The 107,604-nt window shown below is 41.1% G+C and overlaps 3 protein-coding genes across 5 annotated transcripts; 1 reads left to right on the forward strand and 2 right to left on the reverse strand.

Moving 5' to 3' along the window:
- Positions 1 to 1,045: 1,045 nt before the first annotated feature.
- On the reverse strand, positions 1,046 to 64,952 carry pkn1a (protein kinase N1a). 3 transcript variants are annotated; one of them, XM_034203388.1, is made up of 23 exons: positions 64,906 to 64,952; positions 21,693 to 21,887; positions 19,313 to 19,418; positions 18,850 to 18,998; positions 18,238 to 18,358; positions 14,381 to 14,526; positions 13,427 to 13,640; positions 12,573 to 12,767; positions 11,659 to 11,768; positions 11,055 to 11,198; positions 10,621 to 10,696; positions 9,964 to 10,099; positions 9,633 to 9,717; positions 7,421 to 7,500; positions 7,024 to 7,099; positions 6,299 to 6,390; positions 5,860 to 6,036; positions 5,240 to 5,302; positions 4,443 to 4,519; positions 4,218 to 4,360; positions 2,999 to 3,106; positions 2,823 to 2,903; positions 1,046 to 2,716 (listed from the first exon to the last, which is right to left on the reverse strand). In XM_034203388.1, the coding sequence occupies exons 4-23, from the start codon at positions 18,880 to 18,882 to the stop codon at positions 2,513 to 2,515; spliced, it is 2,361 nt and encodes a 786-aa protein (XP_034059279.1). In that variant the 5' UTR covers positions 18,883 to 18,998; positions 19,313 to 19,418; positions 21,693 to 21,887; positions 64,906 to 64,952; the 3' UTR covers positions 1,046 to 2,512. The 3 variants fall into 3 exon arrangements, with proteins under 3 accessions (XP_034059279.1, XP_034059278.1, XP_034059277.1); XM_034203387.1 differs by lacking the exon at positions 64,906 to 64,952 and adding an exon at positions 60,789 to 61,617; XM_034203386.1 differs by lacking the exon at positions 64,906 to 64,952 and adding an exon at positions 22,649 to 22,787.
- On the forward strand, positions 64,256 to 69,295 carry cunh19orf67 (chromosome unknown C19orf67 homolog). The gene is made up of 8 exons (XM_034203389.1): positions 64,256 to 64,419; positions 64,882 to 65,058; positions 65,838 to 66,045; positions 66,310 to 66,448; positions 67,280 to 67,389; positions 67,834 to 68,019; positions 68,134 to 68,280; positions 68,974 to 69,295. The coding sequence occupies exons 2-8, from the start codon at positions 64,920 to 64,922 to the stop codon at positions 69,179 to 69,181; spliced, it is 1,137 nt and encodes a 378-aa protein (XP_034059280.1). The 5' UTR covers positions 64,256 to 64,419; positions 64,882 to 64,919; the 3' UTR covers positions 69,182 to 69,295.
- Positions 69,296 to 72,366: 3,071 nt separating this feature from the next.
- Positions 72,367 to 105,486, reverse strand: si:ch211-214c7.4 (flocculation protein FLO11). The gene is made up of 6 exons (XM_034203406.1): positions 105,286 to 105,486; positions 88,211 to 88,899; positions 87,720 to 87,834; positions 80,548 to 80,726; positions 77,954 to 80,386; positions 72,367 to 75,088 (listed from the first exon to the last, which is right to left on the reverse strand). The coding sequence occupies exons 2-6, from the start codon at positions 88,785 to 88,787 to the stop codon at positions 74,013 to 74,015; spliced, it is 4,380 nt and encodes a 1,459-aa protein (XP_034059297.1). The 5' UTR covers positions 88,788 to 88,899; positions 105,286 to 105,486; the 3' UTR covers positions 72,367 to 74,012.
- Positions 105,487 to 107,604: the final 2,118 nt, after the last annotated feature.

Here is a 107,604-nt window from a genome sequence, read left to right on the forward strand (position 1 = left end):
GTAATGTATTATTATTATTATTACTTATTCAACTACATCACATGGTACTCAAACATAAGGTTGAGTTTGCTTAGTTACCAATAAACTGTAAACAATTATGTTCTCAATGTCAACCTTATTGTTGAGCTTTATAAAAGTAAATTCTTGACCTTAGGCTGCAGGTGTCAGACATGCATACAAAATCGTAACCTGGAACATGAATTGACATTTTATGAACTAAAATATTTTGCCATTACAACCCAAGCTTCAATCGAACACATGTGATAAAGGCCGTCCGGTAGCCGAGAGTATGTCTGCTGTCACATAAGGGAATAATCATTTAGTAAAATATTTCTCTGATGTACTGTATGTGTTTTGCTATTAAATAGTCAAGAGTGATCTCTTAAATTTGATTACTAAAGCAAGGTTGTCCAATTGTGAGGTCAACTTTTGTGTTTGAATTAGGGCTATATTGTTGAAATCAATAACATTACATTTGTAGAACGGTCATGTTTTATATGATTAAAGAGATTGGTGGACTATTGATCAGAAAACTAATCATCATAATAACTAATACGCACACGCTTCTATTCTCCAATGTAAGGATTTGCTGATGGAGCCATTTTATTTAGTTTTAAATCAATTACTTTTGGACCTTAGATTTTCACTAGACAAAACAAGCAATTCAAAGAGACACTAACATTGGATCTGGTCTATGTGTTCTCAAGTTTTGACAAACTATGTTACATTTTTGAAGACTCAACAGTTATAATTTAATCTAACAAATAATCAAAAGATGAATTTATGGTCAAAGTTATTAAAATGACAATTTACATTTTGGAAAAGGGATGATAGGATATGCACATATTACGACTCAATACCCCTGAATGATATTGATTTAGCAAAAAAACACAAAACAATGTAGAACATCACCCCTCAGTTTAAAATACTGCTGCTAAATGGATAAATAAAAACTACTGATACGGCTATGTTTTAGTTTTATCTCTTCTGTTTTCCTGGCTCTCAAGTGTCCTTAGATACTGTACACAAAAACAACACAGACAGATTATTCACTCCAAGTTTTCTTTATAAAATAAGTCATCTCATACTCTCACATGGTTTTTGTTTTGACACAACACAAGATAAGTAAAATCCACACATCATACATACAGCTTCACAACAAACCTCGCCTCTACTCAGAAATGTTTATACCACTGGCTCATATTTTCAAGATATATCATTGTGTTTTAAATGATATTGTTTCTTTAGAAATGTATTGCCAAGATACCTTGTTCGCTGGGATGTGATGTGGCCGACAATATTTATTTTGATTGCGTCACCACCCAGATTTTCCAGATATTCACCAAGATATCCATTGGTTTGATCTGAAACAAAGATAACTTCATCTGCAATAACCACCACGGGTAGCTTTTAAATGTATTGTTGGAATCAGTTCTCTAAAACAGACACTAAAACAAATGCTAGAGCCAGAGTTTGTTGAGTTTAAAGTCACATATAAATGTCTTGAGGGGAAATTACTTACTTCATGTACACAAAACTCTGGTAGCATGTAGATAACTGGAGCAATGCGTCTTAAACTCAGAATGAACAAACACAATAATGTTACTTGTGCATGAAGTTTTAGTGTTCAGTTTTTTTTTGTAATAAAAAAAAAGTGAAATACAGTGACCTGTTTGCTACATAGCATTTAATGCTGATGGTTGTGATACCATTTCCAATTAAAAAGTATGTGGTTGGTACTGAATAATGGATGAGGAGTCAACGGTCATAAAATATGATTACTTAAAAATTGCAATTGTAACATTTGTGGCATTCATTAAAATCCAAGCAGCACTATTTTTAAAAGTGGTTGGTAGAATTCCAAGGAATTAAGAAGTGATTCTTTACCCCGTAGTTATATTTCATAGTTCGCCCAGCATTGGTCAGCATGACTGAGGCTCATCATCACACCACTGCTGGGGAAGCTTCAAATACGAATTCACTCTGAACGAGACATCACAATTCCCACTCTCACAAGCAGGTCCTCTCGGTTTCTCACTCTTCTTCCTGCTGCTGTATACAACGGGCCACAACATAAAAACATGATGCTTTTCTGTGGATCAAATACAAATGTAAGGCATTGGTATGAGAGGCCATTAAAAAGTCAGCAGCTCTTCCTCACAGCTGCACGGGTGAATACAGCGACACATAAGAGGATGGGAGGAGGTAATTTAAAAGGCTAATGTTTGTAAAGATACACAAGTCACTGGTGTGATGTACGAGGATTGGGGGCTTCGTTTGTACAACCCCACCAGCTGTCCGTCCTGGCTTTTATTTTCTCAGCTTTCTATCTTTATAACTTGTAGACACACAAAACACAGACCGACTGGCTCTGGTCTCTCCACATTCATTCACAGTGTAATTAACGGCAGACAAACAGTCAGCGGACAGTCAGTTGGGACCGGTGGTCCGCTCAGATAAAACCGTTGTGAAGCCTTTAAAGTCAAACATTCCTCTTCGTCTTCAAGGCCCACTAGCAGAGGTCGGAAACGTAGTCAAAGTCCCGGAAGCTCTCCTGGTCTTTGCGGGAGAGCACACGAGGTTCGCGTGGTGGCGTGAGTGCCGGAGGTTCGGTGGTGAACTCCTCGTCGAAGTTGCTGACGTCTTCCTTCCCGACAATGGAGGGGACAAAGGGGGGCGGAGCCTTCCTCTGCAGCAACATCTCCCAGTCCACATTCTAGAGGCGGACAGAAAGAAAAAAAAAAGACAATAAATAATTAGAAAAGGTGAATATAAAAAAAAAAAAGAAGAAAGAAAATATTAAAAAGAAAATGTGCACTTACTCTGAAGAATGGCTGCTTCTTAATTTCCTCTGCATCCTTTTCACCAGAGCCCAGTCTTCTCTCCGGGTTCCTTCTCAACAGCTGATCACAAAAACACATACAAGAATCACAAATTGCTCATGACAAGAAAGAGTATATTTCAGTATTTATGTGCGTGTGTTTGTGTGTATTCTTACCCTTCTCATAATGCCGATAGCCTCGGTGGACAGAAAGCGTGGATAGCGGACTTCGTCATTCACTATGCTGTCAAACACCTCCTCTTCATCATCCCCTGGGAATGGAGACTATAGAAACACACACAATAGGTAAATAAAATCCATTCTACAGATTTCACATATCACGCGCCGCTGCTGAATGTATGCGCGCCTCTGCTACTGGGCGCCAGCTAGGTACCAACAAATAATATTATTAAATCATTTTAATACATTAAAATAATAATCCGTGGCCACACAGCCTCTGTGAGCGAGCGAGACAGAGAGAGAGCTAGAGAGAGCACACCTTTAACTATTTAATATAACTGTAAAAAAGAAAGTAAGAAATCATTCCAATGCGTAATATAGGACAGTAAAAAAAAGTGATTAGTGAAATATGCATAAAGAAAAAGAAAGAATGCTAACTAGGTAACATAAGATAAGAATAAATACGTTTAAATTATTTGTTATTGGTTGTGATCATATTCTAAAGATGTTTGGATTATTGAAAAGTACACAGCTCTCTTTCATACGAGTGTTGAGAGCTGTATCCATAAATTCATTTTGTGCTCAAAGTGCACCAGATTGATGCATTTCACTTCAACATTTAAAAAAGAAAAAGCCCGGACCCCCCTAGAGGATGCGAGGTCCACCCCCAAATAAAGTAGGTTAAAATAATTAAATTGCATACATTTTATTTTGATTGTTTGTTATGTGGATGTGTAGTATTTGTGTTACTGTATGTTCAATAAAGGTGATTTAGCAAAATACACCCGTAGAGCCTCAAGAGCCTTTCTTGTGCTGGCAGACACATAGAAACATATTGGCGGGGCGCACTTCGCACGTGCACACACATTTAGCTGGGCCCGCGTGCCTTAGCACCGCTGCTATGACTCCATCCTAGGGTTGTTAGTCATTTTAAACATCCAGTTATCTTTGTAAAAGGTGAGAAGCAATATAAATAGCACATCTAAGACTGAAGTTATTCAGCGCACTTGCAATATGATTAGTTATTTTTAATTAAAGATTTTAGGGACACCTTTTTATATACATTTACCAATATGAAATCTATATAGTCTTGGCTATGATATTGGATGGATAGTAAACTAACAAATATGTAATGTGTGTTCACGCAAAGCTTATTTCAGCTATCCTCCCATACACCGTGTAAAGGCACTAGTCTGTATATATGCTTAGTTCTCACCTCTCCAACCAACATTTCATAGATGAGGACCCCCAGTCCCCACCAGTCTACCGCTCTGGTGTAGGATGTATCCGTCAGGACCTCGGGGGCTAAAAACTCTGGAGTCCCGCAGAACGTGCTGGTCCGGTCCCCGAAGCCCATTCCTACAGACAGAGACAGATTTTTAGAGGAATTCTGCAGATGGCTAAAAATAAACGCCCATCTGTCAGCAACATCAATATCCACCTTCTTTACACAGCCCAAAGTCAGCGATCTTCACATAACCATCTGTGTCGAGCAGCAGGTTGTCGAGCTTGAGGTCTCTGGAAGAGAGGGGAGATAGAAACGTGTAGCTGAGAATCTGTACACAATGTTAACGAGTACAGCTGAGAGGACACAAGGAGTTTAAAAGAGATACAACCGAGACAAAACATTTGCAGTTGTGCTAATTTATCTGTGAGACTTTGCTGAGGCCCGGCTGATATCCAGCAATGTTTACAATAAGAGCTTCTCCAGTTGACTTAACAAATATGAGAAGTCACATATTTGTTAAGTCAATTTAACAATTCTACACATTGTCCCAGAATTAATTTATACAAATGTTACTATTGCTATTTTAAGACCATATAATGTAACTGTTATAATGATAGTGTATTAGTATAATAATGCAAGTACAGTCATTGGAATTCTAATTGGAAGATTTAATTGTAATCAATAAATACAAATAAAACCATTCCCAAAAGCCGTAAATAAAAATGAACTTAAAGGTTTGTTATATAAAATGCTCAATGTCTGCACAATGCCCAAGGTTAATCCTGCTGTTATTTCTGGTATTATGTTTTCTAGAATGTTGGTGGCATTTGAATGTAAATAAATACACATTTTAACACAAAGGGAAATATCAAAGTAAGTAAAAAATGATCAAGATTGTGTCGATTACGTAACTATTATAACATGCCCGGTTTGTTGCTTATAAAGTAGACATCCCTTTTTTACATCCCCACCGTCATGTGAGGACACAGGTTTGTGTGGGTTCCTCTTACCTGTACACAATCTTATGGTCGTGGAGGAACTGAAGTCCAAGAACTACGCAGGCTGAATAAAACCTAAAGACATACCAAATAAATGTTATTGCTAACCTGAAATAAAAGGGAGTAAAATGCAAATCTCATTTTGCTACCAAAAACTGACACACTTTGACTTCTAGTACTAATAAGACGGTGAATGCATGTGTTTAATGGCAAAGTTGTAGGCTTTCGGTTTTGGTCATGTCCGCTGAAAAAGACAATGAATTAAGTGATCATTTGCCGGATGTACCAGATGCCAAAGAAGTTTGATTCCAAAACTGGTTTAAAAACAACATTTTCCACTACAAACTTTTTTAAAAGTCTGTCTTATATCAACCCTGACATTCCCATATGAACACTGAATAAGGTCCCGTCTATACTGGCCACAAATACATTGCTTCCAAATGTGTTTCTACAATAAGAGATGTGGGACAAAATGCATTGTTGTCATAATCTTAATTCAGCTGAAGCTATTATCAGTCTTCAGAAGTCTGAGACAAATGAAGTGTATATTTGTCAAATTGTTTCAGTGTCAAATATAGTCTTTCCTTATCAAATTGCATTGGATGAACTAAACAAAAACCATCGTTACATACACGGCTCGGGGCTCTGTGAAGACGTCAGTGTGGATGTGCATCATCAGGTCGCCTCCTGCTGTGTACTCCATGACAAAACACACATGCTCCGGCGTCTGGAAGCACGCAAACAGGTTGACGAGGAAGGGGTGGTGTGACAGGTTCACCACCTCAAAGATGCGCTTCTCGCACATTAGACTGATGAGGGAGGGAGAGAAAAGGTGGAGAGGAGGAGGAAGCAGAGATACAAAAAATGAAGGATTATTGGGAGGAAAGGAAAAAGATTAGAGAATAATTAAACATTTTGACACTTAATTAGACAGTGTTTATTTTGGTCAAAATGATTTAAGGCACAGCTGCATAGATTAAACACAGTGACATTTATTATCTATAAAAACAGCGAGTAGATCCAGTCTAAAGAAAAACAACAACCCAAGGTAATGGACATATCAACACGCACCTTTCCACTTCATCCCGTGCTACGATATCTCCCTTCTTCAGGGCTTTGATGGCGTACATTGTGCCTGTCTTCTTGTATTCTGACAACAACACCTGAAGACAAACACATGCAGAAAACAGCTTCGATTTACTCCTTGTTTTTACTAACAATTCACAAACCCTGTCAAGTGTGAACTGAGGGCTGTTTTCATTCTTTTATGAGGAAGACCAAATAGAAACAGTTTATTGTGATATTTAATTAATATCTGAATTGCTGTGCTTTTATTCACATTACTGCTATTTCAAACTTTCAGCTTATTTTGAATGAAAATGATTAATATGTATGAAACGAGGGTTTCATTTAACTTTCTTAAACTTACTGCAGCCATGCCACTTTCCATGTGACATAACATTGTTGACAAAGTAAAGTTCTATTGAATGCAAATAAGAACATATTCTCAAAACATACAAAGAAGAAAGGCCTTTCACATATTCTCTTAAATGTATGGATTCTTGGAAATATTTAAGCGTAAACCTCTTGATACTGCCTGACGAACACACTGCAATCCATATGAGACGCAATACAAACCCTTTTTAAGTTTTGTAGCCATAATGTGTCTACATTTGTACACATATTGAGCTCATAAAATCAAGAACTGCCTTCTATTGTTCTTTGTGTTATAATGGAGACCTTTTCCGCTGGTACTTTTGTGTATTCCAAGTTAAAAGTAACCAACAAAAGTGTACCTTTCCAAAGTGTCCCCTTCCCAACACAGCAATCAGCCTGAAGTCCTGCAGAGACAGAGGGCCCTTCCTCTGCTTACTGAGGAGACAGCAGGAGACAGTCAGCAGAAACATTTAAAGGGTAAAACCAAATACAGTAAATATCAGATTGGCGTTCATATACACTGCCTAGAATACAGACAGCGATGGAGAGACTTACTTACATACAAATAATTAAAGAGAAACATGTTGCTTGTTTATGAAGCCTCTATATGGGGTTTTAGGAAACCAAAAACGATGTTGTTTATACAAGAATATAAACTCATACAAATATGAGAGTAAAAGTACAGTTTCACAGAAAATATCGAAAACAAATCCAACGTGGATGGGGCACAAGGATGGAGTGTTTATGCGTGTGTACCTGCCAACAGATGGGGTTCGGACAGGGCACTCGGGGGTGAGGTCTGGGGGAGAGAAGGGCTCGATGACGGGCAGTTGGTCCTGATGGGGGACATGCGAGGAAAGAGGCACAGAGGAGAAGACACAGAGAGAGGGACATGCAGAGACAGAGACATAATGGAAGTCAAGAGACGCATGATTACATGATGGACGTGACGTACAAACAGCAGGATTCACTTTTTGTCCCTGCTCTGTTGCTTTAGTTGGAGACACTGTAATCAAGCGCCCCCCTGCAAGATAATCCATATGGCTATTTTTTGTATCATTTAGTTGAAATCGGCATTTCAAAGAACAAAAAGTTGCCATTCATGGGATTATTTTAACCTACAATGGCCCTAAAACGTCATTGTCTGCACTAAGTTAGGTACCTGATGCTATTTTGCATTTGATATCTATATTTTGTGATCATATTAGTGTTATGTATAATGATTAGGGGCCTATTTTCAGTAAGAGCTTTCTGGATTCACTAGTGATTTCCCAATTACATTTTAACCTCAAAATTAAACACTGTCTTCTGTGGTTTGTTTAACTTCAAATAAAGTCAGCATTTGAACCAAATTGTATCTTTTATGGCCTTAATTTTGTGCAATTAAATTCTGATCAATTGTATATGCCAGTGGCGAGCCGTCAGGGCCCTCTAGGCCCTCTGTGAGGGCCTAAGATATTCTAAAAAATAATATTTGATAACTTTAAAAAAACAACATTTTTTTTTAAATATTATTTTTTATTGTTACATTTTTCATTAGTTTCACCAAAATAACTTGATTTAATTAATTTAAAAATAATATTTCCAAAGAAATAAATCCTTAGAATCTGCCTGTTCAGTTTCTGTTGGAATGTGAAGGGTTAAATGCCGTCTCTGCGAGTTACTGTGAAGACGGGAGAGCTTGTTGGTCCCTCTCTACATTCACAGAGGGCCAGCTATAGTAACTCAACGAGAGAGTAATGTCAAATGACAGTACAATTGACCAATCATATCTTCCCTCTAAATGGGCGGGCTTTATTTTCGCGGACTTTATGACTAGTTCCGCCCGCTGCGAGGTCTATGCAAGGGGTGCAGTGCATGGATGTATAATAAGAACACGGTGCAGTGACGCATCCTAAAACCCGGAAGTAAGCTTCGCTCGGATTCCCTCGACAGAAAGAAATGGGATTTCTCCATAGGGTTTTGCAAAATAGCTCGAAATAAGGTCTGTGGAAAACGAACCTGTTAGATAAATGCACGTTGTGTTCAGCCGGATAATATCCACATGTCTACCCTACTTTTATTATTTTTGATCTAATCGATAGATTTATGATTAGCATAAGTTCGTTCATGATGGCTCACTTCAGGGATAGTGATGACATCGTTGCGAAATTATTAACCGAGTCATTTTCAAGATTGAGTTACAATGATAAACTGGAGTGGCAAAGGATCAGCTGCATGACCCCGCCATCAAGTGCTTCATCCAAAAGGACAGGAGGATGGACTTTGTATTTAAGTGATTTGATCATCAAAGGTAGGCCTAAGTCATTTTCAATGTGGGCCGCCGTGCCGACTTAATTCATTTGTAATTGTTACTTGGCTGTAGTAGGTAGCCCTGTCATGATAGGTGTTTATATAAATGGTGTTGTTTTGTGTGGTAGAGGGTCGCTGTCATTGATGCGTTTTGCACCCCGGACCACTGTTTTGATATTCCGCTGAAGTCTACGTTGAGACGTAATATCTCTTCTTTTTTTTTTCGAAGGAAGAGGAGTCAGAGGGCCTAGGTATAAAAGTCACGGCTCGCCACTGGTATATGCGATTATTTATCCCATCTTATTCTATACTTGTGGATCAGAGCTTTGGGCTTTATTTCTAGGAAATAGTGAAACTTCCCTCACCCAACAGTAACTACAAAGACCTTACTACAGTAGGCCTAACCACACACACACACACACACACACACACACACACACACACACACACACACACACACACACACACACACACACACACACACACACACACACACACACACACACACACACACACACACACACACACACACACACACACACACACACACACACACACACACACACACACACACACACACACACACACACACACACACACACACACACACACACACACACACACACACACCCCCCTCCCCCATCTCCAGGGCTTCATCTCTCTCTGTCTCCCTCACCGGGGTTTGTCCGTCCGCGTCTCTCTTGTAATCCATTCTTATCGGAGAGTCGCTGTCCAGACTCAACTTCTCCACTGAGACCTCCCTGAAATTCACGCAGACACAAACAAACAAACCAACACGGCGATGCAGACAGACAAACACAAGAGGGTGGTTAGACGTGGGGCAGAGAAAGCATCCAGTGCTTTACACTTTGCCAGGAGACACAAGGAGAAAGGTTTGAGGTCTGATGGCTATGAAACATCACAGAACAATGAAGTGGAATGTGTGTATCTGTGTGGCTTCTGGGTTGTTTTGTGTGTGTGTGTGTGTGTGTGTGTGTGTGTCTTACCCAGAGTTGAGTGTGAGGCTGTGTGCATTGGGACTGTAGGTTCCTGAGTTGTTGACAGTGGGGATGGCGTTTCGAAGCAGCCTCACCCACGTACCGATATCAACGTTCATCTGACGGGCCCGAAGGAATGCTTTGCCTGAAAACAGAAACACAACCAGAGTCAGATATGTTTTGTCCTCAGAACCGCTCATCACACTGTCAAGGAAAAGGTCTTTTGTTATCAGCTCGGATTCTTAACGTAAATCCTCCACAACGTTTGGACTATTATTTCTGTATATTGCAGAATTTCTCTATACAAATATTTTCAGCTTTATTTTGGGCTTAATTTGAATATCCCCAGTTTACATCCTGTTTAAGTGTAGTACTTCCTATCTTTGTTCCGGCAAGTGCTGCGTAAATAAAGTTGTCATCATGATGAGGAAACGAGATGATTTATTCACCACTAGATGGTGCTGTGGTCTGAATGAATTGAGTGTTTTGTGTAACCATCACTGTTCCTGCCTTCTGGTTATGTTTATTTTCTCATAAAGCAAAAAAAAAACTGCTGTTTGTTAATTTCAAAAGGTAATCTTAGCAAACTGCATTACATTTGCAGAGAAGAAACACTATACTTATTTCCAAGATCAGCATATTTTCCTGTGTTTCCACTCTGCTCACCTTGCTGCTTAGAAAAGACCTTCTTCTGCCTCTGAAGGCGAGGAGCTCTCTCAATGACCGGGTTGAAGAAGGTCACCTGCCAAACACACACACACGAAACATAGAAACTACAGATCAACATTTTAGTTTCCCGACATAAAACAGACGATTCCAGTATGATATATCAAAGCGTTTTTCAGCACAGGTGCATGTGACAGCTTGTGTGTGTGAGGGAAGGGTACATTTGAATATCTTTGTGTGTATTTATAGCACATGAATAGATAGGTGTCATGTATGCAAGGATATCTATGTTCACACTTATGTGTTGCTGTCCCTTTTCCAATGTTTTGTTGCCGTGTGTGCGTTTGTGTGTGTGTGTGTGTGTGTGTGTGTGTGTGTGTGTGTGTGTGTGTGTGTGTGTGTGTGTGTGTGTGTGTGTGTGTGTGTGTGTGTACCTCTGCCAGCAGCAGGCCCTGAGGCTCCAGCTCCAGCTGAACTCTGTGTTTCTGGTTGTCCAGGAACTCCTCCAGCTTCAGGTACTTCAGGGCGGCCAGCGAGCGGTAGTCCTTCCAGTAGACTGCAATCTCCATCTCCCTCGACTAAAACACACACAGATACCAGCTCTCAATAGTGGTAGCTGCAGATTTACTAATAGGATAATTAACGAGGCAATAGACACAACGTTTGCTTTAACTTATCATGAAGTATATAAGGCTACACAATGTGATGGCTGTACACAACATCTGCGTAAAAAATGCAATTCTCTCTGCCTCTGGGTCACAACTCCCTTAAGCAATAAAACATATACAGTACATAGGCATCAGTGCAAACAACCGGAGTCATGTCTCTGTTAAAAGAGGAGGCAAAGAGACATTTATAGATATCTTTCTTTCGTTTCAGTTTTATTTTTCAGGTGTTCTTTGCTTTTGACAGTAATTTAAACCAAGATGTTAGCGCTAGCTATAATGTCAACAATATTTGAACATGTAGATCCATCTCATTATATTTACACTTTGAAATCCACTTGATGCGTTCATGTGTGTGTGTGTGTGTACTGACCCTTTCCAGCTCCACAGTGAAGGTCTGGTCCCAGGCCTGTTCTCCCACAGTCTTCCAGGGTGTCTGGCCCACCACGTTGTTCTCCAGCTTCAGCACAGCACTCACCTCGGCTGACAACACACACACACACACACACACACACACACACACACACACACACACACACACACACACACACACACACACACACACACACACACACACACACACACACACACACACACACACACACACACACACACACACACACACACACACACACACACACACACACACACACACACACACACACACACACACACACACACACACACACACACACACACACGATCAGCACATTTGATTCCCTCTATAAGTTACATTACTCTACAGAACCTGCCACCCTAGTGCTGAACACTCTAACAAAGAAAGCTAGTGTAATACTGTATGGGTATTGATTAATGATCGTAATTAATTTACTTGAAGACATAAAGTGCAAGACCTTAAGAAAAGCTGGCTGTGAATTGTCTGCTCAGGGTGTTGCAGCAATCTCACTAAATGTGCTGATGTTGCTGTGCAATTATGTGTGAGCACTCACAATCCCTGACCGTACCAACATACAGTGACAGTAATTGAATTTACTCAATATGGATCTGCTATAGCTTCATTTCCATTTTGTGCTGAGTGTGACAGTATGTGTTGCACTGTTAGTGATGAAAAATGTCCAAGGGCAAAAAAAGGACGTTCTTTTTTAAACCTTTGGAACTACATTTACTATTTAAGAACTGAATGATAGTAAAAACGAAATGTTTATTCTTATTTTTCTCTTTTTCTTATATACATTATAGGGAAAAATAATAATATAAAAGTAGAGAAAAATAAGATTTTTTTTTTTTTTAAGTGAACAAAATGAATAAAATGGGGACCACACTTACAGGAGAGCTCGTCTGTCTTGCTGGGTGTTTTCCCACTCACTGAGCCGCTGCGTCCGTAGAGGCCTTTGCTTCCTCTCATGAAGGAGCGGTTGTCTCCGGGGCTGTAGCAGGGCAGCATGACGGCTGTCCCTTTGTTGCGACCTGGGACCACCTCCAGCAGCCCAACACAGCCCAGCAGCTGCACCTGTAGGGTACCTGAAGACAGAGGGGAAGAATTCAGGTACAAACCAACACCTGAAGGCCAAAAACAGCAAAGGCCACGACAGAAATAAATAAATTGTGGAATTGTTCTGTCATCCCTGACGGTCATCCTTGCTATTTCTATTGTACTGTATTTAAAACTATACCAGAGGCTACATAAGTCAATCTGCTTTTATTTAAGACAAATAATCTCTGAGAACACAGAAAAAAGATATTGCATTTTTTTTTTATTTACAAAGATTATTTCTTCATAAATAGCCATAATTATCTGTAATCACATTTGCATCATCGGCCTGAAGATCAATAAAAAGCCATTACCCACCCACAATGTCCTTATTGTGTGAAACGTTTTTATTTTTTTGTCTTGATGTGTGCCCATTTTGTAAAGCAGAAAATGCCACTGAGCACAAGCATTACAATGTAGTTTTATACATATTATAATAAGGTTGAACCTGAAACCTCATCATCCGAACCTGAATGAATAAGATGGCTAGGGGCTTCGAAATGACTTTGATTTGAATAGCCTCTGTTCTATACAGTTAGTATACAGTTGTGCATGTTGTCATGCACATGCTTTTGTCATTGTGTATCTATGATTCTTGTTGTGTGAACATGCTTGACTGCGTCCCCTGTAGTTTTTGTATTTGTCGTACCAGTGAGAGGTGAGGGCTTGTTGAGGGTGCTGTACTGGTTGTGGAGGTAGGGGGCGCTGTGGCGGGAGCTGAAGACCGGGGAGGAGGCCAGGACCAGCTCCTCTTTGATGACGCTGGCCTTGGGATGGTCCTTCGGCAGCTCTGACAGGCGACGGTCCAGAGACTGCCTCAGCAGGTCTAAGCGCAGAGACGCCTCGCTCAGACGAGACTGTGCCTAAAGATCGTCAAGCAGAACAGCTTTAAAACACAGTTACATTCACTGGGCGACATTTACTTCACTTTTACGTCTCACAAACCACATAAATCCATCCCTCCTGTCATACTTAGGTCAAATATCAACAATAATCACAGGAGTATTGGTGTGAGAATACATTAGAAATGTTCAATAAAGAGGTTCTATACTAATATACCTTGCAGAAGAATACAGCATTGATATTTTTTTTTATACCATTTGTAATTGAAATATGATTTGCTTTTAACACCATTTTGAATGACATAAACGATTATGTGTGTGTTTTTTGTGTGTAAGTGAGTAAGGGGTTTTAAAAACCCTTCCAACGCCACATGGTTAATGATGTAAGGTTATTCTGAGTTTTAAGGTCATATACGATGTTGTGGCTGCTCTGTGATAAAGAACATCAGACTGGAGAGGAAAGTGCTTTATGGTGCTACATTACTTCATATTGTCTGTTTATGTTGAGCCAATCAAGAGAAAGCTTACCACATTAGGATAGCTTACAATGAAGTGGTGCTGTAACAATGGTTAAACATAAAGGCACTGAAGTACAGGCTGGAGAAGGGAAGATTAGAGTTTCAATGTGTTTATCTATAAGTAGAGATGAAACATATGACTTACATGACTTATATGTCTTACAGCTTTTCACTAAGTACATTTGAGATGGAGGAAGGGTTTGCAGTTGCAGGATATGTGTGTGTGTGTGTTTCCAGTCCTACCTCAGACAGGGCTTTCTTGTCCTGGACCTTGCTGGCCCCCAGGAGCCTGAGGACATTTTTGGCCCCCTCAGCGACGGCATGCTCCACCCTGTAGTGATGCCTCAGCTCTTCCAGACGCAGCTCCATCCCACAGAGGTCCTGGTTACCTGCACGGTGAGACAGAAACATTACATTACTGTGCATCTGACCAGAGGAATTTTACACTTTGCAACTGAGATAGGATGCTATAAATATGAAACGTCTTTAATCCACCTGCAAACTTTATTCAGTTATATTCTGTTTAATCTTGGCAGGTGCACTTGAGGACTTGAGTCTTGTTTGGGCAGCAGTGTGTTAGAGGGAACTCCTCTGGGCATACTGAGTAAGGTTAATACCTTAATGCATGTCATGCATTACACAAGAGCCTGACAAAGAAAACATTAGCAGCGCCCGGAGGGAAGTGAGCAATCCGAGTTCACTCAGTAAACAACAATAAATTCAGTTCCAACCTCTGCTTCCAAATGGCTTACTCACTCCCATCTTCAAAAGCAAACTCATATCTGTCTTTCAAATGTCCTTTTCGTTAGATTTTTGATGTTAGGTTCAAATAAATCATCAGTTTGTCCAGACTAAAACAATTGATGATTTCCAATAATTACTTAAATGAGATTTAATTCCAGGGTTGTTATGGTAATACCAGCTTGTTGTCCAGTATAAAATACTTTGAGTATTTCCTGTTGTAACCACATACTACAGCTACCCCTGATTAGATAGATGGTATTTAGCAATTTGCCATGCAAGAAAAAGCCCTTGATCTAATCATGATGTGACATTCATCTAATCATGATGTGATACAGTTAAATGGAAAGACATGTTTTCGATACTCTGACAAATGGTTTAATAAATCGAGACCTGCCTACATACGCAATGAAGAGAGATTCATTATGGAAAGTTGGAGCAGAAATGATATGAATAACATTTTTTTTAGATCACTCTCCAACGTGACAGCCACTGGAAAACGAAACCAATGACACTGATAAAACAACAATAACAATTGTTTATTTCACCCCTTAAATACAAAGGCCTGGTGACAGTAGCTTGATCCAAAACAGTGAATTGAGTGCAATGCCATCAGTCAAATGGGAAAAACATAATCGAGCTCCTTCACTCAGAAAAACACACATGGGGTCAAACTCGGAGCAACACCCGTGAAGCACAATTACAGCTAATTGGCTAGCTTAATGACACACAGTAGCAATCTCTAACAAAAACCTTGAAGCACACAGATAAGGGAGGAGAAGAGGAGGCATGAGATAAGGAAAAGGATGATAGGATAAATATAATTGATACAAAGTGCATTTGTCTTTCAAATGTCAGGCTAGTAAAGAAGATGGACAAAGGACACAGAAGAGTACTGAAAAATGATTTTTTTTTTTATGGCTTTTGAGTTTTCAAAGTGAAAAAAAGTGAGAAAGAAAGGGAAGGGGGGAGGTAGGGGATCGGGTGGATGTGGATGCTTTTATCTCCTAATAAGGTGTTCTGCCTGGAGCCCAGACCCTGTGAGATGACCCCTCCACCGGGTGTGGTGCCTGGAGACTGTCTGTCTGTCTGTGTACACTATACACACAACCCCTGTGAGTGTGTGTGTGCGGTTCAAGGAGAGACTATGTTGGACAGCAGCACAAAAGAAAATTCAAGAGTTGAATATAATGAGAGGAATATCGAGGTAACAACTAGGGTAAAATACAGAGAAAGTGTATTCAGGAAATTATATGGATATGAAGAAATGCATTGTTGAATATCACAAAAACGGTTATAAAAGGTGTTCGTTGTTCTGCTTAAACACACCAAATCACTATTTAACAAAAAAAAAGAACAATGAACAAAATACTTAAAAGGCGCCATTAAAGATGATAAAGGACCGATAGAGTTATGAGTACAAACTTAATTAAACCAGCATTCAGATTTAGCATTGCACTCAGTTTTAAACAATTGATTCAGCAGATGACCCACAATGCAACTCGGCCACACACAATCCAGTAAAGGATGCAGGTGTGTTATGGTTGAGGCAGCGAATGTAGCCAGTTGATAGCCGCAAGCAAAGATGGGGAGCTGGCTACAAAGATATTTTTTCACATATGCATTAGTACTCTGCACAACCTCTAAACAGGTACACTTTAAAGTGTAGAATCAATGGCCATTAATATCGATAATTCTATCTTTATCCCGCAACAGCAGAGCATTGAACTTCAGAACATTAAACCCAGTACGTTTACCACACAGAGGACACAGAGGAGGGAAGTACGGTCATTCAAAGTCTGTCCACTTTGCCTTAAAAGCCCATTCTCTCTGGCTGCCTCTGTCTGACATGAGTAAAAACAAGTATAGCCCCAAAGGAATACACCATCCTTCAAATCTTTATTTTACTTCTACTCCCTCACATTGCTCTCTCCCTGCTCCCCTGCAGCATTTTACCAAACCGCCCAGCTCTCGTGACCGCAATCAATCGGCCCGTTTTCCCAGCCAGGAGGCCATAATGGTCCACAGCACTCCCTGCCTGACAGACACTCATTCACCGGCCTCAGCCCCTTTAAATGGCAAATACGCTCAGCCACAACATTTAATGTGTGTGTGTGTGTGTGTCAGAAGGCAGAGAAAGGAACCAGGACATCATATTCATGGTTTAATTGTAACTTGAGGTGCATGACCACGCTTCAGAACGTTTCATATGCAATCATCAGCCCAGAGTGTTTTTGCTGTGCCTCGGCACACAGTACAATACCTGTGTGAGTGTGTGTGAGTGTGTGAGCGAGCGTTTGTGTGTGAAAGGGACTTTTCATCTGCCGATCCTTTTGTAGAAGGGCAGGATTTCTTTTTTGATTGCATCTGTGAGTGAATGTGATTGATTGTGATAATGCGCCAGGTGGGTTATTTCACAGGATTTGTATTACTCACTGCATGTGTTTGTCCACCACACACACACACACACACACACACACACACACACACACACACACACACACACACACACACACACACACACACACACACACACACACACACACACACACACACACACACACACACACACACACACACACACACACACACACACACACACACACACACACACACACACACACACACACACACACACACACACCACACACACACACACACACACACACACACACACACACACACACACACACACACACACACACACACACACACACACACACACACACACACACACACACACACACACACACACAAAAAATTCTAACCGGCCTATTCATCTTCTTCCCCGCAAAACCAAAGTGGGGGATAAACAAAGGGCCGGCTCTTTATTGATCTGTTTTGCTGCTGTCGGGAGCTGCTGCTCAGAACAACACGCTCAACATGCAGAGAGAAAGAGCATTAAGATAGACACATGACAAGCATCCTGTCAGTGCCAGCTGATCGTTGTCATAAACCAGAGTTATATTTTGAGAGCTCACAGTGACATGAGTTCCTTTTCCTCTGATAGGTGAACTAAAATGAACAGGCTTAGAATAATTGCTACATGTTGCTCAAAACGATTTTAATTAGTATTTTCTGTATCACTTTAAGTCAGCTCCATGGTTATATGTACAGTACACCGTTTATAAAGGATTTGAAATGGACCTGTTTACCTTGGCTATACATATGATACTACTTTTTTTACAGACCTACATCTAAGAGTGCTAACCTTTTACGGTGCAGAAAAATAGACCAAATATTCTAACATTTAAAATGTGATCTTACACATTTACCAGCTAACCAAGACAGGTCACCCTTAATCATTTATAAATCTAAAACCTATTTTATTAGGCAATTAGCCAGCCAATCAAACGTACCCTGTGTGTCGTCATTGTGCTCGGTGGCCTGCTCAGCCTTGCGGATCTGCATGCGGATGATGTCAATTTTGGTCTTACTGTCCTGTAGCATCTGCTGGGCCGTCTGCAGCATCTTCTTATCCTGACAGGAGCAGATGCAAGACAAAGGGTAGATCACATGACCGAAGCGGGAAGCTAAGTATTTAAATACAAGCTGTTTTTGTCTGTTGGTTGTTATTGGCGATATATCTGTGTGTTTTAAAGCAGTACAGGAAAAGTATGTGGAGGTATGAAGGCAAGGTCATACAGCAAGGGCGAAAGAGATGCTGAATAAAAGAGGGGGAGGGGATTTTTAAAGTAATCAAGAGATGAGGTATGTGCATGAGGGAAAGGGTTTTGTGTGTCACAGGTTTAACAGATTTAGGAAATCATCATCTGAGTCAGCAGTTTGCAAGGTCACATACGCTATCAGCCAGCTGGGGGAGGGTCTAATACCCTACAAATTGTTCTCTACATTGACATCCGGCTGTATAAATACAATTCTGTATCATTGTATGAAGCCAAAAGCATCTATTCTATACACTCTTATGTTCAGGTGTTTGTTTGTGTATGGATCAAGCCATCGTCCTGTACCTTGGTGGATCCATTGGCGTATATGGGGATCATGTTTTCCACTCCCTGTTTGACTTTGAGCTCGATGTTGAGCTGTCTCTTCAGAGCGGCGATGCGTTCCTTGGTGGCTGACGTACGAGACTCCGCCCCAGGAGACTGAGGACACTCATCTGTGGAGGGAAGGGAAAGGTTGCAGATGGTGTAAAAAGAAACAAGATGAGGGTTCACACAGAGCACTCAAAAGTGAAATACGCTCAGAGGAATTTCATGTAATGTCGTGACTTTTGGAGGATTCTTGATGCCATGGACACACATGAATCTGATCTGGACGTTTTCTGGAAAATATTCATTATCAACTGGTTTTTTGTACATAAGTGCTCCCACAAAGCAGTCCTGCTCACTCATTGAAAACGTTCTTATTAATATTATAGACATTTAATATAGATTTGATATTTGACATAGATTTGACTTTTCGGATACACACCTTTGTTCTCCTCTCCTCCCTTCACCACAATGTAAGCATCCAGTTCTTGCAGCTGGTCATGCAGGTTGTCCAGCTTACGGTTAGAAGAACGAAGCTGGCTGTCCACCTGCAGGCAGGAGCAAATACAGAAGAACATGATTTCAACACCAGCAACAATGTATTGAGAAGCTAGAGAGCAGATTTATTTAGGCTTTAAACCAGTATAAGTTTTATCGGTTGTCTTAATTTTCTTTATACATAATACCATAAGCAGGGAGCCTCAGTATACCTGTCCAGTGAAATGTAACTAATTTAAGCCTTGTGAGTAGAGGTATAATATTTTACTACAAATGTTTACTCAATCTAATCAAATAAGTGTAATTACTGGTACTGCTTGAACTGTTCTGTGGCCTACATTTAAACACCTACATTGATGGGGGGAGTGTAGGAAGCAGAGTTAATGACTTCCATCTTCTTTCTTTGAACTAAATCAATTGTCATCAAACTCAAAATAGAAATAAATCTTTTGAAATTGTGTTGGGTTTAAACAATGGGTTTAAAAAAATGTACTTTTTGCTTTCGACTCATTCCTACACATTCTTGTGAGCAAAGCATTTAACTCTTCCACTGCTTGTGTATTATTTCTGATATCTATATCCACAAAGAGATGCTGGATCTGTACTTGGCAGCTCCAGGAAGTCAATATGTGAGCTAGTGCTGCATTCCTGCCTCTCAAAGTAGAAATATGAGCTCAGTGAACATACTACTGAATACACAAATATCTATCACATTAAGGCGAGACACCCCAGGTGAATAGGGTAATTTTTTTAACTTAAAGGTATCAGCTAGAAATTTCTCCAGTTAATTACTTACAATAAGGCAATTGTCTTTTGTATTACAAGTTTTCTGAAATAGCATGTTTAAATATGCAAATTATCCATTATCTCATTAAATATGCACATATTTTAACACATTTCAGGAATCGAAATCTGAACTTTGGATATAGCCAGATTCAAAATTCTTGTTTCATTTTGTAGTCATATTAGTATCGAAGGCTTTTACAGAAGGGATATTGGATCTCTCTTTTTATCATTCCATAAATCAGAAAATACTGTCAACAGCCCTAAAATATCAATTTTCGCCATGTTTTTAGGTATACAATGTTGTATAATTCAGGCTATGAATTATATATGAACAAACCCTTCTGTAAAAGCCTTCATAATATTGATGGGAATATAACTGGAAGGTTTGGTGTATCTACGTGCTACTGAAGTTGAAATTTCGAACTCAGAGTAGGAGAAAAAACTCATTTTGAGAAAACGACCTTTAAAGATTGCAGTGAGGCGCTAGCTAAACCCTCTGTTCTTTGGATGACAGCTTGCGCATCGACGCACTCCGTGAAGGTATTTCATGTTCAGGGTCATTTTTTTTTTTTATAACCTTGCTTCGTGCAAGTGACAATTGTTGTCGTCTTCTCTGTGAACGTTTTTTTCGCGGTTCTTTTGGCATTTTCAGATTTCAATTTCTAGCTGAAAGCTAACCAGGAAGTGTTTTAGCACACCACGTGACGCATCTGAACGAATCACGTTGTCAGAAATTGACACCAGCCAATGAGATTTCGTTTCTTGGTTTAAGACCCCTTTGTACTTTCACGATTGGTTGCTGATACAAAGGAAATGACCATATTTGGATCCGATGAGATTGTGCAGGAGAGACGGAGCTTTCCAGCGATATCTCTGTTGACATGGTGCACACAGCGGTCGCGGTACTTTATGTTACGTTAGAATGCTAACTTTTGGTGAATTTAGGAGAAATCGACAGACGCAAATAGACAAACTATAGTAAAATAAACACTTAAATGTGTATTTTGTACGTTTTCCTTCCAAAAGCCTGAAAGAAAACATGTTATGGAATCAAAATAGCACAAAATCTCAAAATTGACCAGTACTTGAAAAACGATGTTTTTGCCTGCCGTGTCTCGCCTTAAGCGTTAGAAAAAGTGCCAGTTCTTTCAGACAGGTCTTAACCGTCTCAAGGATAACATAAACATAAACATACCAGCAAAACTACCCAGTTCCTGTGTGACTGACTCACCAGACACTGCTCCAGTCATTAAACCGGTTTCCTGCAGTCCTACTGATGTCAAATTACAACTTAACAAAGATCATCCATGATCAGATTACTCATTTCTTTGTTGTTACTGACGTTGTGTCAATTATGCGTTGTCATATTAACTGTTCCTTTTGACAAATCTTTCTATTTGCTTTCCAATCATTCATTACCAGTCAGAAACCAGTTTTCTGAAGACATTTGAATGGTATGACAAGCAGAAAAAGCCAGAGACGTGTGCACTCTAACATGTCCCTGGCTTCGAGAGGGTCCGACAGTAGCTGTGTCTAACCTGCTGTGCGTTCCTCTTGTCAGTCGTCGCCCTCCGTAGGTTCTCTGCTCCTTCCTTGATTTTCAGCTCTTTACGGATCTCTCTGCGGATCCTTTCGCGCTGCTCGTCCAGGAGCTGCTGCACACTGGAATCAGAGAAGTCCGAGTTCTGGTCCAGACCGAGCTGCTCCAGAACAGACAGGCCATCTGGGTCACTCTGGACAGAGAGGGGAGGAAAATGATAAAGAAGTTAGACTATGTGGTTATATGAATAAAACAATTGATTGTGGTAGCATAGTCAGCCTGGTAAGAGGAGGTGTTGAGAGAGTCGTAGACAGAGATGGCGAGCAGGATAAGGAGTAATGGGAGGAAAGAGATAGAGAAGGCGAGATGATAGTGGTGGGGGTTGGGGGAAAAGGGCAAAGTTGCAGAAAATGAAAATGCTAGTAAAAAGGAAGCAGGAGGGGCAGTGAAGGATTTACAAAAATCTTGTTCAACCAGTGTTATAACAATAGAAACACAAATGTCTAATGGCACACCTACTTACAAGAAGAGCTTAAGGGTAAACAACCCCATTAGAAATCCCATTTTCAAGATACTCTGCCTGAAAAAATGGGCTAAAACTCAATCAAATTACAAATCTGTACCATGACCTGTGGCGTCGGTTGTCCTTTTTATCCTGAACCGGTTCTACTCTAATGCGAGATAAATAACAAGAACATCTTAACCTGGAACATACTAACCTACATGAAAAACACACTCTACCAAATATAATTGGGCTCCACTCCTACTTAAGTTTCTACTCACTTCCTGTGTCTTTTCAAAAATGACTCCTAGCAGAGTTCTGGAGACTCAAGTAGCCCGACACACAATCAGGAACTCAGCAGGAGCGACAGCGTTAATCACTAGAAATCACAGCCACTCGGCCCAATATTACAGGAACACACAAATCAAACAAACAAGCCAACAACACTTAACCTCCGAGCTGTCCTCATCCTCCTCGTCACCATGCCAACACATAGTCCACTCAGATGTTATGACCAGAAAACGTTGGTACGCTCCTGAGCTCGGACCAACAGCTAATGCCACACCGAGAGCGAATAGGATAATAAACGATAAAAAGAGATAAAGAGAGGAAGAGTTAAGTGAGGGAGGGGGAACGCCCCCGAAAGAGGATATCCGTCCCAACACCAAGCTGCTCAGGCCTTTCCTGTTTCCCCTGCAATTTTGCTGCTGTCAGAGAGTGAGAACCAGAGAAAAGGGGGACAGAAACTCTATACATCAAGGACACATCCTCCACTCCCAGAGTTTTTGGAAAGCATTCCTGGATCTGTAGCAGTAAGCTTGTACAATGTTTCTCAAATGCTTATATGTATCAATTACTCAAATCGGGCTCCAAGTGAATTTGTGACAGCTTTTTATTAATGTTGTGCTCTCATTGGGTCGTGATGTGATACGATCTTGAGGGTGGAAACATGGGAAGTATGCGTTTTCTAAGTTTTGGATCACAGCCAGAGAGTAAAGATTAGGAGGCTTTTCTTGACCTCTTGTTCCCTTAGGGCTCCACATCTACAAACCAAGAAATCCCCCTAAAGGCAGCCTACAACAACATTATCCAAATCAGAAAATTAGCACACAGTTTAAGACCCCTCAACACTGCACAATACGAGTGATCTCACAGGTTGACTGCATGTAACACAGGGCCAGATGGGTGTGATCAAATATTGGTTGCAATCTGTGTTCATGTCAATAGAATGAAAGCCTGATGGTTTGTCGAGATATGGAGTATTCGGATAAAGATGGAACATACTGTACAATTTAATCATAAACTTCTGCCAGTCTTATGTTTTGAAAATTAGCTACAGGGATGGGACTGCGGAGTTCTTTTTTACGTTTATCCCAACAATGATACTGAGAATCCAGCATTTGTATCCAGATGTATTTAATGTTGTATTACATGAATTGACCCATCTACAAACAAACCTGCAAATTGTGAGAATTTGTTCCAAATTCATTTCCATCTTTAACAATACTGGAAATGTTCTCCACCCTGTATATTTGAGTGCCACAAAATCTGGTTGGAGAGATGAAGAAATTGTAAGCAGGAAGAGGTTGAGAGCTAACAGCTAGCACTGAGCTACTGCTACATATGAACACAGCCATGATATGGCATCATAGCCATAGGGCAGCAACATTAGCAGTGAGCTGGCAGCTTGCCTGATGGCTGCCCAAACATGGATGTGTTGTAAGAACTACATACCGCAGTCCTTTAATGAAAACCCCTCGCCCAGCTCATAAGCCACAACAGATGTTCCCACTTCCTGGTTTGCTTCCACATGGTACAGTACATGACATCATGCACGCACATATAGCTCTCTAATGCTTTGGGAAAGGTTTGCAGATATTTAACCTCCATGGATTGGAAATGTATAAAAAAAGGATTATCTGCAGTTCTGAGTGTCCTGTCAACATTTCTACAGATGCCTTTTTTACAATGACTGTCAACTGTATGGATAAATGCTTGTTGGGCAGCAGTACTGCAAGTGGCCAATGGGGCTGCTTTGAGGTATGTTAATAATCTAACAGGGAGAGAAGATTAAGGAGTTCCCCACTGGTTAAACACAGGCACAACAATAGGTTACAGAATACCAGGGTTCATACACTTTTTCACAAATGATTTTCAATGACTTCTCCATGACTTCTTCTCCATGACCTTTACCTAATTTTCCATGACCAAAACAATTAGTCTCAGCAGAACCACTGAAAATGGTTTCTTTTAACATGGAACAGAAAAATAAGGTCTGCATCTGAAACATGTTGTGCCTATCTAAAACAAATCAAATAGTAGGCTTACTAGCTTCTACAGGCTAAAGCAACTAAAATCTCTCACCAGCAAAATACCTCGACCGTTAAATGCCATTTTACGTTTCATTACTTTACGATACAGTCTTTATTATCATTATAGTATTACTATTTCGGCGATTAGATAAAATATAAATTATATTTGATGCAACTTTAGTTACATTTCCATGACTTTTCCAAAACTTTGGGAAAAATATTGTTTTCCAGGGCCTGGAATTAGCATTTTGAATTTCCATGACTTTTCCATGTTTTTAATGAACGTAAGAACCCTGGAATACTTACACAAATACAACACAGCAAATCAAACCTTTACAGTAAGAATAATGAAAGCTTTTGAGCTTTAAAACATAGTCTGGTTTAATTGAAACATTTTCTGTGTTTCCTTGACATAGAGACCTTTGAGATCACAAGAGTGGACTAATTAGGTCTGCAATTTTGAGCTAATTCTGACGTGACTTTGACAAGACACACTTCATCCTCTCTTTCTCCACCCATCCCCTCTACCTCCCTATGTAAAGCGTGTGTACATGTGATCCACAGCTGATGAAATGTTTGCTTACATTTACAGCATCGGTCACTATGCCTAAAGAGGCAAAGGAACCGAAAAAAACGGTGCTGCTATGTTTTAGTGTAATTCATAGTTATTGACATTTTAGAGCGGGGCTCAGCTCATCCTCCACCCACTCATCCACCTGTGTGTGTTTTAAGTCCTTAACTGCAGTCTAGGTTCAAATCTGACCCTGTGCCCTTTTGTTGCATGTGGCCCCCCTTTCATCAACCTTATCTTTCTAATAAAAAGGCACAATTGCCAACAAAAACATTCAAATAATACACCTTTTATAAAGATTAGACTGGCTTAAGGCCCTATTTTGGCTACTAAGCTGCAATGCTAGTGTTCTTTCTTGAAAGGGGGTAATTGATTGCACTCTTATTACATCAATATATTAAAAGCCCTTAACCTTTCTAGATATAAATGAAAGATAAATTCTACTTGTTCAGTTATTATCAGTAGCTATGATCAACCCCGTCTCTCTTTAAGGCTTTGGCTTCAACATTGATCTAGTCCGTCTGTGTTTTTATGTCTCAAGCGATTTAATAAATATGTTTAATAATATTACTATTAGTATCTTCACATGTTGTATAACAATTAAACTAGAAAAGAATAGCATGCCTGGTCCAATTGTCCAGTCACACTCTCCCTTTAAGATGTCATTTGTAACATGACTCCTGTCACCTCCATCACAACATGTGAGGAAGACGTGTAACAGCGGCAGATGTTGACAGGATGTGTTTTGACACACATATGTACGTAGCATACAACAGCAACACCAGATGAGGCGTCACAAACCAGTCATAAAGAGACACCTCACTTAGACTGACACCTATGCAATGAAGTGAGCTCAGCACTTACACAGAGAAAAGCTGACACGATAAAAACACTCCACTCCATCTTTCAGTTGATGACCCGGTGTAACACTACAAAAATGGCAACAGCTATCGGGCATGACTGACTCATCCCATTCAGCTAGTTAGCGAAGTAGCCCAGGGAGAAACATTCATCAGCAGCAGCGTCAAGGCAAGTAATGACGAGGCTAATTTAGTAGATAAGTCACTGCACCAAGTGAGGATAATTCAATCAGACTGTGTGAGCAGCGTAGATGAGCCTAGGGCTGAATAGAGAGGGACAAGAAAGCACATAGGATACGTGCAATTTTCCGTGTTTGCGTGTATTAGCATGTCCTTCAGTGTGAAGACAAAGCCTGGAGTTCTCCCACTGAGTGCTAATGACCACTCGGTACAGATCGTGTCCACACACAGGTCATGGAAGGTCATTGTCGTGCAAGCATACATGACATGGATACAATTAGGAGATGTATTCACTTTTAATTAATGCACACTATTTAAAAAACAACCAACCAAAAAACCTGGCCCAAAGTTGCCAACTCTTTTCCAATGAAGTGTGTAGCAGCACTAGCTCCAAAAGTATGGTAAGTAGTGAGAGTTTCCAACTTGGTAACACTGGTCTTTCAGGTCTATTTCTCCCCCTTAAATGATCATTATGAACGAAAACAATGAAGATATATGTGGAAGAGTGGTGAAAATACATTACCCCCACTAGCTTTCAACCTAATATCTTTGAGTTTTGGACTCTAATTTAAAGACATCATCTGACATCACACTTTGTGAGACAAGGATAGACGTTTTCCACACATTTCTGAAATCTTATAGACAAAACTATTAATCTAGAATTAATCAGCAGCATAAATGAACACACTCCCACTTTCCCATGAAACATGAGGACATGTCTCTTGGGGAATGAGGACACAGAGCTCAGCCCATTTCTGTGTTATTATAAAGGGTGTGATCTGTGTACTCTCACAGCTCCAGTACATTCGCTCCAAATTCGCTGGTGAATATGACACTAGGTGAAAATGCCATAACAACTGACTTGATCCCTTTTCTACCATGACAGGAGGAAGGACAAACAAGCTGGACTCAAAGTCACAGGTGACAATCGAAGAGGAAGAAGAAGGAACAACTTGAATACGAGTCTATATTGGTAAATTCCTCCCAAATAAGACCGGAAGAAAGTGTTACTCTTTTCCAGGTACAGCTGAGGAGGGACAAATTACTTCCTGCTGCTTTGATGATCTTCCAAAATCTCCACTTTCATTAGAAATCTTCTCCCATCATCATGGTTATACTGTCTTTTATATTTTGCTGAATGAGAAATTCAGCAAATTAATACATTTGGGTACATTTTATATCTTAAATATGATACATAAATTCACCACAACTTTTAACAAAAAACAAGTATTTGGAAGAAAAGACAGTATACGAGTTATAATGTATTTCCTTAATCTCTGCAACAGAGGTTGATTGATTGATTTAACGTAGCATTTTGATAGCATTAAATTGACCGATTTGGCCTCAGATGTCAACTGAGGCCAACTCAAGTGACATCAGTTGAGGCAATACATCAGACTTCCCACAAAATCCTTTATAGACTATTTTTCACAAAAGCTGGAGTACTACCAACTTTTCTGTGGAATTCCCCTTTCACTTCAACCTATCATTTTATGTCATGCATGTCAGAAACATACTGTAGGAAGAGCGAGAGGACCAAATACCTGGTTGATTTGGACAAGTTTTTTTTAGCCCAGCTGACTAGTCTGTGGCAACAAAGGACATATGGTGCTTAGTTAAAACACATGTGTATACTTATGTTATGTAAAAACGGCATGGCTATCAGGTTTCTCTTTCAAACACACACACTGGCACGTCCTGTATGACAGAGGCATGAGTCTGCAAAGGGCTTACAGCAACTTGCACACCACTTCCTCTAGGTGTCTTCCTCTGCCACACGGGCCATATTATTCTGCTGAAAGAGGAACCGGCAGGGAAATACCATTTTCTATTGTTGTCAAATTGACTGACAGCATGGCAAAGAGAGAGGAAACAGGGAGAAATAAGACAGGAACAGAGTGGATAAGGACGAGAAGGGAAAACAAACTAAACATTTACTTTTTATTTCAAAAGGATAGGATGGTTAAACCCAGCCAATAATCTTTTGGTAAAATTGCATGAAAAGTATCCAAACGTATCACTGTTAAATTAAAGGACACACTATTTCTGAGGGTACATTTCATGTCTGTGTCTAGCAGCACAGTTGCAGAGATATACAAATTGGAAATCTCCAGCAACTGGACCATCAGTAATGAAGAGTAGAAAAAAGACACAAGCAAGAGCAAAAGCCAGTTTGTCCAGTCACGCTCATGAAAAAGACAGGGAGAGAAGTGAGGGGCTGGAAGAGAGAGAAACAGGCGAGGCAAACAAAGAGAGAGCAGCAAGGGGACGGGAAGAGAGGGAGAAGAGAGACGGGTGAGGCACAGCAGAGCGGGTCACAGGGTTGAGGCAGACAAACAAGCAGAGGAAAAAAGAAAGAAGGAGATATAAAATGGGGCAAAGAACAGCAATAGCACTGCAACTAAAACGTGTAACCACAACTTTGCAACGATGTGTTCAAAGTGCTTGTTTGGACTTAAACCGACAGCTACTTGACACAGTAAAGCATTAAATGGTCAAAATTCGAAGATGCCTGATTTGCTGGCTGTGTCTGGGGCACCCATTACACAAATACAGGAGGATTCTCATGAAAGTTCACGGGGGGGGGGTGGGTTCAAATACTGCTGTTGGTTTAACCCTCTTTTGTTGATTGACAGCTGGTGGTTTGTGGATGTTAACAGGGACACACTCATAAGAATGAGGACAGGCAGTTGACCTTTAACCCCTTTGGTCACATTATACACCTCCAGTTCGCCCTTTCTACTTCCTCAATAACCCCAAACATCAACACTTAGTGTAGAGGTGGATGTTTGTAAATAACACACTCCAATTATAAAAGTCCCCAGCTCTTATACAGTAAGGTTAGCTGGATCTCAGAATTTAAGAGAATGGCTCAACTTGGCAGCCATAGTTTTCATCATCTATTGGCCACTTCACTTTTTCGATTCAGGTCCTGTGGGCTTGACAGCTTGGCAGATGTGGAGGAAACCATATTCTTTGAGCTGCATTTAAGACAGAGATGATTGCCAAACTCATTCAGCCTGCACAAACAAATGAAAATGGAGCTGGAGTGCCAGACACACCGGCTGTGTCCAATCATGTTGTTTCATTGAATGTGCTTCAATTGATTGGTATCAAACACGCTAGACACCTATTACCAACCTAAGAAGGTTTCAAAGGACAAGCTGAGAGGGGCTAACATGGTTGTTTTTAATTCGGTGTTTCAGGGTCGAAAGGACAGTGGCATTGACCTGTAATAAAACACATACAGGTTCTGTGTTTATGTGCATCCCATCCTTCCCTCTGACCTGGGGCGGAGAAAATAGCTTTGCTCCAGAATCATGTGTTGAACCGCACGCCAGGAAGCTGTCGTTTTGTAATGCAAACCTCGGGCGGAGTGCCTGAGGCTCACCTGGATTATTGCTCACACGCCGCAACACTAGGGTTGCAAAGGGGCGGAACATTTAAGTTAAGCTGGGGAATTTTGGAAATATTCAATGCAAACATTTTTTTTTAAGTAGAACAGAACAAGTTTTAATTATTTTATTGAAGAATTATTTGTTTCATTGAAGAACGAAAACAGGTTGAGTTAAATATTACTCATCCCCCCCAACCCCTCATTACAAAATGAACAAAAATGCACCCCCCATCCAAAAATCCCCACAAAGTCCCATTCAAAATGTTAAATGAAAAGTGCCCTTCCTTCAAGCAATCCTCTGCATTTTTGCTAAACCCTTTCAGTTAACAGGCTCTTCCTGGGCCTCATCAACATCCAACTCCGAGTCTTCCTCTTCAGTGTCACTGTCCAGCCTTGCTGAGGATGGCTCTGTGTCAGGCTCAGAGCCTTAGGTTTGCCCGAATGCCAACCAGTTTTTCCACTCTCACACTTGTGAGCCTGTTGCGAACCTTTGTGTGGTCTCAATAGCCATGCAGTAAGCAGTGTGCTATGGCATGGATATTCAAGTGTACTTGAATGGCATCTGTTTGTTTTAGTCAAGATGATGCTAAAATATACTTTCCCCAACTATATTTAAGTTCCCTATGAAGAGCCAACCTTCAATTTTCAAAAATTCCCAGTTTATTCCCATAAATTCCCGTGGAAAGTTTCCATCTTTGAAAATTCCCAGAATTTTGCAACCCTACGCAACACACACAAACAATGTCACTACAGTCATTTGTTACAGCAGCATCAGGTGCAAAACGTTCTAGAAGAAATATTAATTCAATTTCTCAGCTTTAGTACAACTAGTCTGGTAAAAGTACATTAAAACAGTGGGGAATCTGCTGCCTGTGTGTCACTCCTACAAGGTGAACCGGAGAAAAATGTTTTGTTCTAAAGCACACAACAGTTTCTCTTTAGCATTAAATGACCATCAGATGATATCGATGATCTTAGGCCAGGTAGACACCAGATGAGAACAACCCCCGAAGTATGTTTGAATTAGTCTCCAATCATTATCAGACTTCATTTGGTCTTCGACAGTAGGCTTGATGCTGTACTTAAGGATATGGTGGCCATTAATGAGAGAAGCACACCCAACAGGGAGATCATGGATCCTGTGTAATATGGGGCATAAGCCTACATACTGTACCATCACTTGGTATGAAAACATCCATTTATTGGAGAAAAAAATGTGAACAGTATGTTTTTAACAGTTGATTACCCTGAACTTTAAGTATAATTTGAATGAAAAAAACGAACAAAAATAATCGTTTTATTTAGATTACGTTGTTTTCGTAATCGTTGCAAGCCATAATCACGATTAAAATACGATTAATTGAGCAGCCCTACCGTAGGGTCTGTGACCAAAAATAATATGTTGTGAGAGTAAGAGCAGGGGATGAATCAATCATAAAGAGGCCTCAGTGGCCAGAGGTAGATGTTTAAATGACAAACATCCTCCTGTGGGAATGTAAACAGCTCTGCAGGGTGAAGTGGCTACTAAACCTTTCCTGGAATAGAGAAAGAAAAGGAAGCAGAGGAAAGGAACAAACAGCTTTTCTGCTGCACTATTCTCCAGAGAACAAACACACAGAGGCATTCATCTTCCTCATCAGCAGGGGGGTGGACCCTCAGCTCTGCAGGCCATCTGTCAATCAAAATGTTCTTAAGCCCTGCCCAGTGAGCGGTCCAGACACCGATCAATCATTGTCCACTCCCTGCCCCGACAATTCTGTGGCGATGTCCCTACGGCTGTCATTCATCCTGCGGCTGGTAGCACATGCTGTGCTAAGAGAGGCCGCACCTGTAACCTTTACAGTAATAGTTCAATCATAGAAATTATTACAGGTGGGAATGTAAACACACCGGCCTCAAGTGGAATATTTGCCTGTACAACATGGCTACATTTTTGAAGATCTATTTATAAAAAGGGAGGATGTTGTTATTTAGTAACTCCCTTTTTCTCATAGCGCTGGTTCTTAACAAACACCTTTCTGAGCACCAGAAGAGCAAAGATAAAATAAAAGCACACGGAAGTAACATGGATACCAAGTGGAAAGAAAACATAACAAGATGACGACTAAACAATCAGATTGAGTCTAGTGTTAATGCTCAGTTTGCTGCTGTTCCCATGAGCAAAGCCTCATCTATCATACATACATTGTGGATACTAAATAAGGAGAAGACATGTCACATGCCTCATCTCATGTGACACTGTACAAGAGACATTTCTCTGACCACAGAAACGGCTACAAGCTATAGATGAAGCACAAACCCCTCTAAAGATATACATCAGGAGATTGTAAAAAGAAAAAAGTCACATGTTTGCACTGCACTGTGTTACTGGAGCATATATGTATTAAGAGGTAAAAACTGTATACAATGTATACAGCGATGGAGGAGGGGCCCTGTTCGTTCCTTTGAAAGTTGCTCAGTGAAGCAAAAAATAATAATTTAAATGTCTGATCTATAACAAACACTAGAAATGGGAGTTTACAGATGTTGACAAACACTCCAATACAATGAATTATGCAAATGTTTCAGTGTGTTTTTTCTTTAAAGATGAACACTGGGAACAGCAAGGAGGAAATACTTACAACTCTACTCCTGAAAGTAACACATTACATAACATTCACTTGGTAATTTTGCCGCAAAGTGATTCACAAGTACATGAAACCTGCCCTTGCACAAGTTTGATTATCTAAATGGCTTTTAGCTGTACAGTTACCACACGTTTACAAAAGTTAAGTATTGCTGTTATGGCCGATTCAGTAACGTTACTGACAACTAAGTCTAAAATAAATACAAAGGTTTGTGATGTTGGGATCACAAAACAACACACAGAACTACAATGACGATGCGTTTTAAAAATGTAAAAACAGAAGTTATTTACATCTTTAGATCAGGAAGTGAAACAGCAAACTCTTTCCACCACCACATTTGCCGGTGTGCTTTGCTGAGGCAGTATTGCAGCATACAGAAGTGATAATCACTAGTTTATGGTTGAGTGGTTAAAAAACTGAGATCCGTTCAATGACAAAATTAGAAAAGATAAATGTCAGGATGAGAAAGATAAAAGTTAGAGATATATAAAGTAACCAAGCTTGCTGGTGCTCTACTTGTTTCTGTGAGAAGTCTGAAACGTGTTATTAGACTATTTATGTGCGAGCAGGGATGTCTGGGTAATTGTTCTGACAGGCCTGGGATATCTGCCTAGATGAACTTCATGCAAAGACAGTCCTGCAGAGCTGCACTTTAGTTTACTCCTCTTAGTGTGTTAACTCTAAAGTAAAGAGATAGAAATGGGTCTGCATGGCTGATTGCCAGTGAAGCACAGATCTGATGTCAGTTTGGGTTTGTCCCTGCTTGTCAGAAGCATAAAACATAGGAGACGTGAGCTGATACTGGACGTGTTCACTATGAAAGGATCGGAGTGCTAAGGTTAGAAACAGACTTTGACCTGAAGCCAAACACGAACTGCTTCACTCTGTTTCTGTGCACAAGAAAGGAAATGTGTCTGAGAGACTGAGTGTGTTTGTGTGCGTGCATGTGTGTGTGTGAGTCATATAAAGAAAACATCTGGAGGCATTCCTGAGACGCCTGAGCGATGACAGCCAACAGCCAACCTGGCAGAAAAGACGAGAAGGAGAGGGAGGAATGAAGGGAAAGGTAAACGAAGAGCGGGGAGAGTTGAACAGCCACTGCATGCTCCTCTGCACTCCCTACAGAATGTCTCCTTCACTGATTTGTATTATGTGAAATACCACATGGATGAGACGAAAGCTATTTAAAACAAGAGGGTGGTCAGGTGGAAGCCTCATAACTTAACAAAAGTATGTGTTTTACAAGCAACGCTCTGAGAGGTTGTGCATAGACACAAATACCCTAAGGGAATGTCATAAGATTATTTTTTCCAAACATCCTTTCATAACAAAATAATATTACATTGACTTTGATATAAGAGAGTAAAGGGCAAACCCTCACAAGAAAAGCTTGGAACCAGCCAAAGGTTGGTATCGTCATATTGGAAGTAAGACAGGAATTGATTGATTTTTCACTAACTTATATAAATATGATATTGTAGAAGTAACTGTTACAATTCACAGATGTACTGTAATTATATACTGTTTTTAAATGAATGTTACCATTGAAAACCTGTCATGATAATATTGCATATCATGTTAATTTAGGTCAGGAAGATTTGACTGTAAAATCCCAGTTCTCTTGCTCCTCCTTTTCATTTCTTTCCCCTCAAGCAGAGGGAGGGATGAGACTGCAGGGAAGAGGAGAAGAGAGACAGACACCAATCCTCCCCACGAGACAGACAAAGGCCGTACGCCTGAAAAAGAGAGGGGAGGGAGGAGAAGAGAGGGAACGAGAGGGACGGTCAGCCAAAGAGGGATAAAGAAGCAGGTGGAGGAGAAAGGGAGGTGGTCGACCCTCACTGCCAGAGGCGGCTGATGGATAAAAGAGCATGTGAGAGCGTGCTGGGAGGCCAGACCCGCTGCCAAACACACAGACATCAGACACATGAGGGGGCGATGAGAGAGGGAGCTTGTGTTCTGGGTGGAGGAGAGTTCATAGAAAGCACATTTGGCACTAATGCTGTGACCTTACTTACACTTCACTACACAGCACATTAAATCAACCTCCCAAAAACTAAATCAAATTGCTTTTGACCATTATTGAAAGTTGAATCATCTTTCTTACACATTATGTTATCGCTATGTTGACTTTTTAGAAACAAACTCCTGACATGTGCTTCCAGACACTGGCATCTTTAGAAGATAAAAACAAGCAGGATCAGGGGGGGAGGAAGGCAGGAAGCCCTCAGAGAAGACAAAGAAGGGAAGCCACAGGTTCACACTTCACTAAACAACAGTATACAAGAGGTATTGGTTATTTAGCTGGACGTGAAGCTTTGAATCAGTGTTGCCATTGCACAGTTTACAGTATATGTGATATATACACGGAAGAGTGTTTGAATCTAATAGGGTAATATGAATTAAAAACAAAACTTTATTTCAAATTATAAACTGTAGTCAATTATAACGACAACTGCCATGACTTATATGATGGTGTGCATGTTAAGGATCTTGGTACTGTGTGTGGCATTTTGTCTTAAAAGTAAAGTAAGCATTTGAAATGAATCAAACATAATGATATGGGGAAGTAGACACCCGTGTGTTAGTTCAGTTAAAGAGATTAACACTTTAAGCTGTCTGGTGGTCATATCGAGCCCCCAGGATGAGCTCCATGCTTTGAAGCCAATTTTCTTAGTGGTCAAACTGTGGAAATACAACGTCCAGATACATCATACAATAAAAATGTTTTCGTATACATCACATTTTTAAGATATATCAACTACCGAGTACAAATACGATGAGATCTCTTATTTAAATCATTTTGTCCTCCCAGCTGTAAAAGTCACTAATGCACGAATAAAGAGTTTTCTACCTAAGCATGACGAACTGCCATTGAGTGAGTCGAGATGGAGCGGCTGTGAAGCGGAGTAAGTGCGCTTGTATGGAGCTATATCAGGGTCATACGTTTTGATCATTCAAATAAATACAATTTATTTGAAAGTTCAAGTTTTTATCCTGAACTTTGAAAAATACAATGATGTATTCAAACCAAAAATAAGTATTTGAAATCATTTTTCAGGTTGAATATTATTTTTGATTCAGTTCAGCAATTTCTTTGAATAAAATATCTATTTTCAGATTTCACTTTTATACATATTTTGATATTTGAATCCTTATTTTTTTCAGTTGCAGATTTTACGTTTTCAGATTCAAAACAATTATTTTTTCAGTTTCAAATCTTGTTTTTTCAGGTTTCACATTGCTTTTCATTTTCAGATCTTTTTTTTCCGCTTTCAAACTTTTGGCCCTGATGTTGCTTGGGGGGCGGGGCTTACCAAAGAGTAGTTTGGCATCCTGAGCAATAAACTGTGCTAGAATGTGAAATTACGTATCCGCAATCAAGCGTTGTCCTTGCCCACTTCCATGTAGCTCCATGAACGCAGCATAGTATTGGCTTGGTTTTTGCGATCAGAATCAGAGTACCTTTATTAGTCCCACAGGGGATACATTTACATTGTTACAGCAGACAAGAGCCAAAGACAGCTTAATGTTACCTAAACAAAGCATGCATACAAAAAGTATTAAAGAACAAAAAAAGAAATAATATTTTGTTTTAAAGTTACACATTTTACATAACACACAGTCCCAGTTCTGTGGATTTAGCAGCCAGGTATATATTGCACAGTTTTTAACGGCATATATATATATTGCACATAGTTGGTATTTATCAACAAGAGGTGTTATAGTATGCAGTGTTTCCCCTAGGATGGAGTCATAGCAGCGGTGCTAAGGCACGTGGTGGGCCCAGCATAATGTGAGCGCGGAGCGCGTGGAATTTTTTAGTGTGTGCGCGTGCGAAGTGCGCCCTGCAAATTTGTTTCTATGTGTCTGCCAGCACAAGGAAGGCTCTTGAGGCCTAGTACCAGAGCCGGTTCTAGCCAATTTGCTGCCCTAGGCGAGATTTTATATATAAAGAATAAATGAAAAATCTCTACAAAAGACAAATACACTACAAAAACAGAAACTTATTGACATAGGTAATAGACGTCAAAATGGCTTCAAATGTATTCAGTATTGTATGAACATGTTTTAATTGGGGGGGGTGGACATCACCTCCTCTAGGGGTGTCCGGCGGTATGCCCCCCCGGGAAGATTTTTTTGAACATTTTAAAGTAAAATGCTTCAATCTGGTGCACTTTGAGCACACAATTACTAGAGACCTGATCTAGGGGGTACAACTCTAAACACCCATCTGAAAAAGATCGGTTTACATTTTAATAATCAATAAGTATGTGAACATAACCAATAACCTACCATAGCCAATAACAAATAAATGTAACTTATTTTATTTTTGTTGTTCATTTATATCTTATTTTACCAGTTAACATTTATTTATGCATATTTTTGTATCTCTCCAACTTTAAACTATAGTTTTGGTTTACTGTCCTATAGTATACATTGGAATGATTTCCAACCTGTTTTTATTTATCCTAATAATTCTAAAGGAGTGCCTTGGAAATATGTGTTTACATAATTTGTAAACACATATTTGTTTGAGACCCACTGAGATAACTTAGATTAAAATTAACTATCTAAACACTCAAGAGTCCTTTACCTCACTGAGCCTCTCAGTCTGACAGGAGAGCTCTCCTCCACCCTGGTTGTAGAAAAACATCTACTTCTTATATCCGTTAGTGCAGCTAGCACCAGATTATAATAACAACAGCGGCGATACCGGTGCGCCCGCCAAAAATTAGGATGAGCGCCAACGGTCAAAAATGTTTTTCCCCTCCCAGAGCTACCAGCGCAGCGCCCCCCAGATCTGGCGCCCCTATGCCAAAAATCAGCCCTGCCAGTACATACAGTGGCAATGTCTCAAGATTTTGTTTATTGAACATACAGTAACACAAATACTACAAATCCACATAACAAACAGTCAAAAATGAAAAAGGGTCGCCGCTATATTTTTATCACGGTATCTCTCCGTGAGACAGCGGGGATGGCGTCAGGTCCACCAGAACAACCTGCTGGCTCGTGGCAGATATATAATTTCACATTCTAGCAGTTTATTGCTCTTATACCTTGATTGTTGCCAACTACGATGCTCAACAGCTCGCTTAACGGAACTTTGACGCTGGTATCAGTTTACCACCAATCACGGGCAGTGCTGGAATTGGGCCGGTACTCACCGGTACGCAGTACCGGCACTTCTGGTTCTGACCCATGGAGTACCGGCACTTCTTGCTCAGTACCGGCATGCTGGCGGTACTCCGGTACTCATGCACCGTGCCAGTACTCAACACTCTCCCGCCGTTCTTATTATACATCCATATATATATATATACAGCCGCCCGGTACTCAGTAGATGCGTCATGAGGTGCCGAACGGACATTCTCATCGCTCTAACCGCTGGAGTTTCACAGCGGCTGTCAGCTGTTTACTCCTGTCATTCAAACAGAACGTGCTGGAGAGGGGGCGGGGCTTATCTTCTCCATGTAAATACTGTGGTGGAAACGACTATGTCAAAATTAACCTATTTGACCGTGATTTAATAGTAATACACGTTTCAAAATAATAATAATAATAATAATGCCGAAGTAACAACATACTGAAAACTGTTAGTAAAAACCATGTTTTAATGCTTTACAATTTACATACCTAGATGCACGTGTGTTGTGTTTATGCAGTGCAACTCCCACCCAGTGGGTGGCTATGTAGAGTGATAGAACAGAGCAGGCACGCCCCCGAGAGAAGGAAAGCAAGTCACGTCACAAATTAGCATTTCTAAAATGTTAGCGTGGATTAATAAAAGTGCAAAAAGACAGCGGTTGTCGCCGGAAGAAACTTCAAATACAGAGAATGCTGTGCCTGTGTTGGAAATTGTGTCTGATGGGGAGCTTTCTTTGGTTGATCCTCCTGCTCCAAGTTCTAGTGCATTAGCATTAGCACTAGCTCCGCCGCCTCCTCCAGAGCCTCTAACGTTAGCTGCTGCTGGCGCAACTGCCACCACCAACACCGGGCAAAGCGATGCACCTGACTGCTGGACAACGGACCAGGTGCAATATTTTTGCAAGACCAATGCATGGCTCCTTCTTAAAGATAAGAAGCTAGGATGTCGGATATGCAGAGATGTCAAATCTTTGGGAATACACACTGGACAAGGACTGAAACTGTCAACTGAATGGGGTGAGTGTGCAGTGTCTCATTTCGGTGTTGACAAGGGCAAACAACAAGCTAGCCTGAGAAAAAAAATCAAAGAACATAAAGAATCACAAGCCCATGTAAAAGCTGCTGACATCCTTACATCTGCTTCACGTGAAACTATTGAACATCAAGTGCAGTCTATGCATACATCTGAATTAGACACCACTATCAGAGTTTTTCGAACGACATATAAAATTGGCAAACATAGCCGGCCATTCACAGACATGCCAATTGATTTGAATGTACAGAAACTGAATGGGCTGAACGTGGGCAGGGTTTTGCACTCCAATAAAACCTGTGGCGAAATCATCGACCACATAGCTCATGAGCTGAAGAAAAAAATGGCAAAAGACATTACAGAAAACCAAAGAAAACTCTGTGTTTTGGTCGATGAATCTACCACTATTAGTGGTAAAACGGTGCTTGTTGTGTGCCTACGCTCAGCATTAGCTGATGCTGAGCCCGAAACGTTTTTTTGGGAGCTGATCGAGTTGGATGGAACAACGGCTGATGACATCACAAAGGCGTTAATGGAGTGTCTTGGAAGAGATTTTAACGAGGACTTTTTAGGTCAGTGTTTCGTTTCTATTGCATGTGATGGGGCTTCAGTCATGCTAGGGAAGAGAACAGGCGTTGCTACCCAGTTGTGTAGTAAATTCTCAAGCCTGTTTGTGTGGCACTGCTCCAATCATCGTCTAGAGCTGGCAGTTGGGGATGTGGTCAAGGAGGTCTCAGGGCTCAATCATTTCCAGATCTTTTTTGACAAACTCTATTCCTTGTTCCATGCCTCCCCCAAAAATCAGAGGCAGTTAGCGCAGTGTGCGCAAGCAGTCGGACAGCGTCTCCTGGTGATAGGGCGTGTTTTGTCCATCCGCTGGGTGGCTTCAAGTGAAAGGAGCATCAGAGCAGTCTGGGAAAACTACCGAGTGCTTCATGATCACTTCACAAATGCTGCAAACGACACGAGCAGGGATTCCAGAGACAGAGCAAAGTACAAGGGCCTGGATGATGTGCTCACATCTGCAACGTTTGTCAGCAATCTGGGACTGATGTACGATGCGCTCACAGAGCTCAGCGACCTCTCTCGGCAACTCCAAAAAAGAGAGATGACACTGCCTACAGCAGATAGGCTCTTAACTCGAGAAATACGAGTTTTTGAATCCATGGACACCATGCCTGGCCCACACATGACTACAGTTCATACAGCTCTAGCTGAGAAGTCCTTCAAGGGTGTTGCCCTGCGTGAGAATGGCAGGCTTGTACAGATTCATGCAGGTCAGTTTTTCCGCAGTATGGTAGAGAATCTGAGACACAGAATTACTTCCACAACCTCCTCTCATGTCAGCACAAGAGAAATCCCATTACATGGCCGGGAGGCCCGGGACAATCAGCTAATCCAGGACATGAAAGTTATCCATCCTGGAAGTTGGCCTGAAGAGGAGTTAGACGTACAGTATGGGGACGTAGAGGTGCTACGTTTGTGCGAAGTGCTGAAAGTGGACAGAAGAGAGACTGTTCAGGGCTTTCGCGAATACAAGGAAACCAGGGCATCCCGTACACCTGCTGCCATGGAGCCTCTACTGAAAGCAGTCCGAACCATCGCTGTCTCCACTAGTGAGTGTGAGCGGGCATTCAGCTGCATGAACGATATCCTTACTGCAAAAAGGAATGCTCTCTCTGTCAGCCGACTGTCCAGCCTGGTTTTCATTAAATGTAATGGACCATCACTATGACAGTTCAATCCGGAACAGTATGTGAGGTCCTGGCTGGCAAAGGGAAGGAGAAGTGCTGATGAAAGAGCCTGTCCAGCTCCAGCCCCTGATACTGATGTCCCCAAGGCCTTCTGGAGCCTTTTCTAACAATGTGAAGTATATTGCAAAGCAGCTCACCCAGTGAGAAGACTTTTGGCATAATGTGCCGATTTGTACAGATCCTGGAGATAGAAGGACTTCAGACCAACCAGGGAGTTATCTGATCAGCTTGGTGTTCAATGTAACTCTTTACCATGGCTCAGACTTTGTTACTTGCAGTTACAGTTTCTCATTTTAGATTGTGCAAATGTTGCATTTGTTTTTACATGTTCTTTGTTCATGCTCTTTATCATTTTTCTGAGTTGGAAAGTTAGATTGCATCATAGTTTACTTTATACATATTTGTATTCTTCAGTGGTGAAGTATATTGCAAAGCAGCTCAGCCATGTGAGAAGACTTTTGGCACTTTTTCGTTTTTCGTTTTCTGAGTTGGAAAGTTAGATTGCATTCAAAATGTACAGAAATACTTAATTTTGTTAAAGCTTTTTATAAAAAATGCTTCTGACCAGAGCTTTGTTTCCTTGTCATTAATGTTGAACACCACCAGAGGGGCACTCACCTGAAAGGTCTCTGCTTCATGTGTCTTCAGCAGAAGATCTAGACTTTGATTGCTATATTTTCAGTTAATATTGACCTTACTGAGCTTTAGCCATATCCGCTGCCTATCATAAAAAATGTTAAGTACAGTGAACCTTTCTAAAATATACAGTAGTAAAGAGACAAACCCACCAGCATTATAGTAGCCAAATTCTTGTTTGTGGGCTGTATATATAAAATTGACTTGAAAAAGTTGCTGATTTTAGAGTACTGGCACCTTTTTCATTCCAATTCAAGCACTGATCACGGGAGTATTGTGTATAGAAAGTGTTGAGTTATATTTCTCGCGCTACCTAACATCCATGAAGGCAACATGACAGAGGATGCCAAACTACCCTTTGGTAAGCCCCGCCCCCCAAGCAACATCAGGGCCAAAAGTTTGAAAGCGAAAGAAAAGGTCTGAAAGCGAGAAAAAAAAGATCTGAAAGTGAAAAACGATCTGAAGGTAAAAAGCAATGTGAAACCTGAAAAAACAAGATTTGAAACTGAAAAAATAATTATTTTGAATCTGAAAACGTAAAATCTGCAACTGAAAAAAACAAGGATTCAAATATCAAAATATGTATAAAAGTGAAATATGAAAATTAATATTTTATTCAAAATAATTGCTGAACTGAATCAAAAATAATATTCAACCTGAAAAATGATTTCAAATACTTATTTTTGGTTTGAATAAATCATTGTACTTTTCAAAGTTCAGGATAAAAACCTTGAACTTTCAAATAAATTCTATTTTTTTGAATGATCAAAACTTATGACCCTGAAATAGCTCCATACATTTGCTCTTTGGAACCAAAGTTGAAACCAAATTTGAATCCTCTAGCTTAAACATTATAGTTTCATGCACCACTTTGCAACTGCCCGCAAGCTTAAGATATACATCAGATGATCTGTATCTTTAGAGCAGGGGTACTCAACCTTTTTTGTTAAAGGTCCACTTGTGAATTTTATACAAGGTCAATGGTCCGGATCAATGCCAGTAAAGTCCCCCCACACCCCCGGAGCGGAGCAACGAAACTGAAATTAAGAAGCAGTTTCGGCGCGCTATGCATGTACTTTGGTCAGGAGGTTTTAAAGTGCTATATAAATAAAGTTGGATTGGATTGGATTAATCTACTTTATTTGGGGCCCCCTTCTGGTCCAAGCACTTGCCTGTCGATAAACGGCGCCCCTGTATACACACAAACATTTCATTTCATTTGTATTTGTCCCGCTCATGGTACGCAAAACCAAATGTACAATAATTGCCACAACACATGACTACCATTGAGCGAAAAGGAGCAGGGAGAAGAATCAAATCTTATGTGACCTGCCCCTTTCTAAAAAAAACAAATAAATACAAATAGATGGTCTGCCCTTCATAATAATAATAATAATAATAATTATTATTTATTTTTTTTCACAGCCAAATATAACAGTATCTTAGGATACTAAGAGAAACACCCACAAAAAATACTTATTTCCCACTTGACGGTTAATGGAAAGAAACAAAACAACACCAAAACATCACATGTATAAGGAAAAGAAAAGTGCAACACCCTCATCTGAGTCCTACTGGAGAAGAAGGTGGAAAGCGACGCATGATGATAATAATAACAAAATGTACATTCAATACATACATACATACATACATACATACATACATACATACATACATACATACATACATACATACATACATACAGTATCATGGCTTGAACTAGTGGGAGAAATGGCACTGTTTGTCTGTAGCCAATGCCTTGAACCTCGGCAAAAATGGCATTAGAAGCATTAGAAAGTCAAGGTAAACTTGTGGTTAACTTAAATGCGTGTGACACTCGCGCACACAAGTAAATATATGCACGTTCATTCTCAGAATGCGTCAGACACAAGACAATATACATTAAAGGGGACCTATCATGCAAAATGCACTTTGTGATGTATTTTACACATAAATATGTGTCCCCGGTGCGTCGGGGAACTCAAGCAGCGTCAGAAAATAAAACCCGCTCTCTTTTCCTCCGTAGGCTACCCAAATCTTTTAACAACAGGGGTACAACGAGCGGATACAGATTTGCTGCCAATCTGACGTCAAATCGGCAGCGGACCCACAGAAAATTGCTATCAGAAACAATGCCTGACGCGTTCTGAATGTGTTTTGGACGTAATTTCGTCTTTGTTGACATTAGCAAGCCTCGCTAACACTCAGAGCTAACCTGTACTGCAGAGCAGTATGTGTTTAAAAAGCAGGAAATAAAAAAAGGAACTCACCTTGTGATAAACCTGCGAGAGAAAAAGCATTTGAGATCCATACTATTTCAGAAATAATCCTTGATGTGGATAAGAACAGGATGGCGTTTTATTACAACATAATGTAACTTTATCTCCGGTAGAATTCTGATCAGGCATTAGCTCCGCCTCCTCTTTTTTTTTTCAAGCTAAGGACCCAAAATCCGCGTTTCTCTAACAGGGCTGCACAAGAGGGGTATGAGCAGTATGAGGCATGGCTAAAATGGGTGAACTGTTTGGTATTTTAAGCAAAAAACTTCACAGACCTATATTTGTATAGGTATGGCCCTACAATATATTTTTTCCAATATAGCATAATAGGTCCACTTTAATTTACATCAGAATATTTTTTTTTTTTAAATAATTTTTTTTATTATTATTTTTTTTTTAATAATGGGACACAGGGTTCGGTCCGGATTGATTTGCAGTTCGGTCCGGAGTTTGAGAAGCCCTGCTTTAGAGGATATGTTGCTTCTAACAGCTTGAAGCAGTTTCTGTGGATTGAGATACGTCTTTTGTGCAGTGTCACATGCAGCATGTGTCATTTCTTATCCTTGTTTAGGGTCTTTTAACACAGTGAGCTAAATGATAAATTGATGCCAACATGCTCACGATTTCCAAATCCTCTTTCGTTAACAGGTTCATTTAGATTAATATTTTACTTACTCAATACAAGCGGGATACTTTCTGAACATCAAGGTGACACTCTCAGGATTTTTACCAAAGATAGACTTCTATTTTTTCATTTTAAGCATGGCAAAAAAACCAGCTTTAATTCTTTAAAAACACAAATTATCCGAGATGGTGGGTACAGCTGAAATATGACTAACAGTTGACTGCAAGAAAGATATACCTTAAAAAGATAGAATGTCTGTATTTGCCACATTGTTTTAGAAAAAAAACATGTACAAACATGTGTGTTAACACGTGGGGGCTACGAGTATGTTAAAATAATGTACCGAGAGCACCAAGGGAGATTTACATTACACTGTAAAACTGACAGAGAGAGGCAGCACGTGGAGGTGAACATTAGTGTGCCTCGGGAGCACCCCAGGGCGTCACTGCCCTTAATGTGTGTGTCACAGATTTAACGGTTATGACGGTTAGGTTCAGGTGTGGCAGCAGCAGAGACCCGTGCAGCAGGTCTGTGGCTGTAGCTGTGTGTGTGTTTAAAGGACCTGCAGAAACAAGTTCAGCCAACCAACAGTGATTATGTGGTCGCAGCTGGAGGGACATTACTGACTCAGGATTACAAGTTGTTTAACGCCTTTGCATTGAATCATAAATCAAAATTGAAATGTTAGTTTTCAGTGGAATAATTGTTAGATAAAGAAGGAAGTTATAAGGTATTACATCTAGGTAGGTGGCAAAAAGATACTGGCCAGGTTATATCATTTTTGTTTAATCTGTTCAGTCTGTCAACATTACCGCGTTTAATATTTTTGAAAGCACTTTGGGGCCCAAACAGAAATAAACAATAAGTGAAAGGTTCAGATTATAAATGAAGGCATATTTTACAGGAGGCAAGAGTGGACCACCAACATGAGGAGGAAAGCAACACGTCACTGTAGATAAAACAGATACAACGAGATATAGAAGTAAAATAAAAGCCATTTAGCTAAATTGGAAGGTTTGTTTGGATTTGAATCCAGTTATATCAAGTATTTAGGGATAATGGACCTGCCTGAGTAAATACAGCTTAATGTAAGCAACCGTTTAATCAAGTGGGAGGGGAGAAAGCATTTCAATCCAATCTCTAATTACATAGCCTAATATAATTTTAGACCTACGCTTAGTAAATTGTCCTCAGAGTCCACTCTCATTAAAGCTTCCCAAAAAAATTGTGAAATTAAATGGTGTTAGGAAGAGAACACTCCGTCTCATAAACATAATGGGCATGAACACAAAATGGACTCTTAATTGCAAATTCCTAAATAAGACAACCCTACAGCTGGGAATAGCCAGGTTTGTGTGTGTGTGGCAAAAAAACAATGACCTCATCCTGTTGCCAGCTGTTTCTATGACAGCACCGCCTCTAGGTAATTCACCAGGAAACACCTGTCCCCTCCTTTCCCTCTGTTACACATTTGTGTCTCTGCGTTCAGGCTTGCCGACATTCAAATCAGTAGGAGCCGAACGAAGGCAACGCCGGGTGTCATCCTGACTGAGTGTTGAATAACTCAAGTGATCCGGGCCATGGGAGCTGTGGCTGGAGAGAAATTGACAGTCTGAAAGTGTTGGTGAACTCGAGGCAAAACTTAAACAGAGGATAGTACTAACTAAGTGTGTTTGTTCTTGCTAAGGCTTTATGTTGTTAATGTATTAACACTGCAAGCCAGACGGCGGAAACCATGACATGGCACTTTGTTTCATCGGCAAACATGTGGTGTGGAAGGCAGCATGACTAAATGTATTTTTGCAGAACCACCAAATAAAATACAATTTAAGTTAAAAAATAAGTTATTATTGAAAGTTTCTATATTGCTAATCAGGAATAGGACAGCAACAATCAAGGAGTTTTATCCTCGCTAAAAAACATTACTCTAAAATTCTGATTACAGGTTCTGGGTCTTTTCTCTTCCACACCTTCTGGCAACTCAAGCTTTTTATCCAGCACTTCTGAAATATATGTAGAAAGATTGTGAATTGTAAATTCAGTCAGTGGTACCAGACAGCAGAAATGTGTAATATATCATGTAACCCTAATACCTGTTTTACCCTAAGAGTTGCTTTTAAAATGTATATTTCTTAATATTATAAAAAAGGATCTGCTAAGGTGAATTATTTTTACAGCAAACGTTCGTCCTTTGTTTGATTGAATAACCTCCTGTCTTGGTTGAGTAGTACTGCAAATAAAAACCATAAAAGACAATCACTACATTAAATATATTATTCCACAAATGTTTCCATGTCAACTCGTCGCCGCCTACATTACCCACAATACAAACTATAAAGGCGACAATGCAGCAGGAGATTGGGATATGTTACGCTTGTGTGGTCTGGAGCTACAGGGGTCTGGTAACTCCACACTCCGAATATCTTTTGTTTTCAAAATGTAGTTTTCAGTTCTAACTAACGTTCACTCAGGTGTCATCAAATCAGATTTTGCACAGCTGCCTCGGGAGCAATACGGTAGGGCTGTGCGATTATGGCAAAAATCATAATCACGATTATTTGGGTCAATAATTGATATCACGATTATTTTGACGATTATTCATTGACCATTTATTGAACTTTAAAACAAATAATATTTTACCAATAAACAAGATCAACAAATATGTTGGAGCGCACTTCCAAAACCATACTAAACATATATTAATATGATAAATAAAAATAAATTAGACCAAAATAAATGAAATCAAACATGTTGCAGTGCACTGTCACAATCTACTGAAAACTCCTTAACATATAGCCAACATTTTGGTAAAACATATTCATTATTCCACTCAGTTAAACGTTGAAGGCTGGCCAACCGTCATGGTCCAGAAGTAACAGGAAATAAATGTTGAACTACAATTTAAGACCAAATAAAAATGTTTAGGCCACCATGGCAAATGCTGGTAGGGCTGCTCATGTCATCTCTTAAAGATGTTTTGCTAGAAACACCAGGCTGTTTACATGGTCTGGTTTCAGAGATGAGCGCAGGCAGGTGACGATATTGGCACCTGTACTGAAGACCCTCAGCCACGCCCCGACACATGGGGTGACGCCGGCCAATCACAAAGCTTTGATGCGTTCAAGTGCATTATTCTGGCACAGGAAGATTATGTTACAGGACATTAACGATAAAACAGAATATTGTTGTTCTATTTTTAGACACATCTCGCGATCGACTGGTTGGGCACCCCTGGGCTAGACCATAGGTCCGTTGTGGTCGCAAAGTAGTCAGCTGAAGCCACATCTCTCTCAACTTCCCCACGGCATTTGTCATATAGCGCAGGCAGCGCAGACCTGCTGAAATAATACCGAGACGGCATCGCGTAACGCTTGTCCAACGTGTTGACAAGTTGCTTAAAGCCCTGGTTGCTAACAGTGCTAACTGGGCACATATCTTTAGCGATGTGAAATGTAATGGCAAAATACTTGCAAATAGTGGAAATAGTTTTACCCTTCTTTTTAACGAGTTGCTGCTCTTGTTCTGACATCTTCGCTCGCGCTGAACCCTCACAACACATGTCACTCCCACGTGGCCGAGTGGGCTTTTAGGGAGGGGCGAAAGCGCACCCAGCTAAATAATCGTATTTTGTCAATTATGCTGTTTTCATAATCGTCGCAAACCATAATCGTAATCGCGATTAAAATACGATTAATTGCACAGCCCTACAATACGGTGCTTTATAACTCCACATATTCAGCAGGACTCCCCAGGAGATGCAACTTCCTTTGAGGTTTAAATTGGATGGAGTGTCCCGGTGAAGCCTGTGGAGTTTTTAGACAAATAAATCTTGTATTTCTGTCATCCCCTCACACTCCTGTCTGACTGATATCTGTGAGACCTGATGCAGCTTGATATACAGACATATCCAGTATAATGACATTAACAACAGAATATAACAATGGTAAATGGATAATGTTTTACATTTTGAACTGGCTGCCACTCCACCCAGCAGCTTCCCCAACCATACATCCAGACCCGAGCCAGCGAGCCTGCCAATGGGCCCAATGATCTCCCTGTAACTCGATCTCTAAGCCTTTCTAATGAGAGGGATTGTTTGTGGGGAGACCTTAATAACTCCCATAGCCTATTTATACGGTATAAGTCACACCCTCTGTGTATGACGCACAAAAAACACACAAACACAACACACATCAACTTTGACAAAGCATTTCTATCCAGCAATAGAAGATCTTATTAAACCTTTGCTATGGAAATATTTGCCTTTTTAACGAACACAAAAACAAATGTGAAATGCACACATGCATTTTTTATTTGGAATGTTTACTTGAGAAATCAAACAGTAATCTAGTGGGTTTATTATTTGAAGATGGTAATCCCCTACATTGTTCTCACTGTGAAAACAAACAGGACCACCAAGAGTTCTTTCAGTCACGGTCCAGGTTTGTGCATTACAGAATTTGCATAACAGTCAGTTATAACTCATCAGTATGGTAATTATATTTAGCCTTCAAGTGTTTGCTGCAGGCTAACAGCACAACACTTAGAAGCATAAGTCCTTTCCTTCTAATTATTCTGAGGGGAGGACAGCTCTCAAGCTCCGACCATGCCCAAATGGGAAAACAAGAGGAGGGCTGTATAGAGAGGAGGAGGAGGAGGAGAGCAGCTGGTGCGTAGCCTGGACAGGAGGGAGGGAGAGATAGGAGGAGAGGGTAGAAGAGAGAGGGGAGGAGGGGGGAGTAAGATAACAGAAGGGCAATATGGTAGATCAATTTACAATTATGACTAGTACAGAACCGTTCATTAGAGAGAGTTTGGTCAGGCTGCACTCCAGAGGCCAGAACATGTTCCCCAGATATAGTAGTGAGAGTAAGAAGGTGCAGAGCGCCAAGCATGTGGCCGAATCCTAAGCCAAGCATTGAAAAACTAAAATGTATTTGAAAGCGATTTCTGGCAAAGAGTTTCCCAACATCAAACAAAGGCGCTTTATATTGCAGCAACAAACTTAACTCATCCGATGATCTTAAAACAACAATATGGTTCACCTAAAATGCAGTTCTGGAGATATCTTTAACTACAACATGTTTGGCTAAAGATCTTTGGGTCAAGTTTTACAAGCAGATGACTTTTATGCAACCACTGAAGTATTGGACCCAGTACACTGATAATGTACCACATAAGTAGAAATTCTGCCAAGTGTAAATGAAAAACTCCCCTCAACACATCAAAACTGTGAGGTTGCTCGTACTGTAAGCTCAGCCAGCAAAGAACTGCCGATCATCCAATGACTGCCATGTGTGAGGATGGTTGAGCAACTCTTACATTAGGTTATATTACTGCAGGGCTTGTCAGGAGAAACTGCCCTGATGCCGCAGGTAACTAGACTTGAACCATTAAAACCACTTCCCTCCAAGCAAAGCCACCACTTTCCTGTTAGAAACATTGCCTGCCTTTCCCTTGCTGTGACATCTTATGCTTGAGAGATATACCGCCTTAGAAAGTTTTAGTAGCATCACGCTAAATAGGCCACAATGTAGCAGAGCTCTGGACAAGAGATACATCAATATCAAGTTATTGCTGATGCATAGATATTGGTGTTTGCTGGCCAATATTTAGGAGAACTTGCAGTAGAAAAGGCCAAAATGACAATATCTGCATTAGATTGAAAATATCCAGTATCAGAATCGGTTTTATAACCAATTAGGTTTACATATTCGAGACATTTGCTTTGGGATATGTGGTGCATACAAAGACACAGAAAGTACCTAGCAAAACATTTAAAAATAGGACTGTTATGACAGCTATTTAAAAAAACTATTTGAAGGCTATTATTACAAATTAACAATATTTACCGATCAGGTATTATTGATCAGGCTTTACCGTTTACAACACTGCTTAACATGAACACAGCAAGTCTAGCTTTCATGGAAACACATCACCAAGCTTTTCACACAATATCCCCTCAAACAAGCCCAGGGTCTATGTTTTGAAGTTGTGATATAATGTATATTGTGTGCAATATTTAATTGTTGATTATTTAATTTATTGTATCATTACAACTCCCATTGTTACTTAAAAAAAGGCAGCCACTCCGCCTACCTTGGCAACCAAAGCTAAAAGCCGGTTTTAAGTCTGTGCGCTCTGTAATTACTGGCTTAACAGGCGTGACTTAAGCCTGCTACAGATTGTTGGACTTTAAAGATTATGTGTGAAGCAGCATTTTGCTGACACGTATTCATCTTGTTATCTGCCATAGCCAAGTTCCCCTCTGTTTTGTGGTCTTAGTCCAAGATGATACAGCATCCTTCCATTCTTTTGTTCCTGCTTGTTCCCACCAGTTACTTTCATTATATGCAACAATTCTCATTTTAATTGGTCTCCACATCCCGCCACACAACATGGTTAAGCCACAGCATTTCAGAGATTCCCTCAAACCCACAGGACATATAGAAACTCCAACAATTTGTCATTTTCTAAAATATTGAGTCACTGTGGACAGTAAAGCGTCCTCTAACAATGCAGAAGTCTGCCCAGTTAGACAGGGGCTTTCTGTGGCTACATGACAGTGAGGTTGGGCTAACCTCAAAACAGAGGGTAAGCATTTTATTTAGGTGCTTTTGGCAAACAACCTCTTACCCTGCAAGGAAAACTGTATTACCATTCCCTCCATGGCGACATATTAATCAAGTTCAACTTTTCCTTTCTGGCAACAATAGCAGAAGCATATTAAAAGCTTTCAACTTATTTTTAGAGCAGAAAAACCCTGAAATGATGTGACTAGTTAAATTGAAGTTTAAAGTAATGATATTTAATCATCATTTGATTGGTCAAATTTTCTAGTAAAGCATCGTAGATGAAAACAAGTTCAATGAGATACATTTAAGTTAAATATGGACGGATTTCCAGACTCCCCGTCTAATGACGAGTTCTCATAACGGCGCTTGTGCTTTTTAGTTGTAGTGTGAGCTCTTGGGAACCATGCATGGTTTATCCAATTAGCTTGACCGATATTGCTTTGTTCGTGAACTGTTTACCAGCCGACCCCCTGCGAGGGGGGAACCATGCATGAATCCCCATTATGTGTGCAAAGGATGAGAACATTTTGCACTTAAGGGGTGGCAGGGCAGGAGTTGCATTAAGAAATACATTTAAGCTTAACAGTTTATTCTAAGTCATGCACAATATTGTTCATCAATAACCTAGCTGTGTATGATCAAGGTCAAGTCCCCTAAACTTATCATGTTATCTTGATTCATTTGTTTATTCTTTTCTCCCCTTAATTGTTATTATTTATGACTATGCTTGTTTACTTGTTGTTTTCTGCTGTACTTAGTGGTTTGGTCTTGTCAATTATCTCTGTATTGGTTTTGCACGACGACCAGTATATGTACACTGGGTGTACTAGTAATGTCTCATTTTCGATGCAGAAAGATTGTAAGACATAAAAAATGTAAATGTTGCAATTCTGTATGTTTGTGCTTATGATAAGAAATACAAAATAACCTAGCTTTGAACTACAGGTCAATTATACTCTAGGGTTGGGAACCGAAACTCGGTTCCAGATGAGAACCGATAAGAATATGCCGGGTACCCATACAAAATGTTGGTTCTGGTTAACGGTTCCTAAACGCGGAATACAGGGTAAGGTCGGCCATCTGTGTGTTCTGGAGAATCACAGAACGGCCGGTCGTCAGCGGGCCGTTGACGGCCGGCTCGGTATGCCGACGGCCGGCACCGCCCTTAATTTTTTTTAAACGGCATCATGTAAGTTGCGCTGACAGGCGACAGAGGTCCACAGTTACACAGCAGCGAGGCACCCCTCGCCCTCCCGTAGACAGTTCACGAGCTCAGTCACTTCATAACACCAAAGATAGATGGCGGTAAACGCTCTAAAGTGAGGTTCCACTACACTAAAAAAGAAAAAGACAAGGCACAGTGTAATGCCTGTTAATAGCTTGCCATAGGCATAGCTCTGCAGTTAAAATAATACATTTGTATTGCATGTATATTTTTTATTTGTAAAAATGTCAGTTAAAGCTTAAATGAATAAAGATATTTTTGTTATCTAAACGTTTGACCTCTTTCTTTTACAATTTTGGAATCGAAACGGGGAATCGATAAGAACCGGAATCGATACATTTCAAGCAATACCCATCCCTAATATACTCACACTTAATATCTTTCAAAACACGCAACTTCCTTATTATTTGACCACTTGTCACCGTAGCTCTAATATTGCATCCGCTTATGTGTGTATGTGAGATTCATCGTCTTATTCTGGGAGAGTACATTTCCCTAAAGTGAAATACTTCCAGAGATTACAACATAATGCTGTTGATTTCTTTCCTGCGAAAAAAACAAACATACCAAGACTGAAAGCTCAATGCTGGGTTTTATATTGACATTACTTCCAGGCAGAATAAACAATTGAGATATTTGCATGGAGGTTCACCAGTACAACAACAATCCATTTACTAATGCTTCATCCTGTTTGTCTAATATCCTAGTTATAGGAAAGACACTAAAAATATGCTTTAAAAGGTCAAAGTATGCTTGAGTGCAAGGCTGCTGGTGTTGACAAGCCGTGCGAGAGGGAAAGTAAGGAATGACTTCTGTTATATAGTGAAAGTTCAAAGACTAAAACATTTAAAAAAGGAGTGGCAACAACTTTTACTGATACATACATGAAGACACTTTAGACTCTGTAAACCGTTCGGCCTCATACAGAGATGTAAAATGTCTGTTACTTTAAAGTTTTGCCAACGACTCCCTATGACCTACTTGCTCCTTTAAATCCTACTGACCACTCCTGCTTTTTCCAGCCCTTCGAGTGCTCGCACATAAGCTGGTGATCGGTGATATCATGACTGTGTGAGCTCAGTGTGTGTGTGTCGAGGGAGAAGGAGGGGTCCATCTTAAAGAGGAATGCAGGGGTACATCAATATGAGGTCATGAGAATGATGGGATGTTTGCACAGAGGGAAGGGCGAAATGTGAATGAGAGATAAAGCAAACGGGTAATATCCATGAAGAGAAAACATCAGCTTAGAACAGCTGCTGGGACCAAACTATGAAACACAAGCATCGTTTGAATACATAATCCCTTTCAGTATTAGAGTAGATTTCACGTCAGAGCGAAACCATTAGCACACAGCCGACTAAAACAACCAACACGCCATTAACTAGTGCTACACGATATTAAGTAAATATAAGGTAACCAAATGACATGCTGTAAATAAAAATCTATTAAAGTGTACTAATTTCTTCCCTTTATGCTTCCTTCAATATCATATAAATTGCTAATAATTGGGATTAAAAATAATGTCAGATATTCTTCTATTGAACAAATTGATCTTTGCTTAGATGGCCCTGTGGGCCTCCCCTAGAACATTTAGATTGTTGCAGGTCTTAGATGCTGTCTGGTGCATTCTCTAGACTGAATTATAAGATGAACCACCACAATATTATATTGTACAATTTTATTCTTCATTTCACTTGTTTGTTCTTGTTTGCTCGCTTGCATAGCTATAAGAAATACTTAAGTTGTTGGTCAAGACACTTTCCATCTGATGAAGGCAAATGCCTTCCCAGATGTAAAAAAGTAGAAAACATTCCATTCAGTTGTAACTGCCAAAACAAACATTATTTACACTATTATGGCCCCTGTTAAAAATGTTTGTAATGTTATCTACTGTAAGTTGGTCGAACGAATGCCTCCTCATTCGGAGGCTGACCGAGCAGACCCGAGCAGCAGTCGAGAGGAGCCGAGCGCATCCGCGAGCACACAACATGAGTTCCCGTTGGCAAATCTAAATCTCTCCGGTCAAAATGTCCGGTCAAAATAATTTCCCTTTAGCGCAATACCGCTTCAGTTGCGCCACTATGGGCATAGATATGTCTCATAATAATTTGTGTGAACATAAAAAATAATTTGTGTGTAAATATGTGATTTGTAAATGTAAAACAACATCCACAAATGCATTTAAAAGATTTGCAAACTCACAAATACATTTGCAAGTGTAAAACGGATCTGCAAATACGCTAAATATGTTCACAAATAAAAAAAGATCTGTGAATATCTCTTTAACATTTACACCTTTCGATCAGGCATTTGTGAATCCATTTTGTATTTGTGGACCAAAAATGCGCTTGCGGATCTCAAATCTCTGTTCACGGATCGTCTTTTTACACACACGGAATTTTGAGACATATTTTCCGCCGGTCTCGGCTAAAATCTACTCGTGTCACTCGGTTATTTTCGGAAACCACGTGATGGCCTGCTGATGGCGAGCAGGCCATGTTGAAGTGCTCCGGGGGAGCAGCTGGCAGCGAAACAACTTCGCTGCCAGCTGCTCCCCCGGGACCCGAAAGTGGCGTATAGCCTGCACTTCAACATCAACGAAAGTGCTCGATATATGCTATATTGAATCAATAACACAAACTAACTGTATCACTATAACATGATGATGATGGTGATGGTGATGAAGAATGCATCCAACGTTCCGCTGTTCATTATAATACAAAAACAGAGCATTAAACAAACCATCATGCTCTTACTTTGAAATCATGCGGAAATGTCGTCAACAGCAGGCCATCACGTGGTTTCCGAAAATAACCGAGTGACACGAGTAGATTTTAGCCGAGACCGGCGGAAAATATGTCTCAAAATTCCGTGTGTGTAAAAAGACGATCCGCGAACAGAGATTTGAGATCCGTGAACAGAGATTTGAGATCCGCAAGCGCATTTTTGGTCCACAAATACAAATTGGATTCACAAATGCCTGATCGAAAGGTGTAAATGTTAAAGAGATATTCACAGATCTTTTTTTTATTTGTGAACATATTTAGCGTATTTGCAGATCCGTTTTACACTTGCAAATGTATTTGTGAGTTTGCAAATCTTTTAAATGCATTTGTGGATGTTGTTTTACATTTACAAATCACATATTTACACACAAATTATTTGTATGTTCACACAAGTAATTATGGGACATATCTATGCCCATGCGCCACTTATGTGACAGACAAGAAGAGTATGTGACAGACAAGAATAGTCAATTCTAATGTCTAACACGTAATGTGGAGAGAGAGATGTACTGTATGGGTTGATTGTGCGTTGATCTGTTGGTAATGCCTCGGGGTTCCGGTGGGCATGTAAACAAATGCATAATGCTGCGCTATACTTTGTGGCCTCACCCGGTTGCATAGCGACGCTTATTGTTTAGGTGTCTTTTAATAAGCAGGTAGTCATATCATTAGCTAGAACTAGCTGAATCTGATCGATATGGACATAAACGCGAGTGAAGTCTAATCTGACGGGAGAGAGAGATCAGCTGCTGCTGACGAGTCGACACGCAGCTCTGCATGATCACATGCAGCGGTGAGCGGACAAAACACACTTCAGGTTATAATATCACATGTAGCTATTTTAATGACCTCTCAAACTACCTAAACTAGTTATAGATATGTTTAGTTTTACTGTCGGGTCACTCATCACTGATCCACGAGCTGCATGATACTGGCATAATAGATTGCCCGGTCGGGCAACCAGCAGGTGAGGCTTCATTGCCCGAGCTAAATACTAGATGGCCCCGGTCCATCGGGCAGTCCTTAATGTCGAGCCCTGGATAGAAAATTATAGAAAATGGCACATAAGCGCAATATTCACGATGTTTTGATATTGTGATGGCAAGAAGAAAAAAGAAGGTCCAGCTCTATTATTAACCACACTTGCTACATTGAGCTTTACTACCCATCCTCAGGGTGGGCAGCATGGTGGGTTGGTAAGGCTGTGGTCACCAAGATGCTGCAGCCAGGATGAGGAAAATGAACTCACAGTGAACTGAATGTGATCTGGGCTGCTGGTGTCAAACAATACAACCTATTGTAGTGCTGCGGCTGTGGAGCCTCATCATCAGCATAATGCCCTTTAGACCTCCCCTTCCCTCAGCCCGCCACCCTCTGGCCGAGCACAGCCTTACCACATCTGACCTGCTCCCATCAGAGCAGCAGTAATCCAGCTTGCTCTCAAAGTAGCCAAGTTACACTGCAAGCGCTTAGGCATAATCCAACTTTATTTATGAAAAAGAAAAAACATTACTATCAGTAGGTTACAATGGTCTGCACAACTTCATTTCACCCATGAGGTTGAAAGAATTAGGAACATATTTGACATAGCTAGCCTACAAGAGAGGGTAGCCATCTAAAGGCCTTGTCAGCAAACTTCCTCTTGAATATATAATTGTTCACGGGACAAGGTTTTTATTTTGCATCTTGATATGTTGTTTTAAAACCATCTTCAGCTCAGAATGTGGGTATAGCTGAAAGGGAAATTAAACTAAGCAAACATCCATAATACAAGAACTGAGTTGTCCGTTAGCATCTACATCTTAGCCCCGCACTGGAAAACAGCTACTGACAGAAACAGATGAGCTTCTGTAATGTGAACACCATATTGAGACACTGAATAGAGCCCATCAGAGGACAGAAGCCTAACTGTGCACCACATTTTGGATACAACGGATCCTTATTACAGTAGAGAGCCTTTTTGATTCCAAATGGGTGGATAGAAGTGAGAGAATGCCCATCTTGGCTATATTTAGCATCAAATTGGTTTCAACAGCTAACTTAATTGGATGAAAAGGAAATGTCCCTATTGAAGATTTTGCTCTATTATTCTCTCTTTATTCAAGGCCAGATGTTTGAGGGTTGCTCATGGTCTTAAGTGTTTTTTCTGGAGTCTCTTTGTGAATGGAGCAGGTGGCAGTCTTGTGTATATACTGTAGGAATAACTTTGAGATGTGAATGGAGATTTGGGGCGCTTTCATCTTTAGTTTTGAATCGCTCTGCTTAGAAATCTCTGGCTCTCCTATTTGATTTGGTTTGAAAACAAATAATAGCCATTTAGGTGCATTTGTATTATTGTTTCCAAGAAGAGCAGACATCTATCTTACTAGAGCTAGGTCTACATGGGAACCTGCGTTCATTATGCTAGCATTACTTTACGTTTTATATGTTAAAACACTGGAATAGCATAGAGAAAGCAAGAGAAAAGAGAGGGACTGAATATAGCGCAGAGTGCATCACAAACATTGCATATTGATCAGTTGTCATGGATCCGTGAGAGGCATTATCGTGACCAACTACTATCGTGCTGAACAGTGATCTCTTCATATCCCACAAGCCGACTTTGCTGGTAATCACGGGTATAGATAGTTTTCTCTTTGATTCCTCTATGCTCATTGGCTTAAACAATCCATTATATGCAGTGTTGGAAACTGCTTTACGAATGCTATAATGTCCTTGTGGGTCAGACAACATAAAGCAGACAGTCAGTAGAGCCAAAATGAGGTTGTGATCATGCGTTACAAGACTTAATATAGCCTTATTCATGCAAGAGATTGGATCATATGATGAGTGTCCTGACTCCTGTTAGACTACATTGTTTTATTAGTTTGAAACGCCTCACATACAATGAGAGAGAATAATATCCCTCTCTCCAAGTTTCCAGTTCCTCAACTACTGCATTATTGTGGATTCTGTCTGCCTACATGGCCCCAGGGCAGCGCTGAGAAAAGCCTACTTTGTGCACATAACTGTCTCCTTACGTCATGGTAAGGCCTATGGGAAGTACTCCTATGCATTCCTTGGAGAGTCTGACTCTGGTTGTGTGTGTCAGCTGTTATATCTGTGTGTTTCAGAGTGTGTGGTAGTGAACATGAACATTTGTGCTCATGTACATTTAGGGAAATCACTTGGTTGTCTGGGATTTTCCAGTGAACATGCAGACTGCCAAACATGTCAAACAAGCAGAAAGCACCCAGATCTCTCAGTGTACTGTACAGAGCAGCAACCCCCCCCCCCCTCCTCCATTCCATTCTTGTCTCCCCTCTAACCTTTATCAGGAAGTGTGACGCAGAAGGGCCTGTATTGGGGCTGTTTGATATTGTCTTCCTGCAGGGGCAAACAAATGGCACACCATGGGAGGGGTGCAGAGCTTCAATCACATCGGCAAAAATGGAAGCTTAAAGGGGAACTCCGCTGACTCTGAACATAAACGCCTGTTTACAGGTGTAAAACTATATATAAAGCCGTTTGTTGCTCTGGAGTCTAGAGGAAGTTGCTGAAAGTCTGATAAATTGCCTCAAATGGTCAAATGTCATCTTCCTTATATTGATCCTTATTTAAAAAGTTATTGACAGCCCACTTAACAAAGCATTAATACTGTAGTCTTTAAACTCTTCAAAAAGGAGGAAAACAGATGTCTGAATAGTTGTTATGAGATCAAATATGTCCAACACACATAGCTATATTTACATCAAAACTCATCCCAGAATCCACCTGTTGAGTCTAGGGTTATCTTCCTATCAAAACATAACTTTAAAGAATTCTAATGAATACTGTGTTGGTGTGACAACATATTCCTTCCTTTTGTTTCTGGATTAGCCAGAACGTTTCTGTGCACAAAGAGGAGAATAATGCTTTCCACTTCCAGTGTTATCAAAACAGAAGCCAATCAAAGCACCCTCTCTCTCAAAGTCAAAGATCAAAAAGAGAACTTAAACTTGTCCAATTTCCATCTTTCCTTCTATGATTTCCTTCCCCACATTGACCAACTATTGAGCCCCATGAGTGTAGGCAGAAACACTCTGGAACAGCACCATTCCTTAGCTTCTTAGCTTGTGATTGCAACCCTGCAGTGTTTTAAGACCAAGACAATACCAGTAGTTATTTTAGGCTGTGGTGAAAATCAGCTGGTTTCATGATGTGAGCAGGTTAACATTGTCCAGCCTCATTGGTTGGTGAATTGAATCCATGATGTTTGTCCCAAACTGGTCACTGGACCATGGACACTAATGAGGCAAGGCCAAATGAATCTGTATCTGTTTGGCACAGATTTTCCAACTCTGGTTGTTTTCCATACGAAGGTTTCTGATACAGAGCCAGTGAGAAGGCACGTTTACATCTGTTTGGTATCTAAGCTGTCTAGCCTGGTAACATTAAGGCACCACAGCTAGAATTAAACCTGGTTGAAGTGGGAAACTAAGCCAGTATTTAGCTTTTATAAGCAGTCAGATAACATGCTGCACTCAAACTGCATAATTACACACAGACTGTGGCTCATTTCACTACTGACACATGCTAAAGTTCAAGACTTCCTTGAGGTAATTAAAGAAAAAAAAAAGAGCAAGTGGAGACAATGTCCATGTGTACAGAGACTATACAATAAGTGTTATCAGGCTACAACTAAGGATTAAGAAATGACTTGTAAGCCGGTGGATTAACCTCTTGTGTTATCAATCAATTGTTAAATAACTGCCAATTAGTTTTCTTTTGGTCAAATAATAGTTTAACTGACTGATTATTCCAGCTATAAGATGTCACATTTCAAACTGGACCATTGGTCAAGAGGTTTTTCCGTAATCACGCTAACAAATAGATCAGAAAACATAACCTCCTGGGCGACGGTAACCTACAGTATAATCCATTAACAAACAGAATGCCCTGCTGTTTATAAAGCAATGGAGGAAAAAGGTCAAATATGGGTGAAATACTTCATCAAAGGGAAGTTGGCAAACAAGAACTGTTAGGTGTTTATTCAGCATTTTATGACAAACCGACACAAACACAATAAGAGGAACATTGGTTGTAAACTGGAAATCTGCAGCCAACTATCATTGCAAACAGCACTTTTTAATGTGCACTTTCTTAGTAAACCAATTCACACTTTTGTCACACTTCTGCATTTTCATGTGCACCTGTCTCTCACTTAGCCTTTTCTAATTACAGTATATCAATGCTAACTTGCCTCATGTTTCAACGCATTGCTTCACAACCGACTTACATCAGTTACTAAATCGCAACAGAAATGTGTGATTGCAGAACAGGTGAGGCACGTACCTGCAGGACAGCACCTGTGTTTCTAAACACCACACTTGCATGTCAAGTCAACTGATACAAGACACTTGCAAGGACTTAAATGTCAGTGTGTCAAGCTGTAATGGAACAATGGCTGACTAAGTTCAGTGGTATGTATAAATGTTCATAATGCTTATTTTTCCTTTATGCGCTGTGTCGTAAACATTTCAAGATAAATGTAGTAATTGTGTCTCTTTAAGCTTAGTGACTCAGAAAAGCAATGATCTAATAACATATTGCCTACATGCTTCATACGTTAAATTGTGTTACCTCAGCATACAACTATTTCTAATACAATGCAAAGCCAGCAGCATCCTGCTTACTATTGCTTTCAATGAAGGAGAAAAGCCTAATGCTACTTGGGAAGGGTGTGTGTTATGTGCGTTGTTTTTGTCACAAACACCACTATTGTGCCTGCATGCACCTTTCTTTACTCTCTGTACCTGCACGCACCTTTCTTTACTCTCTGTACCTGCACGCACCTTTCTTTACTCTCTGTACCTGCACGCACAACACTTTCAAGGCACAAAGCTCACGTTATACCCACATCATGAGTACACAGTACAACACCAAGGTGAGTGAACACTGCTGAAGCACTCTGCACGAGCCCTTTCCAAAACCAGAGTGCCCCATCATCCATTATTAACAACACACACTATCCATTTCCAATTCAATTGATGGGATGGTCATCCCTGAGGGTGGGGTCCGAGAGCCACCAAAGGACCTCAACAAGTCGTCCATGCATATAGAGAATAATCAACCCATCTAGCAAGCGCTCTGTTAATCTATCTGGCTTTTTTTATACCTTAATGTCATTGTTGTACAGTTATGTTTCAATATATTTTCTTATGTCTTTAAAAGTAAACCAGTTGTTTCCAATTTTGGGGTCAGGACCCCAGAGTAATCTAAGGATTGCAAAAATAGCCATTACTGCTACATTTAGTTTATTTTTCTAATAATAATTTTACCTCATCTGCCTACTAAATTGTGTTGCATCCTTAGAGGAAAAATGCAATCTTTGGTCAAACTGCTCACAAGACCATGTGTTAGGGGTCTAAAGAAGACATGGCTTAAATTTAAGGGGTCACAAGCTCCCAAAAAACGTGAAGAACCACTGGTTTAAAGTATTTATTTGGGGAGTGAGTCAGAAGACCACCCAAGATCCCGTCCAAATGTAAAAGCTTGAAGGTCAATATGTTAAATTACACAATGCTAGCAGGTTGCAGGACAGCTCTTCCTCTTTAACTTACTTGTATGGAGTCGTTCGCCATCGCTGTCCCTGTTGCTCTGTTGTCAGCCAGTTTGCCGTTTCAAAGACAACCTGTGCACATGTGGGATTTATACCTCGCGTCAACGTATTGTCTCGTCTCCAAGACAATAGAGCAAAAAGAACCGGGTGTTCGTCCTGTTAAGTGTTATCTCAAACTTTATACAAACAGTGAGAATTGACACAAAGGCAAACAGTCAAGAGGTAATCCGCATTGTTGGCTTGCCTGGCCGCGCCTGAAATGATCCTCCCTTTGCTGTGTTTAACCAACGCTAGGTCTCACTTCACACAAATAAAATGCGTTCACTGCCTTCACGTTAAAATAAAAAAAAATCGCATAAAGCATCCAGACAAAAACTATTATAGCTCAACAGTCATTGTTCATCCTGCCATTCAACAGCTAGCAGGAGCCCCATAAAATCCATCCGCTGCTCCGTCATGTCCTGCTGAACCCAGGCGGATACAAAGTCACATCCACAGGCAACAGGGAAATAAAAGAAAGCCTCTTCTTCTCCCCTTTTCCCGGTAACATCCGTGAACACGCCTCAATCTCTTGTCCTTATCACATGCCACACAAAAAAGCCGCCTGTCAGTACTTCACGAGCACCTCGTACAGTCAAAACGAGGGACAATAGGGAGCTAATCTGTCCGTTAAATATCCCTCTAGCTTTAGTAAAAAAAAGCGCAAACATTTAGAAAAAAGCCCATTCTCCGTCACAGTGCACGGGATGAGTCCAGACACCGTGTCATCACATTCAAACAGCGGGTAACTGACGGAGAGCAGCACACACCACTTGTACGATAAACACTGCAGCGCGCTACCGATGCTAGAGCAATGCCGCCTGGGCGTTCATTGGTCCAGGGCTGCGCCACGGGAGCGCGCCCGGATGTGTCATGTGACCTTCGCTAGCCATCGTGGTCAACTGTAAACTTCCAATAAACCAACTGTTGAACAAAATGTCAAGTTAGGCACTCAACAAGCAACACAACAAAGTGCTTTCAGGGTGGTGGAACTTAGATCTTATGCTTAAGTAGAAGTAGCAACACTAGATTGTTAAAATACTCTTTTAAAAGAAAAAAATCTTGCATTACAAATCTTTCTAAGGTACAACAGATATTATCATCAAAAATGTACAGACAGTACTCCAAGTAAAAGTACTTGTTATGCAAGTTATGTCACATTCCACAACATTACGTATATTTTGTTGTTAAACTATAAATAATAATGTATTAATGTGTTCAATTTGATGTTGCAGCTGGTAAAGGCAGGACTAATTTTAGCATTAGAAACTTTTCATTGCTTTGACTAATCATGATGAAGTAAATTGTTAATCACACATTGTCATTGCTATAGGAAATCCATTTAGATGGGTTTATTAAATACTTGTTTTGGTATATACAATTCTGTCTTCCACCAGGTAAGATCTCCAGGGAAAATTAAGGCAGAAATTACGGCATAAAGACAATGAATGAACCATTATGCAAATTAACGACACACTTTAAGTTATTTCAAGTAATCCTGAGGAAGACATGAATGTCTGTAAAAGAATATCAAGGGAAACCATCCCAAAGTTGTTGACATATACAGTATATACTCGTAATATGGTTAGATGATGTTACGATTGAGTGAGTGGGTGTCATTTGTAGATATGATCGAGAAGTTGAACTGGAACATTTGCATAACTGGTTTGCATAATGAAAATTAGCCGGCAAAAAGATATGACGGACGCAGGAAGAGGGAGTTACCCCAATGTTCCAGGATACAAACTACACATCCTTCTATATATATATATATATATATATATATATATATATATTATATATATATAGCATGTCTACTATCAGAAAAACCGACAAAACAAAACGCTGAGTCACTTACAGTCAGCACTAGTCAGAGTATGATTGACTTACTGTGAGTGGAAAAGAAGGTTACAAATGCATCCACACAAATTGATTCTGTGGATGTCGATAAGGTAGTAATTATTTATCATAGTGACCAGATGTTTGGGTTACAAAAAACTTCTAAACAAGCAGATGAACTATCGTTATAACAAAAAGCGTATTGTATTTTCTAATTCAAAAGGGAAATTATGCAAGTAATGAGCTCTATGTTATACATGTTGACATCATATTCAATAAACAGTAAATAATTATACATGACACTTGTATGGTTTATTTACAAGATTATTTGAAACAAAACCCCAAATTTGACAGAAAGTAATATAGTTGTTGACTATTCAATTTATCTAGTTAAACAAATCAGTTTTCGTAATTTTATTAATGTTTGTATTGAGTGTTTTTTTTTTTTTTTTACTGTTGTCCCCTAACACAAGCAAACATTAGAAATAAAGATATGTACTTATTTTTTTATAATTGTTGCAATGCATTGACCTTTGACCTGTCACAGCAGGATGCAATGACGATGGAACCAAGGTAACTTGTCATTACCCGATCCGGTTCTGCACATCTGCAAATACGCCGCTACTTCCCATGATGCTTACTGAAAATATGTGGAAGCAATTTACGGCACTTTTCTTGGATTTAAATTAAATAATGTTATCTTTGTTTTGATTAATTATATAATAAAACACTTAAATTGGCCAAAAAAAAGAAAGAAAAATGAATCTTTAAAAATAATATATAACATTTATTTGTTTAGGAAAGCTTACAGAGATCATTTTATCTTGATAACAAATCTCTAGTAATAAATTGATAAAATATGTTTAGTGTGAATTGTATAACACTGACTAAATCCAGTGGTCCACTTAAATGTTATTGTGTTCAATTATCTTAACTTCAAATATGTACATTGGTAAAGTACTAGTGAAAGAAACTGAGTATATGTAATCAAGCATTGTATCTAAGTACTTTTTTGAAAAAAACTACTACAAACATAGTATGAATAGTGAATGCCCTTACATTTATAAAAACAGGATAATATAATTACTTCTTCCATCGCTGAATAAATATAGTATACCATTGATATATATTTAATTGTTCATAGTTGAATTACTTTAACAAGCAATTAAAGGTAGGGTAGGTAAGAATGGAGAAACCAGCTCGAGTGCGCTAGAATTTGAAAGTACGCAGCCAATACAAATCTGCCCCTTCCTTACAGAGCCCCTCCTCCAACACACACGAACGCGCATATGACCAATGAGGGCCCGAGATAAGTTTGTGCACGAGAGGAAGGCTGACAGGCAGGTATGCCATCCAATTATCTGAGCCGGCCGTGCTTTTTACAGCGCCACGGCTTCCACCGATGAAATATTTGTATATATTTATTGTCAAAGCATTTAATGTATTCATTGCTATCGAGATGTTAAGAGCATTCCATGGAATATAACAAAAAGTGTTTCTGAAGTGAACTACCTACCCTATCTTTAACTAGCTTTTCTTTAATAAATGACGAAATTAGCTCAATATTTTAGACATTCTTAACCAAAACCAGAGAGAAAGTACTTATTTGAATAAGGACCCATTTAAGTATTTTATTTTACAACTAATCAAACCAAAGATAACATTATTTTTATTTGTAACCCAGAAAAGCGCCGTCAATTGCTTCGACATACTTCACGGGAAGAAGCGGCCTATTCGCCCCTGTGCATCTGTCGGTGAGTTTCCGGTACGGATCGGGTAAAGACATAACTGTTAGCTACGTAGCGAAAGTTAATTATTAAATTGTTTAATTAAACTGTCTACAGCGCTATCAAATATTTATGATTTTGTAATTCGGTAAAAAACAAACAGCCGAATGGTATGTAGTCGATATCTCGGGTTGTTTCTGTGCTACAACTTTAGTCTGTTGCTAGCTGTAAGCTAAAGTTAGCTAGTTTATTTTAACTTTATTCAAGAACATATGAACATCATTTATTATGTATACAAACAATGTCGGTAGACATATAAAGTAATAAAACATTACATTAAATATGAACAGTTTAATATTTCAGATTAAATATTTGCTACAGTTAGCTAGTTAGCATCAACGTTGTTTGGTGAGTTAACCGGGATGACAGGTCTTTCAGTTTATAACCGCTCGAAAATAAGAAGTTAACTTGGCGTTTTATTTTCATCAGGTTTCCCAAGAAACACAAACTTACCAACAGCAGATGAAATGGGAGATGTTGAAGTTCAGGTCCAGGTCCCTTCCGATTCACCGACAGGGGAACATGAGTGTGGCGGCCTGCAGGAGGACATGAGCGGCGAGAAGCAGTCAGACTGCCCGGAGACTCCTGAAGACACCGGACATGGAGGTCTAATACATTCCCATTAACTAATGCTATAAAACATGGATGTGTAGGCAGAAGTGGGAGAAGTACTCGGATCAAAGTAGAAGTACCACCGTTTAGGAATACTTACAATTAAAAGTCCTGCCGGTCTCGCTTGAAAAAGAGATCTATGATCTCAATGGGACAAATCTGGTTAAATAAAGGTTTGAAATGAAAATGTTACTCAAGTAAAAGTATTAGCATTAAAATATACTTAAAGTACCAAAAGTAAAATTACTCATTATGCAAATGTGCCTTTTTCAGAATAACATATTATATGTGTTGATATAATAATTGATGCATTAAAGTGTTTATCAAAGCTGGTGCAGCTAGTTTGAATTACTTTATATTCTGCAGGGTAGCTTGTGAATTTACTCCAGGTTTTATTTAAGTCTTATTTGAGTGTTGATTAAATATTTCACATTATTAATCCACGGCAAAGGTATTCCATAAATGTAGTGGAGTAAAAGTTAACTATTTACCTCTGCATTGTAGTGGGGTAGAAGCACAAAGTAGCAACACATGTTAATTCTCAAGGAAAGTACTCTACTTAAGTACATCTACTTAGTTTCTTTACACCACTGTGTGTAGGTTATTATTTAATTTCCCCTGTCATTCACTGTTGATGTTTTTATTCTCGTTACAGAAGTACTTAACCCCCTCTTTGGCTTAATGTTCCAGTTATTAGTATTCTTGAAAATGAGAATAAGAGAGTTAGAGTACATGTTGTGTTTTTGCTTTGTCTGATACCGTGCATACATTAGAGGTGGAGGAGCCCCTGACTTGGTTGCCTGTGGCTCTGGCGCCCCCATGTGGAGAGCATGCAGCCTGCAGAGAGATCCGGAGGATGGAGAGGAGCCTCCGGGCCATCGAGCTGCAGCTGCTGTTCTTCATGAGCAAAACTGATGAGGAGCTGCAGCTGCAGTTCCTCATGAGCAAAGCTGATGACTTGCATGACTGCCTCGTCAATGGGTATTTAAATACATTTGCTTATTTAAAAGTGATGATGCAATTTCACATAGTTTCGTGTCTTTATAAATATCTGGAATTAGGGCTCTGAGGCTAGAAACTGAAAACAAAAGCATGTAAGATGTCTCATCTAGATGGTGATGCCCATACTGTCAAACATGAACAACAACAGAAGATCACTGGGGGCATGGCCCTGGCTATTGATAAAGGCTCAATTGTAACCTTGGTGTTTCTGCTGTTTGTATGTATTTGTGTGTGTTTTTACAGACAGGGTCCTCTAGAGAGGGAGGCTCTTGCAGCTGCAGTGCCAAGTTTCCTGTACACCTGTCAGCCTTACTTTAACTACCTGGAATCCACAAGCATCGTGTCGCAGCGCAGCCCTGTGCATTTTGACATATACACAAGGGTATGAGTTTTTTCTGATGGCCTGATCCCACAACAAAAATAAAATACCTATTTCCTCACCAGTGGCATTAAGCTACGCTGATTTTTTTTCTCAAGATTTGAAACCAACATTGGTTCTATTTTCTAAAATGATTTTTATAAAATTCTGTTTGCAGGAGGGTCTGTCGATTATTCAGAGTGACAAGAACACCTTTCATGATGTTGATTAAATCATTCGCAGGCTGAGGTTTTAGATTTTTGTAATTTCTAGTATCATGCGACATATTCTTTATTGTGTATGCATTTTCTGTATGAACTTTACTTCATCTATATTCAATATATACTCTAGTTTTCTAAAATAGTTTTTTTATTCCTTTTTAATTTTTAGGTATGTATGTTTTTGTATGCACCAAAAACACCAAGACACATTCCTCGTATGTGTTAACCTACTTGGCAACAAACCTGTTTCTGATTTATTTAGCCAGCAGACTTTGATAGCAAAAAAGTGGTCACTGTCTTACACAATGTCTGCATTTGTTGTTTCAATAATTATCCTCTGATTCAGACTTTATAACAAACATAACTTGAAATGTTATATTGTTTTCTAGCTAGTTTATTTTTAAATGTGTATAACACAACAAACTCACACCCTCTCTCAAAAGTTGCATCCTGGGAATAGCTAAATAGGGCTTTAGTTTCTCATGTAACCAATGTTCACAATCATTTAAAAACTCCTGCAGGTTAACAGAGGGCCGATCCTGTATCACATGCTGAGTGAAACGGAGGTTTTGTCTTCTCTGTTTAAAAACAAAATGTAAAATGGCTTGAGTCTAAACTTCCTGTGTGTGTGTAGCGTGTGCAGCTGTTGGACTTCTCTCAGCAGCTGTGTGACAGGCTGGAACAGCTGGTGTTGACCTTCGCCAGCTACAATCTCCTCTCGTTGGACGAGACTGAGCCTAACAGGTACACACACACAAAACACATTCTTCGTATTCATCTTTGAGTATTTGGATAACATGTGTTGTGTGTTTGAGAACAAAAACATGACATAACAAAGTCTGAATGTAATAATTATTTTTGGTTTTCCTTGGGTTTCCCCCCACACGACAGTATTTTGTATCATATCTGCTTACGAGCAGATTTAAGGATGCACAAATAACACCTGACATACCTTACCCTGTTGTAACGGCATTGATTTGGGCATTGCTAAAGGTCACAGATAAACCTTTAATTTATCATGGAAAGTCATAAAGGGGAAATTGACAGACTGCTTCTCGCTGTAAGAGTTTCAGTATGCAATGGGAACAGTTGATCCTGGCAAGATGACTTTCTATATCCTGTGACTTGCTGTTGCTGCTGTAACAATCCAATATCCTCTCACCTTCTAACTCTTTGTTGCATTCGCAGTGTGTCTCACTTCTGCATCGGCCAGAGTCAGCTCGGCCCGCTGAAGGTGACAACGTTTCGCTACTGCAGGCCCACACAATACCTGGCCCAGGTCGACACCGACCTGTTCAAATGCATGCGCTGGAACGTGGAGAGACTCCCAGATGAGCAGCGGCCAGAGGAGGAGAGGGAGGACACCACGGAGTAGTGAGTCTGGCTGATATATTCACCCTTTGTTTGATACAATGTATTCCTCTGATAGATTGCATCATGTCATTTCTCTTCAAATACATATATTCCTGTTCTTAATCTATTATTCAGTTACTTCCTGTGCTATGAGGACATTCCCAACGCACACGCAGAGACAGGCGGGGACAGCCAAGGCGTCTCTGATGGTGACGTGGTGAGGATGTGGTCCATCGGGCAGTGGGTGCAGGCGACACCCGAAACAGACGACATCTGCGAATGGTAAACTGATTCGCATTTCTTTATCTGTTGCTCTGTAGCTGCTTCTACAACAAAGGCTTTGTAAGGATGTTTTGAAGAGGGGTTTTATGGGGTACTTACACACAGTCAGTAGATGGTGGTCAGCACACCCCTAGCTTGGATAAGCAGACAGGAGTTATAGAACAGGAGCAATGCACTGCTGTGGTTGGGGGCAGCAGCAAAACGTATTTTAGCTACCAATAAAAATGCCCAACTAAATTGTTTTTTATCAGATTAAGCGTACGGTACATTTGGCATAATTTCACCAATTTACTTTGCCATCAGACGGCCCTTTCAGTCGAACAACTGAAGATTTCATATTTTTTATCGGAGGTACCAGACTCAAAAAAAGATGGTAATTTGACCTTGCTGAACACAGGAGTTGGCTGCTCTAGCGCCCCCTTGATCAGTTGGTGTTTTTGTGTGACCTTTTGAGCATTTAGAAGGATTAGTCTGTAATCACCAAGTCAATTAAATCTAATATACAGTAATACAACCCCACTTCAAACCATCTCTAAGACATTCTTCATTGCTTTTCTGGGGAAGTACAATGTATTGAAAAGATAACTGATACATCTTAAAATGAGCAACACATTCCTCATCTCATGTCTGATATCTGATGTGTTTTCTCAGGTTGTGTCACTCATATACATTGTATCTGTCCTGTTCGTTTAGGATCCTATGCCAGGTCCCTACAGCCAGTTACCACAGGCTGCTGTTCCTGGGCAGCAACGAACCGTCGAGCTGCAGCGCCACAGACTACCTGCAGCAGCTGCTGTTGTCTCACCAGAGTGAACATAGTGACCTGGCTGTCTGTGGGATACACCATCATGTTGGAGGATCGAAGGATAAACAGTTTGTTGAATTGAGCGGAGCAACTTAAATTTGGATGGAACAGAATCAGATGCAGAAATACCATCACATGACTGTAATATGTTCTACTCTCAGCCAGAGGTTGTTCAACACTTAGAGCTGAAGAGAAGATGGTGTCATAAATGACGAGTGTTGTTTGAAAAACAAACGTTTTATAGAGTTTGTAAAAAATGTTATGCTTTATATTGTGATGAGCATGTTTGACTGTGTTGTACATTTTGTCACTTAATTGTGTTCAGTGTGTTTATGTTGAAGAGTGTTATTTTATAAGAGACTATAAATATGTTTCTTACATTTTGAATAGCCTTTTGTTGTTTTGTGTTGAAAATAATTTCAGAATCGTTATTTAAAAAAACAAAACATTTTATTTACATGAAACATTGCATTGAAGTAATTACACACAATCACAGTTTTTAAACAAGCTGCCATGGTTCGGGCTTCACAAGCTGGAGCAGCCATTTGAATTAGTTCTCAAGATCCAACTTCATCTTTAATAAATTAATATCTTAAATGTGGGATTTAATATTTTTGAGCCCCTAATTGTCTTCAGTTTAACCTCGTCATCATTCGGCTCATCAGTTCTGTTGACTGGACATAAAGGTCATTTACTTACAAAAAAGAATAAAATCTAACATTTACAACCAACATCCTTCATTCTCTATTCAATAAAAATCTATATAGGACTCTTACTATTCTTCTAAAGTACAAAAGTCAAGTGGAGTTTCCCTTCATTACAGTGAGCAGTCTTTAAAACAATATACACACAGATGCTTACAAAAACACAGACATGTTTAAGAAAAGCATGTTTTTAAAGTCCAGCTTTGTCAAAAATGCAGCGAGCACAATGCGTCTTACCGTGAGGACGGGAGAGCGAACATACATGAGCAGAAACACCTGCTCGCTTCTCAGCTGCTACACATGGGCTTTCATACGAGAGCGGGAGATGAAGACGGCAATTTTCTTTGCCAATATCAATAATGGGAGCGGGCAATCATCCTTCGAAAGAGCCAATAAGTTTAAAGTTCACTGCTTAGTTATAAAACAAAAATCAGCCTTCATGCTATATCTGATTCAAATGGGCTTGAGTGTTAATACATTTCAAAGTCATTTTTGTGCCCTTAATTTCACATTACCAGTCCAAGTAACTGCCATAAAACGACTGAATGCGTCTTCAGAATGTCTTTGATTTTACAGTGACTGACAAACACACAGTATCCAGACAACAGGTTCATATCGACAGATATGAACATTTAGGTCACACTTCCAGACCATCTCGCATCACAGTGACACAACAATATAGTTAATACTTCAAATGACCTGATATTGAACCCTTTGAATAGCCTTCCTGATCTCACACAATAAAGTGACCCCTGACCTTTACAGCAGAATTGGTTTTACCCAAAGTAAATCGTTGTCCTCTAATGCAAAATAGAAGGCGTTATGACCGGCTATCATCTGTCAGTAGTCTGTGACAGAAACATCACGTGAGCATGAGAACATAACGGAGACAAAACATATGACAGTGGTTCCAGAACAGAAACCATAAAAAGGCATCTCTCAGCAGTTATTATATAAAACAAACTTCATCTCTCGACAAATACAGGAACATAAGTAAAGCCTCATCGGTGCCTGACTCCAGTGTTTCATAAGGAAATGCATACTAGTCACACTGACCTTTGGTGAAGAACTGTAAGGTCTTAACATTTATTTGACATCAAATAAATTATACCAAATGAAGTTTGACTAACCAGCCAAAGTATCCAAGCCTGTATTATAAACATTATAAAATTGATACAAAAAGTGTATCTGGAGTGCAAATCTTGGAATGAGTGTTCTTTTATCACTTTTCATTAGCAAGACATCTCCAGTGGCTATTCTCATATTCTCGGTCATAGGAAAATAAGGTGATAAATTACGGCTTTAATTCAAAATGGCTGCGGGTGAGCAACGCAAAGTAAAACAACCACACCTATCCCTCAATCTACCTTCCATTGATAGTGGCTGTTTGGCACCGTGTGTGTGTGGAGGGATTTCGCATAATGAAAAGTGTCTCGTTCCAGTGATGCATCATGCGTCCCGTCAGTAGTCACATGGTTTCAGGTGTGTGTTTACAGGATTGAAATGTAATTTTATAGCCAGTGTTTAGTTTGTGTTTTCAGTGGTGTAGTGTATCAAGTGTGAGGAGTAGTGATGGGAATTCTGGCTCTTCTTGGTGAGCCGGATCATTTGGCTCGGCTCACCAAGAAGAGCCGGCTCTTTCGGCTCCCAAACGGCTCTTCAGTTTACCACTTATTATACCTTTTAATTAAATCAAATGTAGCCCTGTTTTGACTAATGATTTATATGTGTACACATATATCACTTAAATTATTCAATACATCCTTTGTACTGAAGTATTCAAAAGTAAAAATTACATGTTTAATATAAATGATTTGCTGTGGCCAATTGTTTTCATTGCATTTACAGACACGTGCAACTCTCTGATACCACCCAATGAATGCATTGACTTGCTTGTAGAACCACGCTACACAAAACAGATAGCAACACCTATAAAACTATTTTTAAAAAGGGGCTACTGTATCAACCTATATAAAGTATATAAATATTTTTTTTTTCTTCAAAATACCAAAAAGATCCTGCATTTTAGCCATGCCTCATTTCGCTCCATTTGCTCTTTCCAGAGCTGTTTTTGCAGGGGCTGATTCTGTGAGCTGCAGCTGACCACGCCCCCCTGCAGGAGAGGGGAGCGTGCTCTGAGATCAGCTGCTAGGCTGTCAGAAGAGGGGGAGAATCTCCGTCCTCCGTGTTTTATTTTTATAGACGTAAGAAGAGAAGTAATGGGGCAGAAACCCTCCTTTTTACGCAGCGGTCCAGACATATACATCAAACGGCGACACATATTCAGTTGCCAGTTACTTTGGCATTAGGGCAGGGATATCTAGATACTTTCCAAGGTTTGCCATAATGAATTGTGCTACTTTTAAAGCAAGCAACGATGTTTTCAAATCTGTAATCAAAAAGCTCCTCAAAAACACTATCGAAGCAGTTCCTGCCGTTGCTACGTTAGTTCAAACAGTAACAACGGACTACTTTTCTTAGCGGATGCATGTCAATTTAAATCAATACATAAAACTATTTTTTAAATCACTAAAATCATTTTCTAAATCCATAAAAGCATTTCCATTACTATTGGGAGTCATGTCGTTACTTTGTTGAGAATGTGGCCATGTAATAAGCGGGATAATGTGCACATTGCACATTGCATAATGTGCCTTCATGCCGATCTAGATCCGTCCGCAAAAATGGCTCGTTCGCGGGCGAGAGCTGGCTCCCGTCGTTCACTTAAAAGAGCCGGCTCTTTGAGCCGGCTCGTTCGTGACCGACACATCACTAGTGAGGAGAGAGGTGCTGAGTTTCAGTGCTGTCTCGTGTTTGTCTACGTGAGCGGAGACGCAGGTTCTTCACTGGCAGAATCAGAGACTTTTCCCCAGAGTAAAGACTCATCCTAGCTTACACCGAGGACTCAGAGGTCCTGTACTTGGCATTTCTGTCGTATGTTTTGGTTAAAATAACTTCAAATGCTGATTAATAAACTAATTGAAACTAGGCCTGTGTCTGCATATCATCGCGTCTAGAATAAGGTGATTAACGAAATACAAACCGTTTTCTTTATTTTAGCAAAATGTATTAAACAATGTCATTCATCAGTGTTCAATAAAAAAAAATGGTGCCTGCAGTCTGTCTAAAGTCAAGAAATATCTGACTCAACACTTTAAACCATGGACACAAAGGGTTGGTAATTTTTTTTAAATCCTAACATTTTAGAAAAGGCTTTTTAAAAAAAAGCATTTAGATGTTTCTGTGGGTTAATGCGTGTTAACCAACTGAATACATTTTCCATAAAAAATGTGGTCCACAAATTGGACCGTCTTTACTGATATGATAATTGAATCTTTAACTTACCCCCGAGGACTACCAGAGAGTCTACAACCAGAGCAAAATAGTTGTTAACCTTTTGTTTACATCAATCAAATGCATACTTGCTGGAGTAACAGCAAACAAGAACTGCAGCACCACCGATCATTAGTGTCTGTTTTGTTTGGGCTTGTGTTTTCAGTAGGGTTAGAAAACCCTGACCATTGAGTGACCCAAGCTTTTTTGCCCTTTCAAAGATAAGATCAGTCTACTACGAGTCACAAGTTGCACCTGTCTACAGGTTGTCGAGTGATTATTCCTTCTAATACTTAGATTCATTTGGTCGTTTTGAAAGGAAGCAACAAGAAAATAAAAGCTTGAAGGAAATACACATTGTGTATACAAACATGCTTTCTTGTGATTCACTGTTAGTTTGGAACCACTGATCAATAGCACAAGTTACTGGGTCTTCCTGATGGGCAGTTTGTTTTGTCCTTTTTAAATTCTAACAATGATGTTTATCAATTTCTCTGAGGTTATCTTTATTAAATACTTGGGTATGACTTCTTACAATCTTGACCATTGAGTTCAATGTGATGGACATCAACAGTGATTTTTTTAAATCGAGTTTATCGTTCTTTAAATGGTGCTGCTTATCAAGTTATTGCCTTTCCCCCCCCTCCATTGTCCAGCCCTTATATTTACTTCCAGCTGTATTTAATCTGTTCTCCTTAAGTGAACCTTGATTTGCTTAATTGTGTTAACAGCAACAGTAGAGTAAATGTGTGCTGCTCTGCATACACATGTACATCACCTTTTTAGTTGTGAGCAAGTCTTGAGTGTGTGTGTGTGTGTGTGAAAATACTTGCGCCATCTTCCCTGTATGTCTGTCCTCAATGTTTAACAGTGTGTACTGTAATTGTCCCTCAATGATGCGTCTCCAGCTCCACCACTGTCCACTCCCCCTGAGGGGAGCTCCCAGTGGCCTCTGGGGAGAAACTACTGACGGCGGTGACAGTGGCCGAGGGAGGAGTGAGGGGGGGTAGCAGGCTGGGCCACAGGCTGCTCTCAAGGGGGCTCAGCGTGCCCCCCGCCCCCCGCGGCAGCAGCAGCAGCGAGGAGCAGCCGCCTCTGTTCAGCAGCAGCGTCTGATTGATCAGCTGCTGCACGATGTCCACCTTCTTCCCCCAGTCCAGCTCCAGGGGGGGAGGTCTCTCTGGAGACTCGGGGGGACAGGGGGAGGAGCTGTCTCCATCCTGGGAGGGGTCGCTGGACGTCTGCGGGGAGTCTCGCAGAGGAGGGGGGCTCTCTGTGGACGGAGAGGAGTCTCCACGCTCATCGTCGATCAGGTCTCCGTTTGGTGTCTCCTCTTTAGTGGGGTTGAGCTCTTCCTCACCATCACTGTTCTCCAGGGCTTCGTAGATGGTGCAGAGGACGGAGGAGGCCAACAGCAGCTCCGCCTGCTCCTTGTTAGCCTGCTGCAGCTCTTGTTGCCACTGCATGATCTGCTGCCGCTCCTTCAGCTCCTGATGTTGCTGCAGCTCCAGCTCTCTCCTCCGTTTCTCCTGCTCTTCCTTCGCCACTTCCTGCGTCTTCCTCTCCAGCTCTCTCCTCCCTCTCTCCTCCTCTTCCTCCTTCTTCTTCTTCGCCACCTCCTGCGTCTTCCTCTCCAGCTCCTCCTTATTCCTCTTTATCTCTTCTTCGGCTTCATCCTTCTTCTTCCTGGCCTCCTCCTCCTCCCTGGTCTTCCTCTCCTGCTCCGCCTCCTCCAGCGGTCTGCTCTGCTGGTCGCGGCGCAGCTGCATCTCCAGCAGCTGCCGCTGGTGCTGCTCCAGCCTGCGCAGCTGGGGGCTCAGCGCCTTCTGGCCCATGTTCCTGGGGGGGAGGTCAGCGCAGGTCAGTTTGGGCGGGGGGGCGGCCACCAGAGGTTTGACGAGGTCGCAGTAGGTCCTGGGGTAGGCCGAGTGATCGCGGCGGTGAGGCTGCGGTAGTGCAGCGAAGCCTGTGTGTGAGAGGAAGCGGGAAGGGAAATGACAGCAGCGTGATGTTATTAAAACAGGTGACAGGCAGCAGGACAGTGACAGCAGTGCAGTGTGAGTACAAGCAAAGAAAGGGTGTGGAGGGGAGGCCGACAGAGGCTCATTCTCACTGAAGGGATAGAGAAAGCATTGTGAAGCCGAGCCTACAGCACCAAACTGACCGGCAAATATTCGTGGTTTTATACTTTGAACATGTGACAGTGGGACATTGTTTGAAAGCCGTGCAACAGTGACAGATATAGCCGGCTGAGTATTCAGGGAGGGGGGATTTTGGTAAAAACACCAGTAAAAAGTGACCAGAGGTGACTGGGGGTGGTGCTAGATACATTTGTGCAGAGCGCAAATGTGCACATTGAAGTGATTTTCTTTACATGTACCCCCTTTCTTCTTCTTTAAATACTCGGAAAAGAAATATTTTGTGCAAAAAAAAAAAGCAGCCAACTTCCTGTATATGCAATTGCTATTTACTATGGTGAAACGTAAACAATCCCAGAAAAGCTTTTCGCGAGCTTAAAAAGTTGTCCCCCGTGAATGGATTTTATAGTTAGTCAACCAGTGATACATGCAAAAGCTTTCCATGCATTTATAGACATCCAGCATCACAAGAAACACTCAAAGAATAGCTTGGCCTTAGAGGTGATCAAGTTGAATGAATACTTCCCCCACAAAATGGTCATTTGTTTATTAAAAATACTCACCAGTATTACTTTGAATTCCAAGTTCTGATTATGCGGAGGTGTGATGATCAGTAGGTCAAGTTATAGCAAATATGCATCAAAAGTAGAAAGCATACGACTGGATAAATGAGACTTCGATTATACTGCACGAGAAAACATATTTAAGACTTTATTTTAAACTTCATTGACCATGAAGGTAGGCAAGACATTCTTTTTTTCTTTTCAAGAATTCAAAGTAACAGTGTGGGTTACTGATATTTAAATTATAATTTTGTGGGTGAAATATTCCTCTTAGGCTAGACATTATTTCAACTTAGTACATTAAGTCTCTTTGGCTGACCCTGAACAAACCAATCCAAAGTAATGTATCAAAAGGCAAGTCATTGTGCAACAGTGACATGCATAAGAATAAGTTATCAATACAATGCAGGAGGAGAGCTTAAAAAAAAGTAGTAGCAAAGATCTAAAAAAAAAAAACACCCACAGTGACTGGAAGGAAATTAAAGGAGGCAGCAGAGTGAGGAGTGGGGGCTTCTTGAGGCTGGACCAACTCCTTTTGCCGCTGAGATGCAGAAGTTGATCCACAGATGAGGATCGGGGTGTAGACGACCAACTCATGGCAGAGAAGTGAAGTCTTGGTCAGGAGGTCCACTGTTCTTCGTGTCAATTTTGTAAAGGAAATGCCATACAGTTCTATTGTATTTGTAAAAGTATTCCAAAGTGATATGCTATAGGACACAAGGCTGAGTGTTTGTATATAGCAAATGTAACTGGTAAATAACTTGAAGTTTTAAGACCGTTTAATGAGTGCTGGTGGTGTTGGATGATTTGAACTTTCACACCAATCCACAGAGCATAATAATGGCACTCCCAATCACCCATTTCAATAAAACTGTACAGTGAGAGAGCGCATCATTGTAAAAAATCTAATCTTTATTTAAAGTTGTCATTACTCCAAAAGATGGATGCACACAAGAAAAAGCTGGGGTACAATTTAAAGTGCAAGAAGATATGATGAGTGACCAGGAATAAGGAAGATTGCCTTTATCATAATAGAGCAAAATGAAACAAACAGGAATATACAAGCAAAAAATCAAAAATCATTGTCAGTTATCAGCTTTGTAGGTAAAAAAGTGTTGGGATAAATACACATGGAAACAGTTCATTCCGCATTTCCTTTGTTATGCTTGATTTTCTTCCTCTTGAAGAGCTGTAAACAGACAAAGATGAATCCATGCCAGTTCAAGGCAACCACATTATTCTGCGTTAGGTCACGCGGAAACCAAAACCCAAGCACGCTCACACATTAGGAGTAAATAGTAGTAGCTATTGCACATACAGGAATTTAAGCCAAATACTCATAATTGAAACACTATATCAGAGGGAAGTGCTACGGCTGTCCTCTTTTAAAAAAAACTTTGATTAGATCCACCCCCAGAGATCAGGACAAACACGGACGACAAGAGCTACAACAGTGAGATATAGAGTGGTGCAGGGATGACGTATTTACCCGGAAGTAAGCTGCGCATGGGTTCCCTCGACAAAAAAGCAACGGGATATCTCCATGGGATTTTGGAAAATAGCACGAAATAAGGTCTGTGGAAAACGAACCCAAACCACGTTTTGTTCAGCCGGATAATCTCCACATGTCTACCCTACTTTTATAATTTTCGAATCATAAATCTAAATCGCCAGAAGCAAAATGCCAACGTTATGCTATAAACGAACTACAGCAAGGTCGCACGACTTCAACGTCACGCCAACTTAAGATCGCTATTCAGAAACACATATTCAAAATTGTGCAAATTGAAGCGTTTGTTTTAACAGTTTGCAGGAGGCAGGTACTTGCTTTCAAGCAGAACAGGGAAAACAAACTTAGCGGGAGTGTTTACGTGTTCGGCGTAATGACGTACAACGTCCTGCTGTATTTAATGTCGTAGAACAAAACGTGATCCGGCTCTTAAATGCGTGTCAACCACAGACCTTATTTCCAGCTATTTTCCAAAATCCTATGGAGAAATCCCAGACGAGGGGTAAAATGCCAACTCACTTCCGGGTTCCCGGACTCGTCACTGCACAACTCTATTATGGGATGATGGAGCAGGGCCGGGGGGGGGGGGGCTTTTAAGGAGATGATGAACTATACATTACCTGCAAAAGAGTTCTCAGTCTTTTCACAGATCGCAGAATAGTAGGGAGGCTGGACGTCCTCTGGGATTTCTTCGGATTGCTGCAAAGTGCTCTGGGCAGACGAAGGGTCCGGGGCTTCCTCGGGCCCCGGCACACCCGTGCTGGTGTTCTCAGCGGGCTCAGCAGAATCTGATTCCTGCTTCCCACAATCGATGTACTGATGCTCTGCGAAGCATGGCGGCGTGTGAGGTTGCGGGATCAGACACGGCTCCTTGGCCTCCTCGGGCAGCTCCTCCAGGGAGAAGATGCCGGGGCTCCTGACGCAGCTCTCCCCTGTGGACTGGGCGTTGGAAGCTGTGGTCATGGTGTCGAAGCCGTATGACACCAACGATGTAGTGGAAGGTGGGGTGGTGTCTTCACCTGCACGAGCCTCCTCCGTGTCAGCCTCCTCTCCCTCTTCCACGGTGGACAGGCAGCGCTGGGATGGAGATTGGCTGTCGAAGGTGATGTGCTGGCTGACCATCGTCGTCTCCAAGGAATCATCCAACTGAGCCTCTCCCTCCGTGTCGCTGGCCTCGTCTTCTGTTACCGAGGGGGAGGAGGGGTTGGAGGTGGGGGAAGTTGCAGGGCCTCCCAGCACTTCGTCAGCGGGCAGCGTCTCGGCCTCCTCGTGGTCCAGCTCAGGCTGTGGGGAGAGTGCCGGTGCATGCACATCTTGAGCCTTCCCATCTAGATTGTAGTCGCAGAGCTCCTCGGGGGTGCTGGTCTCACTGCTCAGGGTGCTTGACAGAGACATGGGGGGTGCAGAGAGAAGAACCGGGGCCAGGGTCTGCATTGGAGCTAGATCTTGTGGCTCATCTTTGACGGAGGACTGATGGGGAGCTTCTTGGTTTTCAGGAACCAAAGGAGCAGAGCCGAGTTCCAACCAAGCTGAGGCCTGAGTCGGGGTCTCAGAGTCTGCATGCCAGGGGTCAGCTGAGGGGCTCGCTGCTGCCACTCCTGCTTCCTGTTCTGGCTGGGAGACTGCCACCAGGAGCTGCTGATGCTCAGGGTCTGCATGCCACGGATCAACGAAGGGGTTTGGTTGTTCCCACTGAGCAGCGGGGGCGGAGGGGAGCTGAAGAGGGGGAAGCGGGGGCTCGGCCACTCTGTTCAGGTTGTCCAGCCTTTCATCTTCAGCAAAGTCATCTTCATCTGCATTCCCATAGCTTTCCAGCCCGCTCTCTGTCACGCCCTCACTTGCCATTTCCACATCTTCGTCCTCCTCTTCTTCATCATTCGCGTCGTTATCATGCCGGAGTCTCTGCGGCTCGTCGGCCCGCTCCGAGCCCACGTCCATGTCATACACACGGTCATCGTCAAAGTCATCGTCCTCATCGAAGTCATTAGCCGGTATGTCGGGGACCTTCTCAAAGTCAGGTGACCCCGCTGAGGCCCCTTCCATGTCGATGGCTCCCTTCAGACTGCCGTCTCCCAGGTCGTCCATGCTCTCGGTGCCCTCCAGGACCCCGGGGGCGCTCAGCTCCGACGCCCCCTGCTGGCTGCCGCTCACCTCCTCAGAGTCCAGCTCAGAAAACAGGGCGCCACCGGCCTTCCAGGCAGACCCTCCGACAGGTCCTGCAGAGCCGGGACGAGACTCCTCTGTGGGCTGCGTGGTTCCACTCATCTCAGACACAGAAACCAGCTGGCTCCCCTCCCTCTCCTCCTCATCCTCTTCCTCATTTAGATTGGTGGGAGGAACTTTCAGAGAGAGGAAATTTGCTGCTGCTGCTGGGAGGACTTTAGACGTGGAGGGGGTTAGGTAACCAGGCTCCTCAGTGTAATCTGGGGGACAGGCCACTGGTGGTAATGCAGGCTCGACTGGGGCAGGGGTCTGTTCCTGCGTTGTTGGTAATAAAGCACTGCTCTCGGTCTCCATCAGAAGTGTGGGGGTTCGTGGAGGAGAGGAAGCAGCTTCTTGTCTTACAGCAGTCTCTTGTGGCACCACGTCCAGTGTAGTACTCTGGGCCAAGACAGGGGGAGTCTCCACTGCTGCACCTGCACCACCGGCAGCCCTCTGTGCTCCGGCAGCAGCTTTGAGAATACTGGAAACACCGGCCTTCTTTGTGGCAGTGAAAGGAAGGACAGCCTGAGTGGGTTTGGTTCTGCGTTTTGCCTGAGGAGTGCTGCTGTTTGCAGGTCTGTTGGCTGGAGACGCAGGTGGGGATCGTCCAAAAGGCTGTTTGTTTTGGGCCAGGGACAGAACCGAAGCTACAGGTTTCTTGGTGGGAGTAGAGTTTGCAGGAACTTTGGTCTGTGACACCTTGGGGTCTGCTGCCTTGGTTGTTGTGGAACATTTGGAGGCAGTGTTGAGCTTTACGGGGGCTGTGGGTCGAGGGGTTTTCTTGGCATCAGCGGATGTCGTAGTTGCTAGAGGTTTATTTGCCACTGTAGCAGAAGTTGGGCGACTGACATCTAGTGCAAAGATGAAACAAACGTCAATTCACCAAATCTGTCAAAAATAAGCATTTGTACTTTATCCCTGAGGCTAATCACCCACATTTTAAGACAAATTAAAACCCTCAAATCCATCAGTTATGTATGCAACCTGAATATAACAAGGCGTAACTCCTGACCTTTCTTAGCAGCTACAGTTCTGGGAGGCTGTGCTGCGGTGGTCCTGCCAGTAGGGGGGGCTGTGTTGACTCTAGAGGAGGCGGTTCTGGCAGCTGCAGTGGTGGAGGGCTTCAGTGCAGCTGTTGTGGGCCTGGATGTGGTGGATGCAGGTCGAGATGTTGAGGGAGCTGTAGTCGGCCTGGAAGAAGACAACAAAAGATATGCTAACAAATGCTGAAGGATAAAAAAGGAACAACAAAAACAAGCTGAAGCAGCTTCATCGCTGCAGTCGATTCTCTTTGTTGGCATTGATCCAAACGTGAAATCTGATGCCCCGCCTCTACATGCATTTACAAGCATAAATAAATGACCTGTTCTGCTGTAAACCACAAAGGCAATTTCCACAATAGGAACCCATTAACAGAGCACCATCAATCTATGACCACACTGTTATGCCTCCTTCATTATCTGCTCACTTCCAAAAGGCTAGGCTGTAATGAGAAAGAGGATTACAGGGAAAAAATGAAATATGGAAAACTTGAATTGGAGCAAATGACAAAGGAAATGGGTAATGCAGAGGTAGGAGATGAGAACTGGGGCAGAGAAAGTAACAGATCAGAGAGGGGGGAAATGCTGTGTGATGAGTGATTGCATAGACAGCAAAATAACGAGGAAGAGGAGGAAAAGAAGAGGTGAAGATAATAGCTAAGGACATCTAGAGCAGGTCGGGAGGACACTGCACTAATCCACTCAATGACTACAACCGGGGCCAAACATTCCTTTCCCCACATTCTCGGCTTCAATTATGCTTCTCTCCTCAACAGGAAGATTTTGAAGTGTGTCCTTCCATTGGCGCAGACACACTGTGGGCAACTTCAAATCCTACTTAACATTTTTATACGTGTCAAAAACAGGCAACTAGGTCTTGAATCAGTAAGTTCAAAGTCTTCTAGGGCCTGAAAAAGAAACCAGACCTCAATTTGATCAGTGAAAGAGAATCTGTGTGACCAAAAATTGCAGTGATATGAGGAGCTGTAACCTACATTGAGGTTTGAATATTGCTTATGTTGTGCTATTCTGGGCTATGTAAAATCTCCACACAAAACATTCGTCTTGTCAGGCTCCGAGAAATTGCTGCATTGGCTAACCTACAAACAAAGTCAGCCGGTTAAACGAGCGAGTCGTCAGCTGCAGGCGGTTCTGGTATTCATCTCTACACTTTAACCCTGGTGTGCAAAGAAACAATTCAAAACCTCAGTACTGTACATCATTTGTACAACATCGATGAACTTTTACAACAATCAAAAGCTCGAAAATGTAATCGCTTTAAAAACTCTGTGACCCCACTAGCAATTACAACAATGTCTTCTGTTGGACTTGGTCTGCCAACATGAGCGCCGACTTTGAAGACTTCAAGCAGAGCAGCATAGCATGCCTGCACACAGATGCCGCTCCCACATTACAATAACCATTACAATGACCATTTGTGTCTCGAGGATCAGACGTCCACTGGACAGACAAAGACTCATTGCGGAATTGTAATTGGATGCCCTTAGACAGAAGTTAGGGTAATGTGAAGTGTAGCCAAAACTCTGAGATGAAATATGTAAATGTTGGGTAATGATAACAGAAAGAAAATAAACAAATAAATGCATGCTGTTAAACGGCAAAAAGGCCACAAGTCTGAACTTTTGAGCAGAAAAATAAAAATCGTAGGCAAGGTGAAAAAGGTGCAGTAAATGAGGCTTTTTTTCATATCTACTCCTGGATGCAAGCAAAATAGGAATTGACAGCAGAAATGAAAGAAGAGATGATTGAATGAATGCATTTCTCCTAGGGAAGAGTGAGTGATACTGAAGGATGAAATTAGACCGAGACACAGAAAGTAAGATAAGAGTTAAGGGATGGGAATAAGGAGGGGCCACGGAGACACAATAACCCCATCCATTGTTTTATGATGAGTAGTAACTCATGAAACGGTTTGATCCAGAGGAGACAGACAAACCCAGTAAAGCCTGTGCGTGGGTGGTTCTGTTGTTGGCGTTTTAGTATGGATTATACTTCCTGCCAACAGAGGGTTCAAATCAATACAAATCACAGCCCAAAGGGAGGATTAGAGGCACTCCACAGCCATCTACAAGTTAATGACCAAACACAGGGTGCTCTTAAGGACAAAGGTCAGCAAAGGGACGAGTCACTGATCCTCTTGTTTTTACAGACAAAAATCACAAATGTTTATGGCGGATGCAAAAAAACACACCCATACTGAGCAGCTGCAACATCGGTTTGGCCAAAGAGTAAACATGAGCTAGGGGCTTTTGTTGAAGCCATACCTACCCAATCCATTCATGACTCCCTCATCGCTCTTCTGATTATAAAACAAGAAAAAGTTAGGAGGACGGATTACCTTGGAATTTTGCTCTGGTAGATAAAAATTATTCAGTTTTAATCAAGCCACAAAGGGACCAATAAGAGGGCTTGAGCAGGAGAAACACTTTTATTCCTGCACAGTAAGCCCTCCTACAAAAGAAAAATCCAGTCTTAGTATTCATTTTTCTGTCCTTGACCCTTCCCCCCCCCCCCCCCTTCACCACTTCAAGGGCCCCCTCCAAAAAAACAAATTGAAATGGAGCCGTTAACAATACCTTGTTTGGTTTGTACGCCGTCCAAAATCAGCTGCTTTACTCCTTACCGAGAAGAGCTCACATTCCCAGGGTTAGTGTGGGCCTACAGTTATCTCCTTGACAATTCAGAGTAGGGGCCTGAATCGGCTCAGTGAAAAGCTGTAATGAAAGTCTGCAGCCTAGCAAAAGTATGGCGGACACTGTTGGCTTTTATGAGGCCCTGGGCACCCGCTGTCACTGTGATGGATGCCATGGGCCTCTTCCGTTAGGACAGTAATCCAGCTCTGCACCAAGTCGGGGAGAAATGACAGTAACTCCAATGGGCGGGATAGAATGAGAGAGGGAGAAAACTGACAATAAAAGTGCAAAGAAAGTGTGTTGAGCAACAACGAGCCAAGGCCATAGCAATTCTTTACATTCAGTTTTCAATAACCATGGAACACTCAGTTTCTGAGAGACCACAAAGTATTCCCATTCCTAATCAGGAACCATTGAACATATCATTTTACAAAATTGTTCATCAACACCACTTTGCTTCTCAGGATACACAACACCCTGAAATGTACATGCTCAGTGTGCAGCTAAATGATGGAGCAAGAAATATGGGGACAGCTCGATGGAAGTAGGGTTGTAAGAAGGGCTGGAGGAGATCTTGGCCACATGCCCAGCACTGTACATGCACAGACGGCAGGGAGAGAAAATGGATAAGGGAGAGGAGATAGAGAGAGGGGGTGGGGAGGACAAAGACTGATTGCTCAGTCAGTGCAAGGACATCATAACCCACCACTGGAGGAGAGGAGAGCAAAGCAGGTGCCAGATTCTACAACATTTGGCTTCTATTCCAGTTATTAAGGGTTAAAATCGACCACTGAGACAGAAACATCCTCCTGACCTGAGGGTAGTTTGGCGTAGGATGGGGGGGGATGTTATATATCTGTGATAGGGAAAAGGACATGGAGATTCTACTGCTAATGAAATTGTAAAAGAAAAGAAAAACACATCCATGTCATTCAGATGGATTCTGGGTGTGCACCTGCATGTTAAACTCCAAAGGAACACAAATCAACCCACAGCTGAAACAGCTCTGCGACATCACAGTCGGGAGGGATGTTCAGCACAGATCCAACATTTTACTCCCATTTCAATTTATCAAATCTTCTCTCTCTCTTTCTCCCCCCCCCCCATACATTGGTACACATCCTATTTCCTGGAGTTTATACCTAAACACAAGATCCTATTTGCCCATCACAAAAAACAATTATGGTTTTGTACATTCCTCCCCGTAGGCCAATGAATATTAATACTTAATGAGGAAGGCTTTATGTTGGCCACAGGCAGTGTGTGCTGCTCGAATTTCAGTGGCATATAGCGTTTCTTTATCGTTTACCTCAATAGATTTCCATGAAAGAGTTTTAACTTGCAGATACTGGACTTTTAAAAAGTTAAGGATTGTTCCTGTGTGGCAGTTGGGACAGCAATGGCGTTTTAGCAATTTGACAAGCAATTAGTCTGGGCTTGAATTAGAAAGAAGGCTGTAAAAGTGCAGTACCTTTGTGGAAGCTGGTCATATAAAAACACTCCTTCTGTACTACGTCAAGGCCACAGGTCTTAAAACGTGAAGGTACTATTTTTGCCGTAGTACTGCAGGTACCTGGGGGCTCAAGACCAATGGCCTCCCATTGTGCCGGGGACCAAACAAAATATTTGTGTGGTGCAGTTTACACCACAGCCTATTTTCTCCATGATAATGCAACACACATCTATGTAGAGATTGGCAGGATGACAGCTGAGGTGTTCAAATGTAATCGATTCAAATTGAGATGAAATTGAATAATTACAGTTAAACAAATTGAGCAAAATTAAATGGATGAAAAGGAATTATAACATTTAAATTCCTTACAAACGCATGCAAACTGGAACTTTAAAAAAGGAGTGCACGTTGTAGTAGTGGGTTTATGTCTTGTTTGTTTTTTCAATGTAGTGTTGAATTGTGGATCATGGAATATCACTGGTATTGGTGACTTGACATCTAGTATAGCAACATCCCTGGTTGCAGCTCAATAATCTCTTACGGTAGTTTGGTAAATCCTTTAACTCCATTCCATTCTGTTGCATGCACTTCTCTAGATGGTTAGTGCTACCGCTGTCCGTGTCATGACTAATGCAAGTCGCTGCTTGAGCTGACATAAGGTCCGTTGGTGTTACTGCCAGTGAGCCAGCACGAACACCAACACCGACTGCAAAGCACACCACTACTACTGTTGCTACACAAGGGATTGGACACGCCACTGACTTCACATGCAGGTGGCACGAAATGCAACGTGCCTCATCTGTCACAAGGGCAGACACTGCTGCTGTTCCCCTGTAGTCCTTTCTGTGTCTCAAGCTGAGAGGCGAGTGCCATGTCACGTTGATGGAAACAAGCCAGGAAACGGTCTCACCGGGATGTTGTGCTACTGTAATCAGACTCCAACACATGAAATGGCGCTACTGAGTATTCAGAGGCTGCCTTACGTCTTACATCATTGTTTTAAGGCTTGGCTCAGGTTCAACTCTTTGTAAAACTTGAATTTGCCATTGACATTCTTCATTGACAATGGCTTCTACTAATTTTGTTCATGTGTGTATGAATTATACTTTTTTTGTTTTTTGGATGAATTAGTAGAATAAAATCAAATAAACTAAAACATTATCCAGTCTGATTGTAGCCAACGAGGGAGGCATTTCGCTTTTTTCTCATCTCTGTTGGGAATTGTACGTGTGGTACCGCTCGGGCAGGATGTATTGATTGGGTATTGAGAGAGACGTGTTGTTAATGTTCCATCGTACCGTAAATGAGCTCGGAAAGGATATGATAACATGATATGCGATCAGTGCATAGATTTGTATACTTGGTGATTCCCTATCCAGCATTTAAGGTCAAGGCGTTTCCCATACTGGTATCAGTATTACTTAAAGTGGACCTATCGTGCTATATTTGAATAATATATTGTAGGGCCATACCTATATAAAACATGTCTGTGAAGTTTTTTTTTCAAATACCAAACAGATCATGCATTTTAGCCATGCCTCATTTCGCTCTATTTGCTCTTTTCCAGCCCTGTTTTTGCAGGGGCTGATTATGTGGCAAATGAGCTGCAGCTGACCTCGCCCCCCTGCAAAGGAGGGGGGCGAGGCACGAGCGTCATGTTACCATGCTGTTACCATGCCACGCAACCTCTCATTCCCCTGATAGGTGGAGAGTTGCCCATATAGGCGGAGCAACTTGTTTCTGACGTCAGAACAATTTCAAATCTGGATCAGATCCGTTTTTTGGAGATTTGGGTATGGAGGAAAAGAGAGAGGGTTGTGTTTTCACAACTTGGTGAGTTCCCTGACACACCGGGGACATATAGTCATGAATAAAAGACGTACAAAAGTGCATTTTGCATGATAGGTCCCCTTTAAATATGGGAAGGATGGATCAGCATTTAATATTATAAGATAATAGAAGTGGGAAAAAAGGATAAAGATAAAAAGCATTGTCCTGTACAAGATAGGAAATTGGGACTAATAGGTCTTCAATATAAAAAATTGCTGCCATCTTACATCAAAAAAGGCAGATATTTAATTTCTAACAGCAAAAGAGCATCATGAACCAGTGCTTCTTCAGAAAACTGAATGGCGCAGCACGTTGATTCTTTATTTGATTAGAGATCATTAAGAGGGAAGACAAGAGGAGCGATAATCTAATCAAGCCACTCAGTGCGGAACACAACATCCTGCGGAAAGACGTTGAGTCCTGTATAATACATCTGATGCTCTATTCACAGACAGATGACTTCATTTACTCAAATGCCTATCACAATAATCTAATTCAAAACTTGTAATCACAATTTAAAAAAAACATTTGAAGAAACCACCAGATAATAATATCTTACATTTTATCAAGTTGAAAGTCTTTACTAACAAGAGCTTTATTGTCCAAATTGCGCTTAATGAACCGGGCCAACAATGAAAACCTATGACAGCGAGAAATGGTCATTTGATAGGAGCACTTAGAGAAAGTTTAGTCCAACTACAGCCCTCTCTTTCCACACCAGCAGCTCAGTATGAGGGATTATGAGTCCAGTCAATAGGACCCTACCCTGGGGAGGTGGGGCTGCTTTCTGCCAGGGGGTCTGTTTGGGACAAAGCGATAGTTCTTCAGTATCGCTGCCTCTCTTAAGGCCCTCTGTCTCAGGTTATTTCTGCTAACATGACTCACACTCATGAAGCGTAATCTGACTCAATAACGGCCCAAAGACCACAATGGACATGGTTCTGCGCTGCTCTTTCAGGGCATCACCATAGACAAAGTCGCCCTCTCATCCAGTTTGTAGGGGATTAAAAAGTGTAGATCTCATAGGAGGGGAAAGATAAGTGTGAATGACTGAAACATTGCCGAGCGTGAAGAAAGAGAGGGGAAGTGTTATTGTAAGTAAATGTAAGTTCCCAACCGCATAACTTTATTCTAATGTCCGCGCTCTTAGGAGGCCGTAATTACACTTCATCACACTTGCTGCCTGTTTATAATAAAAACTGCATACCTTGTTGTCTTTGAAACTACAGAGGCGACTGGTTTTGTTGTTGCACCAACAGCTTTTGACGTGGTTGAAGTGCTGGGTTTTGAGGCAGAGGAGGCTGCTGCTCTGCTGGCAGGAGCTACAAAAAACATGGAAGAACACAACATGAGTTTGCAGAGAAAGCTGTAGAAAATATTTGTAAAGAATACTACACCCCCAGGAATGATCTTTTGTATATCAATAAATCACCTAGTGTTACCTTGACTTCTTGAAAAGAAACTCAATAATCTGACCAAATGATTGAGGAACTCTAGTAAAAGAGTCTCACCCTTGCCAGTAATGTTAATTGCAAAGTATTATAATGTTAAAAAGGTTTTTTTAATGAGTTTTGTGAGAGTTAATAAACGCAGCCATCAAGCCGTTAATTCATTTTTGGATTCTTCATTCGCCGTGGAGGCGTGGGAGACAAGTATTATTCATTTGATTTCAGTTGTCCGTATGTCAGTCAGACTAACCTGTGGTCTTGGGTCTCGCTACAGTCTCAGCTGCTGGTCTCTTCTTAGGAACGCCATTCACGGTGGTTGGTTTGGTGCCATTTGTTGCTGTGGACGCAGCAGCGGAGGAAGCCTTAGCTGGTCCTACAGGCTTCTTGTCTGGGGCTCTAGATAGGGTCTTGACCGTGGAGGAAGCTGCTGCCCCCACAGGTCGTTTAGGTACGCCCCCTGCTGCTGATGCTGCTGCTGCTTTTGTTGTAGTTGCCGTTTTCTTGGCTGCAGCTGCAGAGACATTCGCAGAGGACTTGCCGTCGTTCACAGTGCGGTGCGAGGAAGTGCCCGGCCTTGATCCAGAGGGTCCTGCAGATTTGGCTGCGGGCTGTGTTTTGGTTGAAACACCTTTTGGTTTGACTTTGGAGTCTGCTGCCACTGGCTTGCCATTGCCCTTGGGAATGGTCTCAGGGGCTACATCAATGGCCGCTTCCTCTGGTTGCGATGGGGCTTCCTCGGTTGTGTTGTCCTGCAATGAGGAGGGCTCTGCTACTGCTGCATCTTCAGTGGGCTCCGTGGTCTCCATAGTATCCCCATCCGGTTTCATTTCTCCCCCCTCCTAAAAAAAAAAAGAAGGTGTGGACGCTGGGGTTGCTGCTTACAAAGTCCAGGGGCCCACACACTTTTTGATTGGTCACTTTCTCTCACACTGGGATATCCTGTTGAAGAAAAACAAGACATATCACAACCATGTTCACTCAAATAATAAACATATTACTGTCAGCCAAAGGAAGTGCCATGTATGGCTAAGGGCAACCAAGGAGTTGGGAGAGTTTAAAAAACAGGAAGTGAGCAGCGAGACAAAAAAAAACACTCTAAAAGTGAATATGCTGCACATCTAAGAGAACTACCACCGTCATAATGCATCACAATGCCTGAGGTTAATAAATAAAATGAGGAATCAGTATCAAAATACAAGGAACTGGATTGTTAAGCTGAACATTTATGGGGCAGAAAAAGAAACTGCTCCTAATGGTTTCCAGCATCTTGAATTAAAAAAGGAAAAAAAACTGTGGTTTGGACTGCTGAAAGCCAAGAGGGGGCTCCTGACATGACACACAGCCCACAGAGGGTGAGGGGAGGAGGCAGAGCACTAAATGGCCCACTGGTCAGCCATTGTTTCTCTCCCCGTTAAGCAGATGCAGTTCGTAACCGTCACATCGGGCTGTGCTCGCTTCACCAAGTGTTATGTGCTTGGAGATTCCTTAATTGACAGTACTAAAGAAAAATTGAAGTTATTGTAGAGTAGAGAAAACTGATGGCAAGATTTAGAGCGAGTAGATGCATATAGGACCTGAACTCATTAACTTCAGTCAACCTTTGTCTTGCCGGACAGAGCTCTTCCCAGATTCATTTTGAGTTTATTTCCCCCTCAATCATTACCTCATCCACTACTCTCTATTCCTTAACCTCTGACCACAGAAGCTTCTCCCCCACCCCCTCCTGATTACCTCTCTTCTTCCCTATAGCCACTTGTTCCTCCCCTCCTCCCACTGCCAAAAGATTTGTTTCCAGGAAATGGCTACACATATGGTCTAGCCAGTAAAAGCTCTGAATGGCAAAGAAACGGAGGCGTAAGAGATGGATTGAGGAGGAAATCAAAACAGAGTGAGTGGGATAGTTAAAGAGAAAATAAATAATCGAACATGACAGAGTAATGGACCAGAACAAAAGGAAGTGAGAGTAAAACAAAATAGGTTTTTCCTACCATGCAAGAGTCATGATACTGAAAAAACCATGACAGCAATTCAGAGAGAAAGCCGACTCAGCCCTAACGGAGCAAACGAATAAGAAGGTCGTGGCCGTAGACGATATACGTTATATTTTCAAGCCATTAGGCAGATGACTAAAAACATCTTGGAAAAAGTTCCAATGAGTAACCTTTTCCACAGACATGAGATACTGAGTGCATTTATACAGCCTCAGTGAATCTATACACAAATTGCCTCAAGGAAAAAGGATCCGTTTTATTTATCTCCAACAAAGCATTTCCCAAAGACATTTTAGAAAGCATTCTTTTAAAGAAGTCCAAAGGTCAGAACGTTTGTTTCACCGCTAGTTATACGTTAACATGAGAGGTCTCTGTACGTTTAACTCTAGGTACAGTGGGTAACTATAATGACTCATCAATCAAAAGAGAAGTGCATGTATTGACCACTTGAGAAAGAATTATTGCTGATAAGCACTGAATGCACCTCCTGACTCCACACACAGTAACTGAAATCCCCCTAAACTCAAACTTTCCTTCCCTTTCGTGCAGCCATGGAAAAGTTACCACTTGGTGCAAGTCTAGAATTGTTTCCTGCTGCTCTCTTCTGTTGTACTCCGGTCTCTGTATACGAATCTCACACAGAAAGGAAGCCGAGTGAAGCACAGTAACCTCTCTACCAACACAAAATGTGAAGCTTTGAGTCAATTAGATAATGTTCAGAGCTTTTGTGACAGTGTTACACATATTCAATCCCATGTCATCACTCCATTCATATTAACGGGAAGGTTGGGAAGCAATTAGCAAATTGGGAACATGGAAAAGGTTAGGGATGTGGCTCCTCACTTGTCCTGCTAGATTTCAATCTTAATGAGTTGGTACATTACATTCGCGTAAAATGTTTTTACATCTAGTCAGATTTTCTTTTTCCAGAAACTCGAAGGGACACCTTGTCAATAAAAAGCCAGTTTATTATTTAAGAAGGATATGATCCAAACGGCATTTGACCGACACTGAAGAGCCTAACATGGTTTTCCAGTCCAGCAACCAATACCAGGGGCTTAGCAGATAGCATCACATCCCTCATGTGATGACCCCCTTCTGGGCAAGTAAAGGCAGCATGTCTAACCAGCTGACACCGTGTGACGCAGCACCGAGGGCAAGTGAATGGATCATTAAAATCCCATCTACAGATAAGGGATGTTTTACTAAATGAGAGTCAGACTGCTCTGCAGAACTGGTGCTTGTGTTCCATCAGACCACACTTGCTGTTTAAAGAATAATATCCAGCATTTTGGGATGCCCCAAGTGTTTCACACCTAGCTGAGAAAATGTTAAATCAGAGCACTCCTGTATGTTAAAAACATTATTGGTCAAGATGAAGAGCCTCGTGCATTTTGATTGAAAATAAAGAAAATCTCTATCGTTTGCCATTCTCTCGGTTCTAATTTGCATAATACATCCTAGTTCAATGAAGATTTAAACCATATTCAGGCTGCAGCAAGCTCTCCATCTAGTGCCACATGGATAATATGACAATTAGCCTAATACCCCTTGTGACAATAACAATGTGTTGCAAGTATTGTGTTGATGCAGACAAAGACCCAAAGGCTGAAAAGGCTGCAGCAGTTGAGTCCAGGCGGGAGAAGAGTGTATAAACGCAGCCATCACTTTGTAAGCTCGTTAGAGGGGGTCCGTCTAGACACAGAAAATACATAGATGCCACTTACATTCCACTTGTTGTAATAAAGATTGATGGTCTTTGTTATCATTAAAATCCAACTCCTGACCTCTGTCTCGAGGCGGTTTAATTACATCTGCCCTTCCCCATCTCTCAGTCTCTGGCTGTACTCGTCCAGACATTACAAGTGGTGCCTGACAAAATGGGTCATTTTTAATACCATGTCTAATACAAGCAGAGGGGGATTTAGCTGTGAGAGGATGGCAGGGGCTTGGAATGCATTGAGCAGACTGCTGGAGGTGGTGGGGGGGGGGGGGGGGGGCTGTGGATACTGATGCTGGGGCTTAATGTCATCTGTAGATTTACCACAGACATAGTGTTGTAAAACAGCAAAGAGATATTACACATTACAACTGTAAAAGATTGATTGAGTGTCAAAACGCAAGTAGTGAGGGAAATCTAGGAACAAACAGCAGCCATCTTAAGTTATCATGTTCTTTCCTTATGGTGCCCTCCAGTGTTGCAGCTGAATCAGAATCACTTTAGATTACCACCAAAACTTTGAACACAAATGTATTGGTAATTTAAAAAACATATTCCCATGTAAAATAAAAAAAAGGCATTCAAGTTGCGCAACCCATAGATTGTGCCTTAGATTTTTTTTTTTTTTTTATATATGACTTGCAATTCATTTTTTAACCATATTCGACCCATGCAATGAAATATAATAATCTACAACTATAACAGTAAATATTGTAATCATGATACTTTGAGGATCTATTCATCAAAACGATTACTCGTCCATCAAGGAATTATTTTCTGATGACACGTTCTTTTAGATGCAGCCATCTAACTTAGCCTCTTCAGTTGCCTGATGTTGAGTTTCTACTTTAAGACCCGAGTCATGCAGCATCTGCTGCTCCAAGAGGATTAATGGCAGAAAGTGAATGCCTGAAAGCAGCAGCGGTATCAAGCGCACATCTGACCCATCCACATTCCAGCTCTGCTGACTTCCTCATGACTCCTCAGGGCTACAGTGACAGCTGGACGTGTGTGTCAGTGTGTGTAAGAGTAGGGAGTGAAAGGGTCATGGGGTCTAATGAATGTGTGTGTGTGTAAATAAGATGGGGCAGTGTTTAAGAAGTGTGAGCAAAGCATGTGTAGGATGAAAGTGTGCATCATGTGAAAAGGCCATTTGCACAAATGTACATGCAGACAAAAAAGAAACCTTGGAATCCAGCAGCCCGCCACTTCCAATACCACAGACACACTTTATTCATCATCTCAACGTTCCTTAAGAGCCACACCTTTAGACATTTTAAACAAACAAGGCTGGTCTGGTGAACTTCACCATGGGGACAGGGAGTGTTTGGCAGATATTGTATGCAAGGGGGAATATGACAAATGACTACAAAGGAGCTATGAAGCCCATCTGCATTTGCTTAGTATGTGTGTTTTCTGGACATGTACGCAACACTGTGGCGGTGTTTTGGAAAGGAAGGGACTTTCCTTACTCAGGGCTCAAGCTTCAGTCTTGGAACAGTTGATCAGATGCAGGGAAACTAAACTCTGATTCCCGTCTTCTACCACCACCACCACTCCACAAACCATTAAACTTTACAAGTCTCCTATGAAGAATCCTAAAACCAATTTAAGTTAAAAATGGGATGGTGAATCAGGCAGCAGTCCTTTACACACACACAGCCTTCCATTCCTCTAACCATACAAGGCAGCGGCGCTGTGTTACCAAGTGTTTAGTTCACACACACAGTGTGACAAAAGAGAAATTCAATCTGCTTTTGGAACACGCACACATGTGTCTCAAAGCATGCTGACAGGAAAGGCAGAGTGCAACAGAGCCAAGAATGTGTGATTATGCAGCCCTACAACAAAGTGCTAAAGAGTTTCCTCCATCTCTGCAGCTCTCCCTTGCTCTGACAGACATCCATCACGTGCCCTTGGATGGTACGTCAAAAACAAGGCCATGTTTTTACCGTGTTCCTCTCTTGAATAAGGGTGACTATGCACATTGGCTCATAGCAGTATTACTGTGTGACTCATCCAGGTTTAATGAAGTCAGTTAAAAGCAGGTTACGGACAGGAATGCATCATTCAAAGCAGGCAGTGCTAAACAAGAATGCACTACGTCAGGCATCCTCAAAGTCCGGACTCCGGTCGGGATCCGGACCGAACCACAACTGTCTCTGGACTCTGAGCAAATTATACTTTTCATATGTATTATCCGTATTATCTGTGTTATCTGCGAGACATCGCCACAACACAACGAGTCAACATTCTCCGCTATGTCCACTGCAAACAGCGCCCTGCATGTCCGACTGTTGCACTGTCTGTGTGTGTCTGTCATTGGTCCAATCGCATTCAGCATCCCGTCAGCGTTTTTTCCCCCCACCAACAGTCTGCGAATCAGAGGCACAGTAGGGCGGGTCTTCGCGGAATGCGGGTGGGAAAAATGCGTGTGTCGTCTCTTTCAACCTGTCTAAGTCAGAGCGAGAGTTTATAAAAAAACAAAAAGTCAGAGCGAGAGTTAACAGCTCATCTAGTTGCATCTATACTGTAGCTAGTAGCCTATAGTTTCACCTACCGGGGGGGCAACTGCCACCCTAAAAATAGGCCTTGCCACCCCAGCTGCCACCCCAGTTGGCAGCTTTGTTTTGAAAGAAAAGTTGTGGCTCATCGGATATTTATGAAAGAAAATCTCTAATGTCCGAGTGCAAGTGAATGCAGCACAAGACGCACGTCTTGTAACCCCTCCCCTGGCCCTGGCACAAGCGTGGAAATATGATTGACGGCAATTTCATTTGAACGGGACGGTGCAAAACGAGAAGCATTCGGACCCAAGCACTGAAGGAATGAGGTATTTTGCGGTCTACAATGACAGAGAAGAGACTGTCAGTTTGACTGTACTCAGCATTGAATCAAAACGCTCTAAAGATGTTGATCTTAATCAGTGTTGCTAGATGGTAATCACCGCATTCAGCTGTAATAGACATGCCAACTTGATGCTCTGCTCACGGATGAGCATACAAAACTGTTAAGATGATGACCTTACGTGTGTAAATATTTGTTTCTTTGAGGGGGTCTGCCCCCAAAAAACAGTTTTAAGTCCTGAGAAAGTCAAATAAGACGGTGTGTAAAACAAACTACACTGCCCAGCCAAAAAAAAGTAACCACTTTGATTGAACTAGGCCAGTAGGTAAGGACTTTCCACTGGATAACAACTGCAGTATAAAAGAATGCATGACTGAAGTGATGGAGACCATGTTGAAGGCAAACAAAAAGAGGAAATAACAGGTCAAATCAAGCAAATCCCCCTCTCAGATTCCACAGCAACCAGAAGAACATAAATACTGGCTGGTGATTTGATTCATCAGCTTTGTGATGGAATAGAAAATGTACAGTGCATTTCCTTAGCTGTGGGTGAGTCCACTGACACCACTGACAATGCTCAGTTGCTGGTGTTTGTGAGTTTTTATGATGAGGCAAAGGGGGAGTTTGTTGAATGCTGAATGAAAGAGGGTGCAGCTGCCTTTATTCATAACTGTGCAGCTCTTACACTGCGACTCTGAGGCGTCAAGCACAGACACAATAACAATGAAAACTGCTGCATACAGAGACTTTTTGTTTTTGCAACCTCGTGTTAAGAATCTTGTTGCAATTGTTTAAAAGTTTGAATGACCGTAATAAACAGACCTTTGTCTTCTTGAAAAAATGGTTTGGACCTTTAACATTTGTATTTGAGCACCCCTGCACTACGTGCTCCAAAGAACTATGATAATGCAGTTTTATAAATCTATGATAACTAATAAAAAAGGCAAAAATGTCATGTTTTATCTTAATCACAAGAAACAGCTGAGCCATTGTATTCAGTAAGTATCTTCACAGTTATCTGAATGCACTCATTTAGCTCAAAAGGGATTCAAATCTGCTTAAGTCGCTAAAAGGTTAGTAATAGGTATAGTAAATGTTTTCATAAATTAAATGACAGTTTGCTTAAAAATGATTAAGATCTTCAAATATAAAAACAGCTCAATGCCTATTTTCAAGAAAACAATATAATACAGGATTAAAGAAAATATATTTCCATTCCCAACTCAGTTAGGGAATGATGCAGAGCTTCTGTAACAGATAGGCTGCGGTTTAGACCTTGTTTGGATTAACGCATTAAATAGTGATGCAGCTTGCCCTCATGGCACGGAAAGTGAGCGATGGAAGTAACTTCGTGCTTAAAGCTCAGGGTGTCTTACATAGAGCCGTCTTCTCTCCAGCACAGCACTCCAACATGATGGGAACACGAGAGTTGCTCCAAGTTAGAAACAACCAATAAACATAAAGCCAATGAAGGATGTCAGCTACTCTCTGTGTACATGCAACACAGCCAGTGGATTATTGACTTCTGGCACAGATGTGTGTAAATGGAAGTTCATAGGTTATCTAGAAGTCATATGACAAACAAACTGAATCTGCTGTTTGGTATTAAAGACGTTTTACTCATCCGAGCAAATTATTTGTATGGTTTGAATACTACATCTGCTAGGGTTAACTTATGTCATACATCTCTGTATATACATCTCAGACATGTGCATTGTTATGAACGGTGGAAAAAAAGTCCTTGACAATAAGCCAGAAAAGTATCAGCTGTCCAGATTCACAACATTAAACCTGACATCACTCCACCTGTTGTACTAGTGACAACACATGGCTGAACAGAGAGACTGGAGATGACTGTCAACATTACAGCAGCCATTAATCACGAGATACATTCCTCAGCAGACCGCCCAACAGGCGAGAAAACACAGCAAAACAAACTCATTACTTGTGGGGCACTGAAGGGATCATATCCAAAGAAGAGGCTCAAATTCATTCTTACAGTCTCTCAACAATGTGTCATCAAATCCATCTTGTGTAGGAACAATAAGACAAGGTAACATTATACGGCAGACAAGGAGGAGGAGGGACAATGAGCTTTTAACTAATGTCACAGCGGCACAAAGAACTGTCCATCTCAAGAAATCAATATTTAAACAAAGTACCATTTTTAAGAATAACTACGGGCCAAAACAAGACATTTAATAATTCATTACAGATTTAACAAGCTTTGCAATATTGTTTGGTGGATCATTGGCTTTTGTTCCGATACAACAGGGGTGATGCGTTAAGGACGCATCGCTCTAAAAGAAGCACTACAACATTAATTATCCATTTCTGATACAGGATGCTTTCATGCTACCTTCAAAAAGCATCACCAAAGCACTTGAACAATAACCTGATTTGAGCAGCAGTGGGTGGTGAACAAAAAAAACAAAAACACTCAACACTTTCAGAAAATCATGAAGAAGAAAGGCACTCCATGAACCTCGTTATCGAAAGAAAGAAAAACATTAAACCCTGATTTTACAAAACAACTCCCTTTTTTTGGTCCAAATAACAAGACGGTGTGGAGGAGGTGTTGACAAGCCCTACTTCACCATGTGTTCATGCCAAGACTGCTTGCTCTGAGTAATCTCACGTGTTGTCCAAAGTGTCTGTCATTCCCTTACTGAGCAGTTACTTATCTAAAGTATAGGGCGTAGGACAACGATCACCACAATGTTCCACATCCCTACAAGCATGGGACATAATAGTAAAAAGGCAAGAGAGTGCTCAATCTTTGAGCACTGGAAAAAGCGCTATATTAATATAATGTTTTATTATAGTCTTTAACTGTACCTTCAATTAGATACGATGAAATTAAAGTGCCATGAAAATTGCAGCCAATGCCTTGTGAAGAAGAAAAACACTTTCATCAAAAGAGGGGGGGGGGGGTGGGTTGGGCCTGGCGTTAAGCACGGGGCTTATTCTAATCAATTCCATACGGGACACTAACATGTGCTAAGTGACTGTAAGCTACTCAATAACGCCATTAGGAGCAGGTGGTTAAATGTGGCTACAAGTTAAATGGACTAAGCCAGCTAGCCTCTAAGGCAGTGGGCTAGAGGCTACTGGCAGCGAGGGCTCTGAAGGCTGCTGCAGGGAAATAGGTTACAATCTGTTAGAAGGTGGCAGGGGTTTCAAAACGCACTGGGCCAGACCCTGCTGCCAGCATGATAGCTGATAGTGAGGGGGTGCAGTAAAAGAAAAGCATCATCTACTGGGGAGGGAAGCGACTGCGTGATCAAATCTGTTAAAAACAACAACAACCATGATCATAATAAGTATTTCCGTGCATAATATTAGGGTACTATGAGGGGGGAGGGTGTGCAGCCGAGTCCTATTGTCTGCAATACTGTGCACCATGTAACCCCCTGTCAGGCATGGTGCCTACAAGGGTGGGGGCAGGTTCTGAGCCGATTATCTGCTGCAACGGGACAAGGGAGCAGCTGGCCCAGGTAGGGTTGCAAAGGGGCAGAACATTTCTGGTAAATTTCCATGGAAAGTTAAGCTGGGGAATTTTGGAAATATTCCATATTTTAAATTAATTTAAGTTTTCTGTACTCTCGCGGGAATATCTCCGCAAGTGAGCTTCAATTTCGATTGCATGATATAGCCCAGCGCAACACCTTCGTCACACATGTTGCCACTTGTTTGTACCATTTTCAGGCGATTTGTAATCTGTTCTAGAAAAACGATGTGTTTTTGGATATTTGGGGAGTTATGTGGTCCGCGGGTGTTTTTTTTATTGGTTAAGTGGTCCTTGGTATGAAAAACTTTGAGAAACACGATGAATACATTTGTATGTGATATTTGTAATTTTAAAAACCCCCATAATATCAAAACTTACTTTACTTTGTGTAGTCCACAGGCTCAAATGTGTGGCTTTATTTGTCTTGTGCTTTGGGCTCAAAGGTGTGATCCACTTTTCTAGAAATCATCTGTGCATGTGATGGAGGAATGCACAGTGCCTGTAAGGGGCGTGGATATGGCATGGATATTCAAGTGTACTTGAATGGCATCCGTTTGTTTTAGTCAAGATTATGCTCAAATATACTTTCCCCAACTATATTTAAGTTCCCTATGAAGAGAAAAACTTCAATTTACAAAATTCCCATGGAAAGTTTCCATCTTTGAAAATTCCCGGAATTTTGCAAACCTAGGCCCGGGCCACTTCACCCAAAACAACCCCGGGTATCAAAGCAGAGGGAAAGAGGTTAGGGTGGATGATACATTCAAATTCTACGGATTAGTCAACAATGAATATAAAACTCTTTAATAATCACTTCATGGTTAAGGCAATTTTCAAAATGTAAGAAAATGATGTGTTCTGCTTCTAAAATACAGAGTTACTCTGTTATCTTATTATCTGTTATCTCTGTATCGACTTTTATATCTTTGGGGTTTGATCTGCCAAACTAGACATTTAAGGACCTTAAATTCACGAATATCTAATGTCTTAGATTATTTTCTAAAACAGTTCAGTCAATAATATCTAAGAAAATAGTGTTAAAACAAAATTGTAATTGTTCCTCAAAGTCCACGGTGATGTCTTTAAATAATATTATTTATAAAAAAAGTAGAATATTTCCAAATGTTCTGCCACTTTCTACTAGGGATGTCCCGATCACCTTTTTTTGCTCCCGATCTCGATCATTTGATTTTAACAATCTGCCGATACCGATTTTTCCCGATCCGATCTTTATGCAATGCATTAAGAGAAAAAAAAGGAAAAAAGCATTCAAGTTGTCCCTTAAGGTTATTTTTTTTATTTAAATGACAGTTCCCAACTATCCATTCTATCCAACATGGATATAGCTTCTTTTTTTCACAGCAGCATTGGATCAAAACAAAATAAAGCTTATCAGTGGTCCACCACAAAATAACCATGTAAACAAATTGAGTGCAGATAGTGCAGTAACAAAACAAAAATAACTCTAATGGAAAGAGGTAGCTTGACTAGCTTCACAAGTTCACATTCAGTCACAAATAATAAAATAAAATAAAAATGTGGCTTAGTGCAGAATTCTAGCCTTAAGACTAACTAGTCTAGTATTAATGCAATGAACAACAGCAGCTTAACATAACATGAATAAACAAAGCATTATATTTCCATCTTACTGGAGTAACACAATTCAATAGTAATCAGCAGCGAACCACTTCAACACGTGTGTTTCGGTGTATTCACGGCATTCATTTTGTTATTCTACAGTATTGTTGTTTTATAGTTATTTGTTAATGTAACCCAATTTGTGTTCTTTGAAATTGAAAAGGATATCGCATTGTGTGTGTTACTTTCGTTGCAGTTGTATGTCTTAAGTGTAATTTGGCTTGGCTTTCTATTTGTGGACATGCTTTTATTTTGAAGCTGTTGACAGGAAGTTGTTGTTGCTTTGGAAACAACGTGACGGACATTAACGGAGAAAAGTAATATCTACATATAAAGACGGAGAAAGTAAACGATAACGTTTATGGTTAAGTGTTAGCACCCCCCGAAGAGGCACAAGCTCTTACTTCTTCTCTTGGAGATTTCAATCAATTAGAAAAAGAAAAACGGGGGAAAAAATGAAAAAACGAATTTCCGAATAACGAAACCCGAATAGTACTCTGAGTCCAACGAACGAATATTCGGGTACAGCCCTCGTGTACTCGCCGTGTTGTTGTTGCTGGTGTTTGTTTCTCAGGTGGCGTATTAGATTGGTCGTGTTGAACGTAGCTCTGTTCTTTCCACCACGCGGAACCTCCGCCTTGCAAACATTGCATCTGGCTGTTACACTGCCTTCGCTTTCAATTTTATAATACTTCCAAACTCCTGACATTTTCTCTGTCCCGAAGTCACCAGCTGAACGTAGCCTCTCGTTGGCTTACTGCTACTATTAGATACTGCGCCCACTCTGTTGCCAGCTTTGAGAGAAATAAGCAACCAGGTCTGAAAACAAGCCCAAGAGAAGCAACACATACATGATGTTGTGTAATTTTAAACCAAAACTAAGGCCTCAGGATGACTTTAAGACGTGAACATGGTCATTTTTGTTTTGTAACATTAAATAAAAGAAAAAAAAATTAAATTATAAAAAGAAAAAAAAAGGATTCCCGATCTTTTATAAAAAAAAATCACGTGATCGGCTCCGATCCCCGATCGGATCATCTCTACAGCTCAAGTTAAAAAGGCTGCAGAAGCATTTCTAGAAATAGATGGAGAATAAAAAAGGTAAGGCACAAAGCCATGGCTATAAAATAGATGGAAACCACACATTTCAGTACAAAACTCATACCAGCTGTTCTTGAAGAGGACCTTTGTCCCATGTTGGCATCTCTTTCTCCATTCCTGTTGTGGTACCATGTCAACTAACTAATACAAGTAAAAGAGAGCACTGCCTTTTATTCACCTCATTTCGAAATTATGACATTTTCAGTATCTTGAATCAGCATAAAAATAAAAAGACCTAGACAGAGAGATGCCGTTCAGGGTGGCTGGTAGAATAGAATCCTCATCAGCTTTGCCTATCAAAGCCTGCCAGCCGCTCCTCTCTTGTGCATCAGCCAACTGTATATAGACAGGCAGGCAGTCAATATAATGCTGAGAGCCCGGGGGCCGGATCAGTCACCCTGCCTCTGACTGGCGGGGTGAGCTGAGGTCAGATGGACAGTGATCCCACACCTCGTCTGCCTCTGACAGCCAAACCCCTGAACTGCCCAAACCACACACACAGTATACACGCACACACACACAAGCCCATTACTGAAACAGACCATGGCGTCTCTCTCTCGCATATCAAGAGGCAGAGCAAAGAGGAGAACAGGATATGCCGAGCCTGTTAACATAAACAAACACGCCTTTATAGTTGCTGTGCATGCTGATTCACCTCAGACAGACATGGATCAATAACTAACCTGATCAAAAGATACTGCCGAGTCATTGGAGATAGCGGCTACACAAAGCAAATGGGGAAAAGTTACTACTACGTATGCCCCTTCTGCTTTTATACAGGAACTCACACACGTTTTCCCATTATCTACAGTTCTGCCCCCCCTTTGCTGCGAATATAACCTAAAACAATGCTGCAAAATGTAGCAGAGAACATTAAAGCAAATGCACGCAGTGAATCATTGATTAAAGAAAAGCTTTATGTTGGCACAGCAGAACGTTTTGGGATGGCATTCATGGCTACCAAAGCGAGCTATCAAACAGACTCGGAAAGTGCTGAATAACTCTTTCAATAATTACAGTGCACTGAGCCTACCTTCAGCCCCAGACAGACAGAGGGCCTACAATTGCAGCGCCAGCGTCCACCGCTTTATCCTAATGGGCAGGAGTGCCAGCCTCTCCAAACCACAGAGACGAGAGTAAAAACACCACCCTGTCTCACCACCCCACCGCTGGACAGCCAGAAGCAACACAAACTGATGGGGCATGATGAAATACAGTTGAATCCAGAATGTCATCCTAAACAGATGCAGTAAAGCAGGCAGGAGCTTGGATTGAATTTCCCTGGGTGTGGGCCGGGGACCGACACAGGCTGTAAAAGCAGCTGACTTTCAAGCAGATGCAAATTTCCTGTGCAAGAGCTGCCCTCATGTTGGGGCGAGTTCTAAGACAAGGGACACGCAAACAAAGCACAATATCCCTTGGTAAAGATGACATGGCTAACCGTTTCTGGTTCCAGCTTTCCAAAATGTGAATATTGTCGTGTTGTCTTCGTCCTATAATAATATTGCATTGGAATTATCTGGGGCTTTTTGTGGTTGGTCATACACCACAAAACTTCTGATTTGGAGGATTTTTTTTATGGGGCATTATTTGTTGGAAAAATACCAAACATTGGATGGCTCCAGGTTCTTAAATGTGAAGATATACTGCTATTCCTCATGTTACATTGATTATCCTTTGGATTTGGGCTAATTGTCAGACTAAACAAGACATTTGATTATCATCTTGGCAAGTTACACATTTTATGCTGTAAAAAAATAAAAGCATTAGTTTTGCGAGGCTTGCATCCATAACCACTATAACATCTCACAGCTCAAAGATGATGCTAAACTGAGTTAAAAGCCCAAATCATCAGCCCCTAGATGTAATAATCCAACCGCATATCCCAACATGCAACAGGGTGAAGCTGACACTACAGACAGCGAGGCTAGTTGTTCACAGGGCTGTCATCTCAGATACTAATCAACATGTTGGCAAGAAGGCTAAGGTTGTTGAAATCCGACAGCTTTACAAGCTTGAGAAAAATGCATGTAGTTTAGAATAAAGCATTTATGGGGTTAGCTTTGATTCCCAATATGTTGTGTTTTAAAACACTACAACAAATGTCCCTATGTCAACCACTTGCTTTTCTCTCATGCCTGAAATAAACAACTGCAGCCCCCCATTGGGAATGACAGGCCCGCCTCAGTCATAAAAGCAGGCACTTTCAAGTTGGCTTAAGCGGAAGAGATAATATACAACGAACTAAAGCCACACAGAGCACAATCCGATCATACAAATAATAAACCTTTGTGATTGGGCCAATACAACCTCATCACTATTTAACTATGAAACCTAATTCCTTGTCACACATCCTGCTAAATGTTGTAAATCATTAAGCTTTTGTACGACTGGTCATAAAACCCTGTACAGGCAATTCAGGATTTTGAAGCATGACATGTCTTTGCATAACACTTGTGGTTTCTTTTTTAACCCCCATATCCGATCCATTGAAACTGGTTCAAGGTTATAGGATGCAGCGAAATGACATAACTATTTTGAGGCCCTCTTATTGTTGCCTTGGCCTTTATAAATAGGAAAAGGAAGCAGGGGTGTTGACAGCAGTGTGCAGATTAAAAACACTGGCTGTGTTCCACTACAAAGGCCAGATCTGGCAAGTGTGTTGGGTATTTTCACCAAACCTGAAGGGCAGGCCGAACCGGTTTGTGTTCGGTAATTCTGCCTCTAGGCAATCTCTGTGGGGTCTTGAAGACAACAGCTGATTAACTTATCACAACAGATGCTAATATACTTGATATATTGGTTCAGCCCTTCTACTGCACTTCCTCTTCTAAATCCCATAACAAATCTAACAGGAAGTTGGACCTCTCTGGGGCCTATGTGACCTAAAACACAGTCATGCAACACACTATCAATTACTTGTTATGGGCAACCAAAAGGAACATACACTTGTTTATGCATAGCCCAAACACACCATAACACAAACTAAGCTGTGAACATTTATTTTGTCTGTTTAACTATTATTGTTGCACATCTTGTCTGTTAGTGCTCCAAATATTTAAGGAAGTTTGGCCAGTCTCAACAAAACACAAGGGTTGGAAAGGCAAAATAATTCAAGATGTGAAAAGATTAAGCACATGATGGCTGACTGGAACCAGTCACTGATGATAATCTAAGTGCAAATACCTGATGGCAATAACATGATTGTGGGATAACCAACACCACAACAATTGAGTCCTTCAAATGCAGGCAAACACAGCATCAGTGACCCTTAAATAAGCTATTGGAGTTGAGCCAGTGGGTGCAAAAAGGTGTGAGGGAAAGAACACCATTATTCACACCCAGCCAGGTGACACACTCCTCAGCAACACACATAGTAGTAACCTGTTCAAGATACTACAATGTCCCTAATGAGTGGCTGCATGTCAAACTGCCAGAGAGAGAGTCACTGCTCCCCTTCCCAAACTCTGCCCACCACACCCAGCCCACTGCTTCTTTAATGCAGACTCTGAGCCAAAACCTGGAAGATAAACTGCATCTCTCCATCACTGAAATCTGCAGACGATGCCATCCGACATTCCTTCCTTTTCTCGTGTTATGCTGCCAACTCGTGAAAGCCATCACTCCACGTGCAGGGATCCAAATGAAAACAGAGATGATGCTTATCTTGGAACACAAAATGGGATTTAGGTGTGCAGACAGGAAGCCCTGGGTGCAATCTACTTCAATATTACATTTTCATATAAAAAAAAAGTCAGTGGTGTATGACATGCGACTGATACATTTGAGCATTTATTTTTACACAAGACATAACCTTCTTGATGTCAAACAAACGGAATGCCAACATGACAACCTTTTGACAATTCAGTGCATTTACATACGTTTTAACACCAGTTCAAGACACATGGGATACTTCAAACTCCCATGTGTCCAACACTATCAAACCTCGTGTTGTTTGGTTCCCTGTCAAGGAGCTCTATAGGTGGTCCCCGGACCCCACTTTTTGAACCATTTTCACGAGAGCTTCTGGTTTTTTTTTCTTCCAAGCATCAAGTGGAGCTTTAATAATACCAATTGTCTCTGTGACCAAACACGCTGAATTCTCCCAGGTTTAGCCAAAGGCCCCGTTTAGCCACACAGAACAATAGCGGTGCACGGTGGTTGCAGCTTGCTGAGGGGCACAGTCAATAAATGAAACCCGATACAACTAACAACCGTACCAGCTGAGACTTGTCACCACTGTACACTTCAATAAATAGCGTTTTGAGAGCAAGAAACCACCGCCTAATCGACGCGAGCCAAGCTAACGTTACACATCCATCATCACAAACAGGGCGTTTGGCTTCAAAACAAATAATGTGTGGTTAATTTAAAATGCATGCCATAAAAAGAGCACGAGTTTCGCTTAGCATAACAGTCATTCTGGAAGTAGTTTAGGGATTAAAATAGCACAAAGAAACGAGAAGGGGTTTCTGCGTAACTTGAATAAACGTTACAACGTGATGAATTCAACATACCTTCCAACCGCCGGCTCTGTCGTTGAAGAAGAAACAAACAGTCCCAGCCTTTCGGTCCAGCTCTGAGGTTGAAATGCACTAAATATATATGTCGACAGAGCCGTACATTTCGCGACTAACAATAACCCCGCGCAGTCAGGAGCCGAGAGTCCCTCTCCGTGTCCTTCCCTCCACGTTTGAGCAGCGGCAGGCGGCGGCAGGATGACTCGGGGCGGGGAGATGCAGATTAAATCCCGCGGGCGGTCCAATCAACAACGCGAGATTGGTGATTATGCAAAACAGGAATGACGTCAACGTTGTGACGTCAAAACCTTATTTTGCACATTTTCGCTTTTATTACAAATATTACAAATTAGAAAGCAATCAAAAAGAAATCAGCATTTTATAAATATTTTACTTGAAATGTTACATTTGGTTTTTATCACTATTTTCTTTATATCTCTTTCTTTATTTCCTTATAATTAAAAAAATATGTATGTCAATGTTTTGTGTGTAAATAATGTTTGATGTACATATATATTTTCTTTAAACAAATAATGAAAAAGTGTGGTAGGGCTCCCGCATTCACAAGAAGACATTTACTGACTCAAGCCATACACATTTTTACCAAGAATCACAAAAAATAAGAAGGCAAGCAAAACCAAATGAGTATTTGATAAATATTTGTACTTTAAATGTTACCTTTTGGTCATCACTATCTCTTTCTTTATTTCTTTGTATTCCATTTTGCACCTATTTTATGTATCCCAGAAGTCAATGTTTTGTGTGTATATAATGTTCGATGTACATATATGTTTTTTCTTGAATAAAGGAGGAAAAAATAGGGGAACACAGTGTGGCACGGGGCCACCTGGTCCTTTGGGAGAAACTTAATTGTTTAAAAAAACTGAGGTCAGAGAGTGGTTGTTGTAGATTTACAGTGCTGGAGGAAGTACTCCTAAGAAAAAAGTAAAAGTAAAAGTAGCAGTAACTTTGAGTTGAATAGTCATTTTCCTTTTTCACAAAAGGGTTTTCTGTTCCCAGAGATCTAGATAGTTGGAAGTATGCCTGAATAAAACTGATTCTTTCAGATTGATAAAAGTTTCTGCTTTTGTAGTTTAACACAGTGTCCACTTCCCTATGGTACAAGCCCACAAAAGCTGCAAGCTGAATGCTGTTTTGAGCTGCAGCTGCAGGCACCACAATAGAAATCAATGAAAAGGAGGAAGACATACAAAGACTATTGGAACTCACAGAGAGAAGAAAGAGTGAATGGAATAAAGACATCTGACATAAACTGTTGTTTTCTCCAACGAAGCTCAGATGGGGAGAAAGAATGGAGATATTTTGAATAAAAAGCTTTTGGTAAAAGAGAAATCTAATGCTCTCTGAGAGAAGGAAGGAATGAAGGCTACCCAGAAAGCATCAACATGGGATTCGTCAGTGAACACATTCTCAATGAAGAGTGAGAGTGTGTGAGTCACGTCTCCATCCTTGCTCTGTACAGGATCGTGGCAGATATTTCATCAGCAGCCTGTCAACCTTTCCAATCCACGAGGGACACCCAAAACTCTCCCCAAAGTTTCACTGTTTATTCAACTAAAACCTACATTTAGTAAGCTGTTTTTATATTTAAAGATGTTTTGCAGCTGTTTAAAACAATGCATAACTGAAACAATGGTGCACCACAACCACAACTATGTCAGTAAACAGGTTTCGGCTCCTTCTTTGAACTTGGCACTAATGGCACTAATCATCATATCAAAGAGCTGAAAAAGCTGCAATATTCACCTCACATCCTGCCCATCCATTTCAGATTGCTCCATCATGTTGTCACACCATGGGTGTGGCTCAGAACTGGGCTCTAGTAGAAATCCATAATAAAGTTAGGATAGACTGATAATATACCGTACTTTTATTTGTAGGCTTAGTTCTTTAAATGTTTTTCTTTGGTGAGGTGGTCTGGCCACACATCTGCCAAAACACCTCGTAGCGTAGACAGATGCACACACTGCCTGTGGCACTAAGCACACTCTGCAAGCCCAGTGACTCAGTATTATAAGACACAGGAAAGGAAAACTGCTGCTACTGCAGGCTTGCAGTTTCGATCCGCGGTGCATAGTTAATATAAAATAACCTGAATGTCTAACAGCAAGCTGACTGGATTTCAAGCTGAGATCAAACCAGCGTCAACAAAGCACCACGCCCGACATCAGCAGACTGAAACTACAAATGATAGACCATTAGAAGCTTCTGGAGCAAGACTTTACCTCAGGGCATGTAGTTAAAGCAGTTCTGCATACGTACACATCATGTCCTCTTAAAATGAAATGAATCCTA

The sequence above is a fragment of the Gymnodraco acuticeps genome, unplaced genomic scaffold (assembly GCF_902827175.1).
Source record: "Gymnodraco acuticeps unplaced genomic scaffold, fGymAcu1.1, whole genome shotgun sequence".
Classification (NCBI taxonomy): domain Eukaryota; kingdom Metazoa; phylum Chordata; class Actinopteri; order Perciformes; family Bathydraconidae; genus Gymnodraco; species Gymnodraco acuticeps.

Coding starts and splice junctions, on each gene's coding strand:
- pkn1a (XM_034203386.1), bottom strand. CDS start 22,690: ATGTGTTGGCATGGTGACGAGGAGGATGAGGACAGCTCGGAG. Junction 18,359..18,849: donor ACGCCAATGGATCCACCAAG/GTACAGGACGAT, acceptor TGCTCCTGTCAG/GATAAGAAGATGCTGCAGAC. Junction 11,199..11,658: donor TCACTGTGGAGCTGGAAAGG/GTCAGTACACAC, acceptor TGTGTGTTTTAG/TCGAGGGAGATGGAGATTGC.
- cunh19orf67 (XM_034203389.1), top strand. CDS start 64,920: ATGGGAGATGTTGAAGTTCAGGTCCAGGTCCCTTCCGATTCACCGACA. Junction 66,046..66,309: donor CATGACTGCCTCGTCAATGG/GTATTTAAATAC, acceptor GTGTTTTTACAG/ACAGGGTCCTCTAGAGAGGG. Junction 68,020..68,133: donor AGGGAGGACACCACGGAGTA/GTGAGTCTGGCT, acceptor TCTATTATTCAG/TTACTTCCTGTGCTATGAGG.
- si:ch211-214c7.4 (XM_034203406.1), bottom strand. CDS start 88,787: ATGAAACCGGATGGGGATACTATGGAGACCACGGAGCCCACTGAAGAT. Junction 80,387..80,547: donor AACTGTAGCTGCTAAGAAAG/GTCAGGAGTTAC, acceptor TCTTTGCACTAG/ATGTCAGTCGCCCAACTTCT. Junction 75,089..77,953: donor GACTGAGAACTCTTTTGCAG/GTAATGTATAGT, acceptor TCTCACACACAG/GCTTCGCTGCACTACCGCAG.